The sequence below is a fragment of the Salvia hispanica genome, chromosome 6 (genome assembly GCF_029641045.1).
Source record: "Salvia hispanica isolate PSC_SH4W2 chromosome 6, Shi_PSC_v1, whole genome shotgun sequence".
Taxonomy (NCBI): Eukaryota; Viridiplantae; Streptophyta; class Magnoliopsida; order Lamiales; family Lamiaceae; genus Salvia; species Salvia hispanica.
This window is the reverse complement of record NC_142697.1, coordinates 4,163,252-4,274,799: the sequence shown is the minus strand read 5'-3', so window position 1 is coordinate 4,274,799 and position 111,548 is coordinate 4,163,252. Positions and strand designations below refer to the sequence as shown.

The window sequence follows — 111,548 nt, the reverse complement described above, 5'->3', positions numbered from 1 at the left end:
GGATGATCGATGGCCTCAGCCGCAGGTTGGGACTACTTTAGACCAGCCAGTGTTTTTTTATATGTAGTGCACTTTTTTTTAATTTCTAATTTTGTAACTTTTTTTTGAATTAAGTAAATGTAGGATTTGCCTTAATTGTGTTGTTTTTATTTATTTATTTTGCTTGATATATTTGCATAAATTATATAAATACAAAATGAAAGTAAAATGTTTAGAGCGGGGCTTAGGGCGGGCTATATCCGTCCCATTGCAGGTGGAAGAGGCGGATGATAAAATGCTGATGTGGCGGTGCAAAGAGCGGGGCTTAGTCCGCCCCAATGTGGATGCCCTTAGGACCCGTTTTATAACGTGGATAGGATATAACATGATAGTTAACTTATGATAAAATTTTCAGGCCAAAGGTAGGATAGTGTATGGATAAAGATTTTAAGATGTTGTTTTATAGATTGAATAATTCATCAGGATATTGTATCACATTCGCATATGTTTGAGATGAATTTGATTCCCAATAACGAAGAATCCCAAATTATGTAGTTGGAATTATGAGTCCAAAATGAAGAAGATTCAAAGTGGACGAAACATAGTAATCAGATCCAGTAAATTCATAAAATTACACAAAGATGAAATTTGAGTCCAAAATGAAGAATCCCAAAATGGATGAAACATAGAATCGATTCCACAAATTAAACAAAGATGAATTTTGAGTTCAAAATGAAGAAGAATGCCGGTGGAGAAATCGATTCCACTGAACTAAACAACAAAGAGGTTGAATTCATCACCCCTAATCGATGCCTAAATCCAGAAATCGACAGCGGCCGTGGTGCTAATCGACTTAGATCCCCTTCGCCAATGTCGATTTTTGAAAAATCTCGGGCCACACCACTACCACTTCGACAATGGTGGCCGTCATGGTGCAAAGAGAGTAACTGGCATTGTTGCAGAGAGAGGATGGAGTCCCGTAGAGAGAGAAGGAAGGGGATGGAAACGAGGGCGATGAAGGAAATCCTGCTGAAACAGTAAATCTCTAGCTCAAACAGTGAAAATGGGCACTATTTGCGTCGGGCCGGGATAATTTTGGAAGGCCCGTCGGGCTTCTTAAAAAATAATCCAGACTATAAAACATTGGTTTTAAGTGGATTAAATAATCCAATCTACCCTAAACCCATCTTTAAAACACGCCCTTAGTGTTTAGTGGAGATTATTTATGGCCCAAGCCCAATCCGGAGCCAGGCCTAATTGGGGAGATTTTTGGAACACCGCTTTTAATTCCAACTGTACAGAACCGCATCGAAGGAATAGCAGATAAAAACGGACCCCACCCAGCTCCGGCCTCTTATATATATTCCCGGAAACCCTCTCGCAAATTAGATGACAATATATAAACAATGACGCCGGCGAAATCCTCCGGCACGACGGCGATCGGCCAGCCTCTCCTTCCCCAGCCACCTCAATACGTCATCGTCGCACCTCCCTACCCCATCCCCTACCGCAGCCACCGCCGCCGCCGCGACTCGTGCAGCTCATGCCGCCTCATCTGCATCGCCTCCACGCTCTTTGTCCTCGCCGCCGCTGTCTACCTCCTCTGGCCGTCGGATCCGGAGATCTCCGTCGTCCGCCTGAACCTCGATCGCCTCCACTTCCGCACTTCTCCTTTGCCCTCGCTCGACATAACCCTAGATCTGACGGTCAAAGTACGGAACAGGGATTTCTACTCCCTCGATTACGACTCCCTGCGCGTTGCCATCGGGTACAGAGGGGAGAGGCTAGGGTCTGTGAAATCAGCTGGGGGGCACATCAACGCTCGCGGCTCGTCGTACGTCAACGCCACGCTCCGGCTTGACGCGGTGGAGGTGTTGACTAGTGCCATATTCTTACTGGAGGATTTGGTTCGAGGTTCGATTACGTTTGACACGGATACTGAGATTAGTGGAGAGCTCGGCCTTTTCTTCGTTGACCTTCCTCTCAAGGTAACTGTAATGGTTAACTGCAATTACATAGATCAGTAATTTAGTTTGAATCTAGGCATTGAATTGACAGAAAATATACAAGTATTCTGCTGATTGATGATTATGTTGCGATAGAAATTAATGGTTTATCAAATTAATTGAGTTAATCAGACAATGTGGATGATATAATTGGCCAACTTCAGTCTCTTGGAATGAATGAAACTCTCCCCCTACTCGTGGATAGTCTATCAATTCATATTCTCGACCAAAACAACTCGCTTGAAAATATGCTCGTCTCTTTGTTGCGCTGTGATTTTTAAGGAAAAGCTTAGGTTTCTGGTGACCTAGTCTGAGATGGATAATGAAGGAGCCTCTTTAGATGAGGAAGAACATAATATTTACTATATAATTTTTAAAGTCTTTCATATCAAGCTTTATTCATAGAGCTTCAAGACTAGGAACTAGGAATACGGCAGACCAACACTATTGGAATTAGAATCAGTAAGATTGCAGGACTGGAGCAAAAATGATTGAAGAAAATCCTTGGACCATTCATGTATGCGTTAGGTTTCAGAATTTTATCAGGGTCGTACTGTCTCAGGTGAATAACAGGACTCCTTTTGAGTTGATTTGAGCTATGTAAGAACTTAGAAATAAGATTATTCCTAACGTCCATGTATGAATGTCAGTCAAAGACTCAGTTCTTAAATTGATCATTGTTCTAGATACAGGGCAGGAGTAGGACAAAGAATATGATTCTTTTACAAAATGATGATTTTACCATGAGAATTTGGTGGTTTGTATTGCTCTTCGAGAGCTCAACTTGTATGCGCATCATCCTTGGTGTTCCTTGAGAATGGCCTAAGCTGAATTTGTCTAATGTTTTAACTGCATTTGTTTTATAAGTGCATTACTCAAATGAGGTTTAGATGAAAAGTATGCTTATGGTTTTATCAATGGATGTTGATGTACAGGCAATTATAATATGACCCTTCTTATTTTTATGTCTACAGACAAAAGTATCATGTAAAATCATCGTTAACACAAGCAATCACACAGTTACTCACCAAAATTGCTACCCAGAGGTAAGGCTCTAATATAATTTTTGCGCATTTCACCTGCATGCTTATTGATCCTCATACATGTTGCAATTCAGAGATAATTATAAAAGGGTGCTTGGTATGAGAGTTTTGACTTTGGAACCACAATGTATCGACCCCAAACCAAAAACCTCACCCGTTTCCACCTTTTTTCTTTACCATGCCCTTCATATTAAAAAAAGGTGAACCATATGTGGTGCAACTCGTGAATATAGTGAAGCTTTTTAACAATAATTTTTTTCATTGTTTTGTATGCTATGATTTATGAATAATTTCTTTACTCAACAGTGATGAACGGATTGGTTCTGCACGGATGCAAGGGAATAGAGATGAAGGCAATTTCTCCAGCATTTATGATAACCAAAATAGAAGAAAGTTATGTAATTATTCCAACTATACTATCTTCATGTAAGTATAAAGTATCTGATTCTGTCATGATGCATGGATCAATGTTCATATCCCTGTCTCTTTCCTTTAGATCTAAGAAACTAATCTGACTCATCCATGAGCTAATTCATCTGTACAGAGCTACTATTGTTGCAAGATCTAATAGAACATATTGTCCCTTTCTTCTTGGACAATAACTCATAGCCATCAAATTTCATGCCATTGGTGCTGGTTTCATTGTTTACTTTTTGTAGAAATTGAAAAAGAAATACATATGTACTGACCTTAGAGAAATTTACATAGATATTGTTCATTACACTAACTAGGCTTAGATACAAACCTATTAACCCACTGATAGTCACCATGGTGTTTCCTGCACCTGAACGAACCCGGATGACTGGTCGGGGAACATAGGCACCCTTTCACAACCTGACCACCTTCCCCAGCTGGTCGTCCGCCCAGCGGTGGTGGCTGCACGGGTGCCACCAATGTAACCAGGTGCCTCCCGGGGCTTGCAGACGCCACCTGATAAGGGTAGCACATCTTCTTAAGCTGAGAATTTGCCTTTGAGCTTGTGTGAAAGAGAAATAGTGGTGTTAGTATGAAAGAACAAAGAATCATGGGATTATATAGGAAAGAAAGCAATGAAAAGTGAGGAGGAGAATAAAAGAGAGGAATAATGAAATGGTTTAGGTATATTGTGTGTTGTTGTAAAAAGATTGCATTGATTCCACACAGAAAGGGGTGGAGTTAGGCTTTAGCTTTTCTATGAAATTTGGTGTTTCTTTTCCATTCAATGCTTATCCACGTAAGAAAAACAAACTTTGGCTAAATTATTTGCTAATTTTGAGTGGGGTTCGGTTCGGTATTGTTCTTTTTTTTTGTGGTGATAAGTCGGTTGACGGCTCGAGGCAGCTGTCAGATTGGGAGGGTGAACATGTGTATTTTTGGGGTTTTGTTTGAGTCATCAGCCGCCACGGAACAATAAATAAGAATGCAACCTAATACATAATGACTTTAAAATTAGAGTAAGGATAAACAACCAAATTTTGTACAATCAAAATCAAAATAAGACTATATTAATAATTTGATGTATTAATTATATATTAAAATAAAATTTTGTACAATCAAAATAAGGCTATATTAATAATTTAATGTATTAATTATATATTAAAATAATAAATATAGTAAGTGGACAAGTTAAAAAGACTTATTAGCCTTTAACCTCATTTTTTATTTTTATATTTGAATTTTCTTCCTATTTTTTTAAAAATTTGAATAAAAGTATGCACTAATTACATTTATAGTTCTAAAAAAATAAAAAAATTATACACAAATCATAAATATATGACCACAATATTATACATTTTTCATATACTATATATGCATCCATATACTTTAATTAAATGCATAAATAAACCATTTTTTCAAATAAACTAGTTTTAGTTGTACAAAATTTGGTCACATAAATTTGTTGTTAAAATTAAGTTATGACATTTATTTAGCAAATTTTATGTACGATACATAATTAATTATTTATTTCGTTTGAAAAGGGAAATATTTATTTATTTATTTGAAATGATCTAGACATAATAAAATTGGGCGTGTTTCTGCACAAACTTGGAAAATAGAAAACGTGTTTTTATTTTGTAAAGAATTTTTCCTTATATCTTTAATTTCAACATATTTTACGTTTAGTCCCATTTTTTGAGAAATTGTTAAATTATATAGTTAAGAAAAACAAAATCAATATCACAAGTTGTTGACAATAATTATGTACTAGTGTTAGCCCACGCGCTATGCGCGACACATAATATTTTTATTCTATTAATTAGACATTGCGAATAAACTAAATAAAAAAATATATAGTACTATATAGTAACAATATGTTAAAAAGAGATAAAATTAAATAAATTTTAAATTAAACTAACATGAAAATATTTATTAATTATGACACTTATAGGTCTCTAGAGCGAATAAAAATATCATCGTTAAAACATACATACTTCAAAACTAAAATGTTATCAATATAAAATTAATGGTATAATATATTTAATATACAACTAAAAAGTATGATAAGAACAATAATGTCGTCATAAAAGATAAAACATAATGTACAAAACAAATAAAAACACCCATACATATAAACATTCGAAAGTTTCTATTTTAAAGGGATGGGTCTAAGTGGAAATAGTTTCTATTTTTATGTGACGAAGGTAGTAGTTCGTAAGACATGAAAAAACTTACTATATGTGAACGACCTTAATTGTACAATAATAAGAATAATAAAATAAAGAAAATATAAATAATAAAATACAAACTCTAATATCCCGCTGACTCTTCCTCCCCCTTATTTTCATCCTTGATTACTCTCCAAATTAAAGATTTATGCATATGCGCGAAAACAAATGTGATAGTTTATGATCTTCATTTTCTTTGCTTCCTTTCGTCATTTTGTTGTTTTAGGTGTTTTTTTGGCATGAAAACTAAAGTTGTAGCTTCAAAATATTATAGATGGTTAGTTAGAAGCTTACGTAATTTCTATATTCGTAAAAAAAGAATTATAAACTGGACAGAAAAATTAAAACAAAACTAACAAAAAATAAAATAAACTAACATTAAGAAAAAACTTAAATATGAACTAACGTCACTGAAAAATAATCTCTCATTGGATACGTGTTTTTGGTCGCCCTTCGAGATGCTCTTAGCCGTTGGAAATAAAAACTTATCATGACTTTTCGTAATTTGCCTTCATTAACATGTAAGAATTTCAAAAAAAAAAATATTCAACTGTAGATCAATATTGCAATTTTTTAAAAATATACAGATGAAGGCTTAATCCCAGTGGAAAAAGCATTTTCGGCTTCCCTTCGATATGCTGTTAGTTGTTCGAAATAATCTCCTGTCACGCCTTTTTTAAACCGCCGAAAACTTATTCATCGTTGCCAATCGCCACCATATTCTCTCGTACCCCCCGCCGATATACTCTCTCCCTGTAGCCATCACACACATACCAAACACAAATAGGATAACACATTTTTTATTAATGGTATTGGTATTTATAGAAAATTATGTAACTTTTGACTTTCTTCATTTTTCTTGGGTCAATATCATTTATTCTAAATTAAATCAATGATTCATTATTTTTTTAACCTCTCAAATTATGATACTCACATAACCGCAAATTTTAAAAGTGCATAATAAAACCGTTTTAATGATTAAGGAAAAAACTTTTGACTAAGAAACCGATTATGCGTAGCAATTTATTGTTGGTAAATGTCAATTATTGAAAACCGTTATGCATATGCATAATGTTTCTAAATTCTAATCAATTCAGTGATGAATTATATTTAAATTTATTGTGTTGATTCCAGCAAATAATGGTCTATTAAATTATTATAAGCATGAGCTTTAACAAATAAGTATAATAAAAAGTACAAATAATTGTCAATATAAAAACTTGTTAATTACTACTATAATCCAGTTTACCAAAACTATATACGTCTCAATTTTCAATTTTATATTTCTGCTAATGGTTTTCATTCTGATTTTATTTTCTTATATCTAATTATAAATTTAAGATATTTAACAACTCACAATTCCAATGAGGTTTATTTATTTTTCAACTTCTGAATAAAAAAAATTTAGTTGCAATTTTCACACCATTCCACCAAAATGAATTGGGTGACTAAACTTGTTACATTATTGATTGAATTTGGAGGACGAATATTTCTACAAATCTACAAATTAATTGGAAACCGAAATGAATTGATACAAATCTATAAATTAATAAGCAGGTACAAAAGCAAAATAGTGGGAAGATTTTGTAATGTTTTATAGCTACTATCCAAAACTCATTAATATTTAAAATCCTTTCCGAAACTTTTAAATATTCAAAATATAACTCAAAACTTGTAAATATTCAAATTTACGCCCAAAATTCATAAATATTCAAATTAAGGCCAAAACTCGCCTTTTATATATGTATAGATTATAGGTATTAATGGAAAAAATATATATATAGTTAAGAAAAACAAGAATTTCAAGTTTTGCGGCTTATTTATGATCGTTTTATAATAAGACTCATTTGATTGATGAATGATTTTTGTCGGCTATATTAATATGAAGATTTTGGTTTTTGAAATATTACTCGATAAATTTGGTTGAGGATGCTCCGAATAAATTACACCCCAAACGAAATTCCTTCTCATTACTAAACCAAAATAGTCGAGTAATCCCTCAATATGTTTGTCTTGACGTTACAACAAAAAAGCTCGAGTATCAAATCAAACAAATCTTGTTATAAAATGGAAAAAAAAAAAAAAAACCTAGCAGTAGACTTGGCATTGTGAGTTCTTGTCTATATAATTAAACAAGCTTTCAAATTTTAAGAGTACAGAAAACAAATTGAAGTAGAAATCGCTCATAACAATTTTGCTACTTTTGGTATTTGCATGCAACAAATCTCATTATTATTATTTTTTTATCATTTTCACTAGAAAAGTTCAGCAAAATTAAGCAATTGCTGAGAGAAATAATAAATCAACCTCACTGTCTTAGAATATCAGAATCCAGAAACTGCAGCAAATATTTAAAGAAATGCTGCAAATCTCAACAGCCAATACATCAAGAACTTGCAAATCAAAATGAAGTTCTCAAGCAAAACTGTTTTAAAATTGTGGAACTAATCTCTATATCAAACTAAAGCTTATAATTTAAATCCAAGTTTATGCAACAGCCTTTGCACATTTACATTCCCCTGAATCATCCAATCCCCTTCAGTCGAAAACTGTCGTCTGTTTCTGCAATTTTCCATGGTCCTTTGCAGCTTCAAAACTGCACATTTCCAAACACTTGATATTGCTACAGGAATTGATGAAACCGGAAGTTTCGTTACACCAGAGAAAGGCCAAGTATGACGACCACCAAGTAGAAACTGCAGTCTACGAAGATAGCACAGATCATCTGGTGCAAAACCAACCCCAATTCCAGCAGCTTCACAGCTCCGTCCAAGCTACCATCATCCTCATCCTCGTACTTACCCTCTTCCTCCTTGTTCGATCGTGCCTGACTCACCACGACTATAACAAAGTCAGTCAGTGCCACCACCAAAAGAGGGCTAAACATGACAAGGCTCTCTGGCTTAACTACCGCGTAGTGATGGATGATTTGGAGCACAACCACGGCAAGGCCTAGCAGTGCGGAACAGATTGCTCTTGTATCCTCCGAGGAAGAGAGGCTAGAATTCACCGCATGTGCATTGATTAGACGGAGAAGATTGAGCAAGTGATTGTGAGATAATTGTACATTTTTCGATGGCAATGCAGCTGTTAACTCTTTCTGATCGTGTTGGCGCACGTCCAAATCTCTGCTTCTCGAATCCGTTCCTGTAGATGATGCTTCCTCAACAGGATTGGCTTTTACAATAGGAACCTCGCATCCACCTTCAAATTGAAAAGGTAATTTCAATTGAATTGTTCATCGATAACACCTTTTTAGCATTGATAATCGATTAATATAATGGAATCAAATTCGTCACAGAATTTTGGATGAATACACAAATTAAATCAAATTAGATCGAATCAAGGAGCTAGGGATTCATCGTTAAACATAATCCGATGAACAATTGAGTATTAGCAGAGTGCGAAAATTGATGATTGAGAATTGAAATATACCGGATTGGAAGAAGGCTTGGTCGTTTGCGGAGAGAGGCTCGGATGATGAGCGGGAATGCTGCGGCGGTGGAAGATCGGAGCGGTTGGCGGTGAAGGTAGAGCACTTTAAAACCGGATCCGGATTGAGTGTGTTGATCCGACCCGTTATCAGCGCCATGCGATCTGTGCCCCGCGCGATGATCTTCCTCCTCCGCTGCTCTTTCTCCATCTCCTTCTCCATTTCTCTCTCTGCTTTCGCATGCAATGCAATCCCAATTTTCCCTTTTGAGTTTTATCCGAAAAATAAGGTTTTTTCCCTCTGTTATTGAAACCTTAGATGAATTAAACAAGAAATAAAAATTATTTTGTGCATGCATGTGCAAGATTGATCAAAAGAAATAACTGGTTATTTGAGACTGTATATATGTAATTATATTAAATATAGAGGTCTACAATATACAATTATCAATATTTTTTGGTTTAAAATAGTTAGAGAAAAATTCACACAATTAAGAATTTGTTGCTTATCAACGCATAATGATATCATCAGCTATGACTAAAAAGATTTAGTAACATAGTTAATTATTTCATTTTTGTTGAGTAACATAAATTAGTATATTAAAATTACAACGGAGGAAAAACACAATCAAAATTTCGGTTCGGTTCGGTTCGGTTCGGATATTTGCTTTTCGGTTTTTTTTTTCACCCGTACTCATTGTGATTGAGTTATTTTTATTTTTGATAAAAATACTCCCTCCGTCCCGGCTAAGATGACACATTGCTTAGCCGGCACGAGATTTTAGGAGTTATTGGTTAAAGTGTTTAATTGGAGAGAGGGAAGGTGAGTGCAAGTATTAAAGTAGAGAGATAAAGAAATATGAATAATTTAATAGGAGTGAGAAAAAGTGGTTAAATGTATTAATGAGAGAGAGAAAGTTACCAAAAAAGGAAATGTGTCATCTTAGTTGGGACAAACTAAAAAAGAAAACGTGTCATCTTAAGCGGGACGGAGGGAGTAACAAATTTTTATCTCTGTTACTACTTTATTTTCTCAGCATCTCTTTTACTTTAAATTTTTTCTATTTTATTATTTTTTCATTTACTCCACCAAAAAAAAAATATCTCTACTATAGAAGAATAGAGAATTACATTTTTCAAATTAATACCATTAGAAGAAATACATTACTATAGTGATAAATACTATTATAAGAAATACCTCGGGCCCAATCGGAAATGGTGTAGCCCAAAGAGTCGAGCCCAGTAAGAGAAGATGATTCTAGAAGCTACCAAAGATCCGAGAGACATCTAGGACCATAGACCAGTTTTCCCTTTTTCTTTATTTTCATTTTTCCACCAATAAATTACTACTTTTTTCCGACTGAATATTTCCCAACACTTATAAACCCCCGTCTCTCTACCTTCTCTACTCTAGAGGTTTCCAGCTTCCCCGACCACCCGCTGCATTTGTAGAAACTCGCCGACCTCGCTCTCGCCCTCGCCCTCGCCCTCGATCTGTTGCAGGTATTGCTTGTTTCGAATCTCTGCTGCTAACATTCTCTTTCCACCGTTTCTTAGATCTGATCGTTTTTTTTTTGAGTTTTCTATGCTTATGCATGGTCAGGACTCTTCGTTCTGTTGAATTTTTGTGCTTGATTTTATATTCCGATGCGTGTGATTGATCTCTGCGTTATTAGATTTCATTGGATTCGGTGTTTTTTCTTCAGTACTAGATTGTGCTTGGATTGAATTGGAGGACCTCGGGCTATTGCTGTTGTTTATTTCGCGCTCGAGATGTAATTAGTTTAAAGTGATTAAGAGTGTAATTATCCTGCTTGAGTTGTAATGTGATTTTATGTGGTTTTTCAGCTAGGTTTATGAGTTTGTTTAATCTGAACCAGTGTGTAATGTTGGTCTCTATGAAATTTGACTGTAACTGAGTGATTGGTGGCTGTGTTTGTTTGGATATTTATGATGAATTTGAGTCATTTGTGCCTCAGGTTGTGAGCTCATTGATTTTGTTCGAGTGACCGTGCTACAAATCATAACCACCAAGCAAACATGAGTGTGGTTGGTTTTGATTTTGGAAATGAGAGTTCTGTTGTTGCTGTTGCAAGGCAAAGAGGTATTGATGTAGTGCTTAATGATGAATCAAAGAGGGAAACACCTTCTCTTGTATGCTTTGGAGACAAGCAGCGGTTCCTCGGGACAGCAGGTGCTGCATCAAGTTTGATGAATCCAAAAAATACAATATCTCAAATTAAGAGGCTGATTGGACGCCAGTTTTCTGATCCGGAGCTGCAGCGTGATCTAAAGTCATTGCCTTTCTCAGTGACTGAAGGGCCTGATGGTTATCCATTAATACATGCTCGGTATTTGGGAGAGAGTAAGGCGTTTACGCCTACTCAGGTATTGGGAATGCTGTTTTCCAATTTGAAGAGCATTGCAGAAAAGAACTTGAATGCAGCGGTTGTAGATTGTTGCATTGGAATACCTGTTTATTTCACTGATCTCCAGAGGAGGGCTGTGATTGATGCAGCCACCATTGCTGGTTTACACCCTCTTCGTCTTATTCATGAGACTACCGCTACTGCTTTGGCTTATGGTATTTATAAGACCGATCTACCAGAAAATGAACCAATGAATGTCGCTTTCGTTGATGCGGGGCATGCCAGTATGCAAGTTTGTATTGCTGCATTCAAGAAAGGCCAGCTTAAAATTTTGGCTCACTCGTTTGATCGTTCCTTGGGTGGAAGAGATTTTGATGAAGCTCTTTTCCAGCATTTTGCTGCAAAATTCAAGGATGAATATAAGATTGATGTTTATCAGAATGCAAAGGCTTGTCTAAGGCTTCGTGCAGGTTGTGAAAAATTGAAGAAGGTTCTTAGTGCTAACCCTGAAGCACCTCTCAGCATTGAATGCTTGATGGATGATAAAGATGTAAGAGGATATATTAAGAGAGATGAGTTTGAGCAAATTAGTATCCCAATTTTAGAGCGTGTGAAGAAGCCGCTGGAGAAGGCTCTAGCAGATGCTGGACTGATTATTGAGAATATACATTCAGTTGAAGTTGTGGGATCAGGCTCTCGAGTCCCAGCTATGATTAAGATTTTGACTGAGTTCTTCGGGATGGAGCCAAGGCGTACAATGAATGCAAGTGAATGTGTTGCCAAAGGCTGTGCTTTACAATGTGCTATCCTTAGTCCTACATTCAAAGTTCGGGAATTCCAGGTGCATTTTCGTTCCTATCTTGGTTTTGTCTTCTAAGGTTTCACAGTTATAGTATTGTTTTTATAATCAACTTCTACCCTTTTGAGCATGCAACCTCTGAAAGCGCTCACACGACTCGAAATAAAAGCTACTAGTTTACATATAAATTACTTGGTTTATAATTTTTTATCTTATATGTTCATGTATTTCCTTGTCTACAAAAATAGTATGCCTTTGAAGCAGTCCACTAGCAGAGGCTGTGACAATAATGCTGAAATATGCTTTTTTCTTTATGTATGCAGGTCACCGAGAGCTTCCCATTCCCCATTTCTTTGTCATGGAAAGCTCCTGCTGGAGATACGCAAAATGGAGCGGGTGATAATCTGCAGAGCACCATTGTATTCCCGAAGGGAAACCCAATACCCAGCATGAAAGCCTTGACTTTCTACAGGTCTGAGACCTTCACATTAGATGTACAATATGCTGATGTTAGTGAGTTGCAAGCTCCAGCAAAGATCAGCCAGTATACGGTAACTTTGCTCTGCAAATTTGTTTTAATTCATCAATTAATATTATCTGTAGCCTCGTCATTTACACAACATCTGTTTTCCTTGTGTATTGGCATGTTGACTGCAGATTGGACCATTTCAGTCCAAAAATGTTGAGAAGGCAAAATTGAAAGTCAAAGTTCGTCTTAATCTTCATGGTATCGTGACTGTTGAATCTGCAACGGTGAGCTCTCAGCTCTCATGATGAATTTATTCTCGCATGATGAATTTACTTAACATGTTGGGTTAAGTATATCATAACTCCAGTTTGCTTTTCCCATGAAGGATGCAAGTCATCAGTTGTGTCAAAATATTGAGATAATGCACATGTCCGTGAATTATGTTAATGAGACCTGAACGATTATTGGGACCTTTTCTGCAATTTTGAGTTGTGTCAAAATATAATATGTATTAGAGGGTAGAGAGGATAATGGGGGGTTTATCCGAATTTTCATTTAGTGAAGACGGTTTTGGTCAATAAACTGTGGGTTGTATAAGGTAATGGCTTGATCTTTATGGGGATACAACATAGATATGAACAAAAGGACAAATTGCCAAAACTTTAGTTCTTTTGATATTTAAGGAAGTTGTCACTGGGTGCTGGAACTTGTTAGCAGGAGATTTCTGAGCTATCTTTTATCTAGCTTGCAGAGTTGTATCTTTTATGTGGCATTCACAATTTTATTGTTGAAAATATACTTTCCTCAAAGCCATGACGTCACTCTTGAAACAGCTGCTTGAAGAAGAAGAAGTACAAGTTCCAGTTGCTAAAGAGTCTGACAAAGAGCCTGCTAAAATGGAGACTGATGAAATTCCTGCTGACCCTGCTCCATGTGCGGCTGATGTAAACATGGAGGATTCTAAAACTGACGTTCCTGCTACTGAAAATGGTGTTCCAGAGTCTGGCGTTCAGATGGAGACAGATGTCAAGGTAACTCAAATGCTTATTATTAAAATATGCTATTTTTATAGTAAATATATTATTGTTGTTATTGTTAGTATCATCATTATTATATTTATCATTATCCTCCTCTTCAGTATAAAATAGCTACTTATTTCTGTGCTTGTGTTCGTCTTGCACTACTAGTAATATAACTGTCTAAATGCTGCTCATCAGGTGGAGGCTCCAAAGAAGAAGGTTAACAAGAAAAATGTGCCTGTGTCAGAAGTTGTATTGGGAGCTCTTACTGCTCCGGATGTGCAAAAGGCTGTGGAGAAGGAATTCGAGATGGCTTTGCAGGATCGTGTCATGGAGGAAACCAAAGACAAGAAGAATGCCGTTGAGTCATATGTTTATGATATGAGGAATAAAGTATGTACAAGATCCTGATTGTTATTCCGATTCACCTTAATTATAGTATATCTGAACTGTTTATTTTTGTCTCTGCAGCTCCACGACAAGTATCATGATTTCGTAACGGATTCAGAGCGAGACCAATTTATTATCAGACTCCAGGAGGTAGAAGACTGGTTATATGAGGACGGTGAAGATGAAACCAAAGGTGTATATGTTTCCAAGCTTGAGGAGCTCAAGAAGGTAAAAACTGAAGCTCGTTATGTCTCATGTGTTGTTTTTCTTACTACTTTACCGGATTGTTTTTTAACTAGTAAGCCGAAATCCTGTAGCAAGGTGATCCTATAGAGGAGCGCTTCAAGGAGCACACGGAGAGGGGATCTGTGATAGACCAACTTGCTCGTTGCATCAATAGTTACAAAGAGGCAGCAATATCCAATGACCCCAAGCTCGAGCATATTGATGTGGCGGAGAAGCAAAAGGTATAATTTTTGCCATATGTGCTCTCACACTTGAGACCATTACATAATTCTAACTGTCATGTTTTGAACTGTCAGGTTTTGAATCAATGCGTGGAAGCTGAAGCTTGGTTGAGAGAGAAAAAGCAGCAACAAGATTCACTTCCAAAGCACGCAAACCCAGTTTTACTGAAGTCTGAAGTGAAGAAAAAGGCTGAAGCCATCGATAGGTACTGTAAAAAATTCCGTAGAACTCCCACTTTGTCGTTAGTGCTTTTGCCTTTTCTCATCCAACATATTTTGGCATGTCGCTGGAAACATGACTACCATTTTTTGCCTACAAACTGCAAGATGTTTGATTTTCCCTCGATGTGGCAGCTCCTACAATCTCTACAATTATCTGATACAATCCTTCTTTCTCACAGGTTTTGCCGGCCAATAATGACGAAGCCAAAGCCAAAGCCAAAGCCAGCCACGCCAGAGCCAACCTCTCCAGCTCCATCCCAAGGCAGTGAGTCTCAATCTCAAGGGGATAATAATGCTGGTTCCAGCCCTGGCCAAAACACGGAAGCAGGGGCCGGAGAAGAAGCTTCCACAGAGGCCATGGAAATGGACAAACCCGAGGATTCTCAAAACGTGTGATGGTAGTTATATCTATATAATATATAAGTTACAGCATGCTTGGGCACTTTTTGCACGACAAACAGAATCTGGATTAGGGACTTGTGATCACTCTTGGATGTCTGACGATGTCGATGATTTCTCCATATATTTTGGCAGGTGACCAAGGATGTTTTATAGATATAGCTGGTTCTTTATGATCCTGTTTTAGAGAAAGGGGTTGTAAGAAGTGACTGTCGATCCTCTGTTCATTTCAGCTTCGCTCATTGGAAGCAGTCAAGGGCGTGTTCGAGTTTTTAAACGTTCCCCAAATTTTTGTTGGTTTTGTGTATGCAAAATTTGCCTTATTTTCAAGAAATTACATTTAAATGTTTGGGCTCTTGTCTGAGGTGTGTGTATGCAGTTTTTGTTTATTTGATGATTGATAACTGATAGTAATTAATTGGTGAGCTTGACTGGAGATCAAAATTCTTACTTTGTCCTACTCTAGTTGGCCCATTTTCCTTTTTTGGATGTCCTATTTTATTTGACATATTTTCTGAAATAATAATATTATTATCTCTGCTCTATAAAACTGTTAAAAATGAGTTTTTACTTTCATCCATTGAAATAAGCAGAAAAACAAATTCGCAGTTTGGCTCCTCTTTCTAAATGATGAAATGGTTTCTTTAGTCCAGTATTCTATCTTCTCCTACTCCAACCCCTCTTCCCCAGTCTTGCTGCCTTTTCCCATAAAGAAGAGAGCTACTGCTTCTTGTTTGCAGCAAAATCCAAAAGATGAAGACTTGCTGCACGGGTTGGAGAGCGATTCTTTACATGGGTTTTTGCTGCAATCCCTCTTCTTACATCATCGGCCGACGCTGGTGCAGGTCATTCTAACTAAAGTGTGCGTGTGTTTTGTATTTCAAGACTATTTTTCAATTTTTGTGGGACAAATTAAAGCTGTATGTTCAGTGATTTGTACTTAATCTTGTTGGTGGTATATGAACATGCATTCTATAAAAAGGGAACAAAAGAAGGAAAAAATAGAATGAATTCGAGCTTCTTAGAAGTTGATCAGTTTATTTAGAGATGAATTTCTTAATGAGGTGATGACTTGCAATGCGGGGGAAAAGCCTTTCCATGCTCCAAAAATGTACACCGGTCATCCGACAACTTGTAAAGAAGTAGAAGTTCAGATATATTTCACGAGTACTTGCACGCCCAAATCAAGGTGCACCTATGAACTTCCGAACTTACATAGCTCGCTCATGAATTGACATGCGATAAATACCAACATGATTTAAAAACACATGGATTGTACTATATATTGGCGTCAAAATACATAACCTTGACAAATGCGGTAAAACATCTCAAATCAATTGAGAATTTGAATCCCAAATCCAAACACAAACATATTTAATCTGGACAAGACTTGTGTGGATTGAGACGACAATATGGTGACACATTATAGATCATTATCAACTTTATATTTTTAGCGTCATCTCTAAATTGAAAATACAAGAAGGGTTAAATTTATTTAGCCACATCTAAATCACATAAGGCATTTGCCCTTTTCGTATATTCTATGGACTTCAACACCGAATTAATAATTGTTTGATAGTATTATATTTTTATTATTTATCCAATAATTGAATATAAGTAGTATGCATTTTTATAAAACTTAAAAGATGAATTAAAACTTTAGCATATGAATTATTAATATAATTGTCCCCCAACACCACGCGTCTCTTCTTCAATTTTGAAATTCATCGTATCAAAATCAAAAGCTATTACAAAAATTATCTTTGCTTATAGATTTTCAAAAGCTACTCAACTTTGAAATTCTCGAAAGAAGAGTTAATGTCGAATGGAGCGCTCAAATTTGTCGCCCACAAAAAACGCTATGCATATCAATATCATTCTTTACTAAATTAATACTACTAAGCATGTTTGAGATTAAATATGAGGATACGAGACATCCCCTGCATATATTTCCTCCATTCCAAAAAAAATACAGACAATTAATATGACAACGTGAATTAAGATTATAATAGATAAAGTAAAAGAGATTTCAAAAAAATACAGACAATTATCATGACAACGTGAATTAAGATTATAATGGGTAAAGTAAAAGAGATTCCAAAAAAATACAGATAATTAATATGACAACGTGAATTAAGAGTATAATGGGTAAAGTAAAAGAGAGAAGGAGAATAGTAGTTAAAGTAGGGTTAGTTGATAGTGAGAATCACATTATAAATAGGGATTAATACTGATATAAATTATAAATAAGTTGATGTATATGAGTAATAAATTGAGATAACTTTTTAAAAATATAATATATATATAATCAGATAAAAATAAAAAATACACGTATTTTTATGAAACGGATGAATATATTTAAGGTGTAATTTAAAAAAGGTATATTTAGTTATGCTGCTTTATCCAATAATACAAATTTAAAGATCCTTGATAAGACTCGTGAGGTAAGATTGAGGTTTGTGGCCGTTAACGTCAATCAAATTATTTATTATTTTATATATATTTCCAACACCAGATCCATTTATAATTAGAAAAGGGGAGATTGTGTAGACACGTAATCATGTAAAATTACACTATGAAAATATTTGATACGAAAAATATGATAAGATATTTAATTTTTAGTGGGCCGAAATGATAAGATGGCACGACTCTCTTGGACAATATCGTGTAGATTATATGTACTATTAATATATTCGTCAAGATTTCCGTTAAAATAATACCATCTCTTAAAATAATAATGTGACACCACGATATTCAGCAATCTATAGATTGTTATCTAGCGTATTAGATATTGTTGGCCGAAAAAAATTGTTATATAGTGTATTAGATATTGCTGGCCGAGAAAATTTACACTTGAGCATTTTTTATGTTTGCAACATGGCAACTGATTATTCTTCCACGTATACAAATGATCAGCTAGGATTGATGATATGATGTTACTTTAAGAGGTGGTGTCATTTTAACGCACCCCTATTCATCAATCCTTAAGTGTTCTACTAGTATTCTCTTTTTAGAATGTCCAACTAAGTTTAGTCATTTCTTTTTTTGACAAAAAACAAAACATTCAATTGTTTTTACTTTATTCCACCACTTACTTTACTTTCTCTTTATTTTTTATACTCTATTGTTCTCTCTTATTTTTCAATACAATTTCTTAATCTCTGTGTCTAAAAGTCGTGATTCAATTTAATTGGAACCGAGAAAGTACTATTTAGATAGTATGGAGTATTCACCAATAAAGTTTCGTCTCAAAATTATATGCTAAAATGATGTCAAACTTCCACTTTGCTTTTTTCATTAGCACAAGTTTTCATGCTTTTGACATTTCACATAGTAATTACGGATAAGGTGAGTAAAATTTTTAATCTTTTATTGATTGATAAATTAACAGAAATTTAATAATTATATTCGATTCTAATTTGAGGCTTTAATCTCTGATATTAATAACTCTACCATTATGTGAACACACATAAATTTGTCCATTTATTTAATATGCATGTTATGAGTATGGAAAATGAATTGAGAAATAACTTTATAACTAATGCACATGGTATGTTAAGACTAATAAATTCATTTCAAAATATAAACCGACAACGGTGACAAATAAAATGAATTCAGTTTAAAAAATGTTAAATTTTGGAAAAGGAAGTTATTGCAAACCACAAATCAATACTATTTAACAAATTAAAGCATTAAAAAGAATGATACACAGTATATCAAATTGATGAATATTCCAAAAGTAGATTTATCAATCTAGCTAATTCCTAAAAGTAATTCCTAATTTTAGGATAATTCCAAAACGCCACTGCGATGAGTCATAAGCCAGTGGCTCACGTCTCAGTGATCTAGCTAAATCAATCCCTGTTTAGATGACTCAAAATAACTCCCAAAATTAGAATTACGATGCCTGATTCTATTGATGCTTTTCTCTATGTTTGCTAATTTTGTCATTTCCGTTCATTCATTGATGAATATCATATTTTATTTTTCAGTACTTTTAACAATGAATTCACTATTCACTATCAAATTACAACTATACTCCTTTTCATTTTCTCATATTTTACCACGTTAAAATGACATATCAATCCTTTTCATTTTCTCATATTTTACAACTATACTCCTTTTCATATCAATCCAAAATGACATATTTTAAAGGATGGAGGATGTATATAAAAGTAGGCTGGAATCACTTTTCTTTCCATTCATTTTCTACTACAGTATATTTATTTTAAAAAATTCGTGCGCCCAGTCGAATTAGCCTTGTATTAATGGAGTGATGCGTAATTCATTATTTCTGATTTTGTGCCACACAAAAATCATTAAAAAAAATAGAGAAAAGGGGCATATCGAAAAGAACCCGTGAGCTTGGAATTCCAAAAGGTGGTATATTCACTTCCATTTTCTGCCTCATATTCACTGCTTCAAGATTGCTAATAGTATATTTCTTGTATCTAATAAACTGAGATTCAATAAAAAAAAAGACAATTGTGTATAGCTTTGCTAAATGTGATGAAAAATTACCTTATTTCAATCTGCTATGTTCATAGAATCTAGGAAATTCCTTTTGCAGATTCATTCAATTCAAGATTACAAATTGTTGATCAAATAAGGCAGCTTTATAACTTGAGATTGCATTTGTTTGAAGTAGAAAAAACTACTACTATATATATATATATAGATATTGAGAGAAATTGGAATGAGAGTGAAATGGATTTCTGGCCGGAATTTGTAGCAAACAGTTGGGGGAGAGAATTTGTGGCAGGTGGATTCGGTGGCACAGCCGGAGTCATCGCCGGCTATCCACTAGATACGCTCAGAATCCGACAGCAGAGCTCCGTGGAAGGGACGGCGGCCCAAATATTCCGGCGGCTGGTGGCTGCGGAGGGCCCCTTTTCCCTCTACCGCGGCATGGCCGCTCCTTTGGCTTCTGTAACTTTCCAGGTTCTTTTTTTTTATTAGGAATTTTAATTTAATCCTTCAGTTTTTCTATGGAATAATGGGTAAATAAATTCTGGTTTGAACTGAAATATTAAATCAACCAGCAATTATCTTTTTCCTATGAAAATCGCGATGATGTGGCCATCGGATTTACCTATGTGGATGAAATGGGGTTTGGTGCCATATACAGATGATGCGTGGTAGTGATATAATTGCGAAATCTGGTTGCCACATCATTGCATTTTTCATCGAAAAAAAACTATATGAGGCTAATTGTGAAATTCTTAACTGACGAGTATAGAACAAATCAGAATTGAACTATTCTTGGTGATTTATTTAGCAATTTGCTGTTTTCTCTTTTTTGAAGTTTGTTGCATTATGTAGAAATGATAAACTACTGATAACTTTGCTATGGTAATTGAATTTTGTAGTCCTGTATTTATTTACTCCCCAAATTTTAAAAGTTTTCCGTCGTCTTAAAGTTTGTTGACATTGTGTAGATTTCTAAAATCAATATTTTACTTGAGATAGAAGAATCGTGGTCTGAACCTGGCTCAGTGTGTGTTTTGAATATTATAAGAAATTGGAAGTCCTAGATTAATAAAGAAACTAGATTAAGATTATAATCATAGCAAAAAGTTTGATGACTACTAAATCCAAATTTTGGTTACATATGGTTCCGTTTCTAACTTTGCTATGCTAATTGAATTTTGTATCCTGTATTTATTTAATCACCACGTTTAAAAGGTGTAATGAATGACACAAAATATATGTAGAAATGGGTAATTTAAACCAGAAGGAAGATTGATAGATGCAAATTAAAAGCCTGTTTTGATTGATTTTGCAGAATGCTCTAGCTTTCCAAACATATGCAATCCTTTCAAGAGCAGTAGATGGGCATTGTAGTAGCTCCAATGATCCACCCTCATACAGAGGGGTTGCTCTCGGTGGGTTCGGCACGGGAGCCATCCAGAGCCTCGTCCTCAGCCCAGTCGAACTGGTCAAGATCCATCTCCAGCTGCTCCGCAGCCCCACGGGCCCACGGGACGTGGCCCAGAGCATTCTCCGAGCGGAAGGCTTTCGGGGCCTATATCGGGGCCTGACCATTACGGTGCTGAGGGACGCCCCGGCCCATGGGGTCTACTTCTCGACGTACGAGTACACGAGGGAGTGGCTCCACCCGGGCTGCAGGAAGGACGGCTGCGAGTCGTTTGGGACAATGCTGCTTGCGGGAGGGTTGGCCGGTGTGGCTAGCTGGATCTGCTGCTACCCTTTGGACGTGGTGAAGACGCGGCTGCAGGCGCAGTCGAGGTCGTGCGAGAGATACGGGGGGATAGTGGATTGTTTCCGGAAGAGTGTGAGGGAGGAAGGGTATCATGTGTTGTGGAGAGGTTTGGGGACTGCTGTTTTGAGGGCCTTTATTGTGAATGGGGCTATCTTTACTGCTTACGAGACGGCACTAAGGTGCTTTTTCCGGGCCAATGACAATCCGGCCACTATTTAGGCCGGAGACGGCCGGCCCTTATGTGCCTTTTCAGGGGCAACCTGAATCCGGCCACCATTTAGGCTGGATTCGGGCATTGCCGGTGCTGCTTGTTGTGGTAGAATGGGGAAATTCTTGGGATTTGATTTTATTTACTCTGGTTTTTAATCTATTGCTATTATCAAATGTACTTATATCTTGTGAAGTTTCCTTTGTGTGTTTGAATTTCAGCTACAGTAATACGTTTGAATACTGATGTAATTGGAAAAATGAGTTCTCAACTGTTGAACTAGTTCACAGCAAATTGTCTATTAACAAGGCTATGTTTATACTATTATTCAGATCACTTTCACAAATGATTAAAAAATTCAAATCAGACAATTTACTTATTAAATAATAATCTAGACACTTAGATTGAGATAGTTGTTTTAAAATATTACACCTCCATTCCCAAATATGAGTACTCAATTTTCATTCATCCCAATTCCGACAACAGTAGTATGCTAGTATTTTCTTTTCATTTTACTTCGCAAAAGACTAAAAATGACCCAAATCCTTGCAGCATTTACAAATTACAATAATTAATATATACCTATTCTTGCAACAGGTGTGACTCTACCGTCAATATATTCTCTCTAAATCACCATCGAAAGGGGCTGAGTATAAATTATTTTATAGTACAAGACTGAGATACAATATCGTCTACTGCAAGACCTAGATTATCAAGTTCAGATTTTATTTTAGAAGTTGAAAACATAGTACAAACAAAAAAGTGAAAGAGAAGGATATGAGAAAGTATACATGCAGAAAGCCTTACGAACTGGCTCTCTCTCTCCTTTTTTTTTTATATCGAGACATTATCGAATTGTAATGGAGTTGCAGAAATCTTTACAATGCAGCCTCTTAAACAAATCAATGATTGAGAATGGATATAAACGGGGCAGATCTCTGCCCCGGTCGGGCACTAGGCTCATAAGAGGCTTGTAAAACATTACAAGACAGTGCCAAACAGGCCTTTTTGGCACCAACAGCACATCTGTCTTAAGAGATGATTTTCTGACTACAAGAGTGACGGCAGTAGTATCGATTTCCCAAGCAAGCAGTCTATGTAGTATCATGGCATACCTTCGAGTCTAGTAGCCAGAAGACACTAGGACGTTGTGATCCTTCAAGTGTTTCTGGAATTGACCCAAGCGCTTTTGTAGCCGGAGGATGCCAGCAGCCTTCTGAGATAGGATTGAGTTCAATCGTGAGATGTAATCGTCTAGTTGGTTGCCAGGTTGATCAGTCTCCACCAACAGATTCATCTCCTGCAAAGTGCAAACAGAAGAAATCAACAATATGCACAGCTTGAGGGAGAAAAAATAGACATTAAAAGAAAATTTCAGAAAACCTCTCTAACAATCTCCATAGTCTCCTCCACCTGTTTCCTGTGAGCATGAACAAGATCTTCCTCTTCCTGAACACGGACAACAGAAATTAGAAATTAATCCCATAACTACCATTGTAGCAATATATATGCCTTATTCATATCTTCCAATATGGTAATTCTGCTATTCACCTACCTTCAATAAAGAAGCTAAATCATCATCTGAATTCAAATATTTTTTTTCCGATTTAGGAGGCTCCTTCCACTTGGGTTTGATATTGTTTATCTTCATTTCGTCATCAGGAATTGGGAGGCTATGTACTTCAACTCTTGAGTTTTTCTTCCAAGACGGCTTCTCTTGCTCATAGAAGTCCTCGTCATAATCTTCCCTATCAGTTTGTTCGGGCCATGAATCGCCCGTATCATCTTCAAAAGTCGTAGCAGGAGGAAGGACTGACGACAAAGGTTGCACAATTGATTCTTTCAGGTTTGAGGTCGAGGATATCACATCTTTTTTTGTGTTGCCTCTTGAAAGGCTCTTTACCCTACAACAGCAACATAATGCTCAAGACTTGAAAAAAATTAGAAGTGTTGCTGAAAGAATAATTACTCATTAAAATATAAAGATTTACCTATCAGCATATCTTAAAGTGTTCAAGGTGTGCTCACAGGATCCCGAGTTTGGTGAAATACATGATATCATAACTGTGCGAGAATTCCCAATGAAGGAATCTCGTAAAACTTCAGTTAATTTACTTCCTCTAAATGGAATGTGTCCTTGGTCACTGTCAAGTGCTCTAATACATTCCTTGAGTGCGAGCAAACTTTTGTTGATCTCAGCTCCTTCCAATCTGCATAGTCAGAAATTTGGATAAGTGCGACAATTTTTTGTAATCATTATATTTTCTTCTCTCGAACAACACGTAAATCCACCAAGCAATAATTTGCATTGGCAAGTGCGAGTATACCTTGTGTATAATATAGTTGTAATAAAACATTAGTAAGAAATCTATTACTATGTCAATTTACTAAGCCATATACCTGGTTTGCTTGTCATTGTCTGTAGTATCTGCCCCACGTTCGCTTCCAGCAAGGTCTATGAAGGAGAGCTTACCAACAAGTCGTGCAGGTTTAGATTCACTTCCATCCACAGACCTCTTAACAGAAAGCTGAAGTATCGCATGCGACCGAGATGATTCCTCATTTGCACCTGTGGTTCCAGTACTTCTTGTCGCATTTCCTCTCTCAATGAGCTCCTTAACTATCTCCACGTCCCCTACTCGATACTCTTGCAAGCCCACAATACAAACTTGCTGCTTCCCATCCTCTCTCATACAAAGTTTCCTACAAGTACAGAAGTTAAAAAGTTTGTTGGCAATTCAATGGAGGGTGCAAAGCAATAAAAGAACCCAGAGAAAAAGCTTACTTCCTATCACTAAGCAGATCAAAGAGCTTCCCTCCATATATCTCAAAGAAGCTGAAAAACAATTGAAACCCTTGGTTCCTGTAGGTGTGATGAATGAGCCTCAAAATATCTCTCACTGCTCTGAGAGGCAGTGGTTTCATGGTATATGTTTTGCCACTTCCTGATGAATTAGAGATTGTGAAATTCTGAGAAAGAGAAAGTGAACATGAAAAGGGATACAGAAAGTAGTGATGACACCAAAGAATAGGAATAAGGTTTTATCAAAAGTTTTCTTCTTTGAAACATTAAAAAAGTGGAGTTAAGATGCTAAAATCATTTTAAGATTGTTACTGTACATAGAGAAATAAAAACTATCCTGACAAAAATAAGAAGAATTATACAACATGCAATTCCATCTGATTATAGGATAGCATGTTATTACCTGTTTGCCCATAAGCAAAGCAAGTAGCTTTTGTGCGTTGAAAAATTATGGGAATGATAGGTTCTACGGTTTCATGATATACCTAGAGAAACGATACATGAACCAGAATTAGGCAAACACCAAGATAAAGTAAAAGATCCACTTCAGATTAATATATATTATTCATGGGATGGGATATAATTACCTCATCATTTGAGACTTCTTCATTTAGTACAGCATCAAAAACAAACTCGTGTTTCTCCCGATATTCTGTCAAGTCAACCTGGAGCACATTAAGACTCAAATATATGAAAAATGGATATGTGGATTATACCAGATGAATAGGCATTACCAAGTCTAATTAACGCTTGCTTCGAGAAACAGTCATTTAAAGGAGTTCCCCATAGAGTTAAGAAAGGAAGACACGGTTTCAACCATAATAACAAGCTCAATTTTAATCTTATAAGCTTAAAAATTCCGAGCCAAGTACATTGACCTGCATTGCAATTTGCAAATGTTACTTGTCAGGTCTGGATGGGGAAGTGATTTATAGATCAAGAAGCAGAGATTACTTATTAAATTTTGAAGGTGGCTTCAGAATATACACTTAAGACAATCTGAAAATTTACAAGAAAATAGTTCTATAAGAGAGCAAAACCTAACTTAATTTTAATAAAACAAAAATCTCTGGACAAAGGGACAGAAAGCACAAAGTACTATATTTTGATAACAATTCTATTAAATGAATATTGAGAGAAACGAAAGTCATAACAATTTCTACAGACCTTGAGTTTTGTCTCATGAACGACAAGAGAGTTTGAAGATGTTTCTATGATATCTTCATCATTCTTTGCCAGTTCCTTTTTATTTAGTGGTCTTTTCCTTACCTGGAAAAAAAATCATCATGAGTCATACTAGGAAACAACAGTGTTGAATTTGACATATCTGGTTGCTGCAAGAAAATCTTGGGAAAGAAAAGCATGCTAAATAAATTACAGAGTATAACTTCTGAAACTGTTAATTGATTAGTTATAAGAATGAACTGAAAAGTAATGAGAGTTTTTGGCCAGCTGAAATATTTGGAGTATAACAGCTACTACTTAAAAAGAATAATATACATACCACCACTTTGATCTTTGCAACGTTGCTAGCCTTCACATTGTCAGCAGCAATGCTTTTTAGAACATTGGTATCAGGCAAGCCACGTGCTTTGCTAGTTTGTTTATTGATCCCGAAGTATGGGTCAGAATCATCAAAACTTCTTCCTCTTGAAAAAGTGTTCACTGGAGGGGCATCATACAGACTGGGAACTGACATCTATTCTCAACAATCACACCCAAAATAGCCGAAAGGGAAAAGAATACAGAAAACAGAGTTAGGCAATATGAAAAAAGGTAACTTGATATTTTTGAATATAACAATGATGGAATATAATGAAATCAAGAGACATAACTAGTAACCCCAAATATACATGAATCTTTTTGCCTTATCAAAATCTCAATGTATGTTACAATATCAGGCCTACTCCAAATTGCATTAAAATGATTGCTAAAATACAACAGTACATTATTTCTTAACATAGCCTAAACCAATTCCCATACACATAAGAAACCAAACAAGTCACTCAAATTTAATGTAGCCATTGTAGAAACACCACCTCATCAAATGCACAAACATAAACAGGGTTCAATTGCATATGGATATTACTGACAACAACCCCTATTTCCATCAAAACCATCCATATGGCACTTCCTGCCACATACAGTACAACTACTTCCCATAAAACCGACACTCAAAAACTAGCATATACTACTGATTAACGAAAAATGATTGCTTCACTTCTCATATCAGAAAAATCTACCTCCGGAAGTAGCTCAGTATCAAAGGAATGCAGATCCAACAGCCCCGGGCTACTCTCATTTGGAGAAACCAGCTCCTCGCCATTCTTCCGCCTCACAGGCGACAACGGCTCCGCAAACAAATCACCTCCACTGTAGGTCCTCTGTGCCTGTACACTCCTGTACATTCTAGAACCCTGACCGCCTCCGTTATAATATCCAAAATCCTAGTTTCATTCCAGAAAAAAAAATCAATCAAATTTCTGATTTCCAGCTCGTGAAATCAGATCAACGCAAGTTCAAATCCACCAAAATTGAAAAATGTCCCCAAATTTACCTGAACTGGAGGAACCGCGTTGTTCGACGACTGTAGATGCTGCAGGCCAGCTGATTGCAGCCATCTTCCGTTTGATGAAGCTTCCACAAATTGGTCGGAGTACTGACGCTGATGGTGTGCCGCCGCGCCGGATCTCTGCCTTCCCACCGCATTCATCTTCTCTCACCAAAAAAAAAGAGGAAACCCAATCCAACAGCGCTCTCACTCAACCGTCTATGTTCAAATACTAGCAAAAATACTTTCAATCCAACACATGTGTGGATTTTTTTTCTAGAGAGAAACTGTGATTGATAGACGGGTGAAGAATGAATGTTTCTTCTCTCTTGTGAGAATTGTGGGAATTTGAATTTTGAAGTGGCACGTGTGAGGGAGACGCACACGTACATGTGATTGGTTGAACATGTGGGACGCTGGTGCGCCTATTTATTTTTGAATTTGTTTTGGCGACCATTGTCGTTTCACGTGGTGGGGCACTGTCGTTTCAACGATCTGTGGATCCATTGCTTCATAATATGACATGCCTACGTAGATGAATCACTGGCTAGGAAGTCAAGTAGGAGTAACAAATTATCCATTCTGGATAAACATGTCCACGGTTCATGAACCGGCGGTTTCAGTTTTAGGAAATGTGGAACTGGAACCGAACCGTGAGGCTATTTCACGGTTTCGGTTTCTGTTCGAAAACTGGCGGTTCCGGTTCAGGTTTCGAATCGCCGGTTTTCAGGCAGTTTTTGCCGTTCCGGCACGGTTTCGGTTCCGGAATTTTAGAGCCTGAACCGAACCACGGTTCCAAAAGTGATGGTTTCGGTTCGGTTTAAATCTCACGGTTCCGATTCGGAACCGGAACCGCCGGTTACGATTTCACGGTTAACCGTCTGAACCGAAAACCTTGGGGCATCTCTAATTCTGGATACTGGATTAATATTGGCTCAGATGTTAATATATGTGAACAAATTAATAAAGTTTTTTTTTTCAAAACTACTTAGAGATGCCCAAGATTTACGATTTCAAACTGGAATCGTAAGATTTAATAGAACCGAAACCACCATTTTTTGAATCGTGGGCCTGTTCAAATTATAAATTCTGGGACTTCAAAAAGTAGAACTGATTTCAACGAACTTCTTTCACTTCCACCAACTTTCTTATACATTTTTAAAAATTCAAGTTGTGTTAATTTATGACAACTATTAGCATTTAGCGGCGGATAGAATAATATAATTTAATTGTCTAGATTTATTTATTGTATTTTAAATACAATATTATTGTATGATATAAATATATTTATTGGTGTGTTTGTGTTGGCCTAGTGGTTGGATGATTAATATATAAGGTTATAGGCTTCAAGTTAGATACCATGATACGACTTTTAAATTTATCTTCAACTATCAATAAAAAAGAAGAAGAATGCATATTTGTACTACTTTGTGAAAATAAATTGCACCGATGTATGACAAAACTTTTAATTCATTTGAGACTCTTTTCCACAATTTTCAACTTTTCTTTTCTTATTTTACCTTTTCCAGCCTCAATTGTGGTATTAACTTCTTTCTTTTTACCACATTGGCTCTTTTAATGATTAATTATTTTTTATAAAGAACAGTACATTTTTGGTAACTCAAACTCTCATTAATTTATTTTCTGTTATTATTGCGCCTTTTCAATATTGACCATAGGTAGAATACGGAGGAGGCACTGATTCATTTGCCCGCCTTTATTTTAACAAGCAATTCCCATAAGTGTACGGGACTATTGTAATAATGGACAAGTATACAGGCCATATCCCACAATAACTAATGAGCTCACCTATGTACCTTGATCCAAAAGATCATTCACTATTTAAACGGATCAAATTGAGTTTTAGATTTATTATTTAATAGAGTATGTGTTCTAACCAAATAAAATAATAAAAATGATAAAATGACGAATGAATTGACTTAAGAAAGAGAGAGATAGGATCTTGTGGTTTTGATGCAATGTCTTGGATGATTATGTTCAATTTCTATGCTCATTTAAGCTCTAATGATTAATAAGCGAAACTCCAGATAAGATGCGCCTTCTCTCGAATGCACATGAATTAAGAGCATCCACAATAGTGTGGACATCCCAATAGCCTAGTACTAGGACATCCCAAAAACACTTCCTGCCTACGTCACTAGGACATCCCACTGCACAATAATAGCCTAGCACAATAATAACCCATGAAACAAATTCACAAATACGGAATTAAAAATTCGACACGAATACGAATGGAGAAAATGCAATAATAATTTCATTAAATAAAAAACATTAACATAGTTCAATTTTTAAAAAAAAAACAATTCAAACAAAGTACATGTTAGTATGCCTTGAATCTTTATAGTTTGCTGCTAGCCGAACGGGGGTCTCGCTGTATGATATGTTTTTGTTTTAGGCCTTCATTTTCGACGATCATGTTGTGCATGATAATACTGCGTTAGCCGGTCGCTCGTCCGTGGTGCAAATGAAACGAAGTGCAACGAACCATATATATAGAGTTTTGAAAAAAAATAAAAAATCGAAAAATGCTCTTGTCCGCCGGGACGTCCATCGCCTGACCATAATAGCGGACGTGAGGACGGACGACCTGACGAACGTCCGCGCATGACCACGGACAACCTCTTGCCCGTCGCTCTCGTCCGTCGTGCGCTCGTCCGCCCCAATAGTGGACGTCCCCGAAGGACGAGCCGCTCGCCGGTCGGACGTCCGCTATTGTGGATGCTCTAATGATGGATAAATCTAAACTCAAGTATCCTTTTAATTATAGATTATCCACTCCAAAAGATTTAACACTCGATTAGAGTGAACTGGGTAGTGATGAAATGTTAAGTGGCATGGCTCGTTCAACAACTACTGAAAAGGTTGTTGAAGAGGAGAGCCTTCTGAGGAGTTGGTATATATGAGGGGTGTTTGGGGGGCGACCACACACATAGGTGAAGGTTTTAAGATGCCAGAGAATTGAGTGAAACTCCTCCAGAAATAAGGAACAAAGGTAGCTTTCGAATAACGTGTGACACTCTTAGGAGGGAGTTGAGACTGGACAGAAAAGACTTCGATCTTGTGGAGTCAATGACGCAGTCACAGTCTGCCAACTATAATGCATCAGATGAATGGTCAGATTCCTTGAAATCTCTGTTCGACGTGGCTGATGAAATGGATATACTAGAAAACAAAGACGAATACCCAAGCTTTAGCCTTGATTTGGATTCTAGTCAGGTTAAGTATATATTATACATTAGTTGTTGTTAAAAAACACCTTCCAGTCAAAATATGTTATGATATACTTAATGAAAGTGCGACTGTTTGCAATATTGTAGGATGATGACACCGGTCATCGTGATTCAGTACGTCAACATGATATAACCAATCCAGCCAATGTTGAAGAGGTTTGATGGCAACAGTTTGTTCCTATTTTTTTGTTTAATTTAATTGCTTAATCAATCATCCCATCTTACCTTCTGTTAAGGCTGATGTGTCGGAGTTCGAGCTTAGGGAGCCAGCTGACCTATGTTTTAGTGGCGACGAACTTGTATCCCAGGACGGGGACAGAAAGACAGCTGCTGACTTGGCAGGAAACGGTGTGGATTTTAGTACTGGTAATGACACGGGAAGAGAGGTGGGATACCAAGGGCCTGTGGATGTTGCGGAAGTAGGAACGGTTGTCAATGAGGACAATACACTCGACGTGGCTAGGGCTATAGCGCTTGATGTTGTGTCGGAGGTGTGTAAAGCATCTGAAATAAATATTGCTGACATAAATTAGGGGTTTTGTAGTCTCGTAAGTTATTGACATTGTAAAATTCTTTGTTTTGCTGATGCAACACGATGCAGAAGATGTGACCATTTGTTCTGCTGTGGAAGCAGTCATTGAACTAGGTAAGGCTGCTTTCGAAACACAAATAGTTACGAGGGACGGTGATGTGGGTACATTACCTGTACGTGAAGATGCAACAATGAATCGTGAAGATGCAACGATGAATCGTGAAGAGAGCATGTATGCTGACTTTCAACCTGCTCCAGCAAGGAAACTCAGATTGTCTACAGGGAGAAGAGAGGGATCATCATCAATGCGTATCAGCCCAACATGGACTAGAGAAGAGAGGGATAACTACCAATTCATAATTGCAACACCCTACATGTTAACGTAAGCAAAAAAATATATTATTATTTTTGTGTTGGTTTAACAAAAGTGCGCGACTTGAATAACTTATGGTTTAAATCTAGGTATAATGCTATCTACTTCGACGATGTTGCTGAAATTACTGAAAGGAAATTCAGCTCGTTGAAGCCACATGAAGTTGTTGACGTTGAAGTTGTCGATGCTTGGGCTTCGTATCTGAATTGCATGGAAGTGAATAAACCAACAAAGAAGCCCAACAGATTGTTTGTCGCAACAGCTCCAACAATAAGTGTACTATTAATATGTGCAGATTTTGATTTTTTTTTTTGTGTTTGATGACATTGTGTAACGATTGCAGTCAGTCTATGTGGTTGAACGGAGACCTAGCTGGGAAGAATCTGAAGCTGCGGCTACATTCTGTGAGGAGATGGATAGTCATTTCTACGGCACTGGAACTTTTGACATAACAAAATATGATTTTGAATTGTTCTCTTGTTTAACCAAAAGTGATGTGATTGAAAATGAATATTGAAGCAAGTGTATTATTATGTGCATATTTTTTTTTCAATATATTCAAAAAAGCATTACTATCTGGTGTGCAATTGAAGACTGAGTTGCGGATGTGCTAGACCATGTTGTGCCCGAGAATGGTATTCCAGGTCGGAACAAATATGGGAGGGACTTGGATCTACTAGTATGTTTTTTGTGGACATTGTTTAGAATAGAGTGATGTGCTATTTCATGATTGGACTTGGTTTTTGATTTTGTGATAAAGTAGTGTTGACTTTGTGTTAAAGTTGGGTCGATTTTGGTTGAAACACGGGCATGGTTGTTGACTTTGTGATCAAGTATTGTTGATATTAGTGGGTGTGTGAATCATTGGATGCATTGACATTGCATGATGTTGAAATACTGAAACTTGGATGCATTTGTTGATTTTATGTTAAAATTCTGTTGATATTTGTGGGATCTGAAAATAACATGTCAGAATGTGTTTATGCTTCTTTTTTGTTGTCCATCCTCTTGACATTGCTTGTTGTCCATCATATTGACATTGTTTTGTTTGCATCCTATTGACATTGAGAGGAATGTTGACATGGAGTATTGACATCTTGTTCTTGAAGTTGACATTGTTGTTATAGCTGCATTGTGTTAGCAAAGTTGTTATAGCTGTTGTGTGATGATTGGTTGGGGGTTTTAAATGTTAATGGTAGTTTTTGGATATTGTTATTGACTTTTTTTGGCTTGTGAAGTAGTTGTCTTTTTTGTTAAGAGAATTATCAACCTTAGTCCTCTAGATTATTAAACAAGGTATTCGTGTTCTCACGGTTTTAATTTGTAAGACGTATTACATTTTGATCGGGTTTTGTTATGATATGGTAATGATTAGTTGCAGTGTGACAAAGTGTTGATATTCAGGTCAATTCCAACATATTGTGTCATCATTCTCTTTGAAATTTGCTTTACATTGACATTCCAGATTGTCAATGGACTTATTTCTTTGCATAACATAAAGGAGTTTACTTTTTTGCAGAGGAATATTCTCGGTTTTTATCTCGAGTCAAAGGGATTCAACGAACTGTCTGAAGTCATTATGGAAACAAAAAAGACTAAGTAACTTCCCGTCACTACCTTGCTGAAATTTGTAATGGAAACCATCACAGGTATTCTTCTTATCCTCCATTTGGTTTAAAATCATTTGGACATCAACGCCTTTCATTTCTTGTAATATGTCACGATTGTCATTCTGTATGTCAGTAATGGTGCAACACACAACATCATAGCCACCCATGAACTCCTTCAAGAAATTGAAAGTCATTGTAGGTCCAATGTTGGCCTTTGCGCAGTCCTGCATGAATTTATAATGAATATCCCCAAGGTTGCGGTTGGATTTGTTAGAGTTTGTATACTAGAAAATCACCTTTCGAGTGATTGAATACTGTTTAAACTCTTATTTTATTTTTCAAGGAATAAAACAGATTATTTTTGTCATAATGTTGTTATGTTTTACATTTAATGAATGTTTATTACATGTTTAAATGTATAAGTAACTTAACAAAGTCTAAGTCTTTGTTTTAGTAGACCGGTTGTGGGTCCCGTCCACTTTAATGTAACACGGTCAGTTTTGAACAAAGAAAAAGAAGAATTTCACAACCTAGATAGGCTTAGACTACCTATCGTGAAGGATTGCAATGTCAGTCCGCATATTTCTAAGTCTTACTGAAATAAGATGACATTGGTAGGGCTGTCGAAACGGGTACCCGCGGGTATCCGCACCCGAATTTTCGGGTACCCGCACCCGAAAAATAATATTTTAGTACCCGTTGCCCGACCCGAGGAGCAATGCGGGTGTCCCGATACCCGCTGCGGGTATCCCGCACCCGATGGTCCGGATACCCGCACCCGATGCTGGACAAAGAAATACCAAATTGTCAGCATTTATCTATGCTATTGTAGATGCTTCTTTGGTCTCAGGGTGATGTGGGATTTCCTCCCAACCAACTGCATTTAGAAAGTTTAGACCCAATGTGGGGAACATCACAAAGATAGGTTACAGATTCTTTTGCTATAAGATGCTGTAAATTTATTCATTCACTGCAAACCAAATCACTCTTTTCTGGGATTAAATCAAAAGGTTGAAGAGATACAACCATGAAGATGCTGATTTGAAGCATTTACATAGAACAATTATACATTATGGAATCATTTCTAATACAACTGATTCATATCTTTTATTTTCTATGACTAATGATGTTTCATCATTTAAAATATATATTTCAAAGATTTCTTTGAGGAATATTGAGCAGTATATGTTTTTGCAATATAACCCCCATCAAGCACTAACTTTTATTGCAAAGTTATAGTTTTATTTGCTGCAATAATCATAATGCAGAACCATTTATGTTCCACTTTTGATAAATAAAAATATCAACTTTTAAGTTTTAATCACAATATAATATTGATTGAACATAGTGCAGAACCATTTTTGCTCCCACTTTTGATAAAAAAAAAAAAACTAACTTTTAAGTTTTAATCACAATATAATATTGATTGAGTATGACATACTGTAGTGTAGAACTATTTTCAGATTGCTTGTCATTTGTTGTTGTCGTCCCACATCGAACATGGAGTGATTGTTGGTTTTGGGGAGTGTTAAATAAATTAGTAGGCTATACTAAATGCTAATCGGGTAATTATCGGGTAATCGGGTATACCCGGTCGGGTATCGGGTATATCCGATACCCGACAATCAACCATTCTAAATACCCGACCCCGATCCCGAACCCGATTTTAGCGGGTAGCGGGTTCCAATACCTGACGGGTATCGGGTCGGTAGGAAATTACCCGATACCCGTTACCCGTTTCGACAGCCCTAGACATTGGTGTGGTATACCACTGAATTGGATCTAACAGCGAGATATGTCTTTATGCTATATACTGAAAGACAAGGTCTTGATAATTATTGTTTCTTAATCAATGTACGTTAGCATTGAGCATACGGTATTGATTATGAACTACTTTGACTTACCAAATGGTGCGGATTTTTCGTAACCTAATAAATCTGGTATATTGGGTAGTGGTGATTTGAATCTAGCGGTGTTAGGATTGCTATTATATTGAATCGTGCGCGAGGTGAGTCTCGCAATGATACAAGCTCTCCGACAAACATTGGGGATACCGCCATCAGGCTAGTCTTCTTTAAATTTCCACGGATATATTTTTTAGGATTTAATTGTGTAAATTTTATTTGTAGGATTTAAATAATGCAATTTTTATTTTTTAGGATTTTCAGTATGTAATTATTATTTTTTAGGATTTAATTATATAATATTTATTTATTTTTAAATTTGTAATAGTAGTTTGGGTATTATTATAATATTGTGAAAATATTTTTAGTAATTGAAGTATTTAAATTGAATGATAGAATGAGGAGACCCTTGACCATGCTTGCTCTTCAAGATGATGGATGCGGATGCTCTTATTTTAGTGGGTTATTCGGATCAAATGACAGGTTTTGGACTAAATTAATATGTAAATGTGAGTAACAAAATCCAAAAATCGAATATTTGAAACAAATCGAATTTTGGATTTAAGTGCAGCAACAGTTGGCAAATTGATACTGATTGAAGAGTAATTAAGCAGATTAAGCTTAACCTCCACTAATCTCTGCTTCTGAATTTTGATTCCACCTCCATCATCAACACTCAAAAAATTCCTCCATTTCTCTCGCCAACAAAGAATATTCTCGAAACCACCAAATCCCCACCGCCCTTGAATGCATTATACCATAGCATCATTCAATTCAAACAATCACCTCTCCAATTTCGATCATCTCTTAGCTGAAGAAGCAGCTTCACCGATTTCAATTACATTCAATGGCCGACGACCACGCCGTCACGCTCTACAGCGGCGCCGCCATCACCGACGCCAAGAAGAACCCCTTCTCGCTCAAGGTGGGGATGGCGCAGATGCTCCGCGGCGGCGCCGTCGTGGAGGCCACCACTGCGGATCAGGCCAAGACCGCGGAGTCCGCTGGCGCCTGCTGCGTCGTCGTCTCCGATCCGCCTCCGCCTCCGACGCGCCGCGGGATCTCACGCATGGCGGATCCCTCGCTGATCAAGGAGATCAAGCAGGCGCTGTTGATTCCTGTAATGGCGAAGGCGCGCGTCGGCCATTTCGTGGAGGCGCAGATTCTGGAGCAGATTGGGGTCGATTACATCGACGAGAGCGAGGAATTGGGGATCGCCGACGAGAATCACTTCATCAACAAGCACAATTTCGGAGTGGCGTTTGTGTGCGGCTGCCGCGATTTGGGGGAGGCGCTGCGGCGGGTGAGAGAGGGCTCCGCCATGATCCGGACGCAGGGGGAAATCAAGGGTTTGGGGAATGTGGCGGAGACGGTGGGGAGTGTGAGGAAAATCATGGGGGAAATCAGGGTTTTGAATAACATGGATGAAGACGAGGTGTTCGCCTTTGCGAAGCGAATTGGGGCGCCGTACGACATTGTGGTGCAGGCGAAGCAAATGGGGCGGCTGCCGGTGGTGCAATTTGCTGCTGGGGGGATTGCAACGCCGGCTGATGCTGCATTGGTGATGCAGTTGGGGTGTGATGGGGTGTTTTTGGGGCAGGAGGTTTTTGACTGCGATGATCCCTATAAGAGGATTCGAGCCATTGTGCAGGCAGTTAGGAATTACAATGATCCGATGGAGCTGGCGCAGGCGAGCAGCGGTTTTGATCACGCGATGGCTGGGTTGAATCTCGATGATAACAGGTTCCAGATATTTGGATCTGGAGATGCTTACTGATTATCTTTTCGTGTGAGTTCTCGTGTCCTAGCTTTCTTGATTTTGGGAGTTGCTGTAGTATATAATGTTTGTGGTTAGAAAACTTGTTTCTTTGCATTTCAAAAAATAAGAGCTAATGAAGTGCATTTTGTTATTTACAAATTAATTTGTTGAACTCTGTCATTGAGCTAACTACTGACTATCATCGTACAACCTCGTCTTGACATTTGAACCTCGTAAACTAACCTCTAGACGATCATAATGGAACAACTCAATCATTTTCTTAGCAGACTTCTGAACATGTAAGAGATGCATTGGGACTCATAGTTGAAATCAAACTAGGAGTTATCATCTCCATGATTTACTAATTGGATTTATACCTTAATTGGAGTACTGACTTGAACTCTTAGCTTGTTTAGAAAAGTGAAATTTCTTGCATAATCAAATGATCTCATTGTTGTATTCGGTGCAAAGAGCAGATAATGAAATAAAAATAACATGTTATAGTACAAGTACATGCAATTTCAACCTGAAATGGCTCATAGCATGCAGGGTTCAATAACTAGGAACTGTTAATAAAGACAAAACCATGAGCCCTCTAAGCATTTGGAGTTTTTTGTACATTACTCAGTTGCATATAGCTTAAGAGGGCAGACACCTCATTGAACTGCGAATGCCATCTGATCTCAGTTTCCTCATGGAACCATGAATGCTGTGACTATCTGAACCCAGTTTCCTCATAGATCCGGGAATGCTGTCTGAACCAAGTTTCGTCATGCTCATAGACCTGTGTATGCTGTCTGGACCAAGTTTCCTCATAGACCCATGTATGCAGTCTGATCTCAGTTTCCTCATTGATCCGTGAATGCTGTCTGAGTCTAATTTCCTCATTGACCCATGAACACTTTTTAAATCCAATCTCTTCATTGAACTGTGAACGCTTTCGGAACCCAGTTTCCTCATCGAACCATTAATGCTGTCTGAACTCAATCTCCTCATAGAGTCATGAATGCTGTCCGAACTCAATCTCCTCATTGAGTTGTGAACATTGGTTGAACATAGTTTCCTCATTGATCCGTCAATGCTATCTGAATCTAATTTCCTCATTGACGAATGAACACTTTTTGAACCCAATCTCCTCGTTGAACTGTGCAGGCTGTCGGAACCCAGTTTCCTCATTGAACCATGAATGCTGTCCGAACTCAATCTCCTCATCGAGTCATGAATGCTTTCTGCACCCAAATTTCTCTTTGAGTTGTGAACTTCGGATGAACTTAGTTTCCTCATTGAACCGGCATTGCCTGAACCTACTTTTCCCATTGAAGTGTGAACACTGGTTGAGCATCCCAGTCTCCTCATCGAACTGTGAACACTGGCTGAACCCAACTTCCTCATCAGACCATGAATGCTTGCTGCTGAATCCAGTTTTCCCAATGAGTTGTTGACTTTTCTTGGCGGCTGGGGAAGATTTAGTTCCTGGTAGACATCTTTGGAGAATTTGTCAACAATTTCTAAATAAGTTGGGCTGGTGAGGAGGGAGTAGCAATGTACAACTTCCTCTATGTCAAGCACATGATTCCCATCACTCTCATCCATCATTTCCAATTCTTCCATCTTCTTTGCAAAGTCCTCTGTAGCCAAAAAACTAGACTTCCATTGAAGGCTCTGGTCCTCTAGTCGACGAACACTCATGATGCCATCTTCCTTACCCACCACCTCACTGGGATCCCATCGCTGGAAGGAACTTTTGCACAGACTTTCGGTCTCTTGCAACTTGGGATCAATCTTGCTGCTACCAGAGATGGGATTGGTTGGTAGCTTCTCATACCCTCTTAGAAGTAAGGATCTCACATTTCTAAAAGCTTTGTGAACGAAGATCTTGGTATCGTGAAAGCTTACTTAGCCCACTTCTGTTTTGTTCTGCGAGCCTCGCCACTCATCTTTATACCCTAAGTCTTTTGCAGACTGCAGCTACACAAACTTCGGATTCAGGTTAACAAGCCATACTATTGATAAGAGTTTTGGAGGGGTTAGATTCAAACTCAGGGCATTGAATGAAAATAAATGGTAGTAGCATTTAGTAATTCCTCTGCGGCAGGTCCTGAGTTTGTCCTGCCATTTATGCAGCAAATGGAGCCCCTTTGGGGTCAGTATCATGATCCATTTTTATCCTTACATAATAAATAAGCAGACCTAATCGTTGTAAATATAATTTGTCTCGATTTACAATTGCCAAGGAATTTAAATTTAAGTGCAGCATTTATATTGGGAGGGGAAAACTGATTGAAACTTGAAAATGAGAGCAATATTTATTGTAAGCCTTCGTATAGTTGATTTTTATAGGAACTAGTATCACGCCTGTGCTATGCATAGAATAAAATATTTCAAAATATTAGTTTTAGATTGTAAATTAATTAAATAAAATTAGAAACAATATTATTACATTAGAAATTGTAAACAAAATGACTATGAATTATACAACTAAAACATATTCCCTCCGTTCCTTATAACTAAAAGAATAACTCTAATCTACAATTAACCAAACTAATAGTAATAATTTAAGGGGTTGTTTGGTTTGCATAATTGTATCCGAGATTAAATTTGTAGTGTGTTTGGTTCATGAGATTCAACCCCACAACTCAATCCTAGACGGATAATTATGGGATAGTTAGTCATAGCTAACCCCCTATGACTAAAATAATCTCACAACCCAATCTTAAATTGTATCTTGGTATTATTTTAGCTTGGAACCGAACACCACATAAATGTCAAAAAGACTAAACCCGGACATGCAAATTAGACATGAATTTTTTCTCCTAAAATTTCAACACGTGAGAAGTATTTATAGAGATTTTATTGTACTCCTTAAATAAATAAGTAAATTAAATTATAATTTATATTTTCTCTATTTTATTGATTGACAATTATTATTGTGTTTATAAATTTACTTTATATGTATATGTAAATATTTTTTTTATAATAAATCTAAACTTTCAATAATCATACTTTAGTTTAATTTTAGGATTATTATCAAATAATTAAAGGTATTGACTATTATTTGTAAATTTAAACAATTTGTTACTCTATTATATTGTACATTGTACGAAGCTAAATTATATATTATTTTTATGCCATGTAGATATTACTTAATTTTAACAAATTTAAATTAGGAGTGTTTTGAAAAAATTAACATAAAGTCATATAATTGCTATAAAATCATGTAGTGAGAGAAATCAAAAGATTCTTATGATAAATAAATGAAAGAAGTGAAAATATTTTAAAAGAAGATTGATAGACGTTAAAAAGGTTTTTAAAATTATTATGATATGAGTTAAGAATTTAAGGTTTAGGGATTAGGGTTTTATATCTTATTATAAATTTAACAATATATGGTTTTAGTGGTAATAATCCAATTGTAAAAAGTTAAATGAATAGTACTCCCCCCGTCCCAAGGAAGATGACCCTTTTTTGGGCGGCACGGGATTTTATGCAACTTTATTTTGTGTGTTAAATGGAGAGAGTAAAGTAAGAGAGAGGAGATAAAGTAGAGATAAAGGGGTTTCCTTGCTTTGTTTCATTATATTTTTTTAACTTCCCTCAATCATCTTTCAAAATATTATTTTAATTGCAATATAGTGATCCTAAATACTAAAAACCCAAACCTTGAAGCCTAAATTCTAAACCCTTAACTTTAAAATATACTCATCATGATCAACAAATGATTCAAATATAAATCTGTATTCATATCTTATACTGGGTGAGCCTAATTGATAATCCTTGGGCTATAGTTAAGGTTGTGATTGGGATCTCTATCAGTGAAAGGGCTTTTTAAATGTCAGGTTTTCATAAAATTAGAAGAAAAATTATATAAGTAGTATTGATCTGTGTAGTTAGTCACTTAAAAGTCTTAATGAGAAAAAAGAATCTAGACACCAAATATGATGATTTCTCAAAGGAAAGTAACGACTAAAACTTCAGTAAAATTGAGCAAACACCCATGCGATGCTCGAAAATTAATTTATTTTATATTAATTTAAATTTTAAAAATTAAGTAATATCTATATATTATAAAATAATATAAATAGATATGTGTGCAACAACAATTTAGCCTTATACAAAATAATGATAAAATAAGTATATTCACAAATAATATTACACACTATAAAGTGAATTTATCAATATAACAATTGGTCATTAATAGAAGAGAGAAAATATAAATTGTAGTTTAATTTATTATCTAGTTCAGTACTACAATTGTATACCGAGATTATCAAATTGATAATTTTGTACTCCCTCCGTCCCATTAAAGATGACTCACTTTCCTTTTTGGTTTGTCCCAACCAAGATGGCTCATTACTTAAAATGGAAACCCATTTATCTCTACTTTATCTCCTCTCATTTACTTTACTCTCTCCATTTAACACACAAAATAAAGTTGCATAAAATCCCATGCCGCCCAAAAAAGGGTCATCTTCCTTGGGACGGGGGGAGTACTATTCATTTAACTTTTTACAATTGGATTATTACCACTAAAACCATATATTGTTAAATTTATAATAAGATATAAAACCCTAACCCCTAAACCTTAAATTCTAAACTCATATCATAATAATTTTAAAAACCTTTTTAACGTCTATTGATACGCTCGGATTTTGCACTGTTTTAAGGCCATTATTTGGTCCGTTTTTACTATCAAAATCACTCTACATGTCCATTATTTGCATATTTTATACATTTTGGTATTTTGACGTGTTTGTGAGAAATGTGCATATTTGAGCCGAAAAGGGGAGTAAAAACGCATAGTCTGGAAATCTGGAGTCAGACGGCGACCAGCGACCGCCGGCGCCCGGCGGTCAGAGCCATGTGGCGGTCCGCCTCGGAAATTTACGCTAGGAGAAGAGTCTCGCCCGGCGACCGCCGGAGGACATGTGGCGGTCCGCCACCGAAGGGTCAGAGTCTCTGGACTCCAACGCGGCGACCGCCGGCCAAGGTGCGGCGGCCCGCCAGAGAAAGGCGGCGAATCCGACCAGCCCTAGATTTGCTCCAAGACTTACCAAATTTTGAAGATCTTTTCCTTCTATGACGAGGAATAATTTTCCCCTATAAATAGGACCTCAAGCTTCATCAAAAAACCAAGAGAACACATTCATAGAGAAAGAGAGTTACTACTTGCAATATTCATAGAGATCAAAAGCTAGAGTACTTCAATTGTGCAAGGAGTTGGAGAAGGATTTCAAGAACATCAAGAACGACAACGATTCTACCTACGGGTTTTATTTGCTTTAGTTTTATGTTCAAATTGTTTTCCCTTCAATCTATGTTTTTAGTTTATTCAATTATGTGTAACTAAACTCATAGGATTCTAGGGATGTGTTAGTAGCAACTTTGGTTATACAATTCCGTTTTCTATTTAATATCCGTTTTGTTTTTACTTTGTTTCTTCCCTAAGTTAATCATGATGCTTCGTAATTGAGTGACACAATTATGTATGATTTAATATAACTTGCTTCATAACTGTGACAGAGTTCTAGCGAGTTAGATCCACTTAGTAGACACTACAGTTAGCTTCCTTTAAAACGGCACTGTTAATTGAGAGTGAGGACTTTTCAAGGGTCTTAGGAGCTTTTTGGAGTTACGTATTAGGATTGACAACCCTAATGTTAGTAATCAACGTTTGTATCGCATGAGCATAAGCTAGGTGACTCGTCCTTTCAAAGTATTAACTGTGCTAGGGTATTGTAGTTTGGAATTTGTATAACCATAAAAGTGAAAGCACATCCCTGGAATTCCCTTATCTCTATACTTTTCTCTCCGTGATTTGCTTGCATTTAGTTGGTTACTGCTTTTAATATTTTCTGTTTTCAAAAATTTTCAAAATAAAAATTCTTGTTTCTCCAGATAGTAATTGAGTTCTAGTAGGAGATAGACACTTTGTGTACGTCTTCCCCGTGTTCGATATCCGGTACTAACCTTTTGCTATACTATACCTACTCTGTATACTTGCAGGTATTTATAGTGCAAATAAAAAGTGCATCAAGTTTTTGGCGCCGTTGCCGGGGAAGACAATTCACTTTGGAGTGATATCTTCAAACGGATAATTTTACTACTTTGGATTTTTATTGCTTTCTGTTTTAATTTTTTTTTTTAGTTTAATTTGTTTTTGTTTTCGAGTCTTGCAGGTTTTGTATGCGAACGCGTTCTGGGAAGTACATCTTAGAGCCGCTTGATTTAGAACTTGAATGAACTCGTAGAATAATAAGAAGTGAAAAAGGATCAGGAACAATGGGTGACCGAACAGATATTGAGAAGCTGCAGGAGATGGTGAAGTTGCTGATGGATGAGAGAGATGCGGAAAGAGCAGCCCGAGAAGCCATGGAAAAGAAGAACAGAGAAACATTACCTGTGATGAACATGTTCAATCATGGGAATATGATCACTTTTCCTGACGGTCCTCGTATTGATGCTAACAATTTTGAGTTACGCATGCCCCTTATCCAAAGGGTCGAGCAAACTCCTTTTGCAGGTAGGGCGACTGAAGATGCTAACCGCCATCTCTCCAAATTCGTGGAAATCGCAAACACTTTGAAATTAAATGGTGTCGACGACAATGCCATACGGGTAAGACTTTTTCCATTCTCATTGATTGATTCTACTAAAGAGTGGTTTGAGTGTATCCCACCAGAAAAGGTTTCCACATGGAAGGACATCGTAGCTACCTTCCTCGACAAATACTACCCGCCAGGCACTATTTTGAAGCTCAAGAGTGAGATCTTTCAGTTTATACAAGGCCATGACGAGCCCCTCTATGAGGCATTTGCTCGTTTCAAAGCTCTTCTTCGAAAGTGCCCAAACCATGGTTTTTCCATAGACCATCAGGTAGGAATCCTCTATAATGGATTTAATGAAAAAATATGTGCTATGCTTGATTCAGGGGCAAATGGAGGATTTCTAAGAAAGACAGGAGAGGATGCCATGGCGGTGATCGAGGAGTTCGCCACCAACAGTCGGGGGTGGTCGAAGGAAAGGCATGCCACGAGAAGAGTAGCAGCCGTAGAAGAGGCCGAAGAAAGTTCTTTTGCTAAGGAGCTAGCAGAACTTAGAGTCAGGATTGATCAAATGGACGTCTCGAGGAAGGAAGATCCAATTCCGGCAACTTCCATAGTGGCGGTCACGGCACCCGAAACTGCCGTGTCAACTGTGGAAGAAATCAACTACGTGCAAGGAGGCGGTCCCAGAAATTACAATAACAATTATCGCCCTAATCAGGGGGGCGGTAATTTCAATAATTATAATGGGAACCATCCGCACCCAAATCTTTCTTATTCTAACAATAATTACTTGCAACCCCCTGCAGGATTTAATGTTAGCAAAGGAGGAGTGGTTGAGCCGATGAAGAAGGAAGACAAGTATGATCAAGGAATCACGAAGATTTTGGAAGTAATTACGCAAGATAGGAAGATTAATGACACCAAGATCGGAGTGGTCGAAGCAAGGATAAACAACCTCGAGCAAGGAATGAACACGATCTCGGCAGCTATAACCAACATTACCACTCAAATGGAGCAAATTCAGAAGAAGTTAGATGAGGATAGAGCAAAGGCAGCAGCAAGAGTGGATGATATTAATAAGCAGAAGAAGGACGAAGGCAGCACCTCCAGAACGAAATTTGAGGACTGCCCGACACCCAGCGGACCGCCGCACACCCCGCGGCGGGCCGCCACTGAGAAGGAAGAATCGTCCACTAAGCAGGAGCTCATGCGGCACAACGGGATTGTACTCCCTTTTCAGCCAAAGAGGAAGTTCAAGCTTGAAGAGCAGTTCAAGCAATTCCTTAACATGTTTTGCAAGGTCCATACTAACATTCCACTTGTTGAATCGTTGCAAGAGATTCCAATTGCAAAACTTTTGAGGGAAGCGGTGATGAGGAAGAAAAAGCCGACTAAAGCCGACCTTAAGCTACCGCATCATTGCAGCGAGATCATCCAAAAGGAAAGGGCAGTGAAGCAAAGAGATCCGGGCCAGTTCATCATTAGGTGCCGAATTGGAGAAGGAAAAGTTGATAAGGCCCTCTGTGATTTGGGAGCAAGCATCAACATCATGCCGCTGAAGTACTACGAAAAGCTCAACATCGGGCCACTCAAGACCTCGGATGTGACCATAAGGTTGGCCGATAACACGGCCATCAAAACGATGGGTATGATTGAGGATGACTTGGTGAAGGTAGACGATTTCATCTTTCCTGCCGACTTCATTATTCTTGATATGAAAGTAGACAAGAATGTACCTCTAATCTTAGGCAGAGATTTTCTAGCCACATGCAAAGCTCTTATTGATGTAGGTAGAGGAGAAATCACAATAAGTGACCATGGAGGAAAGTCGACCTACAACATCGAAAGCGCGATGCTTAAGTATGAAGAGGCGAAACAAGCTAAGATGGAGCATGATTGCAGGGAGGTCATGGTGACCGATTTGTCTAAGCCTTATGATCCATTTGGAGGGGGAGATCCTTCTAACCCTACTATTTTCATTGTTAACACTTTACCTCAAGCTCCTAAAAAGGGCGAGCCTAATCCTACTAAGCCTATCTTACAGGAAAAGCCCAAGAGAAAGAAGAGGAAGAAGACTCCACCTCAAGATGACCCTGAAATCTACGTGATCAAAACCTCGAATGGAAAATTCAAATGGTGGAAGAAAGTTCTCAACAAGTTGGTTCCATTCGCGGTGGCAGAAACTAAGATTGTTGGTACAAAGGCATCCCAACGGAATCCTCACGATGGGGGAGCTTCAAAGAACGTCAAGCTAAAGACGAAAAATAAGCGCTTGTTGGGAGGCAACCCAACCATTTTTGAAATTTTTTTTTTGTTTAAGTTTTTAATATCTTTTTGGTTTTGGTTTATTTTGTGCTTTGCAAAAATTTTCGCAGGATCTGACCTCTCCGTGGCGACCGCCGCAAGCGCTGCGGCGGTCCGCCACCTGAACGCTGGAAAGCATCTTTGACGTACGGCGACCGCCGAACAGCTACGGCGGACCGCCACCTGGGCACAATTTTCCAGCGCGATTTTTCGAAATTCTTCGAATTTTCGCCCCACTCAACCTCTACGCGAAATTTTTCAGGGTACGTTTTTTTCAGTAGTATACTCACGTCCCTACCGACTCTACAAACTTATTTTACACTTTGTTGTAAATAAGTTTGGGGGGATGAAGTGGTGGACCGTGAGTTTAGGGTTTTCTTTTTGTTTGTTTTTGCTTTAATTTTTCAAAATCCCGTAGGAGTTTTTTGTGTTCTAAAAATGTTTTCTTGAATCCATGTCATGAACATAACATGAAGAACTTAGAAACACGCATGCTTAGGGACACATTAGACCGAGTTGCCAATGATATTATATTCCATTTATGTTTAAGTGTGGCTTAACGTTTTGATATGATGGTTTGGTGAAAAGGTGCATAATTAGTGAATTGCTTGTTCTCCTTGAATCGTGCTTATACCTTGTGAGATTTGAGCCTTAAATTCTTTCTTGTGTGATTTATCTGTATGCATGTATATGTTTCTAGAACTTGCTCCTAGTCTGCCTAAGTTTACATAGTGTTTAAGTTGATTTAGGAGGATGTTAGGCCGTCTTTTCTTAGCTACTTTTATATCCAAAATTTTCGACCCTCTCAAATTTTTTCCTTTGGAGCCAATTTTGAGCCTTTAAGCCTTTTCTTTGGAAGCCAAAATAAATGGGGACAATTCCTTGGGTTGGTATAGTTTTTGTTATCTTCTTTTGTAAAGGAATTGGAGAGATAAGGAGAAAAGTTAGAGAAAAGTAGTGTGCTTAAATGTTGAAAAGTACAAGTTGTGAAATAGTAAAAAAATTCAAAATATGTGCTTGATTCTAGAAAGGATGCTTATAAAAAAAAGAGAAAGAAAGGTTGTGAAAAAAAAAAAAAAAAAAATTCGAAGGATTGAAAGTAAGTTGAAGGAGAAAAATAAAGTGTTAGAAGTGCCTTAAGTTTTAGAAAAGTGGAGTCATCTTAACTCTACTTGGGATATTTTTGTATTTGAGTCACTTTTTAGCCAAATATTCCTCACCTACCAAAGAGCCTACGTTACAACCGAAAAGAAAGACCTTTCGGACTTTTGATGCTTAATCACATTGAGTAGAGGAGGGATTAGACTTTGAGCAAGCCTATGGTAAACTTTGCATGATGCATGATTTGAGTGATATAAACTTTACCTTTATACACTTTGAGAGTGAGAGAAAGAACACTTCCCATCTTTGGAAGTTTGCCACATGTGAGTGCTTGAATTCAAGGTGTTCCACGAGTTAGTAATGAAAGTGCACTATTAAGCCTTGCTTGATTTGATTGTGTTAATTCATGCTTAATCTATTCTTTCATCTTTTGAGGCAATTATGATGTCTAGTCCTTGTGCATTCCGTGCGTCTATTCTTGTGTCTTTAGTGTTTTGTTCGAGGACAAACAAAAATGTAAGTTTGGGGGAGTTGATACGCTCGGATTTTGCACTGTTTTAAGGCCATTATTTGGTCCGTTTTTACTATCAAAATCACTCTACATGTCCATTATTTGCATATTTTATACATTTTGGTATTTTGACGTGTTTTGTGAGAAATGTGCATATTTGAGCCGAAAAGGGGAGTAAAAACGCATAGTCTGAAAATCTGGAGTCAGACGGCAACCAGCGACCGCCGCGAAGTTGTACGGCGACCGCCGGCGCCCGGCGGTCAGAGCCATGTGGCGGTCCGCCTCGGAAATTTACGCTAGGAGAAGAGTCTCGCCCGGCAACCGCCGGAGGACATGTGGCGGTCCGCCACCGAAGGGTCAGAGTCTCTGGACTCCAACGCGGCGACCGCCGGCCAAGGTGCGGCGGCCCGCCGGAGAAAGGCGGCGAATCCGACCAGCCCTAGATTTGCTCCAAGACTTACCAAATTTTGAAGATCTTTTCCTTCTATGATGAGGAATAATTTTCCCCTATAAATAGGACCTCAAGCTTCATCAAAAAACCAAGAGAACACATTCATAGAGAAAGAGAGTTACTACTTGCAATATTCATAGAGATCAAAAGCTAGAGTACTTCAATTGTGCAAGGAGTTGGAGAAGGATTTCAAGAACATCAAGAACGACAACGATTCTACCTACGGGTTTTATTTGCTTTAGTTTTATGTTCAAATTGTTTTCCCTTCAATCTATGTTTTTAGTTTATTCAATTATGTGTAACTAAACTCATAGGATTCTAGGGATGTGTTAGTAGCAACTTTGGTTATACAATTCCGTTTTCTATTTAATATCCGTTTTGTTTTTACTTTGTTTCTTCCCTAAGTTAATCATGATGCTTCGTAATTGAGTGACACAATTATGTATGATTTAATATAACTTGCTTCATAACTGTGACAGAGTTCTAGCGAGTTAGATCCACTTAGTAGACACTACAGTTAGCTTCCTTTAAAACGGCACTGTTAATTGAGAGTGAGGACTTTTCAAGGGTCTTAGGAGCTTTTTGGAGTTACGTATTAGGATTGACAACCCTAATGTTAGTAATCAACGTTTGTATCGCATGAGCATAAGCTAGGTGACTCGTCCTTTCAAAGTATTAACTGTGCTAGGGTATTGTAGTTTGGAATTTGTATAACCATAAAAGTGAAAGCACATCCCTGGAATTCCCTTATCTCTATACTTTTCTCTCCGTGATTTGCTTGCATTTAGTTGGTTACTGCTTTTAATATTTTCTGTTTTCAAAAATTTTCAAAATAAAAATTCTTGTTTCTCCAGATAGTAATTGAGTTCTAGTAGGAGATAGACACTTTGTGTACGTCTTCCCCGTGTTCGATATCCGGTACTAACCTTTTGCTATACTATACCTACTCTGTATACTTGCAGGTATTTATAGTGCAAATAAAAAGTGCATCATCTATCAATCTTCTTTATGACATAATTTTATAGCAATTATATGACTTTATGTTAATTTTTTCAAAACACCCCTAATTTAAATTTGTTAAAATTAAATAATATCTACATGGCATAAAAATAATATATAATTTAGATTCGTACAATGTACAATATAATAGAGTAACAAATTGTTTAAATTTATAAATAATAGTCAATACCTTTAATTATTTGATAATAATCCTAAAATTAAACAAAAGTATGCATTATCAATTATTGAAAGTTTAGATTTATTATAAAAAAATATTTACATATACATATAAAGTAAATTTATAAACACAATAATAATTGTCAATCAATAAAATAGAGAAAATATAAATTATAATTTAATTTACTTATTTATTTAAGGAGTACAATAAATCACGTAACAACTGTAACATTTTTAAAATGTAATTGTTAAATAGCAGTATATAATTACAATAATCTAACTACATTCCTGATTCCGTTTTCTAATCTAGCGAAGAAAGAAAATAACAATAAGTGGAATGTAAAATTACAATGAAAATAATAAAACAAATAGAACTACTATAATTAGTCAAGTCGAGGACATTATTCTTTCAGCAAGACAAATTATGTCGCGGCTAGTATTCTTGAATTGACGCATTATTCTAAAGATAAAACGACTTTCCTAGCATATAGAAGCACCACAAACCCGCTAGGCACCGGTGAAATTAATTGAGCTTCGAGAATCCAATAACCTAAAATATGTACCAAACTGTAAATGCTTTTGTTGGTGTGTAATTCATCTGCAAATCTATAACTTTTATAGCCACAAAATAAGGATATGAAAAGTCATGGAATTAATACACTATAAACCACAAAATTAAGATAAAGAATGTTACTTATATGAAATGAAAAGCCAAAAGTCTTCTTATGGCTATGATCACCCTCCCATACACACGCCATTATTCCCACGTTTAATTGCTTTCTTAATTTCTTTGCATACTTGGTTAGATGTATTCTGACGTGGGAAATTGATCTATATAATTGTAACGTAATATTAGTGATGGATACGGAAACGGAATATATTATAGTGTCGGCTTGTATTTTCATTTATTTGTATAAATGAAAACTTTTGGTCTCTCTAATTACTACATAAATAAATAAAAACCTTTTCATTTTTCTAATTTTATTAAAAAAAATTATAATGGCAATCTTGTTATTTTCTCCAAAACTCTCCAAAACTCCCCTTTTATATATGTATAGATAGACTAGTATCACACCCGTGCAATGTACGACTCATTTTATTTTCTTCATACTAGTTTTATACTGTGATACAATTTTACGAAAGTAATAAATAATATCGTTATATGAAATCTAAAATCGTAAATTTTATATAAATGAAGCATGACTAAGGTGTAATAACTTATAATTCAAATTTACATATTTGAAAAATAGAGGTACGCAGAATACATTTTAGTTAGGTAAAAACAACTTCGAAAGCCGCCATGAGCTATATCATTTACAAACTCTCAATCCTCATTTATCGCTCATAGAGTCTTACCAACTCACCATTTACACCAAATCTAAAACCAATTTATGATACATATCATACTTATAAAACAATTTTACTGAAACCATTAGACCAATCTCAAAGTAAAAAATATTCTCTATTCACTTATTTTTCTATGCTTTTTTCTATTATAAATTATAATATCATAACAATGTACCAATAATTTATATAAATTAATTATTTTATAAATTTAATTATTGTTATTATATTTACAAATTTAATATACTCTCTAAGTCTCTATTATATATCTACTCATTAAGGGTTTGTTTTAATTTTGTTATATTTGAAATGTCAATCCAATTATCATTTTATTGAATTTTATCATATTAGTACTATATCATATGATTTTATGTAAATAAAATCAATTAAATTCATTAGTCCATTAGGGATTGGCTAATTAATAACATTAATAATTACGTGAAGCAAACATTCATGGATTACAAATAATTACTACCTTAAGATCAATTAAAATTATTGGACCAAGTCCATATAATTCATTAGTAGCTAATCATCTTAAATTTCGACCTGAATATCGAAATTCTTTATATAATAAAATGCGAATTACAGCAAACAGCTCTACTAAAATCCAGCATAGGACACCAGCTATAAAAACAAAAAAAAAGGTTAAAAATCTCATCCGAAATTGTTCCTATATGTGAAGATCATCATTATCAACGAAAATATGAAACAAAAATTATTACAGAAGCAGAAGTGGAACAACATATTCAAATTGATGAATAATAATTGCGATGAACAGAACATCAAAAATGAATGACTAACCAGATTGATTGGGGAAGTGCAGATGCTATGTTGCTGGTAAACGGATTGTTTGTTTTGTTATTGTATTTTTAAGTGAGAAAGCCATAAAAATTTATAGGGGGGGAAGAAGTTGCAAGCAAAATTAATGGCGTGAGTTTGTGGGAAGAGGAAAGGGCTGATAATTCATTGATCTCAATTTGTAACTGAAGACCTCTCTAAATTAAATTGAATGTCAATTTCAATGTTAAAGGCTGAAATCATGTATAGATACTACGCATTAGGTATTAAAAGTTAGTCAAAAATTTAACGCCATAGAATTCAAAGGTATTGAGGATTGTATGCATAAACTTTATTATTTGTGCACAATAACGGCAATTCAAATTCAAATACTAATTAAATGAAACAATAAATCCAATATACATTGATTCATTCCAAAAATAATTGTGGATTTTCATTATCCACCCCACTTTCGGTTCATCTTATGCTTCAAAGTCATTTTCCTACATATTTTATAGATAATTTACAAACTTGCCTACAATCTCTATCAAATATTCTAATGCATGCCCATAACTTATAAAAATTCAAAATAAGGCCAAAACTCCCTTTTATATATGTATAGATAGATTGAGGTAGTCTATCTATGATGATTTTACACATCTGTTTTGCATTGCCAAAACTCACTCCTCTTTCCATCTAACAATATATAATTGATTTTTATAGGAACTGAGGTAGTCTATGTTGATTTTACACATCTGTGTTGCATTGCCAAAACTCACTCCTCTTTCTATCTAACAATATATCATTTCATAAACTATGATTGCACAAATTTGAATTATGATTTGGTTCAAAGTATAGAAATCCACCCCACGTTTCATAAAGAGTTTGGGGTGTAAAATGGAAATTGGTTCGTGGACAGAGTGAATAGATGAACATAAGCAGAGGGACAGAACAAAGTGAGATACAGCAATGAAGTGAAGTGGTCTTTGATCCATAACACTAACAAAATTTAAGAGATAATAATAACCTAAGCAGAGGCAGCTGCGGCAGCCTTCTTCCTTGGTGCAGCCTCGGTACCTAAATCAAAATTTATAAATCAAATCTCATGCAACCAACGAACAGTCTAAATATAAGAATGGACAAAGAGGTTTCAAACCTTCTCTGAAGTTGGTCTTGAATCTGCGGGGGACATTGCGGAGGTACCTCATGCGTCCGGTTCCCGTCGTCTTTCTTCGGATGGCTTTCACACTCCAGTTGTCTGCATAATGTACCAACATATCACCACTCAATTTTCAACATCTAATGCCTTCACATTAGCATTCAGTACAACAGACCTAACCTTGCCTTACTTCTCTATCAATCAACAAAATTAATAGCAGTTACTCTCATAATCCGTCCAGAGCCTCGGTTTACCATTTTAATCCGTTCGCATTAGGAGGCTCGGTTCACTTTTACTATAAATGGTAGGTATAACTCACTTCTCACTAACTCATTCCACCCACATTCTATTATAAAACCAATATATATAAAAATGGATAACATGTTCCACTATCTTTTCTACCTCACTTTCTTTTATATTTCTTTAAACCCGTACCAAACTCAAATGAGACTTTTAATGGCGGACGAAGGGAGTAATAGTTTTTGGAAACAATCCAACAATACCAACCTAGTCCTACAGCACAGTGAACCTATTACTAAAGTACATGAGAGTTCAGTTCGTTAGACTAGACAAGATAATAGTGATATATAATATTCTTTACTTTTTGGCCTGTTTCACAAAAATAGAAACTTTCTGCTTTAGGGAACTCCTATTCCTCGTGATACCCATTTGACACTATCACATTTTTTCTTTAGAAAAAAATTACTTTACCAATTTTGCATTATAGTCCATGCTGTTTTAAAAGTTAGATCTTTTTAGGAAAGAGAGAGAGAATGTGATAAGCCACAATAGGATTTGTCCAGGATCAAATAAGTCATAGGATTTTATTGACTTTATACAGGCGGTCAAAGATACATTGTCACAGGCCGGACATGTGAAGATTAGTCATTGCATTTAATCACACATAATCATGGCAACCGAACGGCACGACCCAAATTATAATTCCTACAACTAATTAACACACAACACACTCAAATCAAGCATACAAAATATATGAAATAGGAGATGAGCAAACCACATTCATACAGACTAAACTAAAATTTCTAAACACAATCAAATTCAGTACAAAAAATAAAATCGCAATCAACAAAATCAGAAATTACATACATGTCCTCTTGCGAGCGGCCGGGTAAGCGCAGGCGGAGCAGCGGCTCTTCTGCAAGTGGAAGCTGCGGCGGCCGCACCTCACACACAGTGTGTGTGTCTTGTTCCTCCTCTTTCCGAAACTCCCTGTTCCCTTCCCCTGAAAAAACAAAACAGACGGCGATAAGCATATTGTATCCTTCTAATCACTACATACGGCGATAGGCCGAATCAAAATTTCAATTGAAACAGAAATCAAGAAATCACCATTGCTGTGGTGCTGCTGCAAAAACCCTAGATTCGATGGGAAAAAGAAGAGAGATAAGTTACGTCATAAAATATTTATAGGAACAAGATATAGATGGGTTTGGGCTCTGAAAAATACTGGATTGTTAATGGGCCTTTATTTTCCCCCTTTGTGAGCTTGTTCTTATTTTCACATTCCATATTTAATACTCTATTCTAAAATCTTTTGTTCATTAATAATTTTATAACAAATTAATTTTTTTATTATCTTCATCCTTTAAGTATTCCCGAAAGTTTGAGTAGATTTTTGTAAATGTTAGGTAAGTAGATTCTAAATAAATAGTTTATGTCATTAACTTTAGAATTATAGCATGGCTAAATTGATCTTTATTTAGTGTGTGGGAGTGAGAGAGAAATTGTTGGCTCTAATGAATCTTGAAAACACCGTTAATTTTAGAAGCATGGTAAAACCAGACAATGAATGGAGAAAGCATGCACCCCACATTCCTACATTGATAAACTAGGATGAAAAATAAAAGAAGAAAGTTTGATAATAATCACATTCCCTCGAAAATAATAACCCTTAGCTCCCTCTCTCTAGCTAATCCAAGAGGAAGCCACAAAAATTTTAAAAAATAACGAAGTTGGGTCAGCTTCGAGGTTGGATCGTAAAAGTTAAAAACGCAAAAATGGTGCGCGTGCTAGAGGAGGAGAAGGAGCATTTGCGAGCCAAGCTGGGGCAGTTTAAGGGGATGTTTGATGGGATCAGGCAGAAGAGTTTGATCGTCGACACTAATGGTGCTGACGACGATCCCATCTCCAGGAGCCAGGCTTCCAGCCCCCTGCCCGTTCCCAATGACCAGCAGCCAGCCCCGCCTGTTGAGCAACGGACTGAGGCTGTTAAGCCTAACGATGCCCCCCCTCCTCCTCAGCCGAGAGGGCCGCCTTCAGGTGAAAATACATGTCTTGATGAATTTTGAATATGTTTATAAAATGGTGTTTGGTGTGATGTAGATTTGGATATGATGAAGGAAAAGTTTGCGAAGTTGCTTCTAGGAGAGGATATGTCCGGTGGTGGAAAAGGCGTCTCGTCTGCTCTAGCTTTGTCGAATGCTATTACGAACTTGGCAGGTTGCTACTCCACACAAAACTAAAACACGGAGGGAGGTCATTTTTAGTTCGTTTTAGGAAATATGATCTACCTCCATGTTCTCTAAAAATGAAAGTTTTTCGTTCAACTTTATATGTTGATTGATTGATTTCAGCCTCTGCATTTGGAGAGCAAAAGAAATTGGAGCCAATGGCACCAGAAACAAAGGCAAGGTGGAAAAAGGAGATTGATTGGCTCTTATCTGTCACAGATCATATTGTTGAATTTGTTCCTTCTAAACAAAAGGCTAAAGATGGTAGCAACATGGAGGTCTCACTTTTCTCTTTTACTCTTTCCTTCTATCTCATATTTGAAAGCTAAATACTTGCCTTGACTCCATAACAGATCATGATAACAAGACAGAGAACTGACCTTCACATGAATATTCCTGCCTTGAAGAAGCTCGATGGCATGCTCCTTGTAAGTAAGACCGATGATATCATCTTCAATTCCTCAATTTTCTACGATATTGATTCTTGTGGTGGTGAGACAGGACTGCCTTGACAACTTCAAGGACCAGAACGAGTTCTACTACGAGAAGGGACCTAGCAACAACGAAAAATGGTGGATCCCGACGCCAAAGGTTCCTCCAAACGGCCTGTCTGAGGTTACACGGAAATGGCTGCAGTATCAGAAGGATTCCGTGAACCAAGTTCTGAAAGCAGCGATGGCCATAAACGCACAGGTTTTGACGGAGATGGAGATCCCCGAGAGCTACATTGAAGCTCTTCCTAAGGTAATCAAAATTGGTAGTTCAAGGCATTACTCCCTCCGCCCACCAAACGTTGTCCACATTGACTTGACATGAGTTTTAAGAAATGTGAAGAAATGAGAGTTGAAAAAGTCAGTAGAAATGTGAGCCCTACTTTTATATACTATTAGTTTTATAATAGAATGTGAGTGTAATGAGTTGGTGCAAAGTGGGGTTCACTTACCAAAAATGGGAAGAAAAAAAAATGAAAGTGGACAATATTTTGTGGATAGACCGAAATGACAAAAATGGACAACATTTGGTGGACGGATGGAGTATTTAGATTTGTTGCAAGATTTGTAAGAGGGTGTGGTGTGGTGTGGTGTGGGCAGAACGGGAGAGCGAGCCTGGGGGATGCAATGTACAAGAGCATCACGGACGAATTCTTTGACCCGGACGTGTTCCTCCAGTCGGTGGACCTGTCATCGGAGCACAAGATCCTTGACCTGAAGAACAAGATTGAGGCATCGGTGGTGATCTGGGAGAGGAAGATGAATGCCAAGGACAGCAAGCCGGCTTGGGGGTCGGCTGTGAGCATGGAGAAGAGAGAGATCTTCGAAGATAGAGCAGAGACAATCCTGCTCATTCTCAAGCATAGATTCCCAGGAATCCCTCAATCTGATCTAGACATAAACAAGATCCAATACAACAGAAACGTGGGGCACGCCATTCTCGAGAGCTACTCAAGAATCATCGAGAGCCTGGCCTTCACCGTGCTCTCGAGAATAGACCATGTCATGCTCATCGACTCCCAAGCGTCCGGGGACCAAGTGAAGAAGCCCTTCACCCCACCCAAGTCGGACGCAGACACCCCTACCTCGAAGCCCACGCTGCTCGATTTCATGGGCTGGGAGAACGGGGAGCCCGACCCCAACAAGGACGAACCTCCTCCTCCTCCTATCAAGCCAACCATCATTGCTACAAACAAGAGATTCTTAGAGAAGCTTGAGAACTTGAGTGGCCTAAGAAGTCCATCCTTACGCCATTAGTACTCACAAATGCCAACATCATTTATGTATGTATATATCAAATTATCATAACTAATCAAACTTCTAGTTTTTCACCTTTTTAGGACAACACAAATACATACTTCAACTCTGGATTTGATGTAGTAGTATTAGAAATGCAAGCAACTCGCTCTACACAAGAATGTCACGGTTTTACTAAGTTGATCTTTCTGGTTTAGAGCAGACTTATTGGTTTCTATGATTGATTTAAAGAGAAAACAATTTTTCTAAGCTATTTAGATATGTGTTTACGGAGATTTCAATTGCTAACTTATCCCTTAGTGGCTAACTACAATTAATTTAAGACCACAAGATTTTAGAGTTTATAAATTGTCATGTGTAATTTTGTTTTTCATTTTTTTTTATATTTAACACAATTTCATATTGAAATTGTACAAACATTATATTAGCATATTATATAAGTTGTATTGATATAAAACTGCTTAACGAAATATACGAACATTTTCGAAAATTTTATCTGTAACGACCCGCCCATCTAGGGTATAATAAATGCGGTGATCGTTAACTAAGCAGACTTAAATGTATCAAAGATCATAGGCTAGGGTTCCATTTTATAAAGGGATTTAACCAAAACAATTAAGTAGAAGAAGAATAATGCCTTAGCAAAGAGATCCAATAAAAGGCTATCGCAATAAATGCTCCAAAATAGCAAAGATTCCAAAATAATTCCAACTGTTTCATATCCAAAATATTCCCACGAAATAAAAGTATTCATCCCAACCAAAAGATAACAATTTTTCATAAAATAGCGGAAGCGATCAAGAGAGAAGTGAGGCTATGTATGGAGACACAACGACACTTAAAGTACCAACAGATCATCTTATTATTTCCTACTCAACACCGCCGCCCGCTCGTCACCGCTCAACCTGCACATAGGGAAAACACATGCAGGGCTGAGTACTATAAACATACTCAGTGGACTCATGCCGAAAACAGTTTTATCACAATTATAGTTATCATGCCATTTTCAAGTGTCCATCGGGGTTTTAACTTTAGAAAGACCCGAGGCACCAAAATAGATTCTTTCTCAAATATCACGGTCGCGCAACCATTTTTCACATCGACGTTTACCATATCCTCATTCTACATGACAAGGACTGCGGCCGCAATCCAGGTCACTAGACCGGCCAACCCGTACGCTGACACTCGGTCTAACATTGGTGTACACTAACCCAAGTAGAGTTTGCGGCTCTACAAGGATCCGAATTCGATTAAATCAATAGTGGCATAGCCACAAGGGATAGGCACGAAAAACAAATCAAGGCATGATAACACATATCTCATTCTCATCAATATCAGTTTAGGACAATGTCCTTATTTTAAAAGAAAGCCCACCTCTTCGGCTTATCTCGAGAGTATTCTCTTCTCCTCGTTTATCACGCTGAGAGCGCGAAGTATCACCTTTAAATTAGGCGTATCACAAATCAGTTTCAATCATTGATTTCAAATCATGCATGTCTCCCATATTTCCCTTTTTCCCATCGATTATTTTCAAAATCATCAATCAAAATCAAGGTATGATTTGCATATCATTCTTATTCAATGAACAACTCCAAATTCACCGTTATATCGTGTCACGCATGAGTGTTCCACACACACAACACACGTACACGAACACTACACATGTGCACGCCTCCCGAGGCATGCACACACACACACACTCTCGGTCACATACACACACACACATCCATGCATCCCAATTTCATCAATTTATTTCCCCTTCACTCAATCTAAATGCATGTGGACTCAAGAACACCGATTAATCGGTAGAAGAAGAGGAGATCAAAGATTAAAGTACCTTTTCCAAAAGAACAAACGGTAGAAACAAGTTATAGCCTTGATTCTTCAATAAAATCTTGAACTTCAACTTGAATTCTTCTCAATTGATGAAGAAATCTTGAAGAAAACTTGAAGAAAATTTGGAGAGAGTGGGGGAGAGAATTTCAAAATATTGGGGGAGTGGGAGACGCCAGTTTTGATCTCTAGGGTTTGATCTCTCTCTTATATTTATAGAGTGCCAAATAATAATATCTCTAATTAAATAAATCAAGATTTGGAAGATATGGAGAGATTTGTTGGTTGTAGAGGCCGAAAATTTGGAGGATGGTTAGGAGAGAATTTCGAATTCTAGGCTATTAACTTAGCCTATGATTTAAATTCAAATATTTCACGGAGTAGAATAATATATCACGGAGCAAGAAAAATAATAATTAAATCTCCCAAGTATAGCCAAAAGTGGCGTGTACTTCCAATCTTCAAAAGGGATTTAAATATAAATCCTAATTAAATTAGGATATGGCAATATCTTCTTAGATATGGCAAGATATGGTAGGATATTCTAGCATATTTATATTTATTCATGGAATAGAATAAATAAGAGATCAAATAAATAAATAATTCCCTCTCCCATAATATAAGAGATTTTCGAAAATCTCCTTAAATAAAATCATAGGGGCCGAAAATCCCACCAACAAATAAGGAAAAATCGGACTTTGGACTTAATTTGGATAATTATCCCAATCAAATAATTAAATCCAAGAATAATATTATTTCTCCTCCAAATAATAATAATGGCCGAAAATTCCACATGATTTAATAATGCTCCTATTTAATTCTCACTCATCCCTTAGGAAAAATAATTCACCCACAATTATATTTCTCCGCATCAAATATTCACACCAATCAATCATTTCTTCACTTCCTCTTCTTTTTCTCAACGCATCGACCTTTCAACGGCCACGTCATATTTTTCCCATCTTTGACTATTCAATAGCCACGTCAACATTTCAACAAATTGACTATTCAACTCAATCTCAATTCTCATACGCAATTAGGTCACAAAGACACTATGCAATTAATTACTCATCAAATAATCCACATATCATAGCATTTAAGGCATTTAATGCAAAAATTTTATAACCCGAAAATTAGGGTTTGAAAAAGTGGGGCGTTACATTATCAAATTTTGACATCGAAATATATGCATGTAGGATCCCGTTGGAATCCTTATAAAATTATCTTTAATTTAAAATATATGTTGTGTGAAAAAATAATTTAAATCGAGATAGTTATATGCATTTAAAGTTTTGAGATAATTTTTAAAAAGTTAGTTATAACAAATTTGTTGTTAATTGACAAAAATACATGTTTTGTTCATTGTATTCATACTCGGGGATAAATGATCTTGACCCTTGATTTGAAGATCTAATGCTTATCATTTAGTTATAGTTAGCAATTTAATGGTGAGTTAGTAATATAATACATCCATGTGTAACTATGTTTATGTTTGCATGATTTCACTTTCAAACTACTATTATCGGTGTTTTGATTTCGGGTAAGTTACCTCTAGTGATTATGAATACTGAAATAAGGCGGATCTAGAATTTTTAATTCGAGAATACAATAAATGACTACAATGACTTGAAGCTTCAAAACTCAAACTTTAAAATTACAGTGTTTCAAAATGATTAATTTGATTAATTTGTTGGATTGAAAGTAAACATTTTGAACTTATATAGATGAGAATATGACCACATGGGGAGTACTTGGGCGCATCCTTAGTTAGAGTGCTAATGTACTTCCAATCTCGTGCAGCCACGTGGCACGAAAAATGCAATATTGTAAACACTAAAATGCAATAGTGAAGTTGTATATGCATTTTCGCATATTGCATTTTAGCTATAGGCAAATTGCATTTTATATTTTTGAGTTTTGCATTTGAACATAAATTGTCAACAGTGTAAAATAAACTATATATAAAATGCAAAACTCAACAATAAAAAATGCAATCTTCCTATAACTAAAATGCAATCTGCCAAAATCCATCTATCACTTTTACAAATGTATATTGCATTTTAGTTTTTATAATATTGCATGTTTCATGCTAGGTGGAAGCACGAGATTGGATGTACGTTAGCACTTCAAAATTAGTTAGCATATTAGTAGTATATCTCTATCGGGGTGCGTTAAAATGTCAACAGACATGTCAACATCTTAAGTGCTAACTTGCTAACTCATCAACGTAGTGTATTAAAAATGTCAACATAATGTATTAAAATATCAACTTAAGTTTATGTTGACATTTCAGTATCATCGTGCTGACATTTTTAATACATTGCATTGATGAGTTAACAAGTTAGCAACTTAAAAGAAGTTAGCAACGGATCACACCCCTATCTCTATAACCATATAATATATAAAATAGCTTGAATGTAAACATCTTAAGCATAAATTATTAAGTAAATTTTAATTATTTAAAGATAAAGGAGTAGAATTTAAGCATAAATAATGCTAGAACGGCCATAATTTAATAATAAAATAATTTCTCCACAACTTTATAGGAAGGACAGAGAATTATGCAGTTGCATAGAATAATCAATTGAACAACTAGTACTATTAATTTAAATCATGAAGTTTGATCAAATTCTAGTTTGTTCCATGAACTTTGAAGTTGGAATATTAAATTATAAAATTTTAATTTTCTCAATTATCTAATCCATGCAATGATACTCTCTGATTTTACATTGTTTTGAGACTATTATTTGGTCCGTTTTGAATGTCAAAGTTGAATTACATGTCTGTTTATTGCACATTTTATATATTTTGGTATTTTGACGTGTTTTGTGATAAATGTACAAAATAGATTCTTAAAAGACAAATGTGCAAAAGAGAGTCTTAAAAGATAGAAAAAGGTTGAGATCAGAAGTCCAGAGAAAAAGAGTCAACTAGCAGCTGCCGGAGAGCCCATTGACCGCCGAAGAAGCAATACTACGCCTCAGAATTCATGTCTAGAAGAAGACACGACCAACGACCCGCTAGAAAATGTTCCGAGAGATTAAGACTCGACATTGGTTCGCTGTGACCTGTCCAGTGACCGACTGGGATCGGGCGATGCATAGTTTAACTTATTTTCTCTCCAAGGCTTACCTTGTTGGGATAACAGATATACCACATCAAGGAACACAAATTGAAAGCCTATAAATACCCCCTAAAGCTTCATCCAAGGAACATTTTGGCTACATTCTATACCCGAGAAATAATTTGAGAGTTTCAGTCCATCGTTCTATATGATCAATTATGCTGCAAGCTTCTTACGACCATGACGTTATATAATTTCATTCATATCAACTTATGAAATATGGTGCAATTCCCAAAATTTAAATGCTTGAAAGTGTGACTTCCCCATCCATTCCCTCTAAAACTTTGCTACTAATGTTTTCACACTTTGAATGCTTGAACAATATTTTGATCTTTTCGTTATAAGGCAAGAGACAATTCATTGGTCATTTATTCCTAATAAATGTTTCATCAAATGCAAAGAGAAAACAAACACATAACTATCCATCATTTTGATCAAGCCTTCAGTGGTATGAAGTGGCATCGTCACGTACAATTGCCAACACTTTCTCAACTAAAGACCACATAGAGCATAGATGAAGTAATGTGAAGTAATGAGAGCCGTAAGGAGTGTCTCCAGGCCTTATCAAACTAGTCTCTTGATTTTTACCTCTTCCACTTACCATTCTCCATCACTAAGTTTTTCAACTAATCTATCATGTTGCAGTTTCCTAAGTTGTTCATTTCTCTTACAAGATGCCTCGACCATATTTAGGGTTCACAATCATGTGACCTAGTTAAAGACATTCTTCACGGTTGTAATACCCTTAGCAACAATAACAATAATTAATTGGAGTTGGTGAGAATAACAATGAATATACATGACATATGAACTTTCGTGCAATATTAAAGATTTCAATTTATTAAACTCACTCTGCATATTAGAAGTTCCAGCGTATCTTTGACCTCTCATTTTAAATAGAGATAAATTATGCTTTTACCAATAAATATTCAATAACGTATTTCAATGAATGAGGGGAAGTGTCAGTTACATGCACAATCCCAATAAATTGCTCAATCATATCCATCTTTATTCATATCTTAAAACAACTCTCATCTACTCCTTTGATAAAACATCTTGAGCTTCATTAACCAAAAAGAGTTAAAACTTTATCTCCAATATATTTAACTATGGAAAGTGTGACATGCGAAGCACAAACATTTGCTAATTCCTTTTGAATTCATAGAGAATTCATTTGATTGTTACTGTGAGCATTTGTACCCCAAATTCCAGATACATCATCGTTACATTGATGAAACCATAGAAGCAACTCTGGAAAATTATCTCGGTTTAAAGAACTATCTGACTCACATTGTCCACGAAAAGACAATTCGTACTTTAAAAGAAAACGAGTCAAATCCAATAAGGTTGTCAGCCAAACACGATATGCAATTTCCATCTCACGGGTATTTGACCGTAATATATTTGCCACACTATTTATTTGATCATGAAAAACTTCAAACTGAATTTTAGTATTAATGTGACAACTATTCACGGCCCCAATATGATAATTGAATCTTTCTAATGAATAATTTTTCCAATTGCTACAACATGTCTTTGGAAAAACATCACCTAATTAAAAAACGTGGCCTAACTTATTAAAGTTTGGTCAATTTTTGATTTTTAATAAGTTAGGCCACCTTTTTCACCTTTTGCATATATTAATAATTTATGCCCGTCATTGTTAACTTCATTTTCCCGTAATTTATTCCTTTTTGTCTTTAATTTAATCCATTTCAATCATTCAATCCAAGACTCTTCAGTAGTATTGGCAAAGACTTCACATATTCTAAAATAGAAGTAGGAAAAGAAGGGTAAGAGCTTAAGCCCCACTCTTGCGCCTAGTTGTCTGCCCTGTGCACCATGGGGAAACCGAGCGAGCTATTTGGTGAGTCAGAAGAATCGTACTGGGCTCTCACATTGGAGTTCTTGAGTACATTAGATGTGGAGATGGATGAACGAAAAGTGCAATTCATTTTCGTCCGCCTCAAGATAGAGATATTATTCTTTCTGTTGCCAATAATAATTTTTGTTTTTACGTAAGGATGTGGGTATAAGTGAAGAACCATAAAATATGCACTTTTCATTTCCGTCAGTTCCATAGAAAATATGAGCATTTTCATTTATAGAATGTTGCCCCAACTCATTACACATAACATCAATTTATGTACAACTTATACCACTATGACTCACTAACACTACTTTAACTATCCTTCTCTATCACCTCTCTTACTTTATCAATTGTGCATTAATTCCATATGCCCATATTTTTCTGGTAAGGAGAAAGTAGGAGAGGGGATAAGTGGAGATAATAAAATAAGAGGGAGAGAAAAGTACGAGTGTGAAAATGTGTTACTACTACTTTTTACTACAGAGGAGAATCTACTATGGAACACTAAAGGTGGAAAAATGATTCTACTACTATAGAATAAAGAAAGTATTTTTGAACACATATGCCAAACTCAGATGAGAATCCCGACGGATGCAGGAGTATAATTATGGGATATTGGTCTCTAAAACTATGAATTTTGCCTAAAATTTGGTATTTCCCATAAACTTTGAAATTGGTCTATAATATCATAAATTTTGCATATTGTTTGGTATTTTCCCAAACTCACTCAAATAGATATTTTTATCAAAATCTTATTATACGTAGGCAAACGTGATACGTTTTATGATATGTTAAACCATTTTTAAGTTCATAACATGTAGGATAAAATGTCACGTTTAAAACCACGTAAATAAAATATGATAAAAAAAACCTCGCAAATTAGTAAAATATGCAATGGGAAAGCTTGTGATATTATGTACCAATTTTAAAGTTACTAAGAAATACCAAATTTTAAATAAATGTAATGTTTGTAGGGCCCTATAATTATCTAAAAGATTAGGCCCTATAATTATCTAAAAGATTATTATAATAAAATAGTAGTACGAATTAAGAATATTACTCTTACTATTAAGTTCACTTTTACCGTCAAATAGATCGATCCACACTGTTAAAGTTCAATCGAATCGCCATAATAACAAATAAAATTGGGCTACGCATTAACGATCCCTACCTTCCAAATCCCCAATTCCCAAATTTCCGATTTGATTCTGAAATCACTCTCACAATTGATCGGTTAAGCTATTTCCAAACCTGATTACCGATAGAAACAACACTCGATCTTCATTTTCCGCTTTTTTTTCCTTTTTGAATGATGTAGAGATTTACTCAATTTCGCCAAATCTCTCCTACTTTTCTTCTCCTTTTTTGTGGGGGGAGGTTGTGACTCCTGATTTGATTGCTTTGTCAGCTTGGATGATGTGAACGCGATATTTGGTAGAGTGGATCAAGCGGCCTGATTGAAGAAGATATGGCGTGGTTCAGTGGGAAAGTTTCGTTGGGGAACTTAGATTTTGCCGGGGCTGTGAATAAGCTGAGCGAAAGTGTGAAGAACATCGAGAAGAACTTCGATAGTGCGCTTGGACTCGAGGAGAAATCGGATGCTGATGCTGCAGCTGCAGCTGCAGCTGCTTCTAGTGACAGTGAGGGTAAGTTATTTGGCGAATTTTTGATCGTTAACTGCATTTTGTATTGAATGTGCTGCAGTCACGATCAATGAGATCTACTGGTTTGTCATGCCGATTTGGAATCAATAGGAAAGTTAACTTTTGAAATAGCTTTCGATCTGCAAATATATCTGGAGGGTTAGATTTATTGGTGCCTTATATTTTTACATTTGTGTGTCAGCCATTGTGAAGTTTGAAGTTTTGCTGATTTGCTGATGAATGTATCTGTGTCTGTAGTTTACTGATTTAGACCATCTCCAATGCTACTCCAAAACTAATAGAGTAATAAAATAGTTCCAATGGTACCTCAAAACTCATCCCATTTTGGGGCTTTGACAAATAAATACCTATTTTGGGTTTACATTATAACATACCCAAACCACTTTTTGATATTTTGGAATTATAAAAAGTGAATGGATAGAAAATATTCTTTTAAGTTTGAGTTTGGTGTAAATGATTGGAGTAAAATTACTATGTTATGTGACATTTCCACTAGAATGAGTTTGGTTTGGTCGTGTAAATGGTTAGAGATACTATTAGGGCCTTGAGGTTCTGCAAGGGCATAAAGCTACTAGTCCATTTATAATTTTATTGCGTATTCATAGATGTATATGTACAAGATTTTATGAAGTTTTCAATCAATTTAATGGTTGATCGTGAGATTGGCAATATCACTTATACTCATAGTTTCTGAATAACAGCATCAGGACTATGGCCTTTAGCTACTGACAGGAAGGCGTTATTCGAACCTATTATTGGGTTGATGGGTCAGAGAGGTGACGAAGATACTGTCGAGTCGTCAGACATGTCCGAAGCTTTAGATCCTACATCCTCTATCAAGGAAAAACAAGTTGAGGATGACAACTCAGTTAATCAAGTGAGTGAAGTAATTACTGGAGGAGAAGAAGTAAAAGAAGAATTGAGAAATGCAGAAGTAGAAACAGGACCTGAAGAGGAAATAAAGGATACCAGTGGTGAGGCAAAAGAGAATACTGCTTCTGACCACAGTGAAGATGAAGTGGTTTCACCTCCGATTCTTGTTGAAGCTTCTGAACAAAAATCTGAAGATGAGCATACAGAATCTACAAGCAAACTTCAAGAGGAGGAGAGGTTAGAAGTACTTCCTACATCGTCAGAGACTCTGCAACCTGGATCCACTGACAATCTTCAGGAGGAAAAGGGGTCAGAAGACATATCTTCTACATTGTCGGAGTCACTACAACCAGAATCTGTAAGTCCTGGAGATACTGTAGGAGCTAGTGCTTCTCTTTCTACTAATGATGCTACTAGTTTGTCTAAGAGCATAGATGATGAGAATGCCAAAAGTCAAGATGTTGAAGATGTTTTTCCAGCCCAAACACTTGATGGTTCTCCTCAAGGCCCAGATGAAAGCAGAGAAACACATGTCACAGATGTTCCTGTTAGCACCATAGAAGCAGAAGATAGTTCTAATGACAATCTTCCTGGTTTACAACATAGTGAGGTGGAGGCTTCAAAAGCAGCCTCAGATTTGGTCACACCTCTCAATGATGTAATCTCTGATTCAGTTGAGCTAAAGCAGGTCATGGAAAAAGATACTGATGTAAAGGAACGGATGAGTTCTGCAAGCAACTCATCTAATATTGCAGATTCTGTGGCTGAACATGATAAAGTGATGAAGGAAATGAAAATGATGGAAGCTGCATTGCATGGAGCTGCTAGACAAGCTCAGGTACTGAAGTTGTCATACTTATTTTTGGATTTTGGCGTGCATCATAGACTCATATGGTACAAATATTACTTGCATACTTTGTTCAAACAACAAAAGGGCTTATTTCTTTAGCTATGGAAAACTTTATCGACTAGAGAATTGATCAATTGATGTGCAGTTGATGTGTGTTAATAAGAAAGGTGTCTCTAATGCTGTTTTTTATCAATAAACCCGAACAAATTTATTTTATTCCTCCAAATATTCCTCACCTATAACATTTCATTTGTCACGCTTCTCTTTAAATTTGAGGTATAGCATGAGAATCCATTAATAAACTCTCTTGTAATTTGTGATCTTGTTACTCTCTTTTCTTTAAAGCATACAGTCGCTTCTTGTAATTTTTCTTAAAGAAAGAAATTAGAGCCCTTCTCCCTCTCCTCTTTACTTCACAGGCCAAGGCTGATGAAATTGCAAGGTTGATGAATGAAAACGAGCAGCTTAAAACTGTAATTGATGAATTGAAGGTAATGGTTGCTCTTTCCTTTCTAGTTTTTTACTGCACCCACATTGTTTTTGCTTTTTTTAATCACTTTTTGGTTTTAGGTCAAAACTGAAATAAGCAATAACATTCATTTGCCAACCATGCATGATAACATATAAATTGGATATTGACTAGAGGTGCTGGTATCTAATACTTCCTCCGTCCGCGGGTAGGAGTCCCGGTTGAGTTCGACACGGTTTTAAGAAATATATAGGAAAGTGGTTGGAAAAGATAGTGGAATGTGAGTCCCACTTTTATATGTTAGTTTTATAATAAAATGGGAGTAAAATGTGTTAGTGTAAAATGTGGGACGGACCTACGTACCATTTATATTTTCTAGTAAAAGTGAACCGGGACTCCTAATCAACGGTTGTATGCTTGTTACTAGGCACATTAAGTATAACAACTGGAAATTATAGCAAGGGAAATGCTAGAGTGAGGTTATAAAATGTCTTCTCAGAAATAGAAAATAGTGGCAGATGCAAGTCAAGAAAAAAGTCTCAAAAAGGATAGCTTTATTGGAAATTATAGCAAGGGAAAGCTTTAATGCTAGAGTGAGGTTATAAAAATAGGGGCTTTTAACTTTCAAGTTTAGTTGGGTGTTCTCTATTTACTGTACATGGACACTGTAAGTCTATCTAACATATCATATGATATCTTCTGGTTTCTTTGTTGTGGTATCACCGGAACATAACGAATTCAGCTGTCATTGTACTATGCTGAGTTTGTGTCCTGAGGTATCCATGTACATCCACATTCTTGTACATGTTACACCCATAAAGCTTTCTGACACACTTACACACAAACATATTTTTACAGATCTATGAACAAATTATTAACTGGCTAAAGTGATTTCCAGAGAAAAACAAATGAAGCTGAAATTGAATCTCTACGAGAGGAGTATCATCAAAGGGTAGCAGTACTTGAGAGAAAGGTATACTTTTGCATGTTGTATTTCATCTTTACTTACATGTTACATTTGAACACTTGGATAGCTGAACGTTGATGTAGCCCCTGAAGTTTTTGTAACTGTTTTTGTAACTGAAATTTTGATGAACCCTTAGAAATACTTAACTATCACATAGAATTAAGCCTTCTGTATTTCTTCCCTGGTTAACTGACTTTACGTGAAACCATCCAGCATGTTGATAAACTGAGTATTATTTGTCTGTTTCTTGTCTAATGCTCAGACTGCCATCACATAGAATGATGTGCCGTATGATCTTAATGGAAATTGTGCAGTTAAAAAAGAACATTTTGAACATCAACTTTATGAGGACCGGTCTTGCTTCTTTTTTTGATTGATTTTTTATAGAACGAGTTATCTAACTGCTTATTGTTTATGATTTGCTACAAGTTCTCTTAGTAGGGATACCTTTTCAATTATTTTCTTGACTGTTCATTTCATAATTTATCTATCTATGAAGCATTTAATTAAGAAGATAAAGTTTTTTTTTTCTTTAAAAGAGGATTAACCCCATCTATCCCCATGGTGTCTCGAACCCCCTATCTATTGGTTGGAGAGAACCGTCTTACCAACTGAGTTGTGCTTCATTGTTAATTAAGAAGATAAAGTTTATTTTAATCATTTTATATTTCCATTCCCACCCCTGACCTATTGGTTGGAGAAGAACGTCTTACCAACTGATTTGCGCTTCATTGCCAATAAAGAAGATAAAGTTCATTTTAATCAATTTATATTTTCTAAAATCCATTTTCTTGATATTTAGTCTATATTGGCATAATGTGCTTGCTAACTCCTACGAATAAATATTCTGAGTTATTTGTCTTGTTAAGATTCGGTGTAGTTAAGACTTCCTTTATTTCAGGTTTATGCTCTCACTAGGGAAAGGGATACACTGCGCAGAGAACAAAATAAGAAAAGTGATGCTGCAGCTCTTCTGAAAGAAAAGGATGAAATAATCAACCAAGTGATGGCCGAAGGTTTGATTTTATATTTGGAGCAGCAGAATCACTTCAAACAATCAGTGATTTTAAACAGCTTAAACAATATCACATGTCACATAATTGAATCATCCTGATGTTAAACAGTACATTATTTTATACTCCCATCTGTCCCATAAAAACAAGCACACTTTCCTTTTTCGTCTATCTCATAATAATTTCTTATTTTTTGTACATTACCCCACCAGAAATTGTTACATAAAACCCTTACTATCACAATTTGTTTACAATCACTTTACATAACAATACCCCTAAAGTGGGACTCTTTCACCATTCACAATACAAAGAAAACTAAACTGGTACCCTTTCTCCACTCATGATACAATCAACACTAGATATCTTAAAACCTGTGCTCTGTGCCTTTTTTTATTGGATGAAGGGAGTATTAACTATGATATATATAAATCTTGAGATAGAAGAAACAAAAAATGAAGTCCTTAAGAGAGGAAAGGATCAAGCTATTTGGTTTTGAAACTGTGACAATTTGTATTATTTTGAGACGACTGGTTCTCAGAGGATAATTTTACTCTAAATATTTGTAAAAACATCAAGGAGCTATTCCTCATAAAAAGAAAGAAGTAGCAGAAAGGGAAAATCAAGGAGCTTTTCTGTGAAACTTGCTTGATGAACTGGTCCTTTTTTCAAATGTCTAAAGTAGCAGAAAGGGAAAATCATGGAGCTTTTCTGTGAAACTTGCTTGATGACCTGGTCCTTTTTTTCAAATGTCTATTCTTATATTGTTCTGTGGTTACACAATTTTACTCACACTAAGAGATTAAAGTTATTAAAAATCATCTTCCTAGTTCCACTAATTTGATATCATTCGTATGCATGCTTAGTAATTTTAGATTACACCTGACATTGAGAGTTTGATGCCACATAAATATTCAGGTGAACAGCTCTCAAAAAAGCAAGCTGCTCAGGAAGGTCATATCAGAAAGTTGAGGGCACAGGTGCGCAATTTGGATCTTTTTCTCTTTCTGTGAACTCTTTCAGTTTGACACGGATTGGATCTTTAATTTATCTGTCAAATTTTATTGAAATCTAGATCAGAGAGCTTGAGGAAGAGAAGAAAGGATTCCTTACGAAGATACAGGTAGGTTTTCTTCAATGTTATCTATAAGTACGTGCATCTTTTTTCTTACATATGCTCATCCTGCCACCAATTGTATGCTTCTTGCTAATGTGTAAGGAAGGCCTGTAATTTCTTTGGTTCATATATGTATTTCGATACTTTTAAGGTTTGTAATTCTATTTACTATGACCACCTCTGCAGTAATTGAAAATTTTCTGACGATTGCGATATCTAGCCTGTTTACTATCTATACAATTCAATTAGTGAAGTGGTTGCATTATTACCTTCTTTCATGTCCTATTATATTAGCCATTATATTTAGTACTCAGTTTAAAAACATTTTAGTTGGTTCTTTGTTTTGTATCTCTATTCTCTAGTTTCATGTGATTTTGGAATCACTTGTTTTTTGTTGCTTGCTGCAATGTTGTAAAACAAATAAAAAGGAATGCGCTTCTGTCTTTGTTATGATGTATTCATAAATCACTTTATTTATAGGTTTTGTATACAGTTCTTACCTTGTGGAACTCACTAAACTTTAATACAATGGCTGTGTTGTTATTCTGTCATTTAGCATCAAGATCTTTCTATACTTAATTACCTACCACCAAATTTTTCTTTGACATGTACCTGCATATCTTTATATTTAATTCTTATAGGAGTTGATGTGAATATTCATTAATAGGTTGAAGAGAATACAATAGAGAGCTTGAAAAGAGACAAGGCAGAAACTGAAAATTTGCTTCAAGAAACTGTAGAAAAGCATCAAGCTGAACTTGCAGCTCAAAAAGACTACTACACTAATGCTCTTGCTGCAGCAAAAGAAGCTGTAACATTAGCAGAGGCACGTGCAAATACTGAAGCGAGAACTGAACTAGAAAGTCGTCTAAGAGAGGCTGAGGAGCGTGAAAGTATGTTAGTTCAAACTCTTGAAGGATTAAGGCAAACACTGACCAGAACGGAGCAGCAGGTTAGTTTCCCAGAGGAAGATTATGGGTACTCATTCACCTCTCTAGTACTAAACTGACAGTTACCTTCACTCTCTTGCAGGCAGTTTTTAGAGAAGATATGCTTCGTAAGGATATTGAAGATCTTCAAAAGCGATATCAAGTAAGTTTGGCCTTTTTGATGATAGATAATCTTATTGTTCAAAAATGTTTATCAGTTTCTATTATCTAATGTGGAATTATTTGTCTAGGCTAGTGAGCGTAGGTGCGAGGAGTTAATAACTCAAGTTCCCGACTCTACCAGACCTCTTTTAAGGCAGATTGAAGCAATGCAGGTATTACTGTGTACTCAGTATCTTATTGGATGACTAGACATGGTTTCCTTTGGCACTCATTTATATTTATGTCTAATGATTGATCTCAGGAAACAGCCGCCAGAAGGGCTGAAGCATGGGCTGCTGTAGAGAGATCTCTAAACTCACGACTTCAGGTTTCTTCAGGATTTTCCCCTTACACGTTATTACACTTTTGATGCACCTGAATTTATTTTTGATATAAATACAGGAAGCAGAGGCAAATGCTGCTGCTGCAGAGGAAAAGGAGCGTTCTATCAGTGAACGTTTAACTCAAACTTTATCTCGAATAAACGTACTTGAAGCTCAGGTATTTTTACTCTAATACTTGATTTAAGTCACTTAGATAATTACCTTGAAGATCAGCTTATGGTAGAGGAGTTTTGTAGATATCATGCCTTAGAGCTGAGCAGACACAGCTGACAAGATCTCTTGAAAAGGAGAGACATAAAGCAGCTGAACATAGGCAGGAATATCTTGCTTTAAAGGAGGAAGCTGACACCAATGAAAGTCGTGCGAATCAGCTCGAAGAAGAACTGAAAGAACTGAGGAGAAAACATAAGGAGGAGTTGCATGATGCACTGATGCATCAAGAGCTTCTTCAACAGGTAGCACTTTTAGTTTTAGCCAGAAATTATTTGTATTATCTTAACTTTGTGTTTGTGATGCTTAATGCTGCAACTTTTGTTCCTCTTTTTCTGTTTTTAGTTTTGCTTCTCGGGTCATATCATATGTGATAGAGAAGATTGTGGTTCGCTGCTGGAATTGAACAGAAAACAGGAATAAAGAGAAAAGATAGAATGATAGAAATAAAAGAACAAAGAAAGTAAAAGATATATCTTTTCCTAAGAGGCCACAGCAAAATGAACTTAACTATATTTTGAACAATTAATAAATAGGAACATAAGACCTATTTATAACAATCTACTGACATACTCCCAACTGAAAGAAAATTTTATCTTGACTCTAACTTGAAAAGATAAAACACTAAACAGCTGAATTAATTACTAACTAGACTTCTTAAAACATTAAATAACTAAATTATTTACTTAACAACTGAAGACTAAAAATAATGCAGTGCAGGGAATGATCTGCAGTCCTGCATGAACTACCACTATCAATATGTTTCTGGACTGTATATCACAAATAGTGCTAGGAGAATGTGCTAAATAAATGCTTGAATATTAGTTCCAGTTTTAGTTCCACGCACTAGCTTATTGATAAGGTTCTTTTCCTTAAACAGGAACTGGACCGGGAAAAAACTGCTCGTTTGGATCAGGAAAGGGCTGCCCGAGTTCAGTCTTCTACTGTACCTGATCAAGTTCCCATAGCTAGGCAGAAGTCAGCTGCATTTGATAGTGGTATTTCCCATCAGCTACACACAAAAGACTTATACATTTCATTTACTGATGATTTTGCGTTAAACTTCAGCAGGTAACTTGACTCGTAAGATTTCGAGTGCAAGCAGCTTGAGCAGTATGGAAGAAAGTTTTTTCTTGCAGACAACTTTGGGCTCATCAGAGACCTTTTCTGAAAATAGAAGTGTTGGGGATGGTGCGGTGAGTCCATATTATATGAAGAGTGTGACATCTAACACATTTGAAGCTGCCCTTCGTCAAAAGGAGGGAGAACTTGCATCTTATTCTTCAAGATTGGTATGAAGTGATATCTCAGCTAATTACACTCGGTGATCATTATGCAAGAGCGTTACTCTTAAATTATCCATGTATAAAGGCATTCTGTAAATCTTTTTTGAATCTTTCTAGTAATTGTCCTTTTTTTATCCATCAGGCTTCTCTGGAATCCATTCGTGACTCACTTGCAGAAGAATTAGTCAAACTGACAGCAGAGGTGAGGTCACCCCCCCGATTTGTTTCTGGGTGATTTATGAGCTCACAAGTTCCTTTTTATCTAGCAAGCTAGTTGGGTTGCTTTTAATTATCTATGAATTGCACAATGCAGTGTGAAAAGTTACGGACAGAAGCTGCTACACTACCAGGAATTCGAGCAGAATTAGAAGCACTTAGAAGGAGACACTCAGCTGCACTGGAGTTGATGGGAGAACGTGATGAAGAGGTATACTTTATCACTTCACAGCTCGCCAAAATTAACCATGTTATTCCACCTCAATGCATTTGAATTCGAGGAAAGACGACTTGTATAGAGATCAGAATCATAAGTTTCATCAGTTTAAAACATGTGTTGCTTTATACACGTGCTTCAAGTCAAAAACCTATCGTGAAGGCAAATTAAAACACCTTTTACGTTAGCTTTCATTCACAAAATTCCAAGTGTGTATCTTAACTGATATTGAAATGGGCAATCTGTGTAGTTGGAAGAACTCCGTGCCGATATTGTTGATCTAAAGGAGATGTACAGAGAGCAAGTGAACATGCTAGTGAATAAGGTGAAGTGTTGATTATCCTTTACAACTTCATTCATCCATTTGTATTAATCCTTTTTTTCTGACATCTGTTTGCAGATTCACATACTAAGTTCATCAATGGCTGCTCCATGATAGCGATATTGATTTCAGGACTTGCATTTTGTTGCATTTTCACGAAAAATTACTGTATACGGCTTTGGTTTTTTGACTTCTAACTAAGCCCCAAGTTAATTCGATTATAGAATGTAAAATGCTTTTAAAAATTGTTTATTCATCGAATTTTTTTATGGCAATTATGTAGACTAGGTTTAATTGTGTTGAAACATCATGGATCAAAACAATGATCTTGTTTTCTATGTTGGCGTTTCTTGAGATGGACATGATGGACCATTTATTGGAAAAATATGCTTGTGTTGTTTATTTATTCGTTTTAAGTTTATTCATGTGTCTGTATTGATTCGACCGTGGTATTTGTGGGGTATCCATTGATAAAAAGAAATATGGCTTTCAAGATTTTCTGCAAGTATGTAAAGGGGTTGTACATTTATTATTTTGAATAGCTGTGGAGTCAATAAATATAAGTACTTTTCAAGAGTGAATTTTCTGAAATATACAATTGAAGATTAAACTAAACAACTTACTACTAGTATATATGGTTGTGATATACAAACTCAATATTAGTGACAAATTATATAACAAAGGGAGGTCATTCTTGGATAACAATTATGTCATTATTAAATTATTTTTATTCATTTTAGAAAAATTTTAGATTTTTAAAACAAGGTGAACGCAATGTTTGTTATACTACTAATAGAGGAGTTACGGGGCGTAAACCAAAAACACATGCTGATGGGCCGAGAGCATACTACGTGGAACGATTTCACATTCACGATAAATACCATTCGAAAGACCCACACCTAAGTTCCATAGCTTTTGGTCCGCTACGCCGATCATTATTTTCCTACCCCTGGAGGGGGAGGTTCTTGCCTTTTGTGTTCGAAAGGTCCTCATGGTCAGTACTTAGTTTTTGTTCGAAAAAATTATAGATAAATGATGATTTCTCTTTTTTGAAAAAAAAGACTATTATTATAATTACATTCAATTAAGTCATTTTTAACGTTCACTTCAACGTCAGAGAATTGGTGCTGCTTAAATTGAAACCATACCGCCAACACTTTGTCGCCCAACCCTAATCGACTAAATTGGCTCACTGATTTTACGGCCCATTTACTGTGATCAAAGGCCTCGCCGTGTTCATCTGCAGCTGTAGCTAGGATGTTGTATTCATGATGTTTCATGTGAGTATCATATGCCCGTTTATGGTCCGGCGCTCCAAAGGCCACACCTATTGCTCTCCTTGACTGCTGAATCATTTTGCACAATGGTCAATCCGTGGAACAAGGGTTAGTCCAATGTTAGACGAAAATCAGCCGACTCTAATGTGGGAGCCGACAGAAACGATCTCAAAGTATTTTCCTGCAATCCTCATTCTGATGAATAGTAATCGGCATCAAGATTTCATATGATGTTAGTTTCTTTTATTATGCTTCCATTAATGTAACAGACATTGAGAAAAATGAGCAACACACCTACACTTAAAATCCAATTATTTGGACACGTCCACATTCTATAAATATACAAATTAATGAATTATGAGCAACATGCAACAGTCAAATTTAATTAAATTATTCTAACTAAACTATTCTAGTTGATGCTATAAATTTGTCTTAGAAAAAGAATTTTGAAAAAAATAAAGATAAAAATAGTGAATAATCAAATATAAAAAAATAAAGAAAAGTAGAAGATAAAAGAAAGTTTTGTATCCCATATTAGAAAAAGATGAATGAATAATCTAAATATGTATTTATAAAAGAAAATATTTCAACATATTTTGTCCCACAATTAAAGTGAAACATAAAACATTCAAGGATGTCTCTATAAAAGATAAACAACCAAAAATGATTTCTTAGAATTTATAGGCCCAACAAATAAATATGGGCTATTATGAAATTCTTGTATTCATTTATTTGTGAAATTGATTTTTAAATATAAAATTAATTTTTATAAATGATAATATATTTTTTAATTTTATTGGAATTGTCAGTTTAACCGTTGAACCTGCAGTTCTGGTTTTGCATTTCATTAAACCTGAATCGGACCGTGTGAACTGCTCAATCGTCCGATGGTTAGGGACCGCCGCGACTTACGAACAAGCGGTTAACCTCCGATTCGATTCGATTTGAGCATGTATGCCTACTACACATTTTTAAAATAAAATAAATTAATTTCACTTGAAAATAATGTTTTTTCTTTTAAATAAAACCCCTTTTGGTAGTGGAAAATGAATGGATTATTTTATATGAAAATATTAAACAGTTGCACCAAAAAGCATGGCCTATAATACATTAAATTAAGTTATGGGTGTGACGTATTTAGGACATCACTATTGCGAAACCACTAGTGTATAGACTGTAATGATTATATATGTATATAATGAGTGGATGGAAATAAAATTAAATAAATTTATTACGTTTTCGTCAATCACCTGGCAAAGTACTTTATGTAGACCCAAAAAAAGAGCTAACAAACAACAGACGCAACATACATTATATACATATTGAAAAGAGAGAAAGATCACTTAATACTAGTTGAGTCAACCATAGTTGGTTCCTAAAGGGAAGAATGTTGGGTTGGGCACATTAAAGCATTACGTCTTCGTTTTTAATGATATCTTTGCTACTTATCTATAACAAAAAAAAAATGATTTTTATTTTCTATAATGTTATTGTATTCTTTATGTTTTGTTTGTCACGTTCCCCGATCCGTCCTTTTAAGATGATCCACTTTTTTCTTTAGTTTTTCGCATCAAAGATGACACAGTATTAAAAATAGATTTTTTTTTATCTATACTTTATTTATCCTCTTTTACTTTATTCCTTTCACCTAGCACACAAAATAAAACCGTGCAAAATCTCGTACCATCCAATAAAGGAGTATGTTTCTTAGAATGGGTGGAGTATAATTAGCAGTTAAAAAAGCTTTTCTTGATACATACTTACATGTTAGCTTTAGAATTTTTTGCAATTATTCCATCTGCATCTTTTCTAGTGAAATTCATATGATGGAGTGTCAGTCAATTTTAAATATGGCATCCACCACATAAATATATACTCACTTTGTTTTGTATTAGTAGAGTCATTTCCTTTTGGTACGGAGATTAAGAGATAAATGTATAATGTATTAAATAAATAGATACTCCCTCCGTCCGCGATTAGGAGTCCCGGTCACTTTTGCGCACCCGTTTTATAAAAATAATAAAAAATAGTTAAAGTGGACAAATGGTCAAGTAAGAGAGATAATAATGTTGACAAGAGTCTTCTCAACATTATTCTCTTTTTTATTTTACCATTTCTCCACTTTAACTATTTTTTATTATTTTTATAAAATAGGTGTGCAAAAGTGACCGGGACTCCTAATCGCGGACGGAGGGAGTAATAAAGTAGAAGAGAGAGAGAAAAGTAGAGAGAATAAAATAAGAGTGAGAGAATGTGTTATTTTTTGCTAAAAATGGAAATGACTCAACTATCATGGAATGTTCCAAAATAAAAAAATGACTCAGTACACAACGAGGGATTATCATTTTGAAAAAGTGAATTAACATATTCTTAATACTTCCACATATTTAAAACCGTTTGTCACATTATTGAATATTTCACTGAAAAATAATACTCCCTCCGTCCCATTGAAAATGACCCATTTTCTTTTTTGGTTTGTCCCAACCAAGATGACCCATTACTTAAAATGGAAACATCCGTCCAAGAAAGGGGTCATCTTCCTTGAAACGGAGGGAGTATAAAACAATTGAAAAATAATTGCTAAATTTATTTAGCAATTAGCACTTTTAAAAAAATATAGTGGCGATTTTCTTATTTTTGACAATTTTTTAAATGGTTTTAACTTCACACATGCTACATTCTCAATAAAATAACCTAAAAACTAGATAAAGGTTATGTTTAACTTTTAAAGTCTTAACAATTTTAGTGCTTCAACCTTTTGTTTGTGTCAAAACTTGTGTTTATATTAGAAAATTAAATAAAAAGTTTGGGAAGGTTTAAATTAATCAAGAAGATTCCAAATCAAAACCCGAACCTTATATTACACAAATATTTTTAGTTAGCATTAGTTTTAAACCATCTTAGGTGAAAGTAAAATTTGAATAATGGTAGAATATACTATATTATATACTATCCAATTCAATCAATTCAATCCAATGTAGCCAAAACCCAAAAATGGATGAGATGGTATTTTCTTTTGACTTTTTAAAACATAATTAAACAATATATACAAACTTTCTGTTATGAAAAAATCCAAAAACCAGATGGAAATTAATTGTCATATTGGAAAAGGTTGAACAATAATTTTTTAAAAATTGAAATGCTTAGATACTGCAATATAGCTACTACGAAGCCTTAAAACAACATGTCCTCATCAAGAACACCTAATCATCTTATATTCCATCAGTTTTCTAAAAATAGGATCGGAACTTTTGAAACGTCACGGGTTCTAATAGAAAAATTAATAAAATAAGAAAAAAATAGAAAGAAAAAGTTTGTTAATTAATAATGGGTCTCACTTCATTGGAGAGAAATAACTTTCCTAAACTAAAAAGTTTTTTTTTTTTAAGAAACAGACTAAAATGAAACATTTTTAAGAAATGGAGGGAGTATTAACAAAGTAAAACATTTATATTCATAAAATTGTGGAAAATATGCAATATACTCCATCCGTCCGAAATCACTTGAGTCATTTCTTCTAGACTCAAGATTTAAGGAAAAGGTGGTTAATGGTTAAGAGCATCTCCAACCATTTACACCAAAGTCAGACTTATTTTAGTATAAATGTCATATTAAAAAGTGATTTTATTCCAACCTACACAAAACTCAAACTTATAAGCATATTCTCTATCTACTCACTTTTTATACTCACAAAACTCAAACTTAAAAGCATATTCTCTATCCACTCACTTTTTATACTCACAAAATCTCAGAAAAAGGGATTTAATTAGGTTTGTTTTGGTGCAAACCCAAAAACGGGTATATCTTGCTCAAAAACAAAAATGAGTTGGGTTTTGCAGTACCATTAAAGCTATTTTCCTACTTTATTATGGGCTTTTCCATAAAGAGAATGATTCGAGTAACATAGGATACCTCAAAATAGAATAAGACTCAAATAACTTAGAGAGAGAGTTAGGAAGTAATAAACCTTATTATCAAGGGTACTTATATTCATATAATATAGTTTAGCTAATATGACTGATATCATTTCATGTACTCATGAAATGGATATTGGACTTAGAATAAGAAAGCAAAGTTCTTGAATATATGCATGCATAAACATGGCATAAAATCAGACATTATTAAGCTTCATGAATTACAATAAAGCCTCTCCAAACCCCTTGGTTGAATTCTTGATCCCCCTATATTATAAAACTGCAAATCAGTAGCATCAGACGCAGTCAATCCCTCATGTTTTCCACAGAATGACTGCTTCTGATGTTACATCCCCAAGAATTTCATTTGGTTCTAAAACCCTCCACCTAAAGCCGCCGGAGCCCAGTAGTCGGCGCCGGTCTCATTTCCCACATTTTGAGTGCAAGATATGGGAACCAAACACAATCCTCTACTTCTCAAGTCCTTTTGAGCCCCTTCACTTTGTGAGTCCTGCAACATGTTAATCAATTGGGGCATTAGATCTTCTATTTAATATAATGTTACTTAATTCACATTTATATTCTATTCTATAAAAACTTATAACATGATAAACAATAAACAATATCAATAAAACAATAAAACCTATTGTTCTTTTTTACTATATGGAGATCATGATAGAATAAAATGAATTGCAATATTAATCAATCTTTGTTAAAATAGTTGAGCAATAGGAGTACACATTAAACTAAATAAATATATGTGCTATATACGACTTAAATATATCTCAATTGAAAGCACATAAAAGCAAAAAAAGATTAAAATAGGAGAAGCAAAAGAAATTAATTGCATCAAGTTTGCAGCTTTATACTATCTTTTTTATCATGTGATTATATTAACTCATAATCATCTTTAATTATTACAAATGACTATCATAGAAAAGCTGATATGCATCTTCTAAACAAACTACTATGCTTTACAAATTCAAATTAATCATCTTTTTCAATAAGTGATTGATCCAATAAAGCATGTACGTACCTCTTCGGAAAATAAACAATTCCTTTCTTGAACCTGTAAAAGAAAATTATTTTCTGATTAATAATAATTTTATATAAATGTTTTGTGAGTTAATTTGATTATTCAAAGACATTCCCATTCCCAATACATATTATCTTTGTCTGAATGTTTGGTGTATCAGTGTCCGAAAAATCTTGGTCGTGCATTGGAAAATGTGAAGAATTTATATACTTACAGAATGTTGAGGATGATGACTTGTACCTACTGATGCATTGCGCATGTAGGGCGAGCTTAGTGCCTGCAAAATTCACAAATTTCATTTTCATTTTCAAGAAAATTCCACTTTTGACTAAAAATGAAATTTAAAAATTTTTGTCACCTAATAAAAATTAAATATGAGATTGAATAAGACATAACATACCTCGATCTGGCCTTGAAGGAATCTAATGTAGCCAATTGCTTCTGACAGAACAGAAGCAGTGTCAGTCTGCAAAAGAGAAACATGCCTCCAAAGTCATGTTTATGAAAGCCATCTTTTCTTGTCAAAAGACAATTCCTCATGCCCTAATATCTATGTTAAAGAAAAAGGGAATTTCGTAATTTTTTTTTTCTTTTCTTTGTGATTTTGATAATTAATTAATTGCAAGTCCTGATATAGAGAAGTTTTTCATTATGGGTTTTAAGCTAAAAAAATTCAACATCATGATTCCTTTTGTCCAAAGATATTAATAATTGTGCAAGAGTTTCAAGAATTGTTTTACCTTGCCAAAAGGGGAAACAAGTTGGTGAAGTGCTGTTATTCTATCTCCCAATTTCTCCTTTCTCACCTGCACATAAAATTGAGATTAATTATAAAAATGTAAACCCCATGATTTCTTGTTTGGAGTGAGAAATTGAGATTATAAAACAAATTAAAAATCCCATAAATTTTGTTACCTTGAGAGCTGGTTGGGCTGAAGAATGTTGATTAACCCTTGCCTTCTTAGATGCCCCACCAGTAATAGTGCTGTTGCACTTTTAACAAAGAAACAAACAATCAATTAAACCATGGAAATAAAGGAAAAAGGGGAAAAACCATTCATTTTTTGAGAATTAGCAATGATTATTAAATGTTGTAATTATGAGTCATGGGACCTATTTAATTTTTCGCCGATACCGGTATACCGAAAAATACGTTTCGAGCATATTGCACGATTATAATTGCTTTACTGAAGGCGAGAAGAAGTAATTTTATCGTTATTGAATTTATTGAGAATCAGCAATGATTATTAAATGTTTAATTAATTTTTTTTTTCAGACACTAACCTCGGATGAAAGGTCTTGGCTATGGAGGTGGCTCTTCCCCTCCGGCGCCGCCGCTGCGGCGGAGAAGTTGAAGATGTTGTTGCTGAGAGATGTGACGCATGAAGTTGGAGAGGAGATAGGCATGACTTGATGGTGGTGGGGCCATGAATTTTTTTGGACTTCGTCATCATAAATTTGGCAGCTTGAAGATTGAGCTGATTCTTGCTTCACATCAACACTTTGATAACTTGGATTCAAATTCATCACTTGATCATCCCAATTCTCCATCTTCTTTTGCTGATTGAAGAGGGCTCCTCCAAATCTCTCCTCCTCTCCACCTCCCAATCCACCCCTAACAAAATCATTTTTCAAGTGTGAATTAAATTGAATTAAATGAAATTAAATTAAAAAGGAAAGTAAAATAAAGAGAGAATTACAGAAGCAATTGGCTCCAAGATCTAACTGGGAATTCTTGAGATGGATGAAGTGGATCAGCAGAAGCAGTGGTTGAAGATGGATTTGAAGAATTGGAAGCATAAACAAATTGAGATTGTGGATGCATGCCATTATTCATGCTCCACGAATTAGGGTTTCTAGCCATCATTTGTTACTTCAAGGTGAAAAATATCTGTAGATTTTTAACTAAAAAATCTCATTGTATCTACTTGTTGGAGCTCTTGGTTGAATCTTTTTTTTTTCTTTGAGAATTATGCTTTCTTTCTCAAGAGAAGATAGGTTGAAGAAAGGCAATGTCATTGTCAACACACAAGTAATTTTATACTTGTGGGGTTGGAAGGGAAAGGAAGTGATATTTTTTTTTTCAAAAAATAATAAAAGAAATAGTGAATTATTATATAATATTTTTCTCACTCTCTCTTGATTCTTGCTTTAACTTTATTATAAAGTGGGACAGAAAAAAAGCTGATGGGGAGTGTTTCCAGGCCAAAAAAACAATTTCTCGTGGAGCTTATTTCCTTGAATTGGGGTGGAAACTAGCATTGTTTTTAGATAGGATAGGAATTAGGGTTAGGTTCAAATTGTATAACAATGTATTGCAATGTCTCTTTTGTCACACACTACTCCTCTACGCATTCTATTTTTATAGTATGTTAAAATTGATTGGGTAAACATAAAATCTCTATATGTTCTATAGTAGTGGATGTATTTTTTTCAATACGAAAATTAAGAAAAATGTATGTAATTTGTATTAAATAAAAAGGTACTTCTTTCGTCCACCATTTAAATAGCCCGTTTGACTCGACCCGAGTTTTAAAAAATTATTTTACTTTGTGAAGGAAAGTAAATGGAGAAGTGAGTGGAATGTAAGACTTATTTAAAATATTATTTTTATATTAGATTGTGAATATAAAAAGTTGGTGGAATGTGAAGTCTTAAACGTGGAATAAAGTAAATAGTCCTATAAATCGTTGACAATCCAAAATCGCAAAACGGTTCAAGTGGTGGACAAATGGAGTAATAAAGTAGAAGATGACAAAAAGTAGAGAAAATAAAGTTCGGTACTAAAAGAAAAGAAAAGGTAATAGTGAGAAAATGCGTTATTTTTTACTAAAAAGGAAATGACTCAACTATTATGGAATGCACAAAATGAAAAAATAACTTTATAAATGTGGAACGGAGGGAGTACTTCATTTTCAAAAATACCAGTTTATCCCTTTTTACTCAAGGAAATAACAAAAAAATATTAAAATGCAGGAAATAATTATACTTTTATATTTCAATGAAATATATTTATTTAATGATTTTAAGGACTCAAGAACTATTCAAGGAATTTATTCTGTCGATGGAACGTCGTTCTTCGATTATAACCAGAGGATTCCAAAGAAAAACAATTCAGAATTTTCTATGGATAAATTCTTAAAAGTAGAATTAAAGGTTCTTGTACAGAATGAATTCCCTTTCTCTAAAATTATGTGTGCATTTTTGTCAATTAAGTAATTTATTTCATTCTCACTTTTAACCACCCCTACCTGGATTTCTATCTTTCTTTTATATTTCTTAGCACATATTCTGCAATTAAGACACCTAAATTATTACAAGATGATGCATAAAAAATAAAGAAGAATCAATAGCATTTTCTGGAATGCAAGTCAATCCTGACCACATATCAATAAAGAGTCTTTAATTACATGGATTTCTAACTAAATAAGGATGTACAGTTTTTATTTGATAATTTCTGGTCCTTTATTTATGTATGCATTTATTTATTTATACTCATTTCATATATTTTGTGAAAAGAGTTGAGAGAGTGCTATCAGTTTTTTACACCAATAGATGAAATATGTTGTAATATTGTTTACCAAAATAAAAAAATGATAATCAGTTTGAAATTACATTTGAGTAGGATTAGCTTTTGGGAAGAATTGAAGAAAAGGTTGTAACTTTAGAGTTTAGTGTGTATGTTGACAGTCATTTTCTTGTTGACTTATGGATTAATAAACAAACAGCAAAAAAGTTGTTGCTAATCTACTGTGTCTCTTTTCATATAAAGGAAGAATAATCTTTATAGGATTGGTAGATTATTCTAATCATTTCCAGTTTAAAGCTATAGCTTTTAAATTTTTATTACAATGAAATAAATGTACATTATAGTAGTAATGAAGTGAGTGGTACTAAAAATGTTATTACAGCCTTACCTATAAATAATCCTATCATTATTCATATATTTTTTTGGATTTAATAACCAATATTCAATAATATTAATTAGATTACTGATTCATGCATAACAATGATCTTTATAAAATTACTGATTCTGTACAAAATAGGGAAAAACGTGAAAAACATACTAAAAAATAAAGTATTCTCCCCTTTGGCCATAGCTACAATATTATTGTGAGTTAAAGTTTTGTTTATTTGAACACGTGTTATGCATGAATACTTACATATAGTCCTGTAAAAAAAAAAACACCAATATTAATTTGTGTGAATTGCAATAAATGAGAAAACGAATAAAGTTTCTTGTGTATTTTTTCTGAAATTGCATATTAAATTTGCAACTATCTCTTATTTATTCGAACTAGGGAAAGAAAAAGGCTCCTATTTCGTAATCATGAATTTTGTTTCATTTTCAATAAATACTTGGAGGTTAGCTGAAAGTCAAATTATGAAGGAATATTTGTATGTATTAATAATTGATAGATTGCATACATCCACCTAGTATCCGTAATTGAAGTAGAAAAAAACAAGTTAGTTTTAAATTAGATTCAACTGCAAAATAGTCATCGAAAAATGCTTAGGACATCCACGATGCAAACAAAATAATCAGTTAGTGTATTTCAACCACAATTCCATTTCTCAACTATTCCCTCGGTCCGTGAATAGGAGTCTCATTTCATTCCGATACGAGTTTTGAAAAATATTAAGAAAAGTAGGTGGAAGAAAGTTAGTCGAACATGAGTCTCACTTGTATATATTGGTTTTAAATAATATATGTGTAAAATGGGTTATTAAAATGTGAGGTCTCTTTACCATTTATAGGAATTATGAATCGAAAATTCTATTGCGAACCAAAATGGAAAAACGGTACTCCTATTCACGGGACGGAAAGAGTAGTACTATCATACAAGTATTTTTCATTTCAATCTACAATGTAGATAACTCCATTTCAATCTCATTTTCGGACGAAACTCAAAATGTTAAAAATAACTAAGATAAAAATCAAAACTTCAAAACTACTTGTCTAAAATTTAAACAGCTAATAATTAAATAAAAAACTAAAAATAAATCATAAAAATTAGTTGCATTATTGAATTTCGTTCTAACATTATTATTGAAATTTATAAATGCAAATAAATATATACCAGTAAACTATAGTGTATATTGCACGAAATTGTAATCAATTTTTTTTATATGGGATATCACATTATCCACTGCTATATAATATGAATTGTTAAATACTAGTGTGACTAAAACGCATGGCATTCTTTGGAGTTGCTACACAAATAAACTTATTCACCTAGAATCATTATCGTATATGGGTAGTCACACTTCAGGTTCGTTTGCACTATTTTGTACTCCCCATCACAAACTTATCAAACATACTTTTTTGAAGTTAAATAACTTTTTACTTCTTTTCAAAAGTCAATTATTTAAATTATATTACTCCCTTGTTTCAATTTTCGTCCATTTATAAAAATTTGTCACCTTTCATTGTTACCATTTTTGACAGTGAATCTCACATTCCACTAACTCACTTTCATTCACATTTTATTATAAAACTAATATATAAAAATAGGACTCACATGCTGATACAGCCACTGGATACAGTGCAACAGTAGCTGCCTCGTCAAGAGCAGCCGGAAGACGATCATGGTTCGCCGGAGGCTGAAGTGTGAGAGGTAGTGGAGGAGCAGCCGGAAGAGGATCCTGGTTCGCCGGAGGTCTAGCCATCCATCGCAACCACGAAGCCAAAGAGGAACGTATGCCAACCCAATAGACTTGGCGATTATGTTCCCAAATAAGTCTTTCATTTTTATTGTCTTTTTGGTTTAGTAATTCTTTTTGGATATTACTCCCTCCGTCCCAAGATAAGTGACCTGTATTTCTTTTTGGGGTGTCCCACTATAAGTGACCTATTTCCATTTTTAGCAAAAAGTCATCTCTCTTACTTTATTCTCCACCTACTTTATTCTCTCTTCTCTCCTCTACTTTTCCCTTTCCCATACTTTACACTCTCCACTTTAACTTATTTAAATACCATTCCTTAAATCCCGTGCCCAAAAGAAGTAGGTCACTTATCTTGGGACGGAGGGAGTAGTATTTTATTGTTTATTTTCTTTTTTGTTTTATTATATTTCGGATTTTTTTTGTTGGTTCTTTCCCGAAATTAGGGATGTCAGTGTAGCCCGCAACCCGTGGGCTGACCCGAATAGCCCGCCAAATTTATAGGGTTGGGGTTGAACTTTTATAAACCGAAATAAATCACAATGCGACTAGCCCGCATCCGATTAACCCGCAACCCGTTAGGGCCAGACCCGAAAACCAGATGGACTGGCCCGAAAACCCGATAATTTTTTTATTGTTCCAATTTTTACTCCCAATTCGACACTTCATTGATTGATTTTATAATTGTAGATAACTAAAAAAATTAACTTTCAATTTTATATTAAATATATAAATTATATATTGAATTTTTATTAATATAATAATTGATAAATAAACTAAAAACTTTAAATTCACTAAAAAAATGTTTAAATTTTTAAAATACGCATTAAAATTTTACGAAATATCTCAAATATTGGTATTTGACCATGTTTATGATTGAGTTTAAGCATATATCTCAAATTTATCATTATTAAATATTTTACATTTTATGAATATAACTAATTTTCATCTTATTTATGGGATTGATCGCATGTTAATCTTATTGGTAGCAACCCGATTAACCCGTTGGGCTAGCCGGAAACCCGAGCTTTTAGGGTTAGGGTTGAACTTTTATAAGCCGAAAGAAATCACAACCCGACTAGCCCGCACCCGATTGACCCGCAAACCGGATAGGGTTGACCCGAAACCGGTGGGCCGACCCGATTGACATCCCTACCCGGAATGGTTAGGAGAGGTCGAACCAACCCTAGGGTCGTTAGATTATAAATAGGGCACTTGTTCACAGAACTTGACATGAATAAGAATTACTGTCTTTTGCCCAAATACCTTGATACACAAGTTACTCAAGTTACGAACTCTAGGAATACCGCTGCCCGACGGGAATCGATCCTGCGGACAACCGCTCCTAATTCTTCCGCCGACCCTACGAAGGGCGCCAAAATCGTTCTCGACCGCCGCGCGAAGCCACCGGTCGATGTTAGGGGAATTTGACCCCTAACACATGCTACTAACTTTTTCTATAAACATTCTACTCCCCCTCCGTCCACGAAAAAAAAGCACTTTGTGAATGACACAGGTTATAATGTAGAGTTGGTAAAGTGAGAGAGAATGAAAAAAAGTAAGAGAGAAGTAGTGTTAGTGGAATGTGGGGTCCATATTATTAGTAAGAGAAAGAGATAAGTTGTTGAAAACTTTCCTTTTTTCAATGTGTCCTATTTTTTGGGGACAACCAAAAAGGACAAATGTACCCTATTTTTCGTGGACGAAGAGAGTACTAGATTTCTTAAAACTCGTGCCAGACCAAATGGTGACAAATTATTAGGGACAAAGGGAGTATATTATTCTCTTATTCTATTACTTCCTCCCTCCCCCAAAGAGTATGAACAATGAGTTCGGCACGAGCTTTAATAAATGAGGGAAAAAGTACGAGTGAGAGGGAGAAAGGGTAGTGGAAATAATGTTAGTAGAGAGTGGGTTCACATTATTGTAATGGTATAAGTTGTTAATGGTAATAGTATAAGTTCGTAAATAAAATGATGTGTAGGGGCAATATTGTTAGGGTTTGTATACTAGAAATCACGTTTCGAGTGATTGAATACTGTAAAACTCTTATTTTATTTTCCAAGTAATAAAACAGATTATTTTTGTCATAATGTTGTTATGTTTTACATTTAATGGATGTTAATTGCATGTTTAAATGTATAAGTTAACTTAACAAAGTCTAAATCTTTGTTTTAGTAGACCGGTTGTGGGCGGCGTCCACTTTAAGGTAACACGGTCAGTCCTAAACAAAGAAAAAGAAGAATTTCACAACCTAGATGGAATTAGACTATCCATCGTGAAAGGTTGCAATGTCAGTCCGCATATTTCTACGCCTTACTGAAATAAGATGACATTGGTGTGGTATAGCACTGAACGGATCTAACAGCAAGACTTGTCCTTGGGCTATCTACTTGTAACGCCCGCCTTTTCCTTTCTTTCGAGAAACTTTTTTTTTATTTTATTTTATCGTCCTCGTTTTGTTTCGACAATCTATGGGTATGTTTTATCGAAGGATCGACGAATGTTTTGAATCGTGTTGTTGGAATCTCGATGAATGCTATGGATTATGTCGTAGAGAAATTAGAAGTTACTTTCGCGAGTAATTGGAATAACAAAACACCATAGTACTAAAAACAAAATACTACGAATTCATTAATTTTCGTCTTCGACAAGGTAAAAGAGAAAGAAACTCAATTTTTGGGCCTATCACTTTTTGTCTATCTTGTTATAGCCATTTTATTTCTTTTAGTTGGAACAAAAGCCCAAAATCAATTATTTATTTAAAATTTGAACTACTTGGTCAAATACATCCCCAATTGGTTTTTCCCCATATCTCCACTCCCTCAAATCTCTCCAACAAACCAAATCTCCACAAAATTATTATATATCCCTTCTTATAATCTCAGTCATTTATCACCACTGTTCCAAATTTCTTGTGCAACTTCTTCTTTTCCACAAAAGGTATTTCTCTCCTCAATTTCATGAATATTAAGCCTTCGCTTAATTATATTGATTTTTGCAGTCAGTTCCGTGACATTACAGTTTGAAACCAAAGAGTTGTGATCTTGAATACCTTCTGCTTGTGCAAGTTTTCTTCCTTCCAAAGGTATACCCTTTATTCCCTAAATTCTCTGCATAATCACTTTAGTTCACGAGCCTTTGGTGGAATCGTACTTTCCTCCGAAAGTTTCAATCTTAATACTTGCATTGGCCTTCTATTTTACTTCCGACCCCAAGTTCTTTAAAGTTCCAATGTCTGCCCAAAATATTTGAAATCGAACATATTAGAAAATTTAATAAAAGATTTAAATTTGGGGAGAAAGGGGAGGAGACTTACCGGTAACCGAAAGGACTGAGCGGAGGATGCAGTGCTGGATTTTGTGTTAACTTAGAGGTAGAAACGAGAGCGAGGAAGAGTTTGATGCTGGGTGTTCTTGCTGCCATTTTGAATTAAGAAGAAAGAGAGAGCGGGAGGTTTGAGTCAGAGAGGAGGGAGTTGTGCAGAATAGTCGAGAGAGAGAAACTGGTTGCTTGAAGTTGAAATAGAAATAGAGAGATGAGCTGTTTTTTTAGAGAGGCAGACGTGTAGTGTTGAGGAGTCATATAGTATTAATTTTGTTTTATTAAATTCTTTTATATTATAAGCTTTCTTTTGTTCTTTTGTGATAGAGAGATAGTCATAGACTCATAGTTACTGGGAGTATAGGTACTGCCTTTTTATTTCTTTGTTTTGAGTAATTTGAGAAGTAAATGAATGTGGGAAAAGGAGTAGTAGACGTGTACTCATGGGAGTATATTAAGTAGACAGTTTCTTTTTCATTCTTTAATTTTGTTAATTGGGTTGGTATAGTTTATTAACTAATTGGATTTATTTGTATTGGAATTTTACATACTGCCTAGTTTCGGTGATGACTGAGAGTTTTATCTGTTGGGGACTTTTGTGTTTACTTGATGAATCTGTTTTATTACATGAGGACGAAGGATAATTTGAGCGCACACACTTAGGATATTTGCATTGGTAAATTTATTTATTTTACAAAGTCTAATTTTAGCAAATCATATTATTTCAAAGGGTGAACTTTGCACATTATTTGTGGTTGGAGCAGAAAGTGATTGAGGAGCTAAGTGAACGAGGTGAGCTTTCTTTTTAAATAAGGGCAATGCCCTAAGTATATTTTTATATGAAAATGATATGAATATTTGTCATGCCGTGTTTTGTTTTATCTATGGAACCTATCTGCTGTGGCTTTTGCCATCTATGGATAATCGAATTAGGATCTGGCTAGGGAGTGAGTCCCTACTCAGGCTAGTGTACACCAATGGGGATCGTGAGCCGTCTTTTGGGTCGGCCGGTCTAGTGACTTGGAATGTGGCCACATTCCTTGTCATCAATGGATCGGATATGGTAGACATCTATGGGAAAATGACTGCAGTCGAATTTTACAATGGAAATGATTTTAGTGTCTCGGACATTTTTTTTAAGTTAAACCCCGAGAACACTCAATGGTGGCATGATAAATACTTTTTTATAAAATGTTTTCGACATGAGTCCACTGAGTGCATCAAGTACTCAGCCCTGCATTTCTTTTGAAAAATGTGCAAGTTGAGCTGTGACGAGCGCGGTGGGTGTTGAGCATAAAAGTGAAGAAGATAACAAATAAAAGATCTCGAATATATTATGTCTTCACACATAGTATTATTCTTCTCTCGAATGCTTCCGCTGAATGTTGTTTCTTTTATTCCAAGTATTGTTGAGATAATATTCGTTTCGAATTGTTGAATTGATACTCTAATTTTATTCGAGCTATTCCATTTATGTTGAGCTATGGTCGAGTTTCGTTGTTTTCCCCTTTCTTTCCCGCTTCTTTAACCATCCCTAGTCGCGATCAACCGTGTTTTCTATCCTTAGAAAATGCGGGCGTGACACTACTGAAAGGCGAGGTCTTGATAAATATTTATTTCTTAATCAATGTAGGTTAGCATTGAGCGTACGGTATTAATTATGCATTGCTTTGACTTATCAAATGGTGCGGATTTTTCGTAACCCAGTAATCCTGATATATTGGGTAGTGGTGATTAATATCTAGCGGTGCTAGGATTGCTATTATGTTGAATCGTGCGCGGGGTGAGTCTCGTTTGATAATGCCCTCAAGAGGAGCGCGAAATAAGGTTTTATTATTCGGAACCTAGCTAGTTGGAGTTTGATCACTCTATGAATAATAAATAAGCGTTTCATGCTAAGTCCACTCTTGGAATTAAAAAGAAATTAACTAATTAAGTCCATAGCAGACATTAATTAATTAATGGACATTTTTATCTTAAGCGCGGGAAATGAAAGTTAAAACGGATACCCGGATTACTTATAATTTCGGATTTGGATGGGGAGAGTTCAATATTACTTCTGTAGTGGCTGCTCGTAAGCTTATATTAAATTGTGGGTTCAATTTAATTAGTAAAAAGTAAATTGGATGAGCCCATATCCAAAACCTTCCATAGATCCATGTCTGGGCCCAAAAGGAACTTAATATAAATAGGAGAATAAAGGAGATAGAAATCATAATTTGTCTGGGCCCAAAAGGAACTTAATATAAATAGGAGAATAAAGGAGATAGAAATCATAATTTTTACAGCAAAAATTTCGTCCCCCCCCCATATAGAGAAGGGTTCGAATTTTTCCTCTCCTCATAGGAGTAGAACTTCTGTCTTCTTTATTTAAGTCCTAGTATTCTGGTGAGATCAGCCCACACTGATATCAGAGTACAGTTCGGGAACTAGAGAGAAGATCCGTGGTCTAGTATTCAAAGTGTCACGTGGAGAAGCTGCTAGCCATCATCAATTCTTTGGAGAATTAATTAAGTATTTTCTTGCTCTGTAGAAAAGCATGTTTTCGGTTTCAATATTCTTAAAGCATGATTAATTCAAGTTATGAGCATGATATATGTGAGAATTACGCGAATAAATTTTGTCTAAGTAATATGCTAAATAGATCTGATTATTATGTGATTTATTTGCTCGATTAATAATTGTTAAATTACGATAATCCCATGCAAAAACGCTTCCGCTGCCAGTTCCTTCAAATATGTTGTTTGAGTTTTTCAAAATTAGAAAGTTCATACTTTTCAGGAACGGACGAAAAAGGAAACAGTTCATATTCTTTGAGGACGGAAGGAGTAATATTTTTATTTATTTAATACGGAGTATATGATATTTACTACTCCCTCTGCCCCTCTATAGTAGAGGCATTTCTTTTCGGCACGGGATTTAAGAAAAATTGTTTTAAATGAGTAAAGTGAAAGGAGAATAAAGTAGAAAGAAAAAAAAGTTAGAAAGATGAAGAGAGAGTAAAGTACTTTTTGTCAAAAAAGGAAACAACTAACCTACAATGGGGCAACCCAAAAAGGAATATGAGTATTATATTTTCTTTTCATTTAACTCAAATATTTTTGAGTACTCCCTCTGTTCCATTGAAGATGACTATTTTCCTTTTTGGTTTGTTCCAATCAAGATGACTCATTACTAAAAATAGAAACACCACTATTTCTACTGTATTCCCTCTCTGTTACTTTACTCTCTCCACTTAACACATAAAATAAAGTTGCATAAAATCTCGTGCCATAAAAAATGAGTCATCTTTCTTGGAACGGAAGGAATATCTTTTTATCATTTTTTTCAAATTTTTGTCTTTAATAAATCTAAGGATCCATTGTTGTGCACAACAGGACTTATGCTAAATATACACACACAATAATTTAACAGAAAAGGAAAAAGAGAAAAAATGTAAGAAAAAATACTTGCGTTTTTAAGCCTATGTTTCAAGGCACAGCACCGACTGTACACAACATGTGATCCCTTTCGTATCATGGTCTTCTAGTAGACAGTTATGAACGACGTTCACAAAATTACAATAAGTAACACAACCATCTCTTTGTTGAAGAGAAATAGTACTCCCTTCGTCCTTTCATAAGTGAGACATATTCCTTTTTGGGCTATCCCACTATATGTGAAACATTTCTTTTTATGATAAAAAAAAACAACACTTTATATCTGTCTTACTTTATTTTTTCTACTTTTTTTCATTCCTATATTAACCACTAAGAGCATCCGCAGCGGCGGGCGTCCCGACGGAAGTCGGACCGGCGTGCCGGACGTTCGCGCAGGACGTCCGCCATTGTGGTGCCACGACCGACGTCTCATCGGACGTCCCGATTTTTAATTTAAAACAAAGCCTCTATATATACGGCTCGTTGAACTTCATTTCATTCACACCACTTATTTTAACGAGTTTCTCTCTCTTTACTTTCATTTCTCTTTACGAGTGATTCTCTAGTCACGAGTGAGTCACAAACGCCGATGTTTCCCGTTAGAGGTGGGAGAAACACCGGCGGAAGTGCAGCGATGTCCGGGATGATGCCAGGAATGGCGTCGATGATGCCCCAACATCAAATGGCGGGGATGATGCAGGGATACCATAATATGTACCCCCTTGGTGTGCAGGGATAGGTGGGATGATGCCCCAAATGCCCGGGAGGATGCAGGGCATGCCCACCAGCGGCAGGGAGGACAAGGAAGCAGGGGAGAGGGAAGGGCAAGGGCACTACCTCGTCCTTGCTTGCGGGGAACAAGGTGGGGCGAGGGCCGAGGGGGAGGGGGGGGGGGGAGGGGGAGGGGGAGGAAGCTGGCATGATAAAGTGGACCATCTGGAGCATAGAGGAGTGCGTCGCTCTGGCGAAGGCCTGGGTCGGTGTAGTCGAGGATCCCTACATCGGGGCTAACCAGCACTCGACAGAATGTGGTGGCGCATTAGCGAAAGCTACCTCCAATTCAAACCGCCAGGTGGGAAGCCTCACGATGGAGAGCAATGCCGGAAACAGTGGGAGCGGCTGCGGAGGCAGCTCGGCCGATTTACCGGCATCTACCAAAACAACCTCCGCACGACAACTAGCGGCATGTGCGCCGATGATGTGAAGCTTCTGTCTCACCAGCAGTACCCCGATAGTGAATTGGGTTTCGGGGATTTCAAATATTGAGAGGTCTACCTTGTGGTGCAGACTTCCACCATGTTTAGTGCGGGTGTTGAAGCTGGCTGGCTGAAGCGGACGAAGATCAACGCCTCCAGCGAGTACAGCAGCAGTGTCGGTTCCCACGAACTCCCTGACGCCAAGGCAGACTTCCCGACCCCTCAATCGTCTTCCCGCCGCCGTCGCCCGGTTGGGCAAATGACTGCGATGCGGATGGCTAGTGGAAGCGCCAGCGGGTCCCAACAAGGTCCAATCGGAAGCTCCTTCCCTGGTCATTCCCAAGTTCAACCATCTCGCCCGTGTCCAGCTAACGCAAAGCATGCCTGACACCATGGACAAGTGGCATGCAGCGACTGATCCCTTATACAAGATCATGTTGAAGGATGCCATCAATACTATGAGGCGCGATTTGGGGATGCCACCCCTGCCTAGGAGTGGCGCCAGGACTCGCGACGGGGACGACGAGGAGTGAGACGGGGGCCGCATTTGTCGAAGCTTTGGGTTGTTGTTTTTTTTAACTATGTATTCTTTTTAAAAATAATTATGTATGTTTTTTTTAAAAATAAAGTGGTTGCATTTTCTCCGTATTCGTATCGAAATTTTAATTCCGTAAATTATTTAATTCCGTAAAATTTTTAATTTGGTGAATTTGTAAATTTTTATTATTGTGGATGTCCGTCGGGATGTTCTTGGGAATGTCCGTCATTGTATAGTGGGATGTCCTTATGACGTGGCAGGAGGTATTTTTGGAAAGTCCGTCGGAATGTCCACCGGGACATCCGTCCCACTGTAGATGCTCTAAACATCACTACCTAAATACTTGTGCCCATAAAAACTTTAGATTTTTCCACCGCCATTGGGTTGTCCCGCGCCACTCTCCACGATCGTAATTTCAATCCCAGCTTCATCAGCGGCCTCTAGATTTTCTTTCAAATTGCAATTCGACCAAAGGAATCCCCAAAAATGTCGAGATATAAAAGGGGAAGACATCCAAATAAATTTAATTCTCAAGCGTATTTGATTTTTTATAATTTGGGTCTACATTTGAGATGGGTAGTTTGTTGATAATGTTGGAATGAAAATAAGAAGAGAAAAAGATAATAAGAGCAAAAATCTCTTATTATATGAAAATTCGCAAATCTCGATCTCATATTCTAATAGGTCATCGAATTTAATCTCAACCTTCGAAAGGTCAGCGAATTGAGATCCATTTTTTAAATCTAATCCATCCTCTACTAATTGTCATTAAGTATAAAAAATGCAAAAGGTCTTTTTTTTCATTGTTATGTACTCTTTCCGTCACATGTTACTTGAAGCGTTTCTTTTCAGCACGAGATTTAAGAAAGTTATGTTCAGTGAGTTAAATAAATAAAATAAAGTAGATGAGAGAATAAAGTAAGTGAAAATAGAATAAAGTAAAAGAAAGAATAAAGTAGATGTGATTACTTGTTTTATTTTTAGCCAAAAAGGGAAATAATTCAAGTAAAGTGGGACAATCCAAAATGATATACGACTCAAGTAACTTGGGATATATGGATAAGGTGAGTAATATTTGGTTAAAAAGTGACTAAATTCCAAAACGAAGACATAAATAACATCTAAGTACTTCTTTCAATGAGCATTCACAATGGAAGGGTTCTTCCACTCACATCAGCTTTTTATCAAAGGGCCTATCTCCCTGCAATGGAAGGGCCCTCCCATAGGGCCTATCCCTTTCCATTTCATTTCCACATCATCATTATTTTGTTTTAATTTTTTTGCACTTCTATATTTAATATGTTATCAAATTAAATAAATTTATATGCAAAAATATTAATATGCAAATATTGGAAAAAAAAATGAGATACAAATTAAAATAAAAATATTATAGAGTATTTAAAGTGTAGACATTCTGAAATATATATATAAAAAAAAAACTATGTGTAAGGGGCCGATGATGGGCCCTTTCTTCCACAATGGAAGGCCTATCATCAGCCATCACACATTGGCCAAAAGGGAGAGAGAAGGAATGGCCTATCATAGGCCCTTCTTCCGCAATAGTTGGCCGATGGGAGCCGATCGGGAAGGCGTCTCTATCAGCCAACCAGAGTGAATGCTTTATATCCCACTTTTCCCAATTTCCTTGAATTTAACTTATAATTAAATTTATTAAACACTATTATATGTTTTTATATATAATAACATTATAATGTCATAATTTCCTTGAATTTAACTTATAATTGAATTTATTATACACTATTATATATATAATAACATAATAAGTTATGACATGCCAATTTATCATAATTAGAAACTGTAATTGAGTTTAGATTTAATTGAATAATTGAATTGGTCAATTAATTTCATATTAATCAAATGATTTGGGATGTAATTTTATCTTATATTCGATTCGGCATCGATGATTTTGTACACTGTCACTTAAAATAAACCAATTCTGATTTATTGCGTTGACAATCGCCACAGATAGTGTATAAATGAAGTGTTTCTTAATATCCTGCGTTGTCAATGCCTCTGCAATACTTTCATTTGATCAAGACAAGTATTGAAATTGAAAAACTGTGATAGAACATTCTTTGATCAAATTTTCATCAACCAGATGGAGTACTTTTCTTTATAAACGAATCTATACTTCTTAAATTTCAACACCGTACATGATTTTAATTGTGCATCATCATTTCCTTCACCTTGTGCAACTCTTTCAGTGAGTTTCGTTGGAGACAGAGTCCCCATGTCGTTGCATTGCAACAACGGGTTCGCTACACCTGGAGCACCGGAAAGACATGGAAGCAGAGCATCTTGTTCGAAGACAGTAATAGCAATACCTGACAGTAAGATCCACGGTAAGGAGAGGCTTTTCTAAACTAGCTTAAAGATTGGCGTTGGAAACGTCTGAACGTGGACGTGCATAAAGCATTAGACTAGGATACGAAAACGAATTACCTGTGCTGACACGGAAGAGCTAAAAATGGAGTGGTTGGAGTTGCCTGGCAAATGGGGCATAAAGCATCATCCCCTTCCGAGTTTGAAGATATATCTTTTGAGAATGGACGGAGAACTTTCCTGAGGGACGACGAATTGAGAAGTGGAAGAAGCAACAACAACATTTCCTGCACATTACGCCATGTTTATTCCATCATGAGTTGAGCGGATAAAAGAACGAGATAGGACAGATATCCTAGTTAACATTTGAGCAAAGTACAGCAACTTGATAACTAAAATCGCCATGCCAAACAAGTTTGATACAACTAAGTTCACCAAAAAAACTTCGCTGTTTGGATACAAGGGGGGCTAAATCCTAAGAGTAAATTGAAGCAACATGACTAACTCAGCCTGACTTTAAAGGGAAACGGAGTGCACAAAATTCTTATAGAAGTTAGTAAAGTTCCACTAGGAAGGGGAAGCCGGGCGGGATGGAGTGGAAGAGCATATAGCATCTTAACAAAAATGTTACCAAAACTATACTTGCAAGAAATGATGAGAATCATGAGATGATTTACCGAAAATTCATTCCACACCAACTGCCGGTTCATGTACTCAAAGCTCACAGATCGATTCATATTTGGACTTCCATAGACAAGCCTTGCTCGTAAGGCTCTCTCAATAAGACTCCTATACCTGCATAAAGGAAAGACCAATTACTACAAAGATACGATTGTTATTCACATACCAAAGCAGATAAGAGCAAAAATATTTTTTTAACTAAAAAAAAATACAAAGGCTGCATAAGACTGATACCTTCCTGTCAAAAGGAATATGAGAAGGTTTCCAAAGGATGCAGCCTTATAAAATCCTTCTATGCGTTGTAGGAGAAACCAACTCCGACGAGCTAGTGATCTCTGGATAAAGAAGAGATGATTAGAAGTTAGAACACTACTTTACTGCATATCTTGCAACAACTACATAGCACTATAGTATAATCTTGCAGAGAAAAGAAGCACCTGCTCAGTATCACCCCATCTACGGAAAGCAGAAAACGACTGAAGTCGGGCCCAAATATACTGACCACCAACAGTTGCTATACAGTACCATATCTTCTGAGAAACAGTTAATCCTGGCCCCTCCAGCCCCATTCTAACTATAAGAATGCATACAAAAGCATAAGTGTAAAGCTTGGACATTAAAGGTAAAGATCCACAATATAATAACTAATACCAAGGGTATACTGAACATAATTTTATCATTCTCACCATTGTAAGACTTAAATTTATTTCAAAGGCCTCTTCTCTCCAAGACACAAAGGTATAATGTAAAACAGAAACAGAATATGAATTATGTCAAAATGGGAGGAAACCTGGACGGCTGGATCCTTGATAAAGACAATTTCTAAGCCCTTGTTTCAAAGTGGCAAAAGGGTATAAGGCTTAGCTAGCAACTAGAATTTAAACTAGCCAACAAAGCTGCTATTTTACTGCTAATTCACAATTATGCATAAATTAGCATCACAAGGTTTTGCAAAAAGATCATCTTGAAGATATTATTGTAGGAGTTTTGCCCAAAACATAGAAGAAGGGTCTCTGACTCTCTCATAACAAACTTATACTAGTAAACACTACAAAACAGAGAGCCAAAAGATGAAAGTAATAATTTTATATATATTCAAACATATCGGGACAAATGTAAAAAGATAACATGCACACAGATAAGCTTCATTTCTTGAATAATTTCCTGCCCCACTAGCCAAATATTAGGTGTAGGACAATATGGGCATATCTAGGCGGATACTACCAAAGGCACATCTTATTGATTTCCATTTAGTATTTACATATTTTCTCACTCGAGGTATGGGCTTTTTAACACATTTTGTAACAACAAGTGCCAAAACAATTTGGCAGGTATGTATTCTATCTCATATGGTCAAACCACTTCATCTACCCAGTTTGCTTAGACATCTCATGATTCTCATCAGTGGTTCAGAATCAGTAAACAGCCATTTTGAATTGATAAATATGCCATTTTATTTTATCTATACTAAATTTAATTTTTAAACCACTGAATAATTGCAAGATTTTTTCAACTGAGCAAATAGTGCAAAGACAGTGCTAAGATCATCTAGATTAAGTCTTCCAATCTCTTTAGTGATTCTGAAAACAGTACTTTATTGCATATTAAGAGGTCCATAGACACCAGCAACATGCATAGATTTCTGTGATTGCAAGTTACGCAATTTACACTAGGAAACAATGATGTTCATCAAACTTAAATTCATGTTTGACGTTGTAGGACAGAAAGTGCACAAGTAGCATTTGAGTAGAAAAACAAAGAGGAGCATGTAGAGTCAGTTGCAAACATTTAACACTGTACAACTCATGTATGGTCATAATGTCATCCTGCCTTAAAATACTTCAAGTTGTTAATCACCCGAAACTTGCCCGGGCATGAAGTTACTTGTGATTCTTCATTACATAGCACCGTAACTTCTCATAACACAACTGACTTTCTCCAATATCTTGAAGCATTCAGTCACCAGTTTATTGCACATCTTTCATAGGAAGTAAATATACAACCTAAACGCTATATAAGAATGATCAGAACGACAGATTAACTGGCAGAAGAAGAAAACAAGTAAATAACCACTGACCTTTTACCCTTGGCTCAACTGCACGTTCATCCCTATACCTCAAGTTCATGAGAGCATTACCAGGTGTAGGCTTATCAACCCATATCGAAAATCTCCATATTAGAAACTCAAGAAATGCATCGAGTTCAGGCTCGTATTGGAATAGCATTCCTGGCTAACCCCAAAAAAGGGAATGTAAATCAAATGCCTGTGAACTGCCAATTAATTATAAAAGCTTCTGGTCCAAGAAAACATGATTAACAGCATGATGTTTACCTTCAGTAAAGAAAAAACTTTAACCAACTGCTCTTTTAACATAGCCGACATTTCAACGTCAAGCCGTCCAGCATCTACCTGATTAACTCTAGATATTTCAACTGGGATCATCTCCTGTCAGAACAACCACAGAAGCACAATTGCAAAATGAGGGCAAAAGCTAGATGCATCCCACAAGGATGATTTTTATTAACCAGTTTCTACTAAAAACTCAAAAACAACTCAGCCAACATATTCTACCCCTCTCACTAACAATCGAACTAATAAAAATTGAATCTTTCATACAACAATCAAGCCCAATATCTTAAAATTTCAGCTGCTAGGTTGAAGATAGATTAAATATTCAATTTCCCCAAAACAAACAACCGACCAAAAGTGAAAGCGCAATTTCACAATAGAAAAAAAAAGATGCAGAATAATACAAATTTCCCTCAACTCAGCACATGAATTCTATCACACTCCCCTCAAAAATTGAAAAAATAAAAGCAGGAAAATCAATTACCGTGGGAAGAGATTGCCATTGAGGAATTAGCTTCAGATAAGTGTTGAACCACGCATCCTCCGGCGGCGGAGGATTGGCAGAACTTCCGCTGGTAGACGAAGACGACGAAGCTAGGGCTTGCATATCCATGATTGAATTAGCTGGTTCTAAATTTCCTCTTCTTTTTCGAATAATAAATGATGGAATTTGGGAGCTCTGCAGTGGCAAAATCGCTGCTGCTCCTCACCACCACCAGTCCACCACCAAGTTTCTTCTTGCTAAATTTTAGTACAACCCTCACTAATTTATTTCACTCTCCATTCATTATAAACAATTTTAAAAACAACACAAATTATACTCAATGAAATTAATTAAATAAAAAAATTAAAACAATGTTAGTTAAAAATGAAACTCGCGCAACCAATGTTTAAAACTATAAATAGACTAAAATTTTGAAATGGACAAAAATAGTAAAGAGAAATTAATTTTTAAAAATAAAAAAGAATGTAAAATGAACCTATAAAAATACAATTGTAGGAACTTTTTACAATCATAAACTCGTGTCTAAGTCATTAGTGGAATATTTAATTATAAACGAAAGAATAATATGCCATTTTTGCACTTTATTTAGAAATCTTTTTGCTACCTTTCAAGAGGAAGATTTGGTAATTGTTGTCATTATCCCACATTTCAAGATGACATTGGTATTGCGACCTTTAGTAACAAGATAAACTGTTATACATTTACTCGGTGTAGGAATATATTTACGGCGAATTCCTTACAAAATTGATTTATACAACTTTATTTTGTGCGTAAAATGGAGAGAATAACGTAAGAGAAATAAAACAAAATAGAGATAAAATTGTTTCCATTTTTAATAATGAGTCATCTTGATTGGGACAAACCAAAAAGTAAAATGGGTCGGTCATATTCAATGGATGGAGAAGTACCAAAAAGTATTTTTAATTTGTCTTATTACTACTTTTTTCAAAAATAGTTTTTGTTATTTTTCTTTTTCTGCACGTTCTAAGAGCATCCTCATTCGTGCTCTTAGCTAAGAGCACGGAAGTGGGCCCAGACCCACTTTTACTCCTTGTCCTTAGTTAAGAGCACAACACCCACATCCGTGCTCTTAGCTGAGGACAAGCTCAAGGGTCCCACCATTCTATTATTCAATTTATATAAAAACATTTCCACAATATTAAAATGCATTAAAAATATCCGGAATACTATTACAAATTACAAAATAATTAAAATTACATAATTAAAATCCTAAAAAATAAAAATACATAATTAAAATCCTAGAAAATAAAAAAAAAAATACATAATTAAAATCCTAGAAAATAAAAAAAAATACATAATTAAATTCATAAAATTAAAAAGACCCACTACTCGTTGCCGAATTTCGCCCAAATGTGTTTTATTAGGTCTTTTTGTAGCTCAATGTGGGTTCTTATATTGCGCATAGTGTGTCTTGTTTCGATCCTCTCGTTCACCAACGTATGCACACCTCGTCGTGGGGAAGACCTCGCGGTTGAGCTTCCGGCTTCATCCTCGTCGTCAAAGTTAGCTGACATCGATCCTTCGTCAGCTATAATCATGTTGTGCAAGATAATACACGTGTACATAATGTCGGCGATATTCTTAACAAAAAGATACATTTACTAGTTCAAAATTAAAGCCATCACAAAAATCTCTCGAAAATTATTTCTTCATATTCTAGCAACCAGTTCAAAATAAGTTTCTCCAATCCAAATTAGTTTTCTCAACTTGAGATAAAATCAAGGGGAACAATCACTTTGGAAACATGATTTGAGATGCACTTGAATCACCTTGATAACCCTGCAAAGCCAAAAAATAAAATAAATGTATATCTAATTACAAATGAAGAACATAATAAAAATTAAGTAATATATCTTCTTATGAGTGAAAAATATACCTGAGTCAGTAATGAAATAAATGAGAAAGGCTTTCCATGAGCATGTTGAATTGGCATCATATCAGATGATATGCCCTACAAATTTTTACACCAATACAATTATGATATATTTATATATACATATAACCTAATAAATAATTTGTAAGCATACATACCATGTTTTGGTTGCTTGGATTCATGTGGAAATCTACATTCAACATCGGTGTTTGCTCTATGGGAGTCACGCCATGAACTGGCTGCAAATGTTTTCTTCCTTTCAAAGAATTGCTCTTCCTTCGCTTCTCTATAGCACTTTTCATTCGAGAATTTGTCACTCCCTTCGACTTTCTCTTAAGAGGATCAAGAATTTGAGTTGAAGCATGTTGAGGGACATCATTATCCTGATTTCTCATGGTGTTGTTTGTGCTCTTACAAACCGAGGAGACATAATTTCTAATCTCAATATCAAGCTCATGGAGTTTCTTTTTTGCAATTTTAACGGTTTCAACATCATGTCACTTAAGCTCATAACGTCAAAAGATTGACGCATCAACTCCTTTAGATGAAAAGTTCTTGACATTGTCAAATCGAAGGAGCATGAACCACCGTCGTTATGATGAACTTCTCATCTTGCACTTTATGTCCGCCTCTTTAGTATGTATTGCATAGGAATAGCAGTCATATTCAAATGATTATTCATTACCGTCAATGCATGGCAACATAACCATCCTAATAAATCAAATAACGTGCATGTGCATGAGATGATAACATTATTTGAATCAAAACTTACAGAATGCTCTGCATGACCTAATTCCCTCCTCAATGTGTAAGTGTAAACTCCGCCTTCATGCTTAGAACTTGTCACATGCCATGACAATCCTTGAAAATACTCAACTTGAAATTTTTTGAATATCTTCAAAGTATACACTTGTGCCGCTTGCCTAAAATACCACAATCCACACCGATTCTTGGCACCCCTCGAGTACATTCAAAATCATCGGCCACTTGATTATCACGCATCTTTTCTGCTTGCTTCTCATAGTGATTAACAAACTCGGTTAATGTCATTGTCTTACAAGACAAATGTTTGAAAACATTATTCGTGCTTTCACTTCTCTGTGTAGATCTTATGCCGGCCGAAAAACTAGCACGGTTAAATGCGGGGCACCATTTATGACGCAACAAGTACAAATTAAACAACCACTTATTTTCCCCAACATTCCATTCTTCACATAGATCTCTCCAAAGCTGCTCCATCTCATTCTCCATTTCAACTTCATACAAAATTTTATTGAATTTTGCCTTAAATCGAGAATCCGAAAGAAGATGTGAACTATGTTGGGTGGCATTTTTAGAGATTTTCCAAACACATAACCGATGAACACTGTTGGGGAAAACCTTGCCAATAGCATTGGCCATTGCACTATCTTGATCAGTGAAAATTGTTTTAGGTGTCTTGCCCCCCATTGCCTCCATGAACGTCTCAAACACCCAAATAAATGAGGTTATTGTCTCATCTAGCATAAAAGCACAACCAAATAAAACATTCTTCCAATGATTATTAACCCCCACAAAAGGCGCACATACCATGTTATACTTGTTTGTATGATACGTCGTATCAAACACGACAACATCAACAAAACAATCATAATCTATTCATGAAGCACCATCGCACCAAAAAAAATTAATCATTCTATTCTGGTCATCTACCTGGAGTGAGTAGAATAGATTACTACCAGAAGCTTGTAAAGATTGTAAATGTTTCAAGAGGCTTTGACAATCTCCTGCACTTATTAAGTTCATCCTTTTTTATTGTAAAATTTTTTTACAATCCTGAAGAGTAAACCCCACATTTTGTGCTCCCCCCGCTTCATTTTTAGGCAAGAATAAGCAGCTTTTATCCCATAATCCACCATAGTGTTAAGAATGCTTCCCTTCGTTTCCGTAATCTTGCGACATGATCTAATCAAATGCTTATGATTATCATCAACAAAAGGATGATTATGGAAATCACTAAATTCAACCACTTCCCAAACATTTTCTTCGATATAAAATCTAATGCGAGCCGTACACCCACATATTTTTAACGATCTTTCAGTTTTTCTGTCATCTGAGGGGGCAAATTCTGAGTATCCCTCACAACAGCATAGAAACATACATCCCCGAAGCTCATTTTTACGGTTATAGGTTTTCTTACCTTTTCTAATCCCGAATCCCTTGTTGAATGCATATGCATTATACGCCTTGTATGCTTCTTCTTCATTTGCAAATATCATTCCAACTTTGAAAATAAATTCAGTCTCCATGACCCGCATGTATGAATCAGCTGGAATTTCTATCAGAGAAAAAACATGTATAATTAATACTACAAATTTACGGAACCAAAAATCCTGCTATTTGCTAATTAATTCAAATAAAGTTCACTATCTTATCTTTATACTATTAAAATGAAATTATTATATTAATAAAAGAATATCAATATAAAATCAAGAACAAGGAGTATTTTTTAATATCTATTAAATACGTAAACAATAACATATCTCACTAGCTATGTAGTTAAACAAACAAATACGCATATACACCGTATATTATAAAGAAAGATGTATACAGGATATAAAAAGGGAGAAAGACTTACCCATGAAATTCAAAAGGATGGTGGTGGCGATTTCTTCTTTGTATTATTATGAAAAAGAAGGAATGAAAGTTCAGTACATATAAGAATATTTGTTTATTATGAGGAGATATGTTATAAACATAAGAATATTTTATATTATTAGAGAGATACTCCTATGTTATATTCATATATATTAGGCACGCAGATTATTACATTTGGTGATTACCACCATATTTAATAGTTTTGCCCACTTTCCATAATGAATTAATGGATGGCTTGATTTAACCGTTAGTTTAGTGAGTAGGTGTTTAATTGAGGTGGCATGTTATTTCCATTTGTCAAGGATTTATTGGTGAGGTACACCAAGTCATTTTGTCACCTTGGGGTGGATGGACTATAGAATTTTTACTCATAACATAATGTGTGGTTGTTGTGCTTTGGTTGGAACCTTTTCTAACTTTTATTAAAATATTCTATTTCTTTCTCTCTCTATTTTAATATCTACATCCAACCTTTTTTTTCTCCAATTAAACACTTTAATCAATAACTCTTTAAATCTCATGCAGATCAAGAAATGTCATTTTAGTCGAGACAGAGTGAGTAACATTATTTTAGATCTTAATTATGCATATAATAGGTACAGCCATGTATAATAGGTAGTACTCCCTCCGTCCTAAGATATTAGACCTCTATTCCACTTTGGGGTGTCCCAATACACTTGAGTCATTTCTATTTATGGTAAAAATTTACTTTCTACCAACTCCACTTAAACCACTAAACAACTACTCCCTCCGTCCCGGCTAAGATGACACATTGCTTAGCCGGCACGGGATTTTAGGAGTTATTAGTTAAAGTGTTTAATTGGAGAGAGAGAAGGTGAGTGGAAGTATTAAAGTAGAGAGATAAAGAAAGATGAATATTTTAATAGGAGTGAGAAAAAGTGGTTGAGTGTATTAATTGGAGAGAGAAAGTTACCAAAAAAGGAATTGTGTCATCTTAGTTGGGACAAACTAAAAAGAAAAACGTGTCATCTTAAGCGGGACGGAGGGAGTATCTCCTAAATTCTTGTGCCCAAAAAAAAGGAGTCTAATATTTTGTGACGGAGGGAGTACATTTTTTTAGATCTTAATCATGCATATAATAAGTACTACTCCCTTCGTTCCATAGTAATAGAGTCATTTTGCCATTTTGGTACGTTCCGTAGTAATAGAGTCATTTCTCTTTTAGGTAAAAGTCAACACATTTTTCAACACCTACTTTACTCTCTCTTACTTTATTATCTCTTCATCTCTCTACTTTTTTTATTTTCCACTTTACTCTCCCTTTACATAACTCAACTAACACAATTTTTCTTAATTTTCGTGCTAAAAAGAACTGCATCTATTACTATGGAACGGAGAAAGTACTATATAGTACTATTTTATTAAAAACTTGTGTTGTTCCTATTTCCAAAGCTGCATTGATAGTCTTCTGAAAAATAAATATTACTGATATACACATGCATTTAACACTATCAATCTTAAAAAAATGTGATTTTTCATTTCCAAAGTTGCTAATCATATTCTTCTCTCCTTCCTAAGCCATCAACTGAAAACAGAAATTTGAAAAATTAGTAATAGTACTTAAAAACGTTTTAAACTAAAAAATGTAAATTTATAATTCAATAAACAATCCTTTTTTTGTTATTTCTTTTTTTCATTAGTTCGAAAGGATAATGCTTATTTTTTATTTTGTAATACATTTTTCTTTATTTGTAGTATGTCTTTTTTTATTTTGTCAATACATCTCTTTTTTTTGTTATTTTTTTATGTAACATTATAACTACACTCATATTATATTTCGTCCATAAATATATATTCATATGATTTACTCTATATTTTTTATTTTATCATTTAACTGTTAATATATCTTCACTATTTGAAAATTTATGGTCATGTGCTATCTTTATTATTTGAAATTTTATTGTTCCATGCATAGCATAGTTGATAACACTAGTTTGCTAAAATAGAGCACATTTGTCATTATTGGTTGTCAATGAAAAATAAAGCACGTTTAGAAAAAGGAAAGTTTTCAACAACTTCTTCCTTACTTTATTTCTTTCTCTCTTACTAATAATATGGACCCGACATCCACTAACACTACTTTTCTTTTACTTATTTTCCTTCTCTCTTAGTTGGACAATGGCATGAAGCTTTAGTGGCAACGAATCTCCGGACAGATGCAAGGAGCACTTTCTGGTGGATTGGAAGAGGGTTTGGGTCGGTTAAAGCTTTCAAGGTAGCGAATTCCACATTAAATCGTGTCAATCACAATGTGTCTATTTTTCGTGGCTGGAAGGAGTATTAAAGATTGGTATTGATGTTATTAAACTTTAATGATTGCCCTATCTGGAAAACTAAAGGTGGTACTCCCTCCGTTTCTTCATAGTTGAGTCATTTTACCATTTTTGGAAGTTTCTTCATAGTTGAGTCGTTTCGTTATATGGTAACTTTTTCCTCTTTCTTACTTTACTCTCTCTTACTTTATTCTCTCTACTTTATTCACTTTATACTTTATTCTCTCTACCTTTTCTTCTCTCTTAATTTTTTATCTATTTATTTAACACACCCAACATTCATTTCTAAAACTCTGTGCCGAAAAGTTCCGCCTATGAAAAAACGGATGGAGTACATAGCCCACCATATATATCTGAAAGTCAAAAACAATATGATATGGAATAGGAAATATAATGTTTATTTCCATTCTTACAAAATATCAACCACAAGATTTGCACATTAAGAAATATTCTGTACGATAATTGCAAATGAACAATGTAGTAATAATTGTTCTTCAAAATAGTTGTCAAAAATATAAAATCATAAACTTTTCACTAACTGCATTCAATTGCAAATATTTGAAATTTTTTGTTAGGAATATTTCAACGAAAACAAATAAAATTGAAAGGACATTTACTTGGAATAATAAATAATTTTAAACTAATAAAATAATTTGAAAAATCGTCGACAGCAGGATTCGAACCTGCGCAGGCAAAGCCCAACAGATTTCGAGTCTGTCTCCTTAACCACTCGGACATATCGACGTTATGTTTTTCTTATTGGTAATTTTTATTAATACATTGATCAAACGATTATTACAACATAGAATGGAGAAGATATATGCTGATTTTATGATAAATAATGTCAGACATATAAAAGTGCATAAAATCTAGAATGTCAAAAATATGATCCTATTGAAAACTTACCTCAGGTGCACAATGTTCGGAATTTTAGTGAGCAATAAAACGTGGCATTTGTTAAGTGATGGATGTTAATCGTGTTAGTCCAATGAATTTTAGATAAAATCCACTTTGGACTGCAGTAATTGAGAGCATGTTGGTTGGGCTGAGATTTTATTATGTTATAAATTTTCAGTAACCTTAAAGAATTGGGTTTCAAGGTAGTTTAAAGGACTAATTGAGTCGCTAACTACTCCTTCCGTCCGCCATTAGCAGGCTCATTTCTTGGCGGCACGAGTTTTAAGAAATGCCAAGAAAAGTGGGTGGAAAAAAGTTAGTGGAATATGAGTCTCATTTATATATATTAGTTTTAAATGAAATATGAGTGGAATGAGTTAGTGGAAGGTGAGCCCATATTACCATTTATGGTAAAAATGAACCAGGACTCTTATTCGCGGACGGACTAAAATGGAAAAACGAGATTCCTATTCGCGGATGGATGGAGTATTAAATTTACATGTGATCAGTCCAGTTTATTAAATGAAAATTATTTATATTTGTAGAATATAAAACATTTAATTTTGAGAAATTTAGGATAAATGTTTAACTCAAGCTTTATGAAATACTTTAGGCCATGTTTGGTTAACAGAAAGTAAAGTTGACAAGGAAAATGAATCCCGAGAATATGATTCCTGATAACTTTACTTTCCAGTGTTTGAAATATATCAAGATTTTATATTTTATATTTGATTTAAATACCAAACTAAAAATATATAGTACTTATTATTTTTTATTTATAAAAAATAATAATAATATAAAATTTTTAATAAATTATAAATGATAATAATTATATTAATATATTTATTATTATGATGAATAGTTTAAGTATGGATCACTCATCATAATATATAAATAATATAATTGTCGTTATATTTACATGGAGTAATATAATTATAAATGATTATAATAATAAATATGATAATGACATTTGTAAATCTTGAGTTGTTGAGTTACTTAACTTATTAGAATATAGATTATGATAGTTGAACATCTAATTTAATGATTTTAAAATTTAAAATAACACATTAACATATTTTAAAAAATTTCAAAGCATGTTTTAGAATTTAAATAATATATCTTATTGTATTTGACTTTTCCAATTTATTTATCTTATGTTATACATAAAACAATTAGGATCCAGACCTTAATATCGGCCTTTTGTTTTAAGCTAAAAATTGAAAAAATTTCAATCAAAATATTTTCTATTAGCTGGTTTTTTCATATATGAAATATCAACTTGTCCTAGATCATTTGGAATAGGAATGTTCCTCCGTATATCAAAAAAGTCTTTTTTCTGACTTATTAGAAGCATAAGAAATTTCTTGCTTCTTATTTCCTTTCCAATTTAAATATAAAATGAAAAATTACTTTAAATTTCTCTAAGTTATTACAATCATCATTGAAAGTACGAAATCAGTTATCATAAAAGAGGGCAAAACATATAATAGTGCATCCAGGTTTAACATCATCAGGCCAACCCATTAGGTAGTGGGTTAGGCCTACTCGACTTGCGGGCTAATCATGTCAGCCTGGGTTGCACTAATATCTCTATTTGTACTACAACTCTATTAATGTATTTATTTTAAATATCAATTTTATTAAAAGGGCAGTGAGTATTATATACTCCTTCTGTCCCATTCAAGATATCCATATTTTTGAATGTGACAAGATTTTAGCTGTAGTAATTGTGTGTGATAAAGTAAAGTGGAAAAAATGATTGAATATTTTAATGAGGAAAGAGGATTTAATTTCCAAATATAGAAATTGGATATCTTAAGTGTGACGAATTAAAAAGGAAAGACGAACATCTTGAGTGGGATGAAGATAGTAACTTTTTTTGATTATTTATAAAAGAGTTATTAGCCTGTAAATACATGAACTTTCATTATTTTCTGGTTTTTCTCCTAAACTTTATTTTTTGAATGTAAATACGACTTTGATATTTTTGATTTTTCCCTTAAAGCAAAAATTAAAACTGATGTGGCAAACTAAAACTTACATGGCAATCAAAACGTTGTAGTTTTAATGTTATTATTAAAAATTTTAGAAAATGAAATTCCACCTCGCTAATCTCATTATTCTCATCTTCGTTCTTCCTCACTGCCTTCGTTCCAGTTCCCAAATCTCCATCCTTTTTGATCTCCTTTATCAATTGATCAAAACATACCATGAAAACATAACTCTCATCCTTGGATTTAGGCTACTCATAGACTTATTCAAAATTTTAAACACCCTCACAATTTAAAGACAGATCTTATCGTACACAATACAAAGCACACTATTATTTTACATTGTAAGCACAAGCCATTTATATCAAATCATAGACTAAGAATAAATATCTCTATTATAAAAGGCTATCATGTTCCAAAGCATTCAAGTTTAAATCAATGTTTATATATAACATTATCGAATGCAGTGTGACTGTTCACTAATCTAGCAAACAACAATAGTAAAAATCAAGCCTAAAAAATGATAACTGCGATGGGAAGTAGAGGAACCAAGAAAATCCAAGAATGAAAGTTGCATTTTGTCATATAATTTTCTGTGATTGAAAGATGAAAAGTCGAAAGAAGATGGAATTTTGGGAAGATGAATGAAGATACAAAGATATACATGAGAGAGAAAGAGGTGAGGTGGTATTTTATATTGTTTATTTTTTGCCACATCAGTTTTAATTTTTGCTTTAGGGAAAAAATAAAAAAATTCAAAGTTCATGTATTTATATTCAAAAGATAAAGTTGGAAAGAAAAATTAGAAAATGATGAAAGTCCATGTATTTACCTACTAATAACCCTTTATAAAATATATACTTTAATTTGTGTTTGGACATAATATTGTAATTTATACTAAGCTTTCAATTTCTAATTAAAAGACAAATCTATTCTATTTTTTGGAGTGGGTTTCCTCCAATACCTCAAAGTTTGAATTAGCCCGCCTTCCTAAGGTACAATAAATGTGGCGACTGCTACCAAAAACGGACTTAAAGAACTCAACATAGGCTAGGGTTTTCATTTAAAGAGTTTTGATCAAAAATTTAAAGGAACTATCAGAGCATTAAAACAACAACTTAACCTAGAAGCTTAAATAAGAAAAAGGAAAGTATCATAAATTACGATCAAAATCTCAAGAGTATGACATAGTTTCCAAGATAAAAACCACAAGATAGTCTAAGGCCTTTAAACCGAAAGGAGAGTGCAAAATATTCAAAGATACTAAAGTGTTTCAAATAATTTCAGCGGAAACGACCAAGAGAAAGAGCAGCTATGTATGAAGACACAACTATGCTTGAAGTTCAAAACATCCATCTTAATTAGTTATCATGCCCAACACCCGCCACCGCTCGTCGTCGTTCAACCTGCACATAAGGAAAACACATGCAGGGTTGAGTATTTTGAAATACTAAGTGAACTCGTTGCCAAAACATTTTATAAGTTATTCCACCCTTACCATAGTGAACTCGAGGTTTTACACTTTTCAAGATAAATATTCAACGAGTATCACAAAAATATTTCCATAGATTGGCCAATCAAACGACTCCCCAATTTCCTCATCACTTTCCACAATCTCATCATTTCCATGGTGCGACGAAAGTGTGGCCACACTTTTCGCCCACGAGACCGGCCGACTAGCAAGGACGGCTCCCGATCCCACCGTGTACACAGCCTGGTAGGGTTTGCGGCCCGTACTCAGACCCGAATTCATTTAAACATATCCATAGCCACTGTAGCCTAATGAAGCATACTCACAAACTAGACATCAGGCACACAATATCATCACAAAACAAATATAGGCATGGCATAACAGTTAAACCACCCTTATCTCTCCACTTTCATAAATTTGCAACATAAAAGAGTTTAGGAATAAAGCCCACCTCGACTGCTTAGATTTCAAGTATGTTATTTTCTTTGTTATCCTGCTTCGCAACCGAGGTTTCACCTTTTAATCACATAGGCATATATCACAAATCAGATTCAACACAAACTCCTAACTCATGCATGTCTCAACGCTTTTCCCTTTTCCCATCGATTTATCTT

The 111,548-nt window shown here is 35.4% G+C and overlaps 11 protein-coding genes, 2 long non-coding RNA genes, 2 other non-coding genes and 2 pseudogenes across 21 annotated transcripts; 8 read left to right on the top strand and 9 right to left on the bottom strand.

Annotated features, from left to right (window-relative positions):
- Nucleotides 1–1,058: 1,058 nt before the first annotated feature.
- On the bottom strand, nt 1,059–2,964 carry LOC148923093 (uncharacterized). Its single transcript, XR_016132926.1, has 2 exons — nt 2,728–2,964; nt 1,059–1,984 (listed from the first exon to the last, which is right to left on the bottom strand). It is a non-coding gene; the product is annotated as an uncharacterized LOC148923093 (long non-coding RNA).
- Nucleotides 1,351–3,502, top strand: LOC148923092 (uncharacterized). 3 transcript variants are annotated; one of them, XR_016132925.1, is made up of 4 exons: nt 1,351–1,967; nt 2,960–3,031; nt 3,103–3,228; nt 3,335–3,502. XR_016132925.1 is itself a non-coding variant. In XM_089061757.1 (3 exons), the coding sequence occupies exons 1-3, from the start codon at nt 1,386–1,388 to the stop codon at nt 3,335–3,337; spliced, it is 657 nt and encodes a 218-aa protein (XP_088917883.1). In that variant the 5' UTR covers nt 1,354–1,385; the 3' UTR covers nt 3,338–3,502. The 3 variants fall into 3 exon arrangements, 2 of the variants coding, with proteins under 2 accessions (XP_088917882.1, XP_088917883.1); XM_089061757.1 differs by lacking the exon at nt 3,103–3,228 and having other exon boundaries at nt 1,354–1,967; XM_089061756.1 differs by lacking the exons at nt 3,103–3,228; nt 3,335–3,502 and having other exon boundaries at nt 2,960–3,058.
- Nucleotides 3,503–7,982: 4,480 nt separating this feature from the next.
- LOC125198536 (uncharacterized) lies at nt 7,983–9,328 on the bottom strand. The gene is made up of 2 exons (XM_048096843.2): nt 9,109–9,328; nt 7,983–8,877 (listed from the first exon to the last, which is right to left on the bottom strand). The coding sequence occupies exons 1-2, from the start codon at nt 9,326–9,328 to the stop codon at nt 8,327–8,329; spliced, it is 771 nt and encodes a 256-aa protein (XP_047952800.2). The 3' UTR covers nt 7,983–8,326.
- Nucleotides 9,329–10,452: 1,124 nt separating this feature from the next.
- Nucleotides 10,453–15,596, top strand: LOC125206125 (heat shock 70 kDa protein 15-like). Of its 3 annotated transcripts, none has more exons than XR_016132710.1 (11): nt 10,453–10,608; nt 11,085–12,315; nt 12,597–12,824; nt 12,931–13,026; nt 13,576–13,773; nt 13,960–14,154; nt 14,233–14,379; nt 14,469–14,618; nt 14,694–14,824; nt 15,020–15,374; nt 15,473–15,596. XR_016132710.1 is itself a non-coding variant. In XM_089060871.1 (11 exons), the coding sequence occupies exons 2-10, from the start codon at nt 11,146–11,148 to the stop codon at nt 15,234–15,236; spliced, it is 2,532 nt and encodes an 843-aa protein (XP_088916997.1). In that variant the 5' UTR covers nt 10,453–10,608; nt 11,085–11,145; the 3' UTR covers nt 15,237–15,238; nt 15,375–15,596. The 3 variants fall into 3 exon arrangements, 2 of the variants coding, with proteins under 2 accessions (XP_088916997.1, XP_088916996.1); XM_089060871.1 differs by having other exon boundaries at nt 15,020–15,238; nt 15,375–15,596; XM_089060870.1 differs by having other exon boundaries at nt 15,020–15,596.
- A 4,029-nt stretch (nt 15,597–19,625) lies between these two features.
- On the top strand, nt 19,626–21,997 carry LOC125207552 (mitochondrial arginine transporter BAC2-like). The gene is made up of 2 exons (XM_048106943.2): nt 19,626–20,180; nt 21,025–21,997. The coding sequence occupies exons 1-2, from the start codon at nt 19,947–19,949 to the stop codon at nt 21,679–21,681; spliced, it is 891 nt and encodes a 296-aa protein (XP_047962900.2). The 5' UTR covers nt 19,626–19,946; the 3' UTR covers nt 21,682–21,997.
- Nucleotides 21,998–22,448: 451 nt separating this feature from the next.
- Nucleotides 22,449–27,407, bottom strand: LOC125203968 (kinesin-like protein KIN-13B). The gene is made up of 12 exons (XM_048102500.2): nt 27,031–27,407; nt 26,717–26,920; nt 25,978–26,172; nt 25,641–25,742; nt 25,061–25,138; nt 24,877–24,958; nt 24,456–24,615; nt 24,071–24,373; nt 23,662–23,880; nt 23,226–23,574; nt 23,054–23,119; nt 22,449–22,970 (listed from the first exon to the last, which is right to left on the bottom strand). The coding sequence occupies exons 1-12, from the start codon at nt 27,184–27,186 to the stop codon at nt 22,794–22,796; spliced, it is 2,091 nt and encodes a 696-aa protein (XP_047958457.1). The 5' UTR covers nt 27,187–27,407; the 3' UTR covers nt 22,449–22,793.
- A 3,612-nt stretch (nt 27,408–31,019) lies between these two features.
- Nucleotides 31,020–32,783, top strand: LOC148923091 (uncharacterized). Its single transcript, XM_089061389.1, has 5 exons — nt 31,020–31,189; nt 31,270–31,454; nt 31,528–31,671; nt 31,780–31,859; nt 32,700–32,783. The coding sequence occupies exons 1-5, from the start codon at nt 31,020–31,022 to the stop codon at nt 32,781–32,783; spliced, it is 663 nt and encodes a 220-aa protein (XP_088917515.1).
- Nucleotides 32,784–35,291: 2,508 nt separating this feature from the next.
- On the top strand, nt 35,292–37,746 carry LOC125204057 (pyridoxal 5'-phosphate synthase-like subunit PDX1.2 pseudogene; annotated as a pseudogene). Its single transcript, XR_016133030.1, has 2 exons — nt 35,292–36,483; nt 37,606–37,746. The product of XR_016133030.1 is annotated as a pyridoxal 5'-phosphate synthase-like subunit PDX1.2 pseudogene (transcript).
- On the bottom strand, nt 36,862–38,390 carry LOC125208024 (uncharacterized; annotated as a pseudogene).
- Nucleotides 38,391–43,203: 4,813 nt separating this feature from the next.
- Nucleotides 43,204–43,310, bottom strand: LOC148923090 (small nucleolar RNA R71). The gene has a single exon (XR_016133081.1). It is a non-coding gene; the product is annotated as a small nucleolar RNA R71 (small nucleolar RNA).
- Nucleotides 43,311–51,467: 8,157 nt separating this feature from the next.
- On the bottom strand, nt 51,468–53,297 carry LOC125204110 (large ribosomal subunit protein eL37x-like). The gene is made up of 4 exons (XM_048102669.2): nt 53,172–53,297; nt 52,929–53,064; nt 51,819–51,920; nt 51,468–51,739 (listed from the first exon to the last, which is right to left on the bottom strand). The coding sequence occupies exons 1-4, from the start codon at nt 53,172–53,174 to the stop codon at nt 51,690–51,692; spliced, it is 291 nt and encodes a 96-aa protein (XP_047958626.1). The 5' UTR covers nt 53,175–53,297; the 3' UTR covers nt 51,468–51,689.
- Nucleotides 53,298–53,731: 434 nt separating this feature from the next.
- On the top strand, nt 53,732–56,114 carry LOC125208440 (rop guanine nucleotide exchange factor 12-like). The gene is made up of 6 exons (XM_048108053.2): nt 53,732–54,101; nt 54,165–54,281; nt 54,416–54,570; nt 54,646–54,720; nt 54,794–55,036; nt 55,384–56,114. Exons 1-6 carry the CDS (start codon nt 53,840–53,842, stop codon nt 56,038–56,040), a joined length of 1,509 nt encoding a protein of 502 aa, XP_047964010.1. The 5' UTR covers nt 53,732–53,839; the 3' UTR covers nt 56,041–56,114.
- Nucleotides 56,115–63,987: 7,873 nt separating this feature from the next.
- GC5 (golgin Putative 5) lies at nt 63,988–73,905 on the top strand. Of its 2 annotated transcripts, XM_048104222.2 has the most exons (20): nt 63,988–64,181; nt 64,276–64,513; nt 65,233–66,242; nt 66,674–66,745; nt 67,622–67,696; nt 68,592–68,706; nt 69,619–69,680; nt 69,776–69,823; nt 70,485–70,769; nt 70,850–70,909; nt 70,998–71,081; nt 71,171–71,236; nt 71,311–71,409; nt 71,489–71,707; nt 72,343–72,460; nt 72,531–72,754; nt 72,891–72,950; nt 73,062–73,175; nt 73,432–73,506; nt 73,582–73,905. In XM_048104222.2, exons 2-20 carry the CDS (start codon nt 64,336–64,338, stop codon nt 73,615–73,617), a joined length of 3,000 nt encoding a protein of 999 aa, XP_047960179.1. In that variant the 5' UTR covers nt 63,988–64,181; nt 64,276–64,335; the 3' UTR covers nt 73,618–73,905. The 2 variants fall into 2 exon arrangements, with proteins under 2 accessions (XP_047960179.1, XP_047960181.1); XM_048104224.2 differs by having other exon boundaries at nt 63,988–64,513; nt 72,534–72,754.
- Nucleotides 73,906–78,836: 4,931 nt separating this feature from the next.
- Nucleotides 78,837–81,744, bottom strand: LOC125204312 (transcription factor bHLH110-like). The gene is made up of 8 exons (XM_048102923.2): nt 81,431–81,744; nt 81,015–81,345; nt 80,646–80,723; nt 80,471–80,536; nt 80,131–80,196; nt 79,945–80,007; nt 79,731–79,763; nt 78,837–79,205 (listed from the first exon to the last, which is right to left on the bottom strand). Exons 1-8 carry the CDS (start codon nt 81,595–81,597, stop codon nt 79,068–79,070), a joined length of 942 nt encoding a protein of 313 aa, XP_047958880.1. The 5' UTR covers nt 81,598–81,744; the 3' UTR covers nt 78,837–79,067.
- Nucleotides 81,745–88,181: 6,437 nt separating this feature from the next.
- LOC125207893 (uncharacterized) lies at nt 88,182–90,198 on the top strand. The gene is made up of 3 exons (XR_007174029.2): nt 88,182–88,337; nt 88,399–88,482; nt 89,449–90,198. It is a non-coding gene; the product is annotated as an uncharacterized LOC125207893 (long non-coding RNA).
- A 5,738-nt stretch (nt 90,199–95,936) lies between these two features.
- On the bottom strand, nt 95,937–100,017 carry LOC125203768 (peroxisome biogenesis protein 2-like). The gene is made up of 8 exons (XM_048102206.2): nt 99,730–100,017; nt 99,228–99,341; nt 98,973–99,126; nt 97,333–97,469; nt 97,130–97,230; nt 96,892–97,009; nt 96,335–96,501; nt 95,937–96,216 (listed from the first exon to the last, which is right to left on the bottom strand). Exons 1-8 carry the CDS (start codon nt 99,856–99,858, stop codon nt 96,093–96,095), a joined length of 1,044 nt encoding a protein of 347 aa, XP_047958163.1. The 5' UTR covers nt 99,859–100,017; the 3' UTR covers nt 95,937–96,092.
- A 7,220-nt stretch (nt 100,018–107,237) lies between these two features.
- TRNAS-CGA (transfer RNA serine (anticodon CGA)) lies at nt 107,238–107,319 on the bottom strand. The gene has a single exon. It is a non-coding gene; the product is annotated as a tRNA-Ser (tRNA).
- Nucleotides 107,320–111,548: the final 4,229 nt, after the last annotated feature.

Excerpts from the sequence above, each read along its gene's own strand:
- LOC125206125 (XM_089060871.1), top strand. The coding sequence starts at position 11,146 with ATGAGTGTGGTTGGTTTTGATTTTGGAAATGAGAGTTCTGTTGTTGCT. Across the intron at positions 12,825-12,930 it reads CAAAGATCAGCCAGTATACG|ATTGGACCATTTCAGTCCAA; the intron begins GTAACTTTGCTC and ends TGTTGACTGCAG. Across the intron at positions 14,619-14,693 it reads ATGTGGCGGAGAAGCAAAAG|GTTTTGAATCAATGCGTGGA; the intron begins GTATAATTTTTG and ends TTGAACTGTCAG.
- LOC125203768 (XM_048102206.2), bottom strand. The coding sequence starts at position 99,858 with ATGGATATGCAAGCCCTAGCTTCGTCGTCTTCGTCTACCAGCGGAAGT. Across the intron at positions 97,470-98,972 it reads AGTTGAGCCAAGGGTAAAAG|TTAGAATGGGGCTGGAGGGG; the intron begins GTCAGTGGTTAT and ends GCATTCTTATAG. Across the intron at positions 97,231-97,332 it reads GATGGGGTGATACTGAGCAG|AGATCACTAGCTCGTCGGAG; the intron begins GTGCTTCTTTTC and ends TTCTTTATCCAG.
- LOC125203968 (XM_048102500.2), bottom strand. The coding sequence starts at position 27,186 with ATGAATGCGGTGGGAAGGCAGAGATCCGGCGCGGCGGCACACCATCAG. Across the intron at positions 26,173-26,716 it reads ATACTGAGCTACTTCCGGAG|ATGTCAGTTCCCAGTCTGTA; the intron begins GTAGATTTTTCT and ends TGTTGAGAATAG. Across the intron at positions 23,881-24,070 it reads GACAATGACAAGCAAACCAG|ATTGGAAGGAGCTGAGATCA; the intron begins GTATATGGCTTA and ends CTGACTATGCAG.
- LOC125207552 (XM_048106943.2), top strand. The coding sequence starts at position 19,947 with ATGGATTTCTGGCCGGAATTTGTAGCAAACAGTTGGGGGAGAGAATTT. Across the intron at positions 20,181-21,024 it reads TGGCTTCTGTAACTTTCCAG|AATGCTCTAGCTTTCCAAAC; the intron begins GTTCTTTTTTTT and ends TTGATTTTGCAG.
- GC5 (XM_048104222.2), top strand. The coding sequence starts at position 64,336 with ATGGCGTGGTTCAGTGGGAAAGTTTCGTTGGGGAACTTAGATTTTGCC. Across the intron at positions 64,514-65,232 it reads TGCTTCTAGTGACAGTGAGG|CATCAGGACTATGGCCTTTA; the intron begins GTAAGTTATTTG and ends TCTGAATAACAG. Across the intron at positions 66,243-66,673 it reads GAGCTGCTAGACAAGCTCAG|GCCAAGGCTGATGAAATTGC; the intron begins GTACTGAAGTTG and ends TTTACTTCACAG.
- LOC125208440 (XM_048108053.2), top strand. The coding sequence starts at position 53,840 with ATGGTGCGCGTGCTAGAGGAGGAGAAGGAGCATTTGCGAGCCAAGCTG. Across the intron at positions 54,571-54,645 it reads AAGATGGTAGCAACATGGAG|ATCATGATAACAAGACAGAG; the intron begins GTCTCACTTTTC and ends ACTCCATAACAG. Across the intron at positions 55,037-55,383 it reads ACATTGAAGCTCTTCCTAAG|AACGGGAGAGCGAGCCTGGG; the intron begins GTAATCAAAATT and ends TGGTGTGGGCAG.
- LOC148923091 (XM_089061389.1), top strand. The coding sequence starts at position 31,020 with ATGAATCGTGAAGAGAGCATGTATGCTGACTTTCAACCTGCTCCAGCA. Across the intron at positions 31,190-31,269 it reads GCAACACCCTACATGTTAAC|GTATAATGCTATCTACTTCG; the intron begins GTAAGCAAAAAA and ends GTTTAAATCTAG. Across the intron at positions 31,860-32,699 it reads GGAGGGACTTGGATCTACTA|AGGAATATTCTCGGTTTTTA; the intron begins GTATGTTTTTTG and ends ACTTTTTTGCAG.
- LOC125198536 (XM_048096843.2), bottom strand. The coding sequence starts at position 9,328 with ATGGAGAAGGAGATGGAGAAAGAGCAGCGGAGGAGGAAGATCATCGCG. Across the intron at positions 8,878-9,108 it reads CCAAGCCTTCTTCCAATCCG|GTGGATGCGAGGTTCCTATT; the intron begins GTATATTTCAAT and ends TTCAATTTGAAG.
- LOC125204312 (XM_048102923.2), bottom strand. The coding sequence starts at position 81,597 with ATGATGGCTAGAAACCCTAATTCGTGGAGCATGAATAATGGCATGCAT. Across the intron at positions 79,764-79,944 it reads GTCATCATCCTCAACATTCT|GTTCAAGAAAGGAATTGTTT; the intron begins GTAAGTATATAA and ends TTTCTTTTACAG. Across the intron at positions 79,206-79,730 it reads ATTGTTTATTTTCCGAAGAG|GACTCACAAAGTGAAGGGGC; the intron begins GTACGTACATGC and ends AACATGTTGCAG.
- LOC148923092 (XM_089061756.1), top strand. The coding sequence starts at position 1,386 with ATGACGCCGGCGAAATCCTCCGGCACGACGGCGATCGGCCAGCCTCTC. Across the intron at positions 1,968-2,959 it reads TCGTTGACCTTCCTCTCAAG|ACAAAAGTATCATGTAAAAT; the intron begins GTAACTGTAATG and ends TTATGTCTACAG.
- LOC125204110 (XM_048102669.2), bottom strand. Across the intron at positions 51,921-52,928 it reads GGCCGCTCGCAAGAGGACAT|ACAACTGGAGTGTGAAAGCC; the intron begins GTATGTAATTTC and ends TACATTATGCAG. Across the intron at positions 51,740-51,818 it reads CAAGACCAACTTCAGAGAAG|GTACCGAGGCTGCACCAAGG; the intron begins GTTTGAAACCTC and ends ATTTTGATTTAG.